Source organism: Oryza brachyantha, chromosome 1 (genome assembly GCF_000231095.2).
Source record: "Oryza brachyantha chromosome 1, ObraRS2, whole genome shotgun sequence".
Classification (NCBI taxonomy): domain Eukaryota; kingdom Viridiplantae; phylum Streptophyta; class Magnoliopsida; order Poales; family Poaceae; genus Oryza; species Oryza brachyantha.
Genome location: NC_023163.2, coordinates 27,689,040 through 27,830,414, shown reverse-complemented (window position 1 = coordinate 27,830,414; position 141,375 = coordinate 27,689,040). Strand labels below are relative to the sequence as shown.

Sequence of the window (141,375 nt, the reverse complement as noted above, 5' to 3'; positions counted from 1 at the left end):
TTAAAAGTTCGATGCAATATTTTTAATAACTAAACAGGGCCTCACAGTCACAGTTTGGGTCTGCCGTCTGCGTTGATCAAAAGGTCAAAAAACCGACTGAACGGTAGGCCACACAAAACAGCTAGTCCCCGGTAAATCCAACGCGACAACGAAGCCATACGGCGTCGTAAGCTTGGCGCGGCGAATCTGCCGGAAACTCTCGCCTGTATTCTGTCTCTACCTCCAAGCTCTTGACCACGCAACCCAATCAAAGCCACAGCCCCTGGCTAATAGGGGTGCACAAAAAAAAAACCCGAAACGAAAGGAAAAAAGCGAACTGAACTAATAGAATCCGAAACTGATTTTTTCGGGAAATATTTCAGTCACCGATTAGAGCTAACTGAAATAATTTCGGTGAATTGAATTATAGTTACCGGTTAACTGAAAGATCGAAGTAATGTAAACAAAGGTACATCTAAATCTAGTTGCTCATAAAGCCCATCTAGTAATGCAACTGTGATGCTACGTTTGAAGATATATTTATGATTTGTTGTCATTTTAGTTCTTGGGATGTGTTGTTATTTTTTTTTCAATTCCTATCTTTTTTTACAGTAGCATCATTTTAAATTTCGATCAACCAAAACCGAATTACTCGGTTATAACTTTTCCAAACTAATTTCGAAATTTTTCCCGTGACTGAGCTAACCGAATGAGGGGTGTTTAGATTGAGAAATTTTTTTTGAAAGAAGCGTCACGTTAAATGTTCGACCGAATGTCGGAAGGCGTTTTCGGACACGAATGAAAAAACAAATTTCATGGCTAGCCTAGAAACCGCGAGACGGATCTTTTGAGCTTAATTAATCCGTCATTAGTATATATTGGTTACTATAGCACTTATGGCTAATCATAAACTAATTAGGCTCAAAAGATTTGTCTCAACATTTCTTCTGTAACTGTGCAACTAGTTTTTTGGTTTATCTATGTTTAATGCTTTATTTAAGTGTTAAAAATTCGATGTGATATTTTTGGAAAAAAAATTTAAGAACTTGTCCTGACTATACCCCTGCTAGCCAGTGGCAGTGTGCTAGCTCGCATTATTTTGGTGGGGAGCCGTTTCCCGTTGGGTGACTTTGGTCCCGAGATCCCGTGATGTGCTCCGCGCCTACTCGCTTTGTTCTAAAATAAACTAATTTTTTATTTTTTATTTTTAATTTTTGACTTTTTGTCTTATTTAAATTTTTTATTGATATTTTTATTTTTATTAGATGATAAATTATGAATAGTATTTTACGTGTGACTAATTTTTTTAATTTTTTGAAAATTTTTAAATAAAACGGATGGTGAAACGTTGGACACGGAAACCGAAGAATTTTTTTTTACAGACGTCCCTCTCCATCTGAACAGGACTCTGCCTCTCTCCTGAAATTGCCACGGAAGGATCGATCGGTCCGCCTCCCGACACAGATCGCCCTCTCGCTGGTCGTCTCAGGCCTGTTTAGTTTTCAAATTATTTTTTAAAAAACATTGTATCGAATTTTTGGACATCTAAATAAAACATTAAATATAAATGAACCAAAAAAATTGCACAGTTATGGAAGAAATCTTGAAATGAACCTTTTGAGCCTAATTAGTCCATAATTAGCCATAAGTGCTACAGTAACCAACATATGCTAATGACGGATTAATTAGGCTCAAAATATTCATCTCGCGGTTTTTAGGCTAGCCGTGAAATTTGTTTTTTCATTCGTATTCGAAAACCTCTTCCAACATCCGATCAAACATTTGACATGATACTTCTCCTAAAAATTTTCTCAATCTAAACACCACCTCAGCTTCACTCGTTTTTGCGTGTCCCCCTCCAAGCTAGAAGCTGTAAAGAAAGCAAAAATAAGCTCCGGGACGCGCCGAGGAGGAGAAAAACTGTGGACGGACGGACGTCGCCTCGCATCAACGAGACGACGAGTGCGCCCCCGTCCGTCCCGTGGTTGATCGCGACCTGGCCCCCCGTTTACTGGAAGGCCCCGTCGCTATTGGGCTCTTGCACGCACGGTACGCGCAAATGCTTTGTCATGTCATGCATGCATGTGTACGTACGTCCGGCTTTGTCGTATCATGCTGCCGTTTTTACTAATGTCGAGTCAGACGACCGGATTATCATGGTGGCCACTGTTTCCTCTTTGTTTTTTGGTGTCTACCTGGCTCCTGCCATGTGGGCCGTGGACTTGACATGTCCACTGGTAAACAAAAAAAAGTATACAGGTCATTACCAGTTTGGTTAAGGTTCTTTTAAGCTATTTTGGGCTTAGATATAGGTCTTTTCTTTTTTTTGTTAGCATGACTTTTAAACTGCAAAACCTTATCTTTCATGCGGAAACTTTGTGTACATAAGTTGCTTTAAAAAGTCAAATATATTTATTTTTAACTTTTAATAATTAATACCCAATAAACCATAAACTAGTCATATTTATTTTTTCATACTGCTAATTGACGAATCCAAATCGCTGTTTAGAACGGACCAAAGATTGACAACGACGACAACTATTTTGGGTTCATATGGATTCAACATTGTTCCTAACCAAACCGGTAGTGATACTCAATATCTTTGGTGATTTTACACTGTTACACCATTATCTTTTCCCTTCCGTTTCTGCCAATAATTTATATTTTCAACCGGTAGTGATACTTAGGGGGTGTTTAAATTGAGAAAATTTTTGGGAGAAGTGCCATGTCAAATGTCTGACCGGATGTTGGAAAGGGTTTTCGGATACGAATGAAAAAACGAATTTTACAGCTAGCCTGGAAACCGCGAGACGAATCTTTTGAGCCTAATTAATCCATCATTAGCACATGTTCGTTACGGCTCAAAAGATTCATCTCAAGATTTCTTTCGTAACTGTGCAATTAATTTTTTAATTCATCTATGTTTAATGCTTTATTTAGGTGTCCAAAAACTTGATTTGATGTTTTTGGAAAAAAAATTTAAAAACTAAACAAGGCCTCAATAAAAAACTTGATGTGATGTTTTTGGAAAAAAAAATTGAAAATTAAACAAGGCCTCAATATCTTTGCCGATGCACATGAAGGTACTGAGCCAGGTACTGCAGTGTATGTGTGAGAACTGAGTAGAGTTGATTTGTCTTTAGACCGGATGGGCCATGTGTTGCTCTTTTTTGTTGAAATTTTGGATGCTACATGAGGGGCCACTGAACAATAGAGGGGCTGAGCTTACACCAACAATATGGTTTAAATCAGTTTCAGAAGAAAACACAAGAGAACAATGCAAAAAAAATAAAATAAAATAAAGAAGTGCTCCGCTCATCTAGATAGGGTATTGTTCGAGCCCCAATTAGACCTGTCACTCGGCATGTTTTTATATTATATCAGGATTATGGACATACATCTAACTATCGTTTTTGAATGATCAATATTGAAATCACAACTGGTTTATAACAAACTTGTCGTCCTTAATTTTTTTATGTGATGGAAAATAGTAAAAATCAAATAGTATATTTATTCGTATTCTGCAATCTTTTGCTCGGAAAATTTTATCACCGCTAATAAAAAACCGCTGACATGTTTTTTTATTATGTTAGCTGTGTTATCTCTACTACTGGTAGTGAGTAACTGAGTACAGTGCTTTACCATGCATTGATGCGCCGAAATGTCCAGGTAACTCGAGCACTCGAATACTCGATCGCCGGTCAAATTTTGAAGAGGAGAAGATTAGGCTCCCTGAAGTGTCATCCACGTCGATGGAAGTAAACTAGTACATCAATCTGAGCCTGGCAGACTGGAGTAGCCGTATCTGTGAACTACTCGTAGGAAGAAGCCAATCGCGTCAACGACCCGGCCGGAAGGGCCCCACACGGAGTCGGGTTTGAGAGCAAGTCCAACTTACTAGCTATAGCTATAGCTATAACCTTAGTCAACACATATAATAGATTGGCTATAACATTGACTACAATTTTTATCTTTTATCTCTTTCTCTTACCTTTGCATAAGAGTCAACCTCACTTCTTTTTTATTATATCTTTGCTCCATATCAGTTTATAGCTAACTTATAGTCTACTTGCTCTGATGCTTTCCAAAGCCAGCCGCTGGCCATGCCACGCACGTCAAGCTCAGATAGGCTACGATCTTTTGACGAAAGACGAGGCAGGAAGTATTATCTAATATTTTGATAGGCTACTTAATGTAATGTTATATATGATAGAATTTATTATTATAAAGTTAAAAATTATTTTAAAATATAAGATGATATAAATATATATAGATTTTTTTAAAAGTACTGTTTAGTAGCTAAGAAAGCAGGTGCAAATGACAAGAAAGCAAAAAAGAGAATAAAGTGGGGGCAAAGGAACAATACCGATAGCTTCCAAAGTTATGATACTGACTGTGTTCTTTTGGCAGATTATACTCGACTCATGTGTGCACATGTCTCAGACCGCTAAACGGTGTAATTTTTATAAAAATTTTTATATATAGAAATTCATCGTATCATATTTATAGAGTAGATTTTAAATTTTACATTAATTAATTTCACCATTTATATTATTAAATAGCTATCACATAATCTCATCATCTTTCATCTTAAATTATCAGACAAGAACACAGCCTAACCGGTTTTCTCTTCTCTCACCCTCCAGGCAACGACGCAGTGGGGCTGAGAGTACAAAAGTCGGGTCAAATCGAGGAAGCATGGACCTCCAGTGGGAATCCGAGGAAATTTTGCGGATTTTTGGATGTGACACTTGTCAATTGTCATGTGTAGTATAGAGTATTCAACTATTCAAGCTTCCAAAATTGTTTATTATCACGTGTTTAACCATTTGTTTGGGCGGCCATGAGATGAGAGAAATAATCCATTTGATTGCGAATATAACCATTTTAGCTATTTTTTTAATTTTACACAACCATTGGAAAATAGGGGAGGCGACTTTGCCCTAACGATTTATCATATATTATTTGAAAAAGGCTAGATATTTATTCATTTTTACAATGGGGCACAAATTTTAGTGTCCGAGTTGTATCGGAGGTATAAAACATTGGGGTTAATTTTTTTAACCTCTCACTATTTTATCAAGGACGACATATCATTTTTATTATCATAACGAGTGAAAATACCATTTAGTCACCGGTAAGCATCTTATGGCTGAGGTGTTTCCATCTTCCCCGTGAGCACACCGACATGTTTTGATGTGCTAAGCCGTATATTTCATTTAAAAAATTTCTATACATAGGCCGCTTTGGAAAATCAAACAAATTTATTTTTTAATGTTATAATCGTTAATACTTAATAATAATATGTTATTGATTTTTTTATTTGCGTGTCGTATAAAAGCTTCGTCCTGGAACACACCCTTAATAAGCTAGCATGATAAGGAAGTAAAAGGTGAAAATAACAGTAAAACACAACCACAGAGTGCATGGTGCATCCCTAGATACATACTCAAATAGACAAATATCAATAGAAAATTTCAGGGCCTCACCAAATTCATATTAAAAAACGTCACGTTTCTTTATATTCATATATGTCACTATTTAAACGTGATGGACAGAGTTATATATATCTACACCCACTGCAGGGGTGATCGTCTGGCCTCAATTCTGACGGTAACCGTGGTTTGGCTAAGAAAACCGTCTGGTTGGGCGCCTGAAAACTGCATGTTTTTTCTACAAAACCATGAACAGTTCAATCCTAAGATGAAAAAATAAAAATAAAATCAAAACTAATAGTGTAAAATTATAAAAATGATAGGAAATATTTGAAACAATTAAAACATAGTATTTGTAAACCAAAAAAATTCGGCATAAACTCTATTTAAATAGGGACATTTGAATAATTATATATATGATATTTCACAATTAGTAATTGATACATAACACAATTAGAAGTTAAAATACATGCCTACACCATAATGCATTCATAACTAGCACAAATATTAGTGTCCATTGTCCATAGCACAAATATTATACTGTACGTACGTGATACAATCCATAATAAATAGAATAAAATAGTAGAAGTATGATAGTGTTCATTATACAATACCAAATATTGTCCATAATAGCACAATATAAATAGAGAAAATATAGGGGTGATCACATTGGTACCGAGACTACGTGCCCATTGTAGATACGCCATGTTATACTCCTACATAGACATGAGCACTACTCTGCATCTGAAGCAATCCTGCCTTATAATCCTACCAATTTTAGCCCATCCAGCAAGTAGTTGATTATTACTGGGCATACAACTGACCATACCACTTCTACTCTGTACAAGAAAATTTTAGTTGCGGATTATTTTCTGATCGTCGATAAGCCTGTACAACTTATAATCAGCTCTATGCAAAACAATGAGGCCGATTATTATATGTGCATGTTTCTGAGCCGAATAGTGGTTTACACAATTAAGGGAATGACAGTCCACTTCCATTTCGCGTCTGAGACAGGATCACTACTAGACCTTTACAGAGCAATTAATGGTTCCATATGCAACTCAATAAACACTTTGCAATGTTATAATCCACACTATAGCCGAAGGAAAAATGCTGCTCTGTCAGAAAGGAAAGGAAAAGATAACCAATTTCGTCTTACATATATTCTCTGGGTTCCTTTGGAGCATAATTTGGACAGAGAGGATTATGTGACTTCAATCTAAATTTGATGTTAATCATACACTTGTAACTTCTAGCTCTGCTAGAGTATGGGGGTTGAGATAAAATAATGACATTTCCGTTCCAGCAAGCCGTACGAATTCTGAATGTATAACAAACAACATACAACGTGTGAGTAGCTCTTATGCAGTTTCTTAATTCTGAAGTAAGGCTACGTTTAGTTCCCAAACATTTTCCCTAGAAAACATCGTATTGAATCTTTGAACATATAAATATAGCATTAAATATAGATGAAACGCAAAAGTAATTACACAGTTATGGAAAAAATCATGAGACGAATCTTTTGAGCTTATTAGTCCATGATTAGTCATAAGTGCTACAGTAACTCATATGCTCTAATGACAGATTAATTAGGCTCAAAAGATTCATCTCGCGGTTTCTAGTCAAGCCGTGAAATTCGTTTTTTTCGTTCATGTCCAAAAACCTCTTTCGACATCTGATCAAACATCTGATGTGACATCCAAAATTTTTTATTTCTTCAGCTAAACACTCCCTAACACATGCATATGCATGTCTAAGCTGCCTTGTATACAAGCCACTGAATGCTGACTCCGACCATGTGCTACCAGTTCTTTCAGGCATTTTTGAAGAAAGGATGGGCGGAACTATCTGAAAATGCAGCCATATGCGTGTCCTAGCTCTAGCTTCATTTTTTTTTCTTTGAAGACTTAGCTCTAGCTTCATTAATGAAGAAACACCGATCAACACGCATTCTGCTAGGAATTCCATGAATACGCAGCAAAACACCTCTACCCCTACGTAACGTTTAGATGGAGCCCCATGTCACATCGGATGTTTGACACTAATTTAAAGTATTAAATATAGACTAATCAAAAAACTAGTTTTATAAATGAGAGCTAATCCGCGAGACGAATTTTTTAAACCTAATTAATCCATAATTAGCAAATGTTTACTATAGCATTACATAGGCTAATTATAGACTAATTATAGATTAATTAGGCTCCTTAGATTCGTTTAGTAAATTAGTCCAAGATTATGCATGGGTTTTATTTATAGACTATGTTTACTATTTATAATAAATGTCTAAACATTTGATGTGACTAGGGGCTAAAGTTTAGCCCCCAGAAACAAACACCACCTAAAATACGTGGGAAATATTAAATAGGTACAAATCATATATTTTGTGTTGTATATTACATTGCCATATATACTGCATATATAGAAGATATGGACTAAAATATAAGACAAGTTAGAGATTTAACAACTAAAATATAAGACAAGTTAGAGATTTAACATTCTCATGAGTCGAAACGAGAGTGAAGCAAACAATTGTTACTGAATATAAAATCTTCATTATTCTCTTCTCACCATTATCTATTGTATCTTTGATGAGAGATCCTCCACCTATAACGGTTAGGTCATCTCTCTCTATTGTCATCTCTCATCTCTCTATAAATATATATAGTTAGAGACATCGAAGTCGAATAGAAACGGTAAAGATAGAATAATCCTATAGAAAATAAGATAAATATTAGAAACAAAAATATATTTAAATCATTTATAACTTGACTTGTAATTCAAGTATTCGTCTCCTGTATATGATATGCATACACTACATGTACATGAGGATACGTGCAATACACGTCAGAATAAAAGAGTTTCTACTTAATTCAATATTCTCCACGTTGTATCAAAGCAGTGTTGTTGATGATGTGCAGGTCGACCCAGGTCAATAACCACGTAGGCGTGTTGGTTTCAATTCTTCGTGTCGCAGTGCTCCTATATGTTAAAAACGTCTGGTCGTCGGTGGAGCTCAATGATAAATGCATATACATATTTCTTCGTAGTTGTGTGCAAGCTTCTAATTTAGTTATTTGTCTATATTCAATATTGAATAATATGAAAAATATTAAATATGAGAGCTCTATTCTTCTTTTCTCACCATTTTCGATTGCATTTCTGATAGACCGTCTTTCTCCACCTATTCCAGTTCATGTGTCTCTTCATGTGGTCTCTTATCTCTCCTCTGTTAGGTCAACATCTAATTACGTCCATTAACGCACGGTGATTACCTCCCTATCGTAAAAGCTCTGTGATTCCCGTACATACAGGGATATCTCTGTCAACGAACGGGCGATTGTTTGTATGTTTTATATACAAAACCAGACGACAAATTTATAAATAAATTTAAAAGTTAAATCTAGAAAATAAACTTTGGTTAAAAAAACCCTAAAATTAACTCCAAATATAAGTTAAAATTTTAAATTTTAACTTAAGTGCGAGCAAAAGAAAAAAGAATGGGTGAAAGGGGGTTGCACGTAATCACTCTCAAACCAGTAGATTAAGCACTTATCTCACCGTAACCTCGGACTAATCCAGCGTCACGTAACCAGCGGGAGTAGAGATTATAAACGGGGCGTGTCCCACACCGGGAATAAACAAGCACGCGCTCGCTGCAGACGAACGTCTGGTAAGCGGAGGCGCCTACCGTTTTTGGCCCTCGCATTCGCACCCGGCGACCGTGTCTCGCTCTCGCATAGCCCGCACCCACACCACCGTCGCGTCGCCATCACCAAACCAGTAGTTACCTCGTTTAATTTTCACCTCAGGTCCGGCAAGAACAAGCGCCATGGAACCCCGCGGTGCTATATAAGAGATTGCCACCATACCAGCCCAACCGAAACCTGTACCTGCAACCGCGTCGATGTGCTGAGGTGATCGGATCAACGAGAGGAGAAGCTAGCTAGCTCGATCGAGGGCATCGATCCATGCCCTGTGCTGCGAGCCTACGAGAAGAGAAGTAGTAGATTCATGGTTGTGCAGAAGATGTGGTTGCCCGTCGATCTGCGGCTGCCGTCGGGGCCGCAGGCGGCGCTGGAGATCCTCGCGTTCGAGGCGGCGGCGGCGATGTCGAGGCTGCTGTCGCTGCACAGGTCGCTGCTGGAGCAGGAGGTGTCGAGGCTGCGGTCCGACACGATGCGGTCGCCCGGCGTGTCGTACCTCAACTCCACGGACCAGGCGTTCCTCCTCAGGCTGGCCTGCGCCGAGCTGGTCGTGTCGCTGGACGCGGCGGCGGCCGCCGTCGCGCGGCTTGGGCTGAGGTGCGGGCTCGACTTCGGCGGGGTGTACACGAGCCTCAAGGCCGGCGAGCCGGATGCTCGGCTGGACCCGCTCGTCGCCAAGGGGCTCAAGGTGAAGGCCAGGAAGATGGAGCGGCTCGTCGCGTCCACGGCCAGGCTGTGCTCCGAAATGGAGGCGCTCGACGAGCTGGAGGCCGCCGAGCGGAAGCTCGCGTTCCGTGGGTGGAGTCGCCTGAGCGGGCCGATCCCGGCGCAGCCGGTGGCCCCGCCGCCCGCCGGCGAATCTCCCGGCGCCGACTCGTTCCAGCAGGACCTCAAAACGCAGCGGCTCAAGGTGAAGCGCCTCAAGGAGGAGTCCCTGTGGAACCAGAGCTACGAGAAGGCCGTCGGCCTCATGGCGCGCGCCGCCTGCGCCGTGTTCAACCGCATCTGCACCATCTTCGGCGCATTCGTTCCAGGCCTCCCGCCGCCACTGCCGTCGACCACCACCGACAGCGTCCAGGCCCGTCTGTCCAAGCTGCTCAACCCGCGGGCGGCGAGGGCGAAGGCGTCGTCCGGACCGATCACGCGACGGGACGGGCCGTCCCGAGTCCATCCGCCGGTGATGAGCAGCTCGTGCCCTATCATCGGGCTGAGGCCGTCCGGGCAGAAGACCACCGTCGACTGGCGCAAGCTCCTGGACGCGCCGGCAACCACGGTCGGCGGCGCGGGTCTGGACCAGCAGTACGCGAACGTGATCGTTTCCGCGGAGCAGCTGCTGCAGATGGAGGCCGAGGGACGGCAAGAGGAGGCCAACGCGGAGCGCGCCGAGATGTACGAGATGCTGCCGGCGAAGCTCCGTGCGGCGGTGCGGTCCAAGCTCCGCGATTGGTGGCGGGACCCGGGCCCGCTGGACGCCGGCCTGGCGCAGGGGTGGAAGGACGCGGTGGACCGCATCATGGCGTGGCTGGGCCCGATGGCGCGCGACACGGTGCAGTGGCAGGCGGAGCGGAACATGGACCGGACGCGGCGCTTCGACGGCGGGCCGCGGGTGTACGCGCTGCAGACGCTCCGGTGGGCGGACAAGGAGAAGGCCGAGGCGGCGCTCGTCGAGGTGCTCGTCGCGCTCAGCTGCGTCTGCTGGTACGAGGAGCGGCGGCGCGGCTCCGTCCGCCTCTGATCCATTGAACCGTTCAACACGCGGGGAAACTTTTGCCCAAAGATTCTACCTTTGCCTCCTCTTCTTCCTCCTCCTCGCTTTCATTTGTCAAAGCTTTGATTGAAAGAGTTGATTTTTATTTTTGGGAGCGGTTGGTAGATCAATCAGGTTAGAACGGGCGAACTATTCAACGGGTTTAGGGAGTAGCAACAGCAGCAGTAGTTTGAAAGATGGAGGGAGAAATGGAAGGATAGAAAGAAAAAAAAAGGAAAGAGTTTGATTGATTTGTTTGCGTGTGGCGACTGTCAGTGGTCTGAGGCTGACATGCCGGGCCCGCGTGTCGGCTTCACACGGGTGACAGAGTCCGGTTGTGTAAGACGTGTCACAGGGAAACGATTTGTACAATACACGATTTGATTCTTTGAAACTTATTTTGTTGCAGCAGGAAACTCGAGCCATCCTTTTGTTGACTGGCCGCGGTTCTCTCTAGTCTCTAATACACACTTTGCAAGACGTTAGGCAAAGTCTAATATTATATCGCCGAAAGGGCCGTTTTGTAATTAGCTTTTACAAGACTACGCTTTATTTTCAAAAGTGTCAAAGAGGTCACTACTACTAAAACTTTTTGGAAGTATCATTTGAAAGAGTAGTTTTTTTATCAATAGTGAAGTACCCATTATATGCTTGTTGGTTTGTTGGTCATCTCTAAAATTTAAATCGTAAAATTTAATACATCGCAATCTATTTTCTAACATATGAATTCAAATTTCAAGTAATATGGAGGTAAAAGTTTTATCCTAAATTATTTTTGGTTATTTTGTTTATTTGTCTAGTACTTATTAGTTGTAGCTCAATCAATCAAAACGTTATATCAATCTTACATGTAGTTTGTTGACCACAATAGCCTAAAGTGTATGATCCACCGGTGGATTTTGCAGGGTCCTTTGGCCTCAAAATTTAAATTTAAAGTGTATATCAATCTTTTCATTTTAACTTACGTTTATACATTAAAATTAAAATTTTTAATCTTAAATTTACAATTGATTTTAGAATATTTTTTATCATAGTTTAATATTTTATTTTTGTTTTTAGATTGCTAAGACTGCACACATAAAAGTTTATAAATTATTTTTTATTTATAAAGATGTTTGATTTTTTTTCCTTAAAAACGCCAAATGATGACCCCCTGGGCACACAGGCTTTTGACAAGCACCTAGGCTTGTCACATTATCCTAGTATATTATATAATTGAAGGTTTATTATACTAGCAGGCAGTTATAGACCGCCTTCTCAGACTTTAGGAAATTATCGTGTTTATGACTAGCATCCATGAGTGACTGTAACATCATTATAGCATTACGCTAAATAAATTGTTATGATATTGTGAAGGAAAATGTCGAAAAAAACATCAATATAGTTCCCCACGATGGTTTAGACCCAATTCGGATTTTATAACCTTTTTATATGGATATAAGTTATCCAAAAAAAACTTTATAGCCACAGACTAATTTTAGATTATATGTTTTATTAAAACAGTTATTTGGGAGGCCCTTAAATTTGGAAGCAACAAGTATAATCCCATCCTAGCGACACACCAACTAGTAATAAGCAAGTTGATTAAAGAGCAAAAAGGACCACAGATCGATTGATTTCTTTGGTGTGGCATCATCCTTCCACATCTATCTTTTCTTATCTTTTCGTCTCTACTTATGCCTATAAGCTAAAATTTAAATTTTAGAGTTGATTTTATGATTTTTTCCGCTGAAGTTTATTTTTCAGCCTTAGCTCATAGATAGCTAAGAATTTATATATAAAAGTTTTATTAATAAATTATTTTTTATTTATAATATGGAATTTGACTTTTGCCATGGAAAAAGCCAAACACATTTTATTGTTTTCAACGAATGAAAATGGTGATAAATCCATCTTGTTTAGGAACTGACAGTGATGGACCGGTTCCGAAACCTCTTTGACAAGTAGTGTCAGGCCTGCCCAACAACTTTGGTGTGTCATTTCTACTAATCTTTAGGTAGATGGTCTCATACGGAATGTCGTGAAGAAGTGATCCTTACCTTCTTTTTCTCCCTGCATGTAAAAAGGATCAGTAAAGAACCCCCGAAATAAAGTGAATTAAGCTTTGGATTATGAAATAAAAAGAGACCCTTCGTATGTGACCTGTATTCATCGGTTCCAACTGCAAACCCCTTCTGTAATTGACTAATAAATGCCAGCTCGAGTTCGATGATGGTCGTATTCCAGCCGTAATTGCATGACACCGAACGATGCCATATTCACGCGTTTATCTCAATCGCCGCAATTTCGGTAGTTCAGAGGCCATAAACAAACGGGGGCAGTTCAGCAATTTTCCCTACACACACATATATATTAAACAACCTATGATTAAAGAAACAGCAAACCTACTCAGAGGATCGGTGTAAATCACATGGCTCGAAAATTAATTTAGAATTTCGACTAGTTTAGTGCACAATCCACGCCTCATGAAAGAACAAAAGAAATGCAGCGAGTCAAAGCAGCAACAGCCTACCAGTTTTCAGGTCAGGCAAGAACATGACATAACTTAGGCCTTGTTTAGTTTGTAAAATCTTTTTAAAAAACATCACATCAAATTTTTGAATACATATTTAAAGTATTAAATGTAGTCTAATTATAAAATAAATTTTAGATTTCGCCTTGAAACCGTAAGACGAATCTTTTGAGTCTAATTAATCCGTCATTAACACATATTGGTTACTGTAGCACTTATGGCTAATCAAGTCCTAATTAGGCTCAAAAGATTCGTCTCACGATTTCCTCCATAACCGCGTAATTAGTTTTAATGTTCATGTATATTTAATGTTTTATTTAAATGTCTAAAGATTCGATGTGATGTTTTTAGGAAAAGTTTTTCGAAACTAAACCGGGCCTTATTGGCATCCTGGAGGCTACTGCTAATCCTGTGGGTCTGAAGGGGCCAAAACAAAAAAAAAATGGTATGTTGCTCAGCAAGCCATCATCTTGTGTGTTTTGGTCAATACAAACATTTTGGTAGCCTTGGAGAGTTGGAGGTTAGGACAGAAACTAGTAGAATAGTGCGCTAGTCAAAAACGCACTTTGCTCACCGCGTTTCATGGTCATCAGAGGCCGTATTATTGTATTCTTCTTCAGTCTGCATGCAAACGCAGTTGACGAGCAGCGGCAGGCGGCAGCAGAAAACGCGCAGATGCAGGTATGCGTATACAGCTCACTTGTACCAAATCATTGCGCTTACATAATTACAGTTAACTGCTGGCTTTCTTCAAGAGTGTTCTCTGCAAACACTGATGATGTTTTGACAGATATATGCGTGTAATATGTGTATTGGAGATAAGAGGTTAGAACAAGCATTGGAATCATGGATGATAGATGGCTGATTGTTTAACTATTTTATGAAAAACCAAACGGAATATTTCAAACGAAATATAATTTATGAATAAAATTTTTTATATCTTAGTGATCTAAAAATCAATGATAAAAAATAAAGTTTGATAAAAACTAAAATCAGCTATACTTTAAGGTTAAATTTTAAATTTTAGCTTATAAACAGAAACAAAGGAGGGTTGAGATCGAGATGGAGGTATGCTTATGTATCTTCCGTTTTGAGTTTCAAGTTTATGCCACTTGCACTGTTTTGACCGACTAAAGAAGTCAGAATTGTCGTTAAATTTTCAATATTAGAATTTAGGGTAGCTTCATCATTCACTGCAATAACAGGTTGTTTTCGATAACAAGGCCCTTCCCCTTTTTTTGATAAATAATGTATTTATTTTTCTAAAATGCACTAACCAAGTCAAAGTAACAAGCATATGACACGAGATTCAGATAAGTCGGCATCTCTCACTTTTCATAATTAAAGTAGTTAAATATTGGAACTCTAGAAAGTGTTCCTAAAAAAATATTTCTCATGGGGTCTGTGGATTAGCATGAAGATTTCAAGTAGCAGACAGCCACAACACCATCAGAAACTCACGCCAGGCGCTGTCTAGGGCTTGATTAGTTTACAGAAAGTTTTTGCAAAAACATCGAATCAAGTTTTTTGATACACATTTAAAGTATTAAACGTACTCTAATTATAAAACAAATTTCAGATTTCGTCTGAAAACCACGAGACGAATCTTTTGAGTCTAATTAATTTGTCATTAGTATATATTAGTTACTGTAGCACTTATGGCTAATCACGTCCTAATTAGGTTTAAAAGATTCGTCTCACGATTTTTCACATAACTGCGTAATTAGTTTTAATGTCTATGAATATTTCATGCTTCATTTAAATGTCCAATGATTTGATGTGATGTTTTTTTTAAAAAAATTTATGAACTAAACGGGGCCCTAGTCTCACCAAGAGGCAGGAGTACAGCTACAATCTCCTCGAGTAAAACCAACAGAAACCACGACGCCAAGACACCGCTACTTTAATGAAGATTAGGTGGAATTCTCCATGTCACACAGAATAAGGTGACCAGTTAAAATATGATTAATTAAGTATGCGTTATTATAAACTTAAAAAATAAACATAATTAATATTTTACGAAAATCGTGCCCAGAAAATTTTAAACAAACACATGGTTTGGCACTCTAAAAAACATGCCAACAAAAAACAAGAAAACAGCCATTCAAACCTTCAGAAACGAACAGTGCTTAGGTAATGCACAAATGTGAGATAACACTAAAAATTGATGTACCATGAGAAATTACATTTCATAATACGTGCATACGTCCATAATAAAAACTCCAAGTGCCTTCGTGAGCTTTTCATGAGATTCTGCCTAAAACCTCGAACCATTAAAAGGGGCATTTGAGTCCCCTAAGCTTTCTCGTTTGGTCCAAATAACCCACAAACAGTATTGTTTGGTTTGGAGACAATTTTGCTCTAACCAAAATTTTGGTACCAAAATATTGATAAGTTTTGGCACTATCAAATTTGGTACTATAGAATCTAACTAGTGCCGGTAAAAATAAGTAGCAAATTAAACAAGCATGGAATAAAATTGTTGTTGTCAAAATTTGTGTATGGCAATAAGCGGCTCTAAACTAAACAAGTTCTTCGTATCCATGCTAGACCACTAACCAGTAACAGGAAAATGTAGCATGAGCATACATGACTGCAGAAAGGATGACCATCGGGTAAATATAAAGGATTGGTCTAGCAAGTAATCTTTGCTGCTGGCCTTTTTTTTTTCGTACTCCCGCTGTTTTTACTTGCTTATCGCTATTGACCATTACTATTTTAACTACTATTATCAATATTGTTTGAACAATCAGCTGATGATCAATGAAAGATATATGGTTAAATATTTATACATCACACATTATTAATATAACATATTTTAGACGTACATAATATTTTTTTTTTCAAAAAAGAGAAGCAAAGTTAACAAATGAATAATATCTGGCCATAATCATTTTAAACCAAAGGTAGTATTTTGCTTATGTAGTTGTCACAAGTCAATATGGCTAAGCCATCATGTTACAGTGTAACATGGCAAAACCATTGGGCCAGCGTCCCATACAGGCAAAACATTGGGCCGTGTTCCTTTCCCTGGTTAACTGATCCAAATTTTCTTATTTTCTACCCGAATGTTTTCCGAACGGCTAAACGGTATAATTTTTTACAAAAAAATATATAAGAATTGCTTAAAAAATTCATGAATCTATTTTTTTTAATTTTTTATAACTAATAATAAATTAATCATATGCTAATCCACTACTATATTTTACATGTAAATTATTAACCCACAAAACAACACGGTCTTAGATAAGGTCTCAGGGGATTAATTCCCGGTTTAATATATCAGGCTTGTAGACAAACTCTCCGATAAGCATTGGGACTTCCTCCTAATTTATGATTGGCTATATATTACTCCATCAATATATTATTTAATATCTTTTACTTTTGGATATATGACTGATTGTTCAGCATATTCAAAATTTGTGTAGAAATATACAAAATTATATGTCATTCTTAAAGTGTATTAATAATAAATTAAATAATAAAAGTATTTAATAATTATATGATTATTAAATAAAACAAATAGTCTAATGTAGATCTAATCGTCCACGACGTCAACTAGAAAAAGTTGAGGTTGTAACGTACTGTCTCTCTGCTCTCACAATGTGAGATAAAACGGGTAACTTGGCGTGACTGTTAATAATTAAAAAAAGAAACAGTCACTGTCAAAATAACATGACTTATTACTGGGGTGTATACCCACAGAACGACCCACAGACATCACCGACCAATTTAGCTAGACATTCCGGAGGATCATATTGTCAACCCATAAGCATGAGCTCCAGAATCGACTACCACACGCAACTCTATTGTCAACTGTAAACACACATATATGCTGTGCATCCAATCACACCGGAAATCTGGCTAAGTTCAGACCTTCATTAACTTAAGTCCCTAGATCAGTAACACATGTGCCTGCATGTGCCCTACTAACTGGCTTGTCTTACTGCCTTTACTGGTTCATAGACTTTGGTTGCTTGCGATTGCGAGTTGCGAATTCGATTGCTTCTGCCATCCGTTTGGCAATCTTACTGCCTTACTGGAGCATAGACTTTCTTGGGGTGATTGGTATATCTCCGAGCAAAAAATAATTTATTTATAAAATTTGAAGCTAAAAAAATAATATTCGATGAAAGACACTAAAACTAATTCTAAATTTATGGTCGAAATTTTAAACGTTGACTCAGGGCCGTCTCTAAAAATTTAGGGCCCTGTGCGAAATACTAATTAGGACCCTAAATTTTAGAAATTTCATATAACAAGCATACTTTCAATTAACTATATAACTTTAATATGTTATTTATACAAATATTAATGCTACAAGAAAAAATGGTACTACTGACCTCATCTTCTACTAAAAAGTATTATCGATCTATCAAATGAAATCTTCAATTATATCCACATAATTAAGATTGAGTTGACACATCTGGTCTTTGTATCTTACGTTTTTCAGCACCCGAATCATATTTTATGTTTCTAGAATACATTATGACTGACAAGAAATTGACAAAAAATGAGAAAATAAAAGCACTGCCGAGTTCTTGTTTTATAAACAAAAGAAAAGACATATTTTTCGCGAGTTCTTGTTTTCAACCAACGTTGGTGGTCTAGCTAAAAAATTCATACGGTAAAAATATTTTTTTCTTAAAATTTAATAATAAAATTATTTCTTAAAAAAATAAAAAAATAAAAAAATTCACGTGGGGCCCCTAAAATTTGGGGGCCTGTGCGATCGAACATCTCGCACACCCTCTGGATGGCCCTAAGTTTATATGCATATAAGTATAAACAGAAACGAAAAGATTGGGTAATTTGTGGCTTGCGAATTCGCGATGCCACGCGGTGGAGATCGATGATTCGGTCGTGTTCAGCGGCCGACGCGTGCGGAGCCGACGACGAATTAAGGGCTGGATCCCGTGGCGTTTTCACATCTTCCACGGATCCACCAGAACCGCGACGCGGATACACACAGGGCTCCACGATTGCGGCTTGCCAATAGGTCTCTCTTGGAAAAGTTTGAGCATGGCACAGTACTGGTGCTGGTGATCTGAGCCAGTAGCTGGTTGCTGTCTTTTGCAGATGGCAACGCTGATTTTTGGTCTAGTGACAGTGGCATTCCGGTGCATCGTCAGGATTCCAGAGGGTGAAACTTATGCAAGGTATTGAAGAACAGCTTTGCCAATGCCACCGGGTCAGAAACAAGAAAGAGTAGCATCTTATATATACGTGATGATGCAAAATGATGTTACATTACATCTAGGCAGCTTCTGATACAGAACGCTGCATGAATCTCAAATTGACTCTAGAAGATGAACCTAGTTACACAATTTCTTCGGCGCCTGTTGCATTTAGACAACGAGCACTAGCTAGCAACTCGCACAAAACTTTGAACCTTGCCCTGAGGCCATTCTTGGATATGGGCAGGCATTGCCATGTTTATTTGCCGCTTTTTTTTTTTTTTGCGTCGTAGCTTCATGGGCCGGCCCCATTATCCCTTTCCGTAGGAGCATCCATGGAAGGATGCACTTGAAAGGACCCAAGCAAGCGAAGAATTAAAGATGTATTTTGCAAAGAAATGATGTTTGTTCTGTCCGGCCGGCCACTCCGTACTACCAAGCGCCGCCGCCCACTCCGGCAGCGGCGTCCAACCAAGCGCTCGCCGGGGTCACTCCGACCTCGGCGCCCACCGCCATGGCGACGCGTGTGTCCTGGAGGGATGTCGTGGCGGCCGGACAGCGCGCAGATTCGCCGGACGAAAGGGGCCCATGGACAAAGGTAGAAGCTAAAGACAAGAGAAGGAAGCATTCAAGGAGGTCGCCAAGCTCAACGGCCAATAACCACCGTGCGGAAGCATTCAAGCCGATCCCTCGCTGGCTAGTTGGCCGTTGCTTTAAATGCCTGGGATTGGGGCACAGCAAGGCTTTCTGCACAGGAGCAAGACGCTGCTTTTGTTGCTGGAGAGAGGGTCACGTAGAGCGCCATTGCCCCGACGCTCCGAGGCGTGAGTTCAGCTATCGCCGAGAGCATACCAAGGCCGTAACAATCACACCAACTCCACTTGTAGCGAAGCCGGCGAAGGAGCCGGCGCCGACCAAGAAGCAACCGGCAAAGGCAGCAGCGAGCGGGACGACAGCGATGGCTCGTTGCGGGGATCCCGAGCGACGGCCGACTGGTGTTCGTCGTTGCTCCATCCCGTGGATGTCCGGGATGCAGGAGCGTGAGGTTTTCTTGTCTTCGCACTCGTTGCTGGCGTCAGTTCGAGGCAACCGTCATCCCGTCTCCCCTGAGATGCTCGTGTCCACGGTAGTTCGGGAGTGCGCGGTGCGACACCGGGATGTGCGCGTCGAGGTGAGTGCACCTCACGACTTCCTGGTGACTTTCGCAAACCCAGATGACTGCACCAGGGTTGTTCTCTACTTCTCCGGCAATCTCTCGGTGAGTGGTTGTCGTATACACTTTTGCCAATGGAGCAGGAGAGCGGCGGCGGGGAGCTCGGAAATGCGGTATCTCATCAAGCTGGGAATTGAAGGACTACCTGCACACGCCTGGGAGGAAGGGGCGGTGCGGATAGCGCTAGCAGGATGGTGTTGCCATCTTGTGGAGCTGCTGCCATCAGCTGATGCGCGCATGCTGGAAGTGGTGGCTTGGTCTACGTCGCCGGGTGAGATCCCAAAGGAGGTCCTGCTGGCTATTCCAGACATGCCACCACTAGTGGCGCCGACAGACCCCGACGACGCCATAGCAATGGAGATGGAGAACGCCGCTTCTCCACAACCACCTCCTTCCCCCCCGAAGAAGAAAAGCTGCCTCGACTACAACCTTCTTGTTCATCTCCTGGAGGTCGTCGATCCCTCCCCGAGGTTGGAGGGGTATGATGCCTACTTCGACCTGGTCCGGCGGGACGGCGACGACGACGACAGCGGCGAGGATCGCTGGGCACGCCAACCTCGCCGCCACTTTCTCCAGTGTTTCCCTGGGAGAGTGGACGGGACAGGGCCGCCGCGGTCCAGCATGGGGGGCAGCCAGTCCTTCGGTGAGCACCCCAACGGGACCGCGGGTGGTCTACAACGTCTGGTGCAACTTCGTTCATCGGCGGTGCAGGCGATCTGGGCACCAGCCCGCCCAGCCATTGTCGGCCCTGGCAATGACTCCGCGATCGTCCCCGCCCGGCAACTGATCAATTCCCCAGCATTCTCTCCTCACGAACACAAGAGCGGCCCTGAGCTGCTAACCATGGCCTCCCCGGAGCTGCTGGCCCAAGCACCGGGAGCTCAAGGCTAGTCTCAAGAAGAGGTGGTCTCAGCGTGTCTGGCGGCGGAGATCGTCATCACGCCACTGCTCGTCGTGGCTGACGACACGGGGGAAGAGAGCTCCTCACCAGCGATAGCTACAGAAACGCCGGCGACCATCCAAGTGGACCCACACGCAGCTGAGGTCCCGAGGCTCCTGTACCGTGGGCCCAGTGCATTTACTATGCCTGCACCCGCTTCTGCGCCCGCTGACCTCAATCCGGCGGGCCACCCGAGGTTAGCTGTGCTCGCTCGAAAGCTGCATTTCGAGGCGCCCGACTCGGACACGACCACGCCAAACGGCATGCAGGGGCCATTAAGGCGGCCTGAACAGGAGATCGCTCTGCGGGAGCAAATCTTCACCTCGGTGCTGGTGCACACCAATGGCGCGGGAAATTCAACGGTAGACGCGCTCGGGAGCGTGCCGACCGTTCCAGCTAGTGGGCTGCTTGTCTTTCGCAGGAGACGGGCCGACGCGGTGGGCCGCAGGCTACCGGCCAATTCCGTGCGGCCGATTGAGGACAACTCTTCGGCAGCCCAACATGATGGGCCACCAGAAAACGGCAACACGACGGCCTACAACAATAGGCCGTTGGGGGCCCTAATGGACCGACCGACGACGAGGCCCATTTATCCCTTACTGCACCGCCACCAAATTCCAGCCAGATCGCCTCCTTCCTCGACAAGGTCACGGTTCAAATGCAACCTCCTCTGATCAGTCGTCCACCACTCCCGTCCCCGCCGGCTCGCCGCACGCGAGCGACACTGCCCCACGACTTCAAGCCAAGGCGAAGTCCACGACTACAACGCAATGGGGCAAGGAGACATGTGATCACAAAAGCCCAAACCATCATCATGAAGAAGCTTGGGATTAACACCAGTCAGAGTCAGACCGCAGAGGAAGCGAAGCGCAACCTGTCGGAGGTCTTCAACAAGCCTCTCTCAGCCAGCCATACGCGGGCGCTGGCGGAGCTCCTTGGGATCGAGTTCGCCCCACCAACACCACTGTCGCTGGAGGATGGTGACGCCCATCAAGACTTGCACCTGGTGGTGGCATCGGCCTGATGGCCAACAAGTGCTTGTGTTGTGTTGTGTCCATGTATCCCTATATCGTCCTTTAATGTGTTAGTCTGGAATGTTCGTGGGTTAAATAATGTGGCAAAAAGAGCGCTGGTTAGGGAGGTTGTTGTTAGCACCGAGGCCACAATTGTGTGTTTGCAAGAGACAAAGCTTGCTGTCTTAGATGTAACAGCCGTTCGCCAAATTTGCGGGACTGCTTTCTCCCATTTTGTGTCTCTACCAGCGGAGGGAACCAGAGGGGGTATTTTGGTTGCTTGGAAAGGTGATTATTTCAGGGGAGATCAAATCAAATCGGGTAGATGGACAATCACAGTTAAACTGTCAGAGATTTAGCAACAGAGGGAATGGTTTCTCACCAAGAAGAAACAGAGAAAACTGAATTTCTGGATGAGCTGCAAATGTTGGGAGGGGTCTGTCAGGGCCGATGGGCTATTGTAGGCGATTTCAACATGATCACATCAGCAGCAGACAAAAATAACAACAGAATTAATAGGAGGCAGATGGCAGCGTTCAGGAACAGAATCAACCAGTTGGAGGTCAAGGAGTTGTATTTGTTTGGAAGGCGCTATACCTGGAGCAATGAGCAAGAGAGACCAACTCAAGTCAAACTGGACAAAGTGTTGGTGTCCATGGACTGGGAGGAAGCTTTCCCGGAGGCACATTTGCAAGCTCTAAGTTCTTCGGCCTCTGATCATTGCCCCTTGCTCCTAACGTGCGGAGCGGCAACACCGAGACGCTGCAAATTCAAATTTGAGAACTTTTGGGTAAAGCTGGACGGATTTAGTCAGGCAGTCCAGGAGTACTGGTCAAGAGAAGTATCCATTGATGATGCTTTCACTGCGCTATATATCAAGATGGCAAGACTAGCAAGAACACTGAAGAAATGGGGTCAGCGTCGGCTGGGAGAAATTAAATTGCAACTTCAAGTGGCACATGAAATCATTTATCATCTTGACGTGGCCCAAGATTGTCGTGTCCTACAACCAAGAGAAAGATGGCTCAGAGCAGCAGTAAAAGGAAGATGTTTGGGCCTTGCTGCACTAGAACGGACGAGAGCAAGGCAAAGAGCGAAAATTAAAGAGATACACGATGGTGATGCAAGTGCAGCTTTCTTTCGGCTAAAAGCGAAAATCCGGCAACGAAAGCTAGTGATTCACTGCTTGCAGCACAACAGTGTAAGGGCAACGACTCAGCAAGAAATGTTGCAGATGGCTAGATCCTTTTTCCAAGAGGCGTTATCCCAGCCTGATCAGGAAAGGAAAGTGCTTAACTTCAGTGCATTAGGTTTTCTCAGGGAGGATTTAACTGAACTTGAGGCAGAGATCACGGAGGATGAGGTATGGAGAACTATCAAACAGCTGCCGACGAATAAAGCGCCGGGTCCAGATGGTTTTACAGGGCTGTTTTATCAATGCTGTTGGGATATCATTAAGTCGGACATAATGAGAGCCATTCTCAATTTTTTCTCGGGCAATAGTCAGAATTTCGGAATCCTCAACTCAGCCACAATCATTTTGTTGCCTAAGAAGGAGGCACCTGTATCGCTGAAAGACTACATACCTATCAGCTTAATTCATAGTTTCTCGAAGCTGGTAACTAAGCTCATGGCATCAAGATTAGCTCGCAGAATGGGGGATCTTGTGTCGCCCACCCAGTCGGCATTCATCAAGGGCAGATCGCTTCATGAAAACTTCACGTTCGTAAGTGGTCTATTAAGAAAGTGTCACACAAAGAAAGTGCCAATGGCCATGTTGAAGCTAGACATTTCTAGAGCTTTTGATTCAGTCATATGGCAATTCCTGCTCGAACTTCTCAGAGCTAGAGGTTTTGGGAGAAAGTGGTGCGCTTGGGTGTGTTCCCTACTGCAGACTTCGACCACCACAGTAACAATCAATTGTGAAGAAAGTGATCCGATAACACCAGCACGTGGACTCAGACAGGGTGATCCTCTTTCACCACTCCTTTTTGTTCTGGTAATGGACACATTGCAAGCACTGGTCAAAACAGCTACAACGTCGCAACTTCTTGCTGGCCTAGAAAGAAGCTGGCGATTGTCACGCCCAGAAATTTACACCAAATTTCTGAACAATAGCATGTATTAAATCTCGGTCCAGGCATCAGCCCGAGTACACACTATGACAAATTAATATACAGTTCCACGACTTAAAAACAAATAAAAACAATTATCTATCGAAATGCAGCGGAAAAGGAAAACAAACTAAACCATCTAATCTTCAGCTTCAGCTGGTGAAGACGGCTCCACACCACAGGCATTCTCGACGGCGGACTGAACCTTACTTCAACCTTCGGAACAACATTGTTCTGACACAGGCTCTGGCACTTGCTCTGGTGGGGGAAAAATTAAGCAAGGCTGAGTACAAACCACCGTACTCAACAAGTAACACCCAAGAGGGGGAGAATAATGAATGCAACAGGGTATCAAGGATAGGCTAAGGTTAACTTGCACAAAAGCTACAGTAATTTAGCAAAACAGTAAATAAAATAGACTGAAATAAAAGTAAAGTAAACATTTAAAATAACCATCCACTGTCCAACGTTACCCCACGTTGCAACAGGCCCAGACCGCTGTCGAACGTTACACGACGTAGCGACAGGGTCAACCCTCTGCCCAACGTTAAACCACGTTGCGACAGACCCAAACCACTGCCAACGTTACACCACATTGCGCAGGGTCAAACCAGTTTCAAGATTAATAAAATTATTAAAGGGGTTCAACTAATTCCAGTGAGTCTGTCGGTTCGCCCAATAACCGCGGGCACGGCTATTCGAATAGTTTTACTCTGCAGAGGTGTACAACTTTACCCACAAGACATGGCTGCCAAGCATGTTACCATGCCCCAACGTATCACCACGATACCTCAGTACGGAAACCATGATAAGACCTTTCACCTAACCCTCCCTAGACAATCGCACCACACTTCAGGTTTCACCCCCTCCTTTACACCAAGTCGGGCAGTCCCCTCTTGTGCCTTGGTAGATCCGGAAGCAGGAGAAGCTTTCGTTACACCACGATTGCCCGTCCATACTCCATCACGCCTACCCTTGCCTGGGTATGTCGAATAGGGACAAGCTAGAGTACGAGTCTCACCGTTGCCCATTCTGGCTTGTGGTTAGTACGTGTAAGACCTTCAGGGTTTCCTGAGAACCGGTCCTTAATTGCCATGGGCACGACTCTCAAAACCATGCACCCACAGCCCACCATAAGCAATATTTTAGTTGTCATTAATCCACATCGGGATATTAATAATGATTACAACCATTAAGGTCTATCAAAGTTTAATCAATAATCAAATAAGAATTGGTGAGCTAGTTGAACTAAGCATGGCTAAGCATTGCCTAACCCTAAGTCTAGTCAAATTAACCCTGGGATGACAATAATAATGAATGGGAATCAACGGATATATTGGTAATTGCCCAATAGATAAATAAAGTAAATACATTTGAATACAATGCATGTTTGAATGTAAAAGCGGGGGATTTTATAAACATAGGTTCAATATGATCAAAGAAGGGTGCCACTTGCCTTGCTCAGACCCACGAGGAACTTCGGCGACGACTTCGAGAACGAACGGCGCTGCGACGGGGTCAAAACCTACGACAAACAAGGCAAAACCAACAAAACAGACTATAAAACTACTGAAACAGGGAAAGAAACTATTTTTAATGGATTCTTGGCATTTTTCTGGATTTAATGAAACTTGACTGGACCTAAACGGAGACTAGATGAATTACTTATGAATTTTAGAAGTTTTTTGGGTTTTTAAGCTAAACAGAAAAGTCCTAAATCAATTATTGCGCAATTAATGGGGCTGCTGACACGCGGGCCCGGGGAGGAGAGAGAGGAAGGGAGGGCGCGGCGACGGCTGACGGGTGGGACCCGCTCGTCAGCGAGGCTGGAACAGAGAGGAGGGGAGCGGGGTCCGGCCGGGAGAGGGAGAGGGGCGGCAATGCCCGGGCGGCGGTGGACGGCGACCGGCGGAGGACGGCGCCCGGTGACGAGCGGCGCAAACCGGCGGGCGGCGGCGGAGACGGCGACGGCAGCCGGGAAGCGGGAACGTCGGCGGTGCGAGCAGCGGCGGCGGGAACGGCGGAGACGGCGAGGGCCGAGGAGAAAGGGGAGGTGGCGGTGGCGATGACCGACGACGCGAGGGCGTCGACGTCGGCGACATCGACCGGCGACCGAAGGGTGACGACGGCGTCGGCGAGTACTGGCGCGAGGCGACGGGCAGCGGCGCACGACGAGGCAGGGGTCACGGCGAGCGGAGGGGTGGCGCGACTGAGAAGGTGGCGATGGCGAAGGTGGTGACGAGAACGGCGAGGACGAGTCGGCGCGGAGGAGGCGGAGACAGCGACGGGGTGGCGCGGCTCGGAGCGGCGGCGAGCGGCGGGAGGGAAGACAGTGACGGACGCCGGCAGCGGGGCGTGGCGACCGTGCGACGATAGAGACGAAGGGCGGAGGTGCGATGACGAGCACCGGCAGCGCACGACACCTAGTGACGGCGCGCGGGATCGGGTGGCGGCGGAGCAGAGCGGAGGAGGGAGAGGGCGGCTGAGCGGCGGCGGAGTCGAGCGGAGCGGCCAAGTGGCAGCGACAGAGGAGAGGAGAGACGGCCTCGACGGCGGCGCGGGGGCAGCGACGGCCGGCGACGGCTCGGCAGCAGGGCGGCGGAGATGGCCGAAGCGTGCAAGAATGCGGCGGCGGTGGCTCTGGCGGCCACGGGCGGAGAGGAAAAGAGAGGGATAGATAGGACAGTGACGGCTTACCGGCGACGAGGACGACGGCGGCAAGTCGGCGAGGAGAGAGGACCGGACGGTGGCGAACGGAGCGGGGCGGCGACGTCGCGAGCACGGACGGCGACGCGCGGACGACGAAGTCGGCACGGCGGCGAAGAGGACGAGGAGGCGGCGAGGAAGCTCGGCGACCACCGGTGGCGACGAAGGCCGGTGGAAGGTCGGCGAAGCCGAGGCGGAGGTGGTGACGCGGGTGGGCGGCGACGTCCGACGGCCGATGGGGAGATCGGCGGCTGACGGCGACGGAGGGAAGCTTCGGCGGAGAGGGGGAAAGTGGCGGCGGGGCGGCGGCGCGAGGATTTTATAGGTGGTGGCGCCGGCTAGGGCGGAGCGGCCGGTGGAGACCGAGTCGACGACGCGGCGGACTCGGCGGCGGCGGTTGCGGCGGTGGTTGCAGCGGTGGTTGCAGCGGCGTCCGGAGGAGTCGGGCGGAGGAGGCGGACTCGGCCGGCGCGGCGCGGCGCTGGCGCGGGCGCTGGCGAAGCTTGGTCGCTGACAGGTGGGACCCACCTGTCAGTGGCGCAAGGGAGGAGGCAGGCGAGACGGACTTCGCCGCGAGCGCGGGCGGGCGAGCGGGCGAGCTGGCGAGCTGGGCCGGGCGGCAGCCCAGGCGGAGGCGCGCGCGGGCGGAGGAGGCCGGAGCCGGTCGGCTGGGCCGGCCGAGAGGAAGTGGGCCGGCTCGGCTGGGCCGGCCCGGGAAGGGGAAAAAGAGAAAGAAAAAGGAAAAAGAAAAGGGAGGGAGGAAAATTGGACTTCGGCCCAATTTGAGAAGGAAGGGAAAAAGAAAAGAAAAAGGAGGAAAAAAGGAAAGCCCCACTTTTGCCGAGTTTTAACTTATTTGGTTTGGCCAAATTTTATACTTCTGCAATTTAAATTTAAATCCAGTTAGTCGATTTGCGAGCCTCGATGTAATTGAATTAATTCCTTTTAGAGGGATTCTTCCTGAGTTAATTAAGCCAATTGTTTCTTACGAATTTCTTTTACGATTTTAGGCTTGGGATGAAACTCCGGGCGTGACAGCGATCACCGACGATCTCCCTGTACGCCGACGATGCGATTGTTTTCTTCAGACCAACCGACCAGGAGGCTCATGGCATGAGGATAATCCTCGACCTTTTCGGGGCATCGACGGGTTTGCAATGCAATTAGGCCAAAAGTGCAGTCACTACCATTAGATGTCCGGAGGATACTGCAGTGAGAATAAAGAATATAATTGGATGCAAAATAGACCAATTCCCCATTACATATCTTGGTTTACCACTTTCCCTGAAGAGGCTTACAAAGATAGACTATCAACCTTTGTTGGACAAATTCGCAAGGAAATTAGCAGGCTGGAAACCGAAGTTTTTATCCACGGGTGATCGCTTGAAGTTGGTGAAAGCGGTCCTAATGGCTTTACCGCTGCATTGGATGTCGGTCCTGCAGATACCACAATGGGCGGTAAAATAAATGAACAGAAAATGCAGGGGCTTTCTCTGGAAGGGACAAGAAGATATCAATGGTGGTCACTGTCTGGTAGCTTGGCATTCAGTCTGCATGCCAATAGCCAATGGAGGACTTGGAATTAGGGACATCAATCTGTTCGGTAGAGTACTTCGCTTGAAATGGTTGGCAATGAAACAACAACACAGTAATCGCCCTTGGACTCTTCATCTAGCTAAGCCACAACAGGAGCTGACTGACCTCTTTTTCGCACCAACCAAACAAATTGTGCATAGTGGAAAACAAACGGATTTTTGGAAGGCAGACTGGCTGCCCGGTGGCAGCATCATGGTTAATCGGCAACTGCTAGCAAGCTTTGTGGAGAAGACTGGGATAACTGTGGCACAGGGACTGCAGAATAATCGTTGGGTTAGGGATATTAAAGGGGCGCCATCAGATAGAGCAATTGAGGAATTTTTCGGTGTCTGGGATGAAGTTCAGCAGTTCCAGCTGGACTCGGCTGAAGCAGATGAGACAATGTGGAAGACATCAGCCAAAGGGTTGTTCACAGTCAATGAAACCTATAACATGTTCTTCATGGCAAAGACAGTGGCATTATGTGGTAAAATTATTTGGCCATCTAAAGCGCCGTCGAAGGCGAAGTTTTTCATGTGGCTAGCTAAGCAGAATCGTTGCCTGACAGCGGATAACCTAGATAAGAGAGGATGGCCTCACCTTGTAAACTGTGTCCTATGTCAATTGGCACCGGAAGATTGTCAGCACTTGTCTGTTTCCTACCCTTACACTTCGAGAATATGGAGACTTACATGGCAGTGGGCTGGAATTGCGTTCCCAACGCTAGCGGAGATGTCCAAGCAACTTGGGGAGTGGTGGGTCGAGGCAAGAGCCCTTTGTCGGGCGAGGTACAGGAAAAACTTTGACTATCTAGTTCAGCTGATGTGCTGGATGGTGTGTAAGGAAGGAAACGGAAGAATCTTCAATCAAAAAACAGCAACGGCACCGTAGCTATTCCAAATGATCAAGGAAGAAGTGGCGATCTAGAAGGTAGTCGGGTTGTTCAATTCATGTCGCGAGTAATCAGCATGTGGTTTCCTTCATCTCGCACAGTTCGACTTGTGAACCGGCGAGTCTTTTCTTTTTTCGACAACACTCTTGTCGATGTAAAGCCCTTGTAAAACCCCTTTCAAAATCTTAATGCAATCCAGGACGGCTGCTTTCAGCTGCCCAAACCAAAAATGTTTGTTATGTCCCCTAATTCTTAGAGAGAGCTCCTGAATTCACTCTTGGTTCATTTCCTTCTGTAGCCTCGAGCTGTCGAGCAATCGAGCTAACCAGTTTACAACCTCATCGTTTCACTGAAATTAGGTATGAGCAAAACAACTTATTAATAATAAAAAAATGATTTAAATAGATAAATATATATGTTCTCAGTGACTAAAAGTAAATGCTAAAAAATAAAATATATAAATAACTAAAATTAACTCTAATTTTAAGTTTTAAAATTTAAATTTTGTATAAGGACATGTGAAAAGATGGTGGGCTTAGAATAAAACCAAAAAACGATTCCGTAACTGAGTCTCTTCATGATAAACCCATATAGTAGTACTTTCACCATATCTTTTTGTTTATACTTATTATTACAAGCCAAAAATTAATTTTTTTACATTAAATTTGGAGTTGATGTTGAGGTTTTTGCTAAGAATACGTATATAAAGTTTTATTTGTAAATTATTTTTTGTTTGCAAATATGTCATCGGCTTTTTCCATGACCATGAAATCGACTTAATGCTGACCTTTATTAATGTTAACTTGGTAATTATATTAAAGTATATATCATGCTAGGACAAATAATTCCTTTACCAAGGATTGGTCGTTGTAGAATGCGTCGAACACTCGTTCAAATGGGCAGTCCATTTCGACATCAAGGTGAGTGGTAAGGTAGGGTACCAAGCACTCCTAACCATAAATCCAAGCCCTCTGCTTCAAGGAAGCAGGTTGCAGAGAGCGCAACCATCTATCATCAAGTGGGTACCCTGACAGGATTTCCTGAAATGCATTTAAACACTACATCTACCTCCCTCCCAACAGCTTGACTACACAGTTAGTATTCTATTGTTAGATTATCGTCGGTAAAAAAATCTCGCAGTTTGATTTAAAGTTCCACTAATAGTACACAATATATTCTACTACTTGTAGTTGGCAATTGTACTAAGGAAAAGGAGTTCTGATCAAATCAAAATAATTAATTCTACTACCAGTAGATAATAATATAAAACACCTGTTGTCCCCCAAATATAGGTATTTGGGGAGCTAGAGAAGAATTTAAGAAAATAAATGGGGTTGAATGGTGAAAGGTTATAATTGGCCAAAGAGAAAAGGTAGGTGAGGGAATTAAATGGAGGGTGATTATGATTGGGTGAGAAGCAAGGATTACACTAAAAATAGCTTTATTTAGCACCAGACTTCCAATACCAGAAATAGAAGTACTATTACACATACAATCTTATTGCATGACTTATGTACGATCATAAGCATGCAATCATAAATCAAAGTAGCGGTTGTTCATATGCACAATATTCGTTGATCAATCTTAGTTGTACTTAAGCCGAATGATATGTTATATGCAAAGCAATTTCCCTAGTAACAGTTACATGTTAGGATGGATATACTCCATTCGTCCCAAATTGATATCGTATAAGATAAAAAAAAAGAAAATTCTAAATCGATCATCATATAATAGAAGAGAGCTTATTATGTATTAATTGTAACGCGAACACCCTTCGATTCACACACACATTAAATACTTACATGCATCTATCCAATCAGCTTTGATGTAATTTGCAAATTTAGATTTTATGTGTATACATGCAGGTTGCAGCTTAAGATTTGTTGCTCTCTAACTTTTTTAATGCTGATTAAATAGATTTTTGTTTTCTGTACCAGACTATATATGATGATCAAATGAATCAAATAATACCTAAACTACTCTTATAAGGAACGTGGTGTGAGCAAAAAGTTGCTTTCAATAATCTATGACGATATCATCACATTACTGAAAATAAAAACAGCTATATTTTGCCGTCTAACTAATATGCGTTTGATTGCAAGAGTTATGGATCATAAATGCGAAACATAAATTTAAACAAGCTAATGACGAATCGATCATATCATTCCAAATTTCCAGGACATTTCGATTCACATTCTTCAACAAATAAAGCTGAAGGAGAACCATAAAGCCCCAAACCCCAGTAGCATCACGCATACGTCTTTCAGGCTAGCAATGTGATGCGTTGGGCCATGCAAGTAAAAATGAAAAAAAAAATACCACACTGGCATTTAGAGAGAGGCAAATAGTTAAATCCCCCACCCCACCCAGTGGCGGTCAGCGCGCGCACCGGCCCACGGCGCCACCAAATCCAGTGGCGCCCCCAAATCCCAAACCAAAGCCACTTGTACTCCACATTTTCTGAGGCATCGAGAGGGTAGGTAACCAAATAGTCTAACACTGATCTAACGACGTCAGAGAAAAGTCAAACAGAACCTGAGCCGTCTGTTTGGAATTGGAACACGTTCGCTAGATTGGTCCAATGCTGAACAGATAGCCCCGATTCTCTTTACTTCTCTCTGACGTTGTTGGATCAACGTCAAGGTGATCTTGTTCTGACTATAGAGAGATGAAGCTATTCATTGCTTCGTTTTCTTCAGGGGCATGGTATCTTTGATGCTATAGGGGTGGAGTGTTAAGAGGGGTCTATTTAACACGTGAGGTGGGAATTGGAGATGGAAGATAATTCTAGACTCCGCCATTAATTTCCAACAGTTCCACCAAACAAGGGAATGGAACTTAAAAATCAAATCCCATGCTAATGTCATGATTAATTTCTCTGTTTAAACTCCCAATCCTTTCCGCGAAGTAGCCTAACATGCGGGGGAAAGGATTGAGTCAATCGCTTAGAGAACACTTATCCATGTATGGTTTGACAAATTTTGCAAGGAGCAGCATTATAATGTGCTCTATGTCTGGCTCTAGATATGTGTACAACTGTAAATGTATTTGAAATGTGTCCCTCAACTTTTCATTGGAATGATATGTCAATTTTTGATTTTTCGGCTGACAGGAGTCAAATATATTGGAACCCTTTCGAGTGTTTCGCTTTGTTCAGTGATGATCGTGCATGTATTCATTTGGTTATTTTGTGAGGAGGAAAATGTTGCAAATCATAAAGCTTACTGATTAGCTGTTGCGTCCGAGGTTCTCGCGGGAGGGGTAGCGGTGTCGAGAGGCGGTTTTGCGGCGAACCAGGGAACGCACGTCGCCGGCGGCAGCGGAGGAGGCGGCGGCGGCGTGGCGGCGACGCGCGTGCGCTTGATGTAGAGGCGGTACTTCTGGAGGTGGCTGGCGACGTTCTCGCGGGTGAGGCCGTCGACGTTCATGAGGCGCACGATGGCCTTGGGCACGGCGCCCTTCTCGCCGAGGTGCGCCACCGCCTCGACGAACCGGTGGTGCAGCTCGGGCGTCCACACCATCCTCGCTTTCTTCCCGCGCCTCCCGCCGCCGGCAGCCGCGGCGGCGTCATCGTTACCCCCCTCGCCCTCCCCCTCCTCCTCCTCCTCCTCGTCATCTTCCTCGTCGACGCGGAAGAAGAGATGGGAGGTAGGCGAATCAACGGGGGGAGAGGGGAGGAGCACGCCCGCGAGGTCGATCCCGAAGGCGGCGGCGAGCGCCGGCGGGACGAGCCTGTGCGAGACCGGCGTCATCTCGCCTGGAGCAGGCAGGCCGGCCTCCCACTCCAGCACACGGCAGCACGCGCCCCCGGCGGAGTCCACCATGCGGCGGCGCGGTGACGACGACGAGGACGAGGAGGAGGGGGGCGGCGAGCGACCGACGCTGCCGTGGGGCCGGCCGCCGCGAGCGGATAACATAACCTATGCCCCCGTGGGTGCAGGCCTCCGCTCTGCCGCCGTGGCGGGCCCAAGCATGTCGGCCTCCTGACGGCCGGTGACGCTGTGCTGATCCGAGCCTGTGGATGGGCGGGCGCGCGTGGGGCGTGGCGGTAGAGCGAGTCCGTAGGAACGCGCGAGTTTTTTTTTTTTGTTTAAAAATAAGGCGGTTGTGGTACGGGTTCTTTTTTTGCTGGGCGTCTCCGTCTCGCGATCGCGCGGTTTGGGCGTGCCGGCGTGGTCTGTGGGGGGACGGCAAACGCGATTCGAGCGCGGCCCTGCCGGCCGGCCGGCCATCCACTAGAACATCTCGTCTAACTCCTGTGGCGCTGCGAATGCAATGGCGGCAAACAGGAAACATCCATGTAAAAAAATCGATTTGGGTTTCTTTACTACTGTAAAAAAAGCATCTAGTGCGAGTGGCACGTACTTCTATTATATTTTTATAATTTACCCTCTTAACTTTCTAATATTAAAAATCAATCAAATCTAGATAGATATCCATATAAAATCAAATTGATATGGAATTTCGTATATAAAAAAAAAGATGGTCACATGTTTCATAAAAAATATTTTTTTATTTATTTTAGAAATAACATAATATATTTTTATCCTTTACAAAACCGTCAATTCAGGTGTTTGCAACCGGAAGTGACTGCCCAGAGTGGAGCGTGGCACGTTTCATGTGATCCATGTTCGACCTATGCGTAGTCTGATTATCTGCACCTTAACGATTATTTCAAAGAACATTTTCACCTTTGTATTTCCGTTTCTGTTTATAGCCTAAAATTTAAATTTTAAATTTTAAATTTAAAGTTGATTTTGAAGCTTTTCTATTGTTGTTTATTTTTAGACTTTACTTTTTATAAAATCTTATTTATAAACTATTTTTTTATTTGCAAATATTCCATTTCAACACTAACCCCATTTGTGTTTGATGGTACATTCACGTCTCGGATAGCAGGATAACGATTCGACAGCGATGCAATGCGGAAAGGTAGTAGTCATACTCAGTTGTTAAACAACCGCAAGTTGAGACCACGTGGGCATGTCAACGACGAGGCTGTCCCACGCCAAGTCAGGCACGTAATAGATTAGTTGTTGCAAGTGTAAGAAAGCTCTCAAATGACATGGGCACAGATAAAAATGACCGACCCAGATTCCAAGACTTGAATTGGCATCACCAGAAATAAGCCATTTTGCTTCACTGGATAGTTGTCCACGGGTCGTAATGAACATGCATGCTGGTCTCACAAGCGAAAAAACTGAGTCACAGGATTATCATCCAAAGGCACAAGATACTAGTCTAGCACAATCAGTAATCAAGGATTCAAGGTTGAAAAACGGCATTTGCCTCCAGAAGCTGGAACAATTACATCAGTAGTATCGAGAACATCCATCAGTGATAAACATGGGTGATCATTAAGATCTTATCCTAAACAGGAACAGCTGGTAGCTCTCTCAGGATCGCAGATTTGTACAGTCTCATCGCAAAATATAGACTTTCTTCCTCTTTTTTACACCTAAACGACTTATACAGAACGCCTATCTTCTCTGCAGCGGCATCAGGTAAATAAACTCCGAGCCTCACCCTGACATAACTATAAGCTCAAACTACAAAATGTACAAACTTCTTAGTACAACACGTTTATTTTTAATGTTGGCTTGTAGCAGCCCAAAGCAGAAGACAGAAGGTAGATCTGGCTAGCCATGGTTAGCTGTACATTGTCATTTTCATGCCATTATGAAGGATATTGTGACTGAAGTCCAATCCTCCTCTCTGGAATTAAATTTTGAAAGGAAAAAAGTTATGTTAAAAAGGATAAATATAACTAGAAAATACGGTCTAAAAATACCAAGGTTTCACGATGTCTACAAAAACTTACCACCAGCAGCAACTAGTTTTTCTACCCGAGCAACTATGTGCTTCCCATATGTATATTTCTTCAGTGCACTCAAATGGACCTTTATTCGTGATAGGATCAACTCACGTTGCTGATCATCACAAGTCTCCAGAACTTTCTGTACAACATAGTTGCCAAACTGATCCTTCATCATGGCCTGAGATTGGTTTATAAAAAAGTGGGTCAGAAAGTTGAATACAATTTCTCCATAAAAAGAAGGGTTCAGACAGGAAACAAGAGATCCAAAAATCTGGAGAACACATCACAAGATCAGAAAATAACACCACACAGAAGTCACGTTTATCATGAGGTCAGCTTAATACTTTAATTAGCTGTGCACATTCAAAATCAATTCAGCATGCTATGTTTTGATATATAAGGGTTTAACATAGTTTTCTAGAAATGCTTGATGTGTTTTTCTGGTGAGGATGTGCATAAATGTTGACAAAATACTAGGGTGAATGATAGTATTTCCATGTAAGGCCAAGTACAAGAAGATATGGTAATCACAACTGCAGAATGCAGTAAAAGCCCAGCATGGTATCTCATGAATAATTGCCTAAAACAATTGTGTTAAATTAAAAGTTCTATTTTCACACACATCGAATTGCCTTACTGCCCCTCAGTAAAAAGAATACATAGAAAAAAAAATATGAAGCTCTACTCAATAATTCAATTGGACGGCAAATAAAACAAAAAAGATCATAATGAAAACCTGAAGAGGCTCATTCTCATCAGTAGTTCCGAGCATTTCATTTATGAGGACTTCTCGTTCTGCAGGTCCACCAAATGTTAAACACTTCTCAACAACATTTGAGGCAAATTTCTGTTGACTCATCTGAATGATCTGCCCAGCTAGTTTTTCAATAATGATAGATCGTTCATGAGGCTTCCCGTGCTCCAAAACATGCTGCACAATTGTAAATCAGATGTCCTCAAAACATATGATCGCTTAAAACAAGGTATGGAAGTAACATATATGACCAATTGATTCTAACTCATGTAAATAGAGAGATATGAAATGTAGAAATGTCATTAGGCACGATCAACTATGGTGTATATTAGATCCTACATATGCAACTCTGTGACCAGTCAAAATGATCAGCATAAGCAGACCTAACCAAATGTATAAAGTGAAGAATATTTGTCCTCTTCAGTGTGGATAGCATAAATCTAGTATAACTGATCATGAAATCATTAAAGATGAGAACATATGTGCATAACTCATACATCCAGAACCAGAAGTTAGCATCTATGAAAGTTCAAAATTGGTATTTGCTAGCCCTGCTCTTAGGTTATGTTTCTATGCCTTGAACGAAAACAAGGCCACTCAAGCAAAACAAATTCATAAGTATTAAATATATTTCAAACGATAAAGGCCACTCTAGCAAAAAAAAATGGGTAAGTTCAAGACCATTAAGACTTGCAGAGTAGAACGGCCACTAGAATGCTATAGCAAAGCCAAAAGGGGTAGAAGGGGCTGAAATAGTTCCAGAGAATACACACCTGAACAACATAATTTCCATATTGATCTTGTGCCAACATGCACACAGATTGTAATATTTCATCCATGACTATTTCCTGTGTTTTTAGATCAGTGCAATGCTCCAGTACTCTCTGCACACGGAAGAGATTGGGAGTTTACACAAGACAAAATGAAGGACAGGATAATCGCATATAGATGTAGAATTCAATAGTGAACCTGTATGACCCTGCAGCCATAGGGATGAGTGGACAATGGAACAACTTGACCATAAAATGTTGAGATGATAAACTGAATTGAATCCTCCGGTACACATTCAATACATTTTTGGATAACGTGGTTTCCATTTTGATCACGCACACATCGCATGATATGGCCATCAAGCTCAGTAACCATTTTTGTCTTCTGGTCCAGGTCAACCACTTCTATTGCCTTCAGTAATGTGAATGCACATATTACCAAAAGATAAGAGTAAACCTTTTCTCACCAAAAAAGAAACATACAAAACTGTGCAGTACCTTTTGGATAACTCGGCACCCATACATCTGGAGGCTGAGAGCTAAAACATGACCAAATAGTTGATCGGCCAGCTCCCTACGCTGTGCTGCACTCCCGTGCTCAAAGAACTACATAGAAAACACAGGCTAAGTCATCAAACAGCTTAAACGAACCTTAAAAGGACAATAGGAGTACTGTGACCACAAAAAATGGTCATCCCACCTCCATAAGGAGGTACCACTAAGTTTCAGAAAAGAATACCTTCTGCACCACGTAGTTTCCAAATACATCGGTCATCAATGAGAGAGCCTGAGGCATTATCTCCTTAAAAACCATGTCTTTTTCCTCAACTGTTGCGGTTTCAAGCTTTTGCTGTATGAAACGGCTTCCGTATTGGTCAGCACTGCATAATCAAAGTGGATGTCAAATCCAGTGCAAGGAATTAGAATGCATCAATAACTATAAAAGGATTACTAAGTAAAGAAACATCATTTATCTGGGAGGCAATGGTACAAACTAGATGTGTTGATGAATTGCAAGCTTGAATGATTAGTTTTATGCGTTACATTTGAGAAACGGACCATGAAAAAACAAGATGCAGTTCCCTTTTCGACCTTTACTTGACAACTTAATAAGTGAAGAGAATAAAATAACAGAATGTTTTGATAGATACTCCGTCAGTTTAAAAAAAAAACAGTGCCACTATCAGGGTGCATGGATTAAAAACATAAAATTTTAGCTATCAATATCTCAATGAGCATTACTGCATGGACAACTGGGCACAGTATATGTATATTTGCCACAAAACATCCCGTCCAAATATTATAATTTTACCAACAGTATCAATTATTATGACACGGTTTCCCATAGTTACTTTGAATATTAATTACTTTCATTATCCATAACGTATTATCAACAACTACGAAATTAACATCATATGGAAGTATTTTTCAAATACGAATCTAATGACACCACATGCATTACACTAAAGTATATATTATTAGTTTAATAATTAGTCAAATATTAAGATTGTTGACTTTATGGGGAACAAGTACGCCTTACATTTTTAGTGTAGTGAAAGTTGTGTTTTGGGGACCATTTCAATCAATTTGTGACTGGAACTGGAAGGAGGTTTATTCGTGGGTTTTGATACAATTCAAAATCATATCAGTATTGCAAAAGTACACAATGACTAGGTGTACCTGAACTCGACGACATGACTGGCAATCTCAGCAAGTTCAAAACTCCTGGCCTTATTACTTTTGAATTCATCCAAAAGTGAAGATGGGAAGTTATCATTCATATAGCCACTTGGATCAGAATTCCAGCCACCCAAGTTTCTCAAGTTAGAAGGAAATCTCATATTCCGCTCGCTGAGCCTGAGTGGACTGCCAGGGCCAGATGGAGAAGCAACAGGACTCCCCAAAGGGCTTCCAGGGTATGACATGCCCATGCCAAAAGCCAAATTGCCGTAATAGCCTTGGTTTGAAGTAGTTGACTTACCAAGTGGCATTCCATATTGTTTCTGCTGCTGAAGCAAAGCTTCAATATAAGCTTTCTGAACAGCAGTTAAATCACCGTATTGACTACCCATGAAACCTCTTTCCAAGGAAGGGTCACTGCAGTTGGCAGCTCCTTGTGCTGCATATTGAGTTGCCTTTAAGTACTGGACATAAAACGGATCAGAGAGAGGAGATAAAAGACCTGTGGCTGTTTGGTTACCAGTTCTGCCAAGGTTCTGCACATCAGATAGACTTAAGGTAGGTGACGACAAAATATTGCTACCAATATTTCTCGAATCTGACCCAAGTGAAGCTATAGCAGATGCAGCAGCAGCATTTTCAAACAAAGGAGGCATATTGCTTGAGCCCATGCAGTTCATCATCATAGAAGGCAAACCCGGGCTGAGTGGATATCCACCGAGTCCATAGTTCAAAAATGCTGAATTTATACTGTCAAGATTCTGGTGTTGGGCAGGAGAACCACCTGGGCTTGCATTGGAAGATGATGGGGACTTGTGGTATGAACGAGCAGACAAGGTAGAAGGCCTTTGCATTTCTGTGTGTCCATCTACACGTGTGTTATTAGAATTTCTTATGTTCGCTAAACCTGCGACATTCTTGTTAATATCAGCAAAAGAAGGATTTGAAGGTTGTGAAATAGGTGGTATACCCAAATAATCAGAATCAGCTTCCAACATCAGCGAATGCTGATTCTTATTAACTTGAACAGCTTTTGGATCAAGAGAAATATTCTGGTGATCACTTATCTCTCTCTGGAACTTTGGTTGACTAATGCTGTTACTGTCACTCAAGGTACCATCTTTTGACATGTTTAAGTTTGATAGTGCAGCTAAAATATCATCAGGGTCAGCTGCTTTTGAGGATGCAGTATTGAATGACGATGAGCAATTCAGTTTCTTCTCATTAGAATTAATCCTAACGCCAACAGGTGGAAGGCCAGGGCTAGGGACTCTTGGAACATAATGAGAATCTGGTGCATTCCTTGAAACAGACGAACCCAGAACGGATGCAAAAGTTTGAGATGTAGATGCATTCATACTGGGAAGGCCACTAACATTTTGCACATTTCCAACAGGACGTTGTGCCTCCAGAATATCATTATGCATAGAGTATTGGTTCTCAGCAGAATTTAGTAGTTCCTGATTGTCAAGAAAAGAATTGCGACTGGCTGCACGAGAAGGATGATCTGAAGTAGGAGTTCTGCGGCCAAGATTGTCCTGCAATATAAACAAAAACTTTAGGGTTAAAAACTGTAGAGTTCACAAGTAATAGCAAAGCAATCTATCAGAAGATGAAAAATCATGGCTACATTAAGGGATCAACAATGTCCAACGACAATTGTGGAAAACAATTCAAGTCATTCGAAGTTTGGAACAGATCAAGACAATTGATGTTTGATGACTCCTCAAACATGCAGTTTGTTGAAGCCAAAAGAAACTAAAAACAAATTTGCTGCAGATCAGAAAGAGTCAGTGTTCTCACAAGATCTCAATGGGTGACATTACAGCATTCCAAGGACTGGCTTTTAGTTCATTCAGCCAATGGCTTTGCCAGTAACTATGCTTGAGCTGGAGTGATTCAAAACTTCTTATGGATACCTATGCATCTTTTCCAGACCATATGCGGAAACAATAAAGATAACCAGTCAATCAGAGGGGATCCAGGCCCCAGTTCTAACCCAAAAAACATCAAGCGACAAACTGCAAAATTAAATTGTATATGTGATTATCTTTGACTAAATTCCAGATTCCTACATAAGACATAAGACAGTAAAACTAATATGTGCACAAAAACTAGCATCACGCTCAGAGCAGCAACGTCCTACAAAATAATTACCCACCAGGGTACAACTGGTACGCACAAAAGGTAGAAACGCTTGCAATACCAGTTGAGACAAACCTGAAGTATATCAGCGAAGCTGCGCTGCCGCCCAAGTGACAAACCAATCAGTCCATCACCGCCACCATCCACCCACTCTGCAGCACCACCGACATCCTTCCTTGTATCCTCCTGATCAAAACCACGATTTTGTGAGAACACAGGCCTCCCCGCCGTCGGCTCATGCCCAGTCTCCTCCTGCAGTACCTTCCTTCGGTCACCAATGCCTCCAACCACTCCGGCCTTCAGTCTCTGTGTTGACCGCCAATCCTCCTTCGATAGCACCGGCGGCGGCAACCTCGGGTTCAGATTGCCATGCGAGTAGTAGTAGGACAGGTAGGCGGGGTCGGCTCGGAGCTCATCCTCTGAGAGGAGTCCACCGTGCCCGTTCAACGCCTCAGCGTCGGGAATCGGGGCAACGGTAAGTGCCGCCTCCCCACCGCCGCGGAGCAGACCGCTGATGGCGTTCAGAGAACCCTCTATAGTCGGCGGTGCCGACCCGCTCCTGAACATGTTGAGCTCCCGTTCCCTCTCGCCGGCGTCCTCACCTCGCCGCTGCGCGCCGCCACCACCGGCTCCAAGCAGCGCATCAAGCTCGTCCTCCAGCTCTTCCTCGTCACCGCCGCCGCCACCGCCGCCCATCTCACCACGCATCGCCACAGCGCTAGCGCTGATCATGCCACAAACCCTACATCACAAATCACCAAATCGCACAAAATGAACACGCCAAAAAAAAAACTCCCCAAAATGGCAAGCTCGCACCCGAAAACCGCGCCCCCAGTTACCCTCGCGGCGGCGAAGAGACGCAGCTTTATCTCTCTGCACGACCCAAGCCCCCACGGCCCACCAGCGAAGAGCAGGCACAGTTCAGCCGCAATAAGCGCGTCCCTCGCGACCCCCGGGCCAGAGCACCACCGAATCGCGCTTCGCAAGCCCGATCGGGACGGTGGCCGCCATTTCGGCGCGGATTCTGAAAGGGGTTTCGAGAGATCGGGCAAGGAGGGCGCGGCACCCGAGCGTCCAACCTCAGATTGGGCCCCGATCAGCCGTCGATTCCGCCATTCCGGGCACCGAAACCTCGAAGCTGCTCGCAGAAGGGGGCGGGGATGGGGAGGAGGAGCACACGGTAAGCAGCAGTCCGGAGGGGGGGAGCCCGAGTGCCCGAGGAAGGAGACGGCGGGGGGTGATAAGCACGAGCTCTGGGAGCATCGGCGCCGTCGGATCGGCACATCGACGGCCCAGATCTCCCCCGCCGCAAGAACCCCTAGGGTTTTATACCTTTTATTGCGCTGGCTCCAGGAGTAACTCCTCTCTGACACGCGGGCCCGGGGCCTGTACCGGATTATCCGTATTCAGCGAACGGATTAAGCATTTAAGCGATACGATTATCAGACTGACCCGTGGGCCCGGCTGGCGAAGCAGTAGTCATCAGTCCTCTCTTCATACCTGGGAATTCGGGATTAGAGAGTCGGTACGGTGGTGGGGCCCCACGTGGTAAAGGAGAGCACCAGGTGGGCCCCAGGCACGTGCGCGTGCGGAGCCACGTGGCAGCCCCTAGATTCGCTCGTGCGGGCAGCACGGACGGCTGCCCGCGGCACGGGCCTCAGGTATTCTGATGGGGACTCGGATGAGTATAATCTTTTTAAAAACAACAAAAAAAAAATCACCGACGAGTTTCCGTTCCTGGGCCTGGTTCTGGATAAGCGCTTGATGAGACCTTTCGCGAGTTTCCCACATCAGGAATGCACAGTAAATTAAATGGCCCACGGGCGATCAGTGTCCATTGTGTATTAGAATGGATGATTAGATACATCATTGATCTTGGAGAGGACTTTCCCGTGTTTTGTTTGAACCGGACAGGAGTCGTAGTCATGTCATCATGTGAATATTTAAGGACCCCTAAACATATGGCTGTGAAAATACGGGAATGGAAAATACATGGGAATAGAATATCATATCCACTAGATTATCATAAAAATTGAAAACACAGAAAAGTTTAAGACCGGTTATGTTTTTTATGTATAGAATAAAGACGAGAATTTAGAGTTAGGGAAGATGAACACACGAGATAAAAACCTCGTGCTTATTTTCGTCTAAAATCTCTGTAGGATCGATCAAATTATATAAAATTTATAAAAAAAGATTATAATGTAATCCTTTGTTGCAGAGACTTTCGTATAATTTTTTTTATCAAATTGAAATTCTCCAAATCTTCTGTATGTTTTCTTGAATCAAGAGTAGCCTAAGTGGAAGCTCATTCAATGCTTTGCCGGTATTGGCGAGGGAGACTGTTGCGTTCTCGGTTCTCGGCGATGTTATTCCGTGGAATTCTCCAACCTGACCTTCGAGGAGTTCAGCTACTGTAAATCAGGATAGGATCCAGCTTCTGTGTTCGGGAGCTGGGGGTGGGGAGGGAATCTAATAATAGATTAGTATATAATTAATTAATTATTAAAAAAATATAAAATAGATTAATATGTTTTTTTAACATTTTTTCTGTAGAAAATTTTTTAAAAAATATATCGTTTAGCATTTCGAAAAATGTATGTGTGAAAAAAAAAATCTAGTTAACTTATCCATTCGGCCGAATATATACCTCGAGAAAAGAAAGAGGATTAGTTATCCTCCACGAACCACGAACACGTATAATTTTCTAATCGACGAGTAATTAGCTAGGCTCTCGACTTGACCACATTAAGAAGTGGTTTAAGCTACTCTACCACACATGTCCTCTTTTTTGTCTTTCGGAAAGGTCAGTCCTATGGACTAATTGGAGATAGCACACAGCACTGTAGCAGTCCCTTTTAGCACAGTTCATAGAATTAATTAACACTTGACCATAGTAATATATGGGGTCTGTCCGTTTAAGACTAAGCAACGGCAGAAAAGCTACTAGATTCGACACGTCTGTATCGATACCTTTTTCTAGATAATAGGAGATTATACCTAGTTTATATATCAATGAGATGCACAGAGCCTAAAACAAGAAAAAAAATATATACATGAACATATTATGATGTCTCGAGCAGCTCACTCAATTACAACCGAGATAAGCGCAACAAGTTCTAAACATTTAATCATTGCAATAGGGAAACAGAACCGTATTTTCATTCGAAGCATGAGATGACACCTTCAACAAAAAAATGACATGTGAGCACCATCTTTGTCCAAACCAAATAAACTAGATTAGGGTTTTTGTCCGGATGTCACTGTCAAATATCTTGCCATCGTTTAGCTGAAATGAGCATGCATAACTAAAGTGCAACCACTCGGAACAATGTTCAAGCCTCCTTGATTTGCCACCATCGCAGGCATATCTCTTTGAACTCTTTCGAATCGACACAATAGCCTCCGCATTGCCTACTAAGCCACCCAGTGGTGATAACTATCACTTTGTCCCTTCTTCATGGCCAACGGTGGTTGCTAGGGCAAGGGTTCATCTAGAGTAACACCACGGGAAATAACATAAAAACAGTAGGGCCACCCAAGCGACCACCCCACTAAGAGCCGAGTAGCCTATATAGGTGAGAAAATCGAGCAAACGTCACCACCAAGCACAACCCGTCATCGGATCTAGATGGGAGAAACTGCGCTAGATCCAGTCATCCTCGTCGCGTGCGAATACTCCATATACCATCAGCCTGACCAGCCAGCTACCGGCCGACGGCGTCTCGCGACCACCTTGCCCAACCTAACCGCATCCTCCGGGAGTTCCATTGAGGTACTCCGGATCTAGCCATGTGAGCACTAGACCTGGCCCCATCATTCCTTGTTGCTGCGCCAAAGTCGTCCTAGTTGTCATCGATGTTTGTCCGCCACCCCTCTCTTTGCTAAATCTAGAATTGTAAAAATAAACAATTGTTCCATCACCGTCGTTCGAGTTCCTCGTCACGAAACCATAAGACTTAGGTCGCGTTCGTTTGTAAGGGAGGTAAGTTAACTTATCATGGCATGAAAAACGTAGAAATATATTAGTACATGATTAATTAAATATTAATTATTAAAAAAATATAAAATAGATTAATATGATTTTAAAACAACTTTTCTATAAAAATTTTTTACAAATAATACACCGTTTAGCGGTTCAGAAAGCATGCGCGTGAAAAACAAGAGGGTAAGTTAACTTACCTGAGGGGACGAACGCGGCCTTAATATGGCGGCAACTAGGTGTAGGAGGAGGAAGGGAAGGTGGCCAAGCAGAGCTAAGGTGGGGTGGCCTCCTATAACTAGGAAGAGGCCAGGTGGGAAAAGAAAATGGAGGGTTATCAATGTCTTGTTCTTGGTTATGCATGATAGTGTATGCTCGTGAGAGCACGTGTGGAGCAGCCGAGTTACATTGTTATTTTGTTCACGCCTTAGAGCATCCCCAACAACTCATCTAAATTTGGTCATCCATATCTTTATTTAGATGATCATCTAAACTAGTTTCATCCTTCATATCTCTTTGTACTCTACTAGATCATCTATATATGACATCATCTATATCTCTTCGGAGGATGGGGAGATCATCTAAATATGAAGGTTCTCTTCTAATACGAATGACATCTAAAAATTAATGATAGGATGGCCGTTGGAGCTCAATTTGTAATCTTTATTCTCTATTTTCAGGATAGAGGATGGGATAGATGAGCTGTTGGAGATGCTCTTAGAGTATGTTGTATTCGGATAGAAGTGTTACATATCTCTCTCCTCATTTTTCACACTTCCCAGTCTGCTAATTAGTATATTATTTAAAACCAATATTGATTTATTTTTAAAACAATATACTAAAATATATATATTGATTTATTTTTTTATTTTTTAAGCTAATACTCAATTAACCATATACTAATCAATCACCTTATTTTATGTCTGTTTTGTGTGACGAGAGAATCTTTTTTTCTAACCCTCACGAAAAACACACCCTTCTGGTCGAGGGCCCAGAAAGTGGACAGTTCATAATCATGCATGCATCCTCAATACTTGATGACTTGTTAGCTTAAGTCGTTTTTGTTTGCACGCTGGAAAAAGAAAGCAAAGGGGAAAAAAAACCACTTCCGCTTGTCGTGATCATTTGTCCCATCTCGGACAATCTCATCGTGAGATAGTGTTTGAGTCAGCAATGGCAATGAATCAAGATTAACGGGTCCTTTCACAATTATTTTCAACTATTATAGTTTTTTCATCCAAAAATAACTTTAATTTGTATATGTTTAACACATACGTAGTATCAATTAAAACAAAAGAACTATATTACCTCAATTTATTAAATACAATGCACTTATCACCCACTTTATGTAGTTTCATTATATTTGTCTTACTTCCACAGACTTCAGTATAATACTCCCTCACATTTTTTTAGACGTCGGTTAGTTCAACATTTGCATAGGAAGAGAGTAGTTACTTAAAGTTAAACTTATTTTAGAGCAAACAATATACAAATTAAAAATAATCATATCTTGGTACAGAAGAAATATATTTTTAGCTTAAAAATTTATAACTTTTGACCCCTATTAATTTTGAGCAGAACATCGTGGTCTTGATGGAACCTGTCAGCGTGCTCAGCCCAAATGACGAAATTTTGGCCCACGTAATTAGAGCATTGGGGAGAAAAAATAGCCCGGCCCATGGATCCAAAACCACACATGGCCGTTGCACGGCCCACACCTCTGCATCCTGGTTGCCCTTGTTGCATGCACCACCGTCTAATCGGATTGTACCGCGAACATATCCTCTCGGTTTCGCGCCAGAAAAGGGATCGGAATCGGATTGCGGATTACTGTATAACTCCACAGCCTCTTCTCCCTCGGTCCATCACCTGCGTACCGTGCTGCGCGTCGCCACAGCAAGGAACCGAGAGTCCGAGACCAGCTCCTCCACCGGCGGCATGGACGGGCCCCTGGGGTGGTGTTTCGTGTGTAGGCGCCTCCACCATAGCGGCGGGGGCGACGGCGGCGCCCTCACGACCTGCCCGCGCATCGCGCTCGAGGGGATCGTCGAGATCGTGGACGCCGGCGCGTTCCGCGACAGCTGCGGCCCGCAGGCGTGGGCGCGGCGCGGCGTTCCTGGCGGCGGGCCGGCGCGGCGGCTGCTGCTCCCCGCGACCACGGTGCGGGACGCCGGGCGCACCTGCGCGGTGTGCCTGAACGACCTCGAGCCCGGGGCGAGCGCGCTTGTGACGCCGTGCGGCCACGCGTACCACCCGCGGTGCATCACGCCGTGGCTCGAGGTGAACGACACGTGCCCGCTCTGCCGCGCGAAGTCGGGGCTCCACGCCGAGGACGGCGGCGACGCGGGCAGCGCCTGCGACGGGCTCGTCCTCTGCGAGCTTCTGGACGACGGCCGGTGGCGGTACCTCCTCGGCCGCCGCGTCTCCGGCCGTATCTTCGCGGTCAGGAACCTCGACCAGAACGGCAAGCTCGTACGCGGCAGCTTGCTGAGACGGTTCAGCGAGGTCGCTGTGAACTTGTTCCGCTCTCGGAATATCGTCGCCCCTGCCTTTCGCTAGCTGCAGAGGACTGATGACGAATTTTGCGAAGTATATTGTAGACACACTACTTGTACGGCTGTGCCACGATGATTATACTATTTTATGATACTTCAGAAAGTACCAGATTACGTTAAAAATATTGATACAATGTAGTTACGTAATCCATCGAGATATTAAGTTTTCTATAAAAGAACATTATATCTCATAGTACCTTCTCGATAATGATAAAAGTGAGATATGTCAACGTACGGTTGAGACAAGGAGCACCCTTATCTTTTTGAGTTGATTTTTTAAAAAAAATATCAAAGTTTATTTTTAGACTTTGTTTTTAAATTGTAAAACTAGGAATGATCACAAATTCAAACCTAAAAATTGGGAGATTTTTCAAATTTGCAATGCAGCAGAAGCAATATCTACAACTCACAATAAAAAATCTTACTTTCCGAACAAACTGAAAAACCTGATATATATGGCTGCGTTCTTTCTCTGTCTAAATTATTCATAAAAAACCTGATATATGTGGCTGCGTTCTTTCTCTGTCTAAATTATTCATCTCTTTTGTGCATTACACTTTTTTATGTTTCTATATAAAAGTTTATCATATGATGTTTCTAAAGTAAAAAAAATTAACTTTATGGTAGTTAATTTTATCGTTTGTACCATAAAATAGTTATCGTGAAAAATCAAATAACCTCTCATCTTTTATACTCATCAAACAAAAGACATCCAGCAAAATACAAATGACGGCAACAACTGTTTGCCTATTCCTACAGGTACAAGATGCTCTGTAGATGGTTCATGGAAGAGAACTTCTCTGGCATTGGAATATTTATTCACAACTCTCAAACACACAAAACAGTTTTATTACAAGCTATCTCTTCAAAATATACTTCTGTTGCTCAAGTTGAACCTGCAGGTTTAATGCTAGCATATAAAGTGTGCTCAAGATTACAAATACAACACCCACTCTTCATTTCAGATAATCAAGGCCTGGTGGATACACTTTAGAATTATCATTTTGCACAAAAAGCACAACAGTGGAGTCTTTGGCCTCTTCTTTTTCAGCTGCAGATCATAACACAAGGAGAACCACTCAACATAAGATGGATCAAAAGAGAAGCAAACATACTGGCTGACTACCTTTCCTTGAAAGCGAGAAATATAACGAACTCTTCTAGAGTGCAAGAATTGTCTCACAACAACAATCATGTGTTACTCTACTATGGACGGTTTACTATCTCTCCCAATGGGAGATGAAAACATAACTCATGTAATACGTTTCTAATTCCAATAAAGTTCATGAGTTCTCAAAAAATGACGCCCTCAGTAGGACTACAATGTAGTAAAAGGCTGATTTGTTTTTTAAAGGGGCTGGTTGTCACCAGATCGTGTTCGAACTGGGTTTTCGCTTATGGTTTTGGCTAATCGGAATCACGCGCCAGCGATAGAGCTATTATTGCGACAGTTGCGCAGAAATTCCACAAAATCGTATGATCGAGGCTTGAGCGGCCAAACCGCGCGATATTGTGCGACTAACGCGTGATATTATGCAATTATCACGGCTTTTTTGGAAATGACAATAATCATGTCATCTGATATTTCACCATAATTTTTTTGATTTTTTCTTTATTTTCTTATTCTTAAAAAAAATTGAATTCTAGTGATATTTCCCAAACGGAACCGTGGCAAACCATTTATCGCATCATGATGGCTTAACCGATAATCATGATTATAACTGAAACACTGGTTCGACTTCAAAATGGGAAAAAAAAAACAAGCTGTCAAGAATGGGATTTGAACCCATGCCCTTTCGGACCAGTACCTGAAACTGGCGCCTTAGACCAACTCGGCCATCTTGACGTGTTTATTCAGTGAACGAGATTCTTTTATTTGAATTATAAGAATCATACCATGAACCACAAATCTCAATGGTGCAGCTGTCAAACACACTATGCAGATCAGTCTGTTGGCTCTGTTCAGTGTTTACTCACAGCCTCACAGGCAGGCGCAAGGGTCCCCTCGACACGGGAGATGTTTTTTTAAAAAAAAAAAAATCAAGCAACGACTTGACTTGCTGCTGCTGCTGCTGGAACCAGCCGGCCATGACGTAGTGACGTCTAACCGGACTCCTTTCAGCCTAACAGTCCTCCTCACAAAGACCATAATGACCGATCATTGCCTTCCCGCCCCCGGCGCATCATCATAAAACGGCGACGACCATCAGGCCCACATGCTGACAGCGCTCCTTGTTCACAATTCGGACGGCGAATGCTTCTCCTCTCTTCTCCTCTCCTCGCCGCAGCCATGCAGACGCAGCAGCTGCAGCTGCCCTCGACAACTACATGCAACTACACGCGCAATGGAGTAATCGCGATCGACGACGACGACGACGACGTCCTCCCCCGGCGGCGGCGGCAGCCATGCCGATGCTTTCTCTCATCCGCGCAAGCAGATGGGAGCGAATCCTGCCACCGCACCTGCCTGCCTGCCCGCCCATCCTGATCCCTTCGATGTGTGGGCTCGAGCAGCGGCAGGCAAGGACCATCATGGTCCAGTGAGAGCATGAGTAGCAGCACTACAATAATCCACCTACCTACTCACTACTCAGGCGGAGTACGCGAGAAAAAGATTTAGGATAATCCTGCGAGAACAGCGCATGGATCACATGCCGGTGAGCTCTTGAATTGTCAGCTTGTCCGGTCCGACGACCTCGCGAGCCCGTGCTGAATGCCTAATCCATGGCGCCATCTGCCCTGATCTTGACACGATCAGATCATGATTCAGAGCTAGCTTGATGTTACGTCTTGTTGCTATTATTAGCGTAGTGTGGTTAGGCGGTGATCGATGTGCCTTATGTTATTCGATCGTATCATCCGGGACCGGGAGCTATGTACGCTTCGTCTAATCGCCTCCAAAAACGGCCAAACCCAAACAGCGCGTCGTGGAGCCCTGGAGCTGCCTGTGGGGGCAGGATGGGCGGCTGTGGTGACAGGGGAAATTGTTTGGACCTCGGCACCAAACCTACCACTCGATCTCTGCAATGACTCTGCTCGTCATGGAGTACAGTGGTGAGCCCGTGGTGGTGTAATCTTGGATGATATATCGTCGTCTTTACTCTGCAGGACGGCGAGTGACATGATGAAGATGCAGTTTCGCTTAGGAAGTAGTTGTAGTGTATGACAGATGCGCCCGAGGAAAGCAGCTGACGCATCGCTCCCCCGGTGCGCTATACAGTAGTACTTGTTATCTTGCTGTTTCCAGCTACTCACACGAGTAAATTGACTGTGCTAGTACTGTCAGGGGGTGGTAGTGGTGGTGTGGTACTCGCTTCAAGTGACAGTAAAACAAGTCGCTGCCCGTAGCCCGTAGCTCGGTCCCTGAAACATGGGATCTGGCTGATCAACGACGACGTGCGGCAAACGAGTGTGCCCCCTCTGGCTTTGGCCCGCGTTGTTCCCCATGGCGATGCAAAAAAAAAAAAAAAAATCTTCTCTTCCCCCTCTGCAGTAAACAATGCACGCTCCGATGACACTCGTGCTTGAAACCGTGCAATTCTACAGATGTGGGTGTTGTTTACGGTAACCAAAGCCCAGAGGGCCAAGAAACAAGGCAATCCTGCAGATTGCTGCCTCTGCCCCTCTGCAGAGCCGCAGGGCTGGTCCCGTTTAGTCCCAAAAAATTTTTATCCAAAAACATCACATTAAATATTTGGACATTTAAATAGAGTATTAAATATAGATAAATTAAAAAACTAATTGCATAGTTACGTGAGAAATCGTGAGACGGATTTTTGAGCCTAATTAGTACATAATTAGCCATAAGTGCCACATTAACTCACATGCGCTAATGACGGATTAATTATACTCAAAAGATTCGTCTCGTGATTTCCATATCAGCCGTGAAATTCGTTTTTTCATTCTTGTCCAAAAACCCATTCCGATCAAACGTATGATGAGACATGCAAAAATTTTCATTTCACCAACTAAACACCTCCTTAGTACTTGCCCGCGTTAAAATGCACGGCATTGGCCGAGCAGTTGTTCAAAGCTGAAACCCGTCATGGCCCCCATGGCATGAGCGATTAATTTGCAGACGGCGAGATTAAAGTACAGAGAAGACATGGTTAGTGCAACTAACAAAGGCAGCAGCCTACAGAAACACGGCCTAATCTACCGGTTAGGACGGCGGCGTACGTCGCGTGGCGCGGTAACTCGGCCCTGGCCGGCGAGCCACAGGGGGGCGAAACCGCGTCTGCACGAATGAATGAATTGATCAAGCGCGTCGCTTTCAAGTCGAACAGTACAAAACTTTAGCTGCGCAGCTTCAATGCGTTGCCCCCCCGCTCTCTCCACGAAAGGCTCAAAGGCGGGCATCGCATTCACGGCGGCCTTTTGATCTGAACTGTCCATGCTTAAGCAGCGGTACGACATGAGAATTGGGATCCTTTCTTCGGTGTTGGTATGGTAGATGAGGGCATAACTCCCATGCACCGTATATGCGTGGACTTCACGCCTGCGTACGTCTGTGATGTGGGTACGAACACAGTGTGTAATGTCGTTGCTGGACACAAAACACAGCGAGAGACAGGGTGTGGTGTTCATGCTTGTATCCAAGATTATTGGACTGTAATTAACCCAACGCGTCTACGTACACACATACTACAAACTGGCTTACAAAATGCAGCAAGATTAGAAATTTGAATCGGGTCTCAGTAGACCTAGCAGTAGAGGTACTGATCTCCATGGCGAACCAGCTGGCGCTGGAAGACGACACGCACAAAGGACTTTGGTTTCTTCCCTGCTGCGACACTGACCCGTCCCGTCGCCGGCCTGCGTCACCACCACTCCACTCGTCACTCCCCCCATAAAATGCACGCCGAGCCGAAACCCCACACCCAAATCCAAGCACCCATCCATCCGCCTCCCCACTCGCGTGCGCACAACCACCGCCATGCCCCCTCCTCCCGCGCTGTTGGTTTGCCTCCTCTTGCTCGCCGTGCCGAGGCCGGGTGAGGCGGCGGCGACGCCGACGCGGCCGCTGCTGTTCTCGCTACGGGCGCGGCAGGTGCCGGCGGGGGCGCTGCCGCGGCCGGCGAGCAAGCTGAGGTTCCACCACAACGTCAGCCTCACCGTTTCGCTCGCCGTCGGCACGCCGCCGCAGAATGTCACCATGGTGCTCGACACCGGCAGCGAGCTCTCGTGGCTGCTCTGTGCGCCCGGCGGGGGCGGAAGGGGCGCGTCGTCTTTCCGGCCGAGGGCCTCGCGGACCTTCGCCTCCGTGCCCTGCGGCTCCCCGCAGTGCCGGTCCCGCGACCTGCCGTCGCCGCCGGCCTGTGACGGGGCCTCGCGCCAGTGCCGCGTGTCGCTGTCCTACGCGGACGGGTCGTCCTCCGACGGCGCCCTCGCGACCGAAGTCTTTACTGTCGGCCAAGGACCGCCGCTGCGCGCGGCGTTCGGCTGCATGGCCACCGCGTTCGACACCTCGCCCGATGGCGTCGTGACCGCCGGGCTGCTGGGCATGAACAGGGGCGCCCTCTCGTTCGTCTCGCAGGCGAGCACCCGCCGCTTCTCGTACTGCATCTCCGACCGGGACGACGCCGGCGTGCTCCTCCTAGGCCACAGCGACCTCCCATTCCTGCCGCTCAACTACACGCCCCTGTACCAGCCGTCCTTGCCGCTCCCCTACTTCGACCGCGTCGCCTACTCCGTCCAGCTCCTCGGCATCCGCGTCGGCGGCAAGCCACTCCCCATCCCGGCGTCCGTTCTCGCGCCGGACCACACCGGCGCCGGGCAGACCATGGTGGACTCCGGCACGCAGTTCACCTTCCTCCTCGGGGACGCCTACTCCGCCCTGAAATCCGAATTCTTGAAACAGACCAAGCCCGTGCTCCCCGCCCTCAACGACCCCAGCTTCGCGTTCCAGGAGGCGTTCGACACCTGCTTCCGCGTGCCCCAGGGGCGCGCTCCGCCGGCGAGGCTCCCCGCCGTCACGCTCCTGTTCAACGGCGCGGAGATGACGGTGGCGGGGGACAGGCTCCTGTACAAGGTCCCAGGCGAGCGCCGTGGCGGCGACGGCGTGTGGTGCCTCACGTTCGGGAACTCGGACGTGGTGCCCATCACGGCGTACGTGATCGGGCACCACCACCAGATGAACGTGTGGGTCGAGTACGACCTGGAGCGCGGTCGCGTCGGCCTCGCGCCCATCCGCTGCGACGTCGCCAGCGAGCGCCTCGGCCTGATGCTGTGACCGCCCGGCCAGAGCGCGACCGCCGGCGGTGGCCGTGGCGTGAGTAGCTTCCTAGCTGTATGTAAATTACGCGCCGTGTGACCTCAGCTACTAGTAGGGTTTTGCCATGTAAAGATCGACACGTATGTGTATGTACATTATGCATGTGGACGTCAGCTTCATCGCTTTCTTGCTCGGGGTGACTTCTCCTCCATCGGTGCAGGGCTTGATCCAGATGACGTGAACAGTTGCCAAACGAGCCATTGCTGCACTGCTGCAGTGTGCTAACACTGACACAGAACGTGAGAACCCCAGCTTGGATTCATGTTGCGTCACAGAGACACGAGGCCATCTCTCACCCGAGACACGGAGACAAGGCCACCTCGCCTGATGCTTGCCTGTACTGCTCGTGATTCTCTTTTTTTCTCTGCTGCATTTTTTTCCGGGGGGAGAAGCCGAACCAGAGTAGCCGTGGCGGAACAGAGAATGTTCAGGGAGGGGGCATGTGTTGTGTTCCGGCGTCCATGTTGCCGACAAAATTGGGGTGATAAAGAAGGCGACCGACATGGAGGCTTGTCGTGATGGTTATTATACACAAGAAGGTTCTACTTTGTGTTAATAGTGCAGTTTTGTTTGTGACAAAAGGGATCAGGAGTTCAGGAGTATCATTGTCTCCTTTTCTTTTCTTTTTTCCTTTCGGCGTAGTTTCAATTGACAATCGACAAAGTTGCATCGAGCGTAACGAACAGACTGCTTTGTATCGCGATGTATCATACTCCCAGAAATACAATATAAGACGCAGATTCTAGAAAGGGGTTAACAAGGCAGGGGCCAGTGGGCACGCACGATAGAGCAGTGAATTGGAAGGTTCGAACTCTGAATGTTGTTTACAGATAAAGGAAATCAGATTCTATTGTAGCTGATGCTAGCAGTAAACTGTAAGTTTAGAACATTAAAATGGGTACACCTGACGAGGGAAAGGATAATTCCAACCGGAGCACTTGCCGGTTCTGGGTTGATAACATCAAGACGCAACCAGCATATTTTGCTTGGCAATTGTCTGGAAATTCTGGAGGAAACAGTGGGCAGGCCGCTACTTTTTTAGCTCAACTTTGAAAACTAGACCGGGCCACATTGCAGGCAGTGTTTCAACTTCAGGTTTTATTTATTTACTTTTTTTTATTTTGTCCATGTGTCTTTTGGGTGTAGAAACACAACAGCACGTTCGTGTTGGTTGCAGTCTGTTGCAGTATCGCTCTGGTCTCGTCCTGAGAATTTATGCACAATTCACGGCATTCAGAATTTACACGGCTTCATTTAGGCAAATCGCCACTGGGATACATCATACATCCCAGAGCCCTTTACAAGAAGTTTGGCAGAAACGGCATCCGAAAGGCAGAGCGTCTTGAACCCTCGTCTGACCAACAAGCACGTTTAACCACACCCATGCGCAAGCACAATGCATTTGTTTAGCAGATGCAAAAAACCTTTTTTTTTTTTTGTTCCTCAACTAGAATTCGTAGGGTGCCAAACTGCCAATGCTTGGGGTAAGCAAAGTATCCATGTATGACATACCCTTATGCATGTAACTACAGAAAATAAAAGCATCTAATAAATTGCTTAGCAAGAGATCCTTGCATTAAAAGTATGAGCGCTTCATGATATGTCATTTGTCTGTTTTCTGTCTCTTTACTTATATTATGCCCGTGTTCTTGGTTTGGTTGAGTAAACGGCACGAAAAATACAGAAGTGGATTAATATTTCATTAATTAATTATTACTTATATAAAGTAAAAAATGTATTAATATGATTTTTAAAACAGTTTTTTTTATGAAAAAAAAGTTTCGCAAAATACACATCATTTAGCAGTTTGGAAAGCGTGTCCGTGCGAAAAAATAATTTGGCATAGTAAACAGAACGAATGAACGCGACCTATTCTATGATATTTCATGTGCCTATAAGCCTACAATAAACATTTACCATCTCTTTTATCAATTACATATGTGTGCATTATCCAAAAGTCAAAATTTTGACGGATTATGACATAAGATAAGTGGTCATCTCACGTATATGTTGGGGAAGGGAGAGAAGTTAGATGTAAAGACGGAAGACACTATGCAAGTGCCTCTCAAATGTATTGGGACAAGCATACTGCACCATAGGTCGCCACTCGCAGTAGCCAGTAAGTCCTACTGACTACTGAGCACCTACAGAAAACCTTGGACCATTGTTCGAAGGAGGAGAGTTGGGGTTTGCATGAGAGGTGTTCATCTGGGGAGGTAACAAATAGTTAGAAGGAAAAAAGATTCAGCGTGACATTGTCCGAGCTTCAACTAAAGATCCTCGTCATATAATAAACCATCATGTGTCAGGCATCATCTAAAATGCAATCACCCAAGTAGGGAGTTAGAGAGTCACAACCTCTAACACTAGCACAGTAGCACACCGTCTCGACGAGTTACGTATAGAATGGGAGGTGGCCAACCTCATTGGTGCATTGTGGCAACAACCCTCCTTGTCACCATCCTAGGTTAAGCTCCAATATATCCAACTAATATTGAGCATTTTGAGTTGTTCTGTTGCGACTGGCACGTGGTCTGTCAAACTAAGTTTTGTTACGACCGGCTTTAGACCATTGATTCACACTTTCTCATGGTCACGATATTGTCCGCAAGTTGTTCATACAATCCACACTTCACCATAAACCATTCTTGTTGATTAGTCTCGATGCTACCTCGATCAACTCAATGTCATGCATGTGAAGCTCTATTGGTCGCTTGTTACTGTAAAGATACACCAATTGGGTATTTGTGAACAAACTACTAAATAAAATGGTTCTCAACGCGTTCTTAGGTTCTATACCTTGTATATGGTATGCTCTAAGGAAAAAACATCATAAGGTATGTGCTCACGGTGGCTAGATCTGAACAACTGAATCTATGGTAATATAAAGGTGGTTAAGTGCACCTATTGCACATGGCCTTAGGTCACGAGCAGTATGGCGCGCCCCCAACCAATAATCCTAAGCTCCACCTAAGCAAAAGTACGGTAACATGACACCTAAGCAAAAATAAACAAGATATTTTTATCATCTTAATTTCACATGTTATCATCATCTTAATTATACACGTATTATTATCTCTAGAAAGTACTGTAACATGACACCAAATTTATTGGTCTAATCTTAGGCCTTGTTTAGTTTGCAATTTTTTTTAAAAACATCACATCAGATATACGGACACATATTTGAAGTATTAAACATTGTCTAATTACAAAATAAATTACAGATTTCGCCTAGAAATTGTGAGACGAATCTTTTGAGCCTAATTAATCTATCATTAGCACATGAATGTTACTGTAGCACTTATGGCTAATCACATACTAATTAGGTTCAAAAGATTCGTCTCACGATTTGCCCATAACTGTGTAATTAGTTTTAATGTTCATGTATATTTAATGCTCCATTTAAACGTCCAAAAATTCGATGTGATGTTTTTGGAAAAACTTTTTAGGAATTAAACAGGGCATTAGACGTGTCCGGGAAAAAAATTTGACAACAACATAGAACAAATGTGTTCAAAATCGACTAAGTAGGAACACATTTACCTCGTTTTCTGTGCGCACGCTTCCCAAGCTATTAAGCAGTGTATTTTTTAGAAAAAAGTTTTACATGAAAGCTGTTTAAAAAATCAGATTAATTCATTTTTAAGTTTACAAAAGCTAATACTTAATTAATTATATGCTAATGACTTTTTTCGTTTTACGTGCGCTCTGATTAGACAGTGTGGCAAGGTCAACTTCGAACGCGCACAACGTTAACATACGAACGAAACAGGCCCGATCATGTCGACTCAAGGCCAGGGCATGGGTCGCGCTGGTCGCTAAGGTGGGAGCGCGGGACGTCTCCCCCGCAACCACACGGACGCAACACGCCACGTTCCGGACGTCCACGCACTACCAACCTTCCCCGACTCGCTCAGCTCGTCGCCGCCGCAATCACGCATCCTTACCGGCCGGAAAGCCCCCCCCCCCCCCCCCCCCCCCCCCCCGGCCAAACACCAGCACCGACGCCGCGCGAATGCCCTCCCCCCGCTGCCGAGGGGAAGAGGAGCGGTAGTAGGCGAGGCCGCGGCGGCGGCTCGGACCCGGCGGCGATGGCGGGGCGGCCGGGGTACGTGACGGTGCCGATACTCGCCGTGCTCGCCGCGATCGGGTACGTGTACTACACGACGGTGTTCCTGGCGATCCCCGCGTGGCTGGGGCTCGCCACGGCGGCCGGGGTCGCCAACGTGGTGGCCTTCACCGCGCTGGCCGCAGCCTGCGTCGCCACCTACGCCGTCGCCGTCTCCCGCGACCCGGGCCGCGTGCCGCCGGCCTTCGTGCCCGACGTCGAGGACACCGACATCCCCATCCACGAGATCAAGCGCAAGGTACAGGCCGGTCTCCCTCTTCCATCGGGACCACCCAGATCTCGCGGGCGCCCGCCCCGCTGTGCTGCAAAGTTTAGATCTTTGGAGCGGAAAGCTATTTATCTGTGGGAGAATTGGACACTTCGGCCTCAAAACTGAGATATTTGGGTTTAGATTTCCGACATTGAGGATTAGGAAGATCCCGTGAGCTGGTGATTTCGTGCGTGGGCTTTAGATCTTTGGAGTGGGACGGCAGTTTTGAGCTCAGCGTTGAGATCTTCAGGGAGGAAGAGCGTAACATCATGTAGGTGTGCATGCGAGGATATGGGCTATGGAGAGGGTGATGTGAGCGCGATTTGCATTCGATCCTCAAATACTGATGTGATCCATATTTGAACTTAAGGTGCACTTCTGCTAAGAACGCACATATTGTGAGATTAGTGCCTTTCTGTTAGGGCTTTGATAGTCTACAACTCTAGATCTAAGTATGTAATCTAGGTCTAGTCTTGCTTGCAGAGTGCATGGTTGGTGAATCAGAGGGTTTGCATTAAGCATTTAATGTGTGCAATCGATTTGGAAAATTAATGTTTTGGGATCTAGTATGGTATGGAGAAGTACAAATAATGGTTGATGAGGAACCTGTATAAACAATTATCATTAATTGTTTTCTGAACTTATGGCAACTGATATTATTTATTTCCTATTTGGCATCGTGTAAGGGCTTCACATCATTAGAGACATTGAAACAATAGGTGCCTGTTAAAATATATTACACCCAATCTGCTTTGCTACTGCCTGTTACAGAGGTTCCATTGACTATAATTATGCTGCTACCAGTTAGTCTTGTTAAACCATTAATAACGTATTCTTGTCCTGTCTTTAAATAAACTTCATTGCCATAAAATCAACCTCAATTGTTGACTTGTTGCTCTCATATGTTCTTGCATTAGAATATATTGAAACATTGCTGATTATTCTGGTTGGATTTCACATGCATTTACCATGCAAACACACCTCTTATGCATTTTATGTAAATAAAAAGGTTAAAAAAAGGAGGAAAGTTATTTTTTCTTGGTGTATAGTGGGAGGCCATGGGCCTGTTTGGCACATTACACATTTACACTTGAATACTTATTACTGTTAGTATTGTAATTTATTTCTCATCAGTCATCATGTATGCTGTATTTGCTTTGCCTGCTTATTTTTACATTCCTGTTATTGCAGGGTGGCGATTTGAGATATTGTCAGAAATGTTCCCACTATAAACCTCCCCGTGCTCATCATTGCCGTGTCTGCAAGAGATGTGTTCTAAGAATGGTGCTAGTACTAATAGTGTTGAGTTTGATGTATTCTATTTTCTATTTTCAATTTGCATTATTCCTTTCTTTTTATACATGCAGGACCATCACTGTATATGGATTAACAATTGTGTTGGACATGAGAACTACAAGATTTTCCTAGTCTTTGTGCTATATGCTGTAATTACAAGCTTATATTCACTGGTACTGCAGTATCCTTGGTTTATTTTAGCAACTGTTCCTTGTTAGGACTTAGGAGATTAAGAATGTGAGGATTGACATTTGTTACAGGTTCTGATTATAGGAGGTGCTGTGCACAGTTTGCCTAAGAATGAACAATTAGGCAGCGATTCTTCTAGAACATCAATTGTAAGTACCTCAGAAGGGTTGTTTCAGTTGCCTCATGTAATATGCTAACTGAATAATGTATTTCAAATGTGCAGATCATTTGCGGGGTCTTTCTGTGTCCATTAACTTTGGCATTGACCATTCTTTTGGGTTGGCATGTGTACCTCATCTTTCACAATAAAACTACTATTGAGGTTTGAGAAATAGAATCCCATGTTTCTTTAGGACATTATCGTTCGTGGATGTGTAATGTAAGGTATGTTGGTGATTTGCAGTACCATGAAGGAGTTAGGGCAATGTGGTTAGCAGAAAAGGCTGGAAATCTTTATCACCATCCATATGACCTTGGTGTATATGAGAATCTTGTTTCAGTAAGTATTGATCTTGTAATTTTATTTTCATATGAGCATCTGTCTATGCAAATGACTTTTTTTAAAAAAATGTTTGGCACACCTTGTGGTCATGCCTGGGTTTTTGTACTTGTCCATTCAAAAATAGCTGATATAAATTTGTAGAACTTTTTTCTGTTATTCTAGTAATGGAATATGAGAAATACCCTGGAAGGGGAAAATGATGTGCTATATATAACACATCACTGGTATCTATAATTTTTTATCAGAGAGGCTCAGGCTGCTTCATAGCTCATGCTAACTATGACAAATTAGTATCATGTACACAAAATGGGTTATGTGATTATCTATATCAACCTTTTGGATACTGGAGTTTTTTTATATTACACTTAGGTTGAGAGTCGATTATGTTCATTTTCTCAGTTCTTTTTTTTTTGTGCATGTGTGTGTTTTCTCTACACAGGTGCTAGGGCCTAACATACTCTGCTGGCTCTGCCCAATATCAAGGAATACAGGCAATGGCATTCGTTTCCGTACGTCATATGATATACCACTATCTACTCCACCAATTTGACATCAGGTAGCATTACATTCATGTTAGATTTCTGCTAATTTGCTAAGAAACTTGGTTGCGCATCCAAGTGTGAACTGTGTGCTATTCTCACAATAGCATTTGATGACCCTTCATAAAGGAATAGCATCTGTCATTGTCTCGAAACTCTCACATTAAGAGTTTGTACTTCATGCACTCAAATGTGTAAATGACACTCCACGTGTAAGATACAGGAAGAGAATCTGGATATTCCTCCAGGCTCCAAGGATCTCCATGGATTCTGGAGTGAGAAATATTAACTTAGTTTTCTTTTTGCTTTGCAATTTTTGACATACTTGACAAGTTGAGTGGCTGTACTCATACACAAAGTCCAAATACATGAGTGTTTTCTTGTAAAGTGTAATGTCTATATTGTTATTTTTTGGAAATAAAGATTGTGTTGTCTGGTCATGGTGAGAAAATATCCAAGACCAATTGTATAGACTTCAGAAATATATGTTACAATTGAGAAAACATTTTGGCTGGTTTCCGTCAGGATATGTGTGCGTTCTTTTTCCGGTCGGATTATGTGATCCAATTGCTAATATTGCTCTGGCCAAACTTGGAGTGATGTTCTTTTGGAGTATCAAAATTTGCCAGAGACGCCATGATCTGTAACTCTGTTCATCTGTGCTTTCCATGGACTAATTACATTCTCATGTAGTCATGTTCATGTACATAACTCGTCTGGCTTGGAGAGGAGTTATTTTCTGGCACAGGATTGCAGCCGATGCAAGAGTAAAACGCACCAGTATTTTCCTGGAACTTCCATTACTTCTGCGTTGAGCACAATCCTGTGAAAGAACAGTGCAGAAGTAGCTGGCGCTGAGCCGCTGACTGGAAAGCAGTGCGGCAGTTGACCCACAGGGAGTGCCACAAAACTACGGGCTCCGTGAGCACAAATTAACCCACAAATCGATGCTTCTGTTTGGATTCAAACACTTTGGATCTTTACCAATCGCATCTGTCTGGAACATGCCCTGAAGACGTAAATCTCTTGCACACATGAGCTGGTACACACACTGATCAAAGTTGCAAACTGACTTGTTTGTCCTTATATGCATATTCATGGCTCGTTTTATCTACAGCCAGACAAAGCTGTGTTTGTGTGAAATTTCAACAGCATACAGTAACCAGGTTCATGGCTTGTGTTTTGATATACCTCATAACTTGTGTTGGTGTGATGTTTTATCTATTTGGCCTTTTTCCCCTTGCCTTTCTTTGCTTCTAGTTTTGCCTGTACCCGAGCAGCAGCCGCTGCTTTTGCCTCCTCCCTTTTCCTCTTGTCCTCCTCTTTGGCTGCCGCAGCTATCTCCCTCTGCTTCTTCAACTCCCTGTCAAAATGTAAAGCCTGGGCATGAGAACAGTCTCCATTTGTCTGTTTGGATAATTCTGAATCTTTCAGTTTGGCAGGTGTCAATCACAAACTCTAGTATGTATCAACTAGCATGCATCCAGACAAATTAACAAACTCACAGTTTTGCATCTGTAGTGCTGTCAATAGAATGGTACTTGAAACTGTAAGACATGAGAACATTGTTCAGATATCTTACTCAAGCCTAGCTTTCTCTTCAGATACACTTTCCACACTCAAACCTTTCCTTGGCCTGCATGAGACTAGCTCCACCTCAAAAATGAGAGTTGCACTGTGAAAGCAGAGTTGTTTCCTGTTACCTTTGGACTCTCTACATAAGGAACCAAGACTAGTGACAAAAATCAAATTTCAGACGTACCATGGTGGTATCTCTGGAGGTGAACCTGCAGCTCCATAAGCATATTCCGGCTTGCATGTCATCGTTGCAACCTCCCCAACCTCAGGTGTCCAATTTTAGCAACAGTATTATCAGAAAAGAACTGCTTGAGCTATGATAACAGTGGATCAGTGAACAGAGCATCCATTCACCTTCATAGTTTTCACGGCGATGTCCCATGCCTTGATGACAGTTCCCTCTCCAATTTCAAATGAGAAGACAGAGTTGTCTTCATGAGTAGTGTCAAACACTTCCCCATTCTCAGCGAGTGTTCCTTCATAGTGAACTGTAGACAAGGTAGAAGCAGAAACTTTTATGCTCTTGTCGATCTGATTAATAGGAGTACTGAAGCAATGACCAGATAAGTAGACAGCTGCAATACCATCAACAACAGGAAGACTATCTGAAGGTGCAGTAGCATCATCCTTTGCTCTCCTTTTCACTGTCTTAAGAATGCCTTCCATCTCCAGATAAATCTATGGTCTCAGACATTACTGTTTTTTTTTTAATTTCAAGAAGAGTTAGAACCCACAAACATATAATTGAAGCTAATTATGACCAATTTCTTCCTGTTTTATGCAATATTTTATTTATTTGTCCCATCTGTTCCAAGAATGCATAAAAAAACTACCAGGACTTAATGAAAAACATGGTATGCTGATATCTGATTCCTTTAGACTGAATGCCTAATTGTCCCGGCAAACGAGCAAAACAATCAAAAACGGAAAATTCATGTTCCCCGAATTCCCTTCCTGAATAACGTGCTACATCGAGTACTAAAATGAATGGCACCCCCAAATGCACCAAAATAGTCATATACTATAAACTTTCTCGATTTGGGTCCCTAAAGATGAACCAAATGTGTTTCTACGAAGGAGGAGATACTGAATTACCCTGATCTTCGCTGTGAAGTGAAGCTCGATCGGTTGTTCTTCTCCTCCTCCTCGTGCTGCTTCTTCTTCGGCGAGCTGCTTGGTAGATTCTAGAAGGGTGCGAGCTCTGAAGATGAGAGATGAGGAGACTCGAGTAGATAGAATATTTGCTACTACTATCTTCCTGCTTGATACATAGACGCACGCACACTTACACCTGTAAGGCCTTCAGTGCAGCGATGGAATTTTTATTGTCCAAAGCCAAGGCGTCGTGTGCAGAGTTCGTATCAGATCAGCACACGTCTGTGTTGATAACGCATAGGTGTAAAGCTAAAGCAATAGTATATGCCTATATGCTGTTGCTTATCTGAAGATTCTGACGCTTAGCCACATCTCCTGCCCCTGTTCTGTTTATGAAATTGAAGTCTTCAACTACACTTTGATACTGAAATACTGAAAGTCCTGAATAATCTGAACAAGTTGAATCATTGGCTATCCGAGCAGGCTGTGAGAAGCCTGATTTTCCATGAAAGCTTCAATCTAGCAACAATTCTGAAGTATCTAATTATCTGAATAAATACACGTCTAAATCCATAAACAAAACATATATTTTGGAAGCGGACTGAGTATTTTCATGTGCAGGTCTTACAGATAACATAGGACCTATACGCATGTAGCCGATCAGCATCCACTTGTCACCACTGTTGTTAGCAGATGCAAAACAACAAGAGGAACAGTCACACTGCAGTCGGAATCATTGCAACCACACACTCTTGCTACCTCTCCGCGACACACGCTTCACGCATGTATCCAAGCACAAGAGGTTGGATACTGGATAGGGGCATGAATGCAACCGTCCTGGAAGAGGGGAGCTTTGGGGGGGACAGAAGCAGAAACCGTATGTGTTGCAGCCATTGCAGCCGGCCGAGCTCTGCGAGCTTGTGAGGCACTGTGCATGGTGGGGGTCCTGCGCTGTGCATCCTCTCCTAGCTTACGCGGCCGGTTACCTGCAAGGAGCAAAGGAGCTAGGTAGCGAGTACGCTACTGCTCAATAGGATCATAGGACCACTTCACTGCTCGCCGAATGAAAAGAGAAGAGGGGGGAAAACCTTACTACTGGCCACTGATCATGCTGATTCTGCGATGTTCGTAGCATCGCAGCACGCATGGGTCCCTGGCATCTTCAGCCTAGATGCAGGGCAAGCATCGTTGCGCCATTGCAGCTACCTACCTACTTCTTCAGCTCTACAAAAATTATCTCATTCCCTCATCATTTGTTCTTAAATATAGCTTTTTTTCTTCGCCTACAATCTCATCACAAACATTCACAGTTATTTTATATTCAATTTTTTTTACATTTATTCTCTTCTTAAAAAATCAATCCAAATTTCTGATTATTTTTTTAAATAATTGATATTGAGGGAAGAGTACAATTTGGAAACATATAAAATTCAGACTAAAAATAAGTAAAATTAAGAGAAAGAATCAACATATAAATTCAAATTCAGAAGTATCTAAAATTTAAATTACAAATTAAATATTATATAGAAAAAAAGCTTATGTACAAGTATAACTTAGAATACAGCTAAATGAGATTCGTGCAAAAATATAATTTAGAAAAACTTTAGTTTGAATTAACAATTACAAATAATTATTATCAAGATAAGATGCCCTATATATAGATACACTTTATAAAGATGCTAGACGTACAATATGTACGGGCCACCATACAAGTTTCTCTAATCATTCCCGTATAACTTTCCTAATGACACAATTGATTTTGTGTCCGATTGTCTTATTGAAAAAATTATGCCTATATAAAAAATATAAAACATGCTTATTAAAAATATATTTAGTTACAAATCTAATCATAACAAAATAAATTATAATTATATAATTTTTAATAAGACAAAAAAATAAATATACAACAGAAAAGTCAATAATGTCATCAATTAAATATGGATGAGTACTTTCTTAGTACATGTGTTCACCTCTAAAAGTAATTATATTTCGGAAGCGAGAGCATTCTCCTACCATGCGCTACGCCCCTATCATTTTGCTTCAACATGTATTTATAAGTTAAGTTAAGATACGATCACCATCTTTTTACTTTTGTTTATACTTATGAGCAAAAAATACCATCCCAACACAAATGTAGGGAAGAAAACGTGCTTGCAGACATCAGTAAAAGAGGAGACGACCTCCCGAAATCGATTATCAATAATACGGAGTAACACCTTACACCAGTTCACCATTCAACCACAACACGAAACTGGTGGGTGATCTGCATATGCGTGTCTTTTGACCAAGAGAAGAAAAATGAAAACACCGTCTGCTGTTCTGCGTGCAGAGTGCATCCATTTCTCCAGCCGGTTGGCGATGGTGACCGATGAGCCATAAGACTGTCTCAAACTGGATCGACACTACACTCCTATAGTAGCAGAAGCAGAAGCAACAGCAGCAAGCCGGCTGGATAATGAACAGTGCGACCGAAATCTGGGACAACGCCCGTGAAGTATAGAGTGCTCTTAGAGCGGATACAGTAGCAGATTATAAACCAATTATAAGCATATTTTAAAGAGATAATGAGATAGAGAAAATAGATGAGCTACTAATTTATAGCCAGCTGTAGCACGAACTATAAGACATGGTATGTGTATGACATATGGGATCATGTATTAATGTTTCGTAGATAACTACTGTGTGAATTAACTATTAAATTGATTATAGATAAATTAAAGCTAGTAGTTGACTGTACTATTGAACTTTTTAATAGCCGTAGCCGTCGGTAGTCCTACTCCTAGATACCCGTCGTAGTTCGTAGCCTAGCCAGGAGCACCTCCCGAGCCGAGCATGCGAGGCTTCACCAAAGAAGCCAAGTACACTGTGATCCCATTTGGTCCAAGCGGGGGTGTTGTGCTGCGTGCGAGAGAGGGAGGGGTTTTTCATTACTGGTGATGGCGCGCAGCTCAAAGGGCACGCTCAGATACGGAGGCGTCGTTTTGGGAGTAAATAATTCGATGCGTCAGCAACACTTGGGGCCTCCTCACCTCGGGAGTGTGTGTCCACGGCCTCATTCCGGGCCAGGAGGGCTCACCAGAGTGCTACTAGTGGTAACGGCTCCTCTCTTTCTTTACCTTTCGGGATTTGGCCCCTCCCTTCAGTCGCAGCGAGACTGCGAGTTTACTGCCCCTACGCAATGGTAAAATCACCAGTGTAAACTGTTAAGGATGAATGGATGATGATATGATGGAGTGGAGGAGTAGCTGCAAAAAATGTTGAGATGAACGGGTTTACCGGAAAGTTAACTGTGGTTTTATAGTGGTAGCTTTCGTGGTGCTTTTTTTCGGCCGGAGAACAAGAGACGCAATGGAATCCTCTGCCAGGGTGAGGAAAAGCAGGTGGCGAGCCGTCCAAATCTAGATTCAGAGGAGTATCTATCTCTTCGCACTTCGATGAACCACACGCACACGCACGCCGAGGAGTCAAACACCGGAAGCGGAAGTAAGGAGGGATAGGGTAGGCACCAGCAGAATCCAAGAACAAACCCCCCATTTTGATCGAGTACGTTCGTCTATATTAGATGCTCATGCTCGCATGACATCAAAAATAAAGTAAAAATAAAAATGCGCAGCGCAGCGACCACGCATACTGGCTTACTGCACCGCCCATTCGCTCTACTCCTCTTCAGAGAGGAAAAAAAACAAAAAGAAGAAATGGGGGAAAAATATTCTCTTTACACAAGTTCCTTAATCCTTGAGAGCTAGCTAGCTAGTAGAGCAGAGAGAGGGCTTCATTGCATTTGCTCGCCCTCTCCATCGATCCATCATCGATCGAATCCCTCTCACTGGTACTCGTGCCAGCACACGAGCATCGTGACGCAGCGGCGCATGATGTAGAACCTCGCGCGCTGCTCCTTGACGAGCCGCGCGCACCGGCAGGTGAAGGACGGCCTGCTCTTGCCGGCGTTGCCGTCGGCGCCGCCGCCGCGCACGCACACCGCCACCTTGCCGCCGCTCCTCTTCTTCTGCAGCCTACACGGCTTCGCCACGGCGTAGAGCTCCATGGACACTGTAGCCAGCCTCTTCCCCGCCCTTCTTGACAAGTATCAGGCCGGTGCCGAGATGATGGGGGAGAAAGAGAGAGGGTAAGCTCTAGTCTAAAGCGAAGGAGAGAATCACGGGGAGTGTGAAGTGAAGCTGTTCAGCTGAGCTGAGCGAGGAGTGACCGAGCCGTGAAGCTCGCTCTTGGGGAAGGGCATAAAAATTGGGTATATAATGGAGAGCTGGGTGTGTGTGCATGGTAGGGCCGTGACGTCCAGAAAAAGGACCCACTTGGTGTTTTCCTATGTTTATGCAGGGTTTTCGCTGTTGGAACAAGGTTTCACGCCCCGTTTTTATTAATTTCCTAAAACTATCTGTTGCTTTTCTGGCCTCTGCTGCGAAATGAAAGCTCTGCGTTTTATTTTGTTCTTTGCTCTGGTGCAGCAACAAGAGATTGTCAGGGGGTGGGGGGCTAATTTTCCTCGCCTCCTGCCATTTTTGAGAAGGCAAATTGTTTGACGGATGATAAACCCAGTACGAACTCATATCGTGACCGAGCCGTAGTGCTGTACTCAGCTCTGCCTCTAATATAATACTAGTAACACTTTCCTGACATGGTTGTAGTAGTACAGTAACTTTTATGTATACGGAGAACCATCCAATCAAGCTGTGAAATGGCTCCAGTAGAACAGCAAATTTGACCAGCGAAGCCACAAGAGCATATGCAGCCCGTACAACGAGAAATCTAAACTAGCACTACTACCTCGTTTCAATTTAATTTTAATTTAACTGTATCCGTGGGTTTGGGTGTTTAAAATTTCACCATTGTTATTTTTAAAAAATATTAAAAATAAAAAAGTCTCATATGAAACATTATTTATGTTTTATCATCTAATAATAATAATACCAATTACAATACTTCTTAAAATAAGTGAACAATTAAATGTTAAACATAAAGAGTGAAAAATTGTATTATTTACTATGGAAGCAGTACTTTCTAAAGCATAGCTATTTTTTTAACAGTCTCTGTCAATATTCATGGTTATTCAACGAATAAAAGCTACTGCCTCCGTCCCAACATAATTGTATTTATAGATTTGTGTTCAATGTTTAAATGTTCGTCTTATTTAAGAAATTTATAAGATATTTAAAAAATAGTCACACATAAAATACTATCTATATTTTATTATCTAATAATAATAAAAGTACTAATCATATATGTTTTTAAATAAGACAGCGATCAAAACGTGAAATATAAATAGTGCAAAACTGTACTTACGGGACGGAGGGAATACATTTTAGAACAGAGGAAAAAGAATACATACCACACCCTCTATTTTATACTGAAATATTGAAAGACATTTTCGTTATTTTAAATTTTATCTATTAATTAATTATATAGTTTGTATATATATTTAAATTTATTACCATATGTATATGTATAGATGTAAATAATACCGAAAAAAATTACTTTATGAAGCAGAGCCAGTAACATTGTTAAAGCTTTGGCTGCCTTCCATCTGCCAGGTTCATAAATCACAACCAATGTAGTAGCAGCGCTCTCCTTTCGCCGGGCCGAGCGGCACGGATGCGGCCATGCGGGGGATGCCAGCATGCGCCGTCCCCGCGCGCCCGTGCAATCGTGCATCACTAGCTCACTACACGTATGGTCCACAGTTTTCTCAGAATCACACGGTCCACACACCCCGGCGCGCGCGGCCCCCGGGATAAACAAACACGGCACGTTTCCGCGGCTGCGCGCGTCGTAGAGGGATGATCAAATGGGTATCGGTCGCAGCGAGGGCAGAGAGGGTGCAGAGCCAGACCCCATCCGAGCGATCGGCCCCCGTGTGTGGGCGGCGTACGTGGGTGCGGGGTCAGCACGCAGCAGCCGGCTGCCGGCGGCAGCTTTAAACTGTAGCAGCGAGCGAGCGCGCGAGCGGCCGGGCAGAGGATCAGACTGCGACCGGCTGGCCGTGCTCTCGGTGGTGGACCGGGGGGGGAGGGGGAGGGGGGGACTGCTGGCTGCCGCGCTCGCTCGGCTACAGCGCAGGCAGGCGGGGGCAGAGGCAGTGCTCGTCGTCCTCCGCCTCGGGAAGGTGGCGACGGACGGGGCGGGCGGGCACGGGCAGGGCGGTCGGCCACCCTGGCCACAGCGCAGCCGCAGCTGAGATGGGCCCTCCGCCGGCCGCGGCAAGCGGCAACACGCCATGACGCCATGCCCTCCTCCTCCACCTATGCCTATCTATCTATGGCCAATTGGCCTTGGCCCGGTCAAAAAGAACAGCGTACCTGCCTGCCTGCCCGCTTGCGTCCCCGGAATCGATCGCTTGTGCTCGAAAAAGAAATCTCGGCCAATCTCTTCTCGGCGTCGCCCGTGACGGTGACGAGTCCAGTGTCCATGGCCGATCGATCGGCTCCTCCTCTCCTGTCTCCGCTGCCTGCTTGGTGCTTTGCCTGCTTGTGTTTGTCCGGGCTTCCCCAACTGCAGTTCTACGACTCGTGCTCATCGGCTTTTGGTCCAACTGTCCAAGTAAACTCCAGCGATCGAACGACGAGAGAGCTCGATGGGCCGCGCGCGCCTGTGGCTGTGTTGCGACAGGCCACTTTCTGACATGTCAGCGTAGCTAGCTCGCTCTCCACCAGCGTCGCCATGGCTAATGATTAAAACCAGATTGGGCCAAACCAAACGGGGTTGCTGCTATCCGATAGATCTTGCGACCGCGGAGCGGTCAAAGATTGAACAGTTCGCTCCTCGAGATTTTTTTTTTTTCACTTTGGCTCACCAAGGGAAGATCGGAACTGATTGCGGCGTGGTGTAGGCATCGCGTTGATACATCTGTGGCGTTTCTCTCTCTGACCATGTTGCAGCGGCACTTGTCGTGCTGGCTCTGAACCTCTCTGAACTCTGATCAACTGCCGACGTACGGACACACGGTGCTTTCTACTGTGCCTTGGATGATGGATCCACTTGTTGCTTCGCCTAGATCTCTACTGGTAGGAATAGATTTTTTTTTTTTTTTTGCCCTTAGCCTCACGTCTGACAAGTCGATCAGATCGAATGAGGCAAAAACACCAAGGTTCGAGTACGTACCTACGTACACGTTCGCTGTAAATTCGGATGTAGTACGTGATAGTTTGGTACAGAGCTTCAGGAACAATGTGCATCATGTACAGGTAGTCTACCCAGGTGGCCTGAGTCAAGAGATATTACCTCCGTACCATAATAACTTTATTTTTTTTCTAACGTTTGACTATTCGTTTTATTTAAAAAAATTATACAAAAATTTAAAAAATTAGTCACGTATAAAATATTATTCATATTTTACTATCTAGTAATAATAAAAAAGTTAATCGCCAAAAAATTTCAAATAAGATGAATGGTCAAACGTTAGACACGGAAAAACGAAAAAAACGAAAAATAAGATTATTATGGAACGAAAGTAGTACAATATAATAATATTTCTACTGTTCTACCGCTAGTTTTACGCATTGTACATTGTACATTTGACGCTTTCCAAGTTAGCAACCCCACCACTATTAAATATAGGGTATCTCCCTGTTGCATTTTATTGGTAATTATAGAAAAAGAGTATTTTTATACTTTGTTAATTATTTGATTAGCAATGTTTTGTAATTTTGTATTTTTGCAATAAAGATCATAATAAAAAGGACGATATTACCCCTTTAAATTTCTACTACACATAATATTATTGGTAGTATAATTTAATCCCAGCCATCCGATAAAAATAGATTAACGGTGTGGATTAAATTGTACTACCAGTAAAATACACCGGAGTCAGCCCTTTAATATATGTTAGGTCAACATGTGTTTGTGTTTTTAATAAAATAAACTAGTTTTTTAGATAATGAATAAAATAAACTGGTAGAACACATAATTGCACGTATGTGATCAAGTCACGGTAACGTAGAATATAGAGAAAGACGACCGGCAACAAATCTCTGTCTGCCATATTGTGGTTTTCGGTATCGCCATTCATGTGTCAGCCAAGCCAGCTCAAAGACATGAACATATATACACGTAAGATCTCGTGCAACACAGTTGAATAAACATGACCGTTTACACAAATCGCACTACCTCCGCTAGACTATTTTATTGTGACCCACGGGTAAAATCAAGGAATTTGAGATTACCTTCATAAAAAACAGATCTTTCTATGGGATAATACCTTAGTAAAAAAACTGATTTCACTATAATTATAATACCATCACTTAAATGTGTTTCAATAAAGTACCACTTCGAACCACATATGGTGTATATGCTGAAATGTCATTGTAGAGCATTTTGGCATTGAGCTTCTTCTTCTTCTTCCCTCCCGCGACACCTCTTCTTTCTCTGTCAGCACTACCGGTTGTTGTCGACTCTATCGCTCTGGACCCTTCCCAACCTATTTTGACCATCGGAGCTCCCCTCCGGCCATCGTCGTTTCCGCACTCCTCACCTCCTCCACCAAGCTTCCCTACTACATCCATCATCGTCGTCGTCACCAGAGCTCCCCTCTAGACATGACACGGTGGCTAGCGAGTTGTTTCGATATTTGAGGAAGGAAGAAGAAGAGTTCAAGGACAATATCATCTAGGATGGCCTGATTGAGCTGTTAGCGGTGAATTCACTGCCATGGTTACCGGCAATACAAACAAGCAAATAGTTTATCTCATACGGTTTAAGAATTCTTCAATCCCATAATCTCAACTATGCCTAAGTATGATTCGTCCTACTTTCTGTCCTTTTGGAATATTATTAAGGATTTAAGGCTATGCCAGTGATTTATATATTTGCTGAAGACCTACTCCTCCATTAGTAACCGGTTGCCAGACAGACAGATCAGTACAAGCTTAAAGCCTATACAAACCACCTTTATTGCTAGCTCCGAAACAAGACAAAATTGTTAGTTTATGGTCCCAACAACAGCTTGTCGTTCTGTGGTTAGAATTGTCAAGCTGATCAATTGTTTAAACTTCATACTCGTCTAGTTGATGTAGTAGTACTTGGGATTGTTAATTTTCGATCTGTGTATCACATATATATACGGTGTTTTTTTTCAAGCGTAACAACCCTGTCATTAGGCTTAACGATTTTTTTTATTGAAACGAAATTTAAAAAATAAATATAGAGCTTATCTGCTGGTACATTATATATGGTTTGACCGTCCACACACCAACAACAAATGTCCACGACCAAAAACAAAAAAACCAACAGAACCGAGTTCTTATTACATCTTATTCTGTTTCGAAAGAGGAATTAAGCGCGGGTGCAAAACCCTCAAACATTGCCACAAAATCGGCACACCAGTTAAAATTGAGTCGGTCCAAATCAAACAGTTCTGTAAGGTCAAACACAACGGAATGCGAAGGCACACGGCAAAACATTTCGCAAATAATCTGCCATTAGCACTGGGGAAGATCGGACGGTGGCGGCAACATCTTCTGACTCGGCAGAGGGCCGTCGTTGACCAGCCACGCCATGGACAGGCCCCAGCTCAGGTGCACGTCGAAGTGACAGTGCATGAGCCACACCCCTGCAACGCATGCACACGTCAGCTATAGGTGACTATGTCGTCGCCGCTGAGTCAAACAGGAGTCGATCGATGCGAATGCCCAACGTGACGTGTAGATATTATACCGGGATTGTCGGCGAGGAACCGGACGGCGACCCAGCCGGCGGTGGGCACGCTGACGGTGTTGCGTTCGACGGGGTCGACGAGGTTGTACATGGCCGGGTCGCTCACGGGGTCGTAGTTGCCGAATCCTTGGCCGACCACGAAGAAGTTGAAGCCGTGCATGTGCAAGGGGTGGCTCTCGGCGCCCTGGATGCTCGTGCCCTGCAGCACCAGCTCCACCGACGTGTTGAACTTGAGCGGCACCACCCTCGTGCCGTGCGTCACGAACGTGCTGTTGGGCGGCGCGCCGGTGTAGTTGAACGGGTGCGGCGGCGTCGTGGGGAAGTTGGCCGTGAGCACGCCGGCGTACCGGCGCTGGTAGTGCGCCTCGAGGAGCGCGACCCTGGGGCGGACGAAGGAGTTGTTGTTCATGGACGCGGCGAACTTGGTGCCGTTCGGGCCCTGGCACGTCTGGTTGGACGGGCACGGGTCCGTGCCGAGGCCGACGGTGAACAGCACGCGGCGGTCGACGGCCAGCGGCACCCGCGCCGGGTACCGCGCGCTCGCGAGGCTGCGGAACCTGCTCGAGAAGTCGGACACCGCGTTGGTGTCGTTGTACAGCGGCAGGGCCGGCAAGAAGGGGAGGCTCCCCGTGGCGCTCGCCGGCGTCGGGGCGTACTCGAGGACGGCCGCGGCGGTGGTGTTGTCGAACGTTCCCTGTGTGTTGGTGTACGGCGCGATGGCCATGGCGTAGGCCAGGGACCCCGGGTTGGGTGCCGTGGTGAGGAGCACGTTCATCGTCTGCCCCGGCGAGATGACGAGCGTCTTGGTGGTAAACGGCTTGACGTAGTTGGCGTCCGCCTCGACGACGGTGAGCGTGTGGTTGGCGATGCCGAAGAAGAGCTCGTCGTTGAGCGCCGAGTTGATCAGCCGGAGCAGGTACATTCTCCCAGGTTGCACCTTCAGCTTGTACGTGTCTGCCGCCACGAGCATCCAAGAGAAACCCGCGTGATTAATCCGTGTACGTCCGTCAGATTAACCAACCAGGAGAGGACAGGATCTCACCTTTGGAGGAGCAGTTATAAGTTGGGCCAGGAAGCCCATTGAAAGTGTAGGCGTCCGAGACATTAGGCCCTCCTCCTGTCTGCAAGGCCTGGTTGATGACGGCCTCCGTGTCCGCGTTGAACCACTCACCTACAAAAATCACGAAACACCCCCCAACATTTCAAGCGCCATCGCGCAGAATCGTGTCGATCCAAGCTGGCGTCACGTTACCGAGCATGATGGGAGGCAGCTCCTTGTAGGGGCGAGGGAACGGGTAGCCCTCGCCGCGCCTGGGGAGGATGACGAGCGGGCCGTAGAGGTGCACGCGCAGCCAGGAGAAGTGCGCGTGCCACCACAGCGTGCCGCGCTGCCCGGTGACGGCGAAGTCGTACGCGTAGCTGCCGCCGGGCTGGATCGGGCACTGCGTGATGTACGACGGCCCGTCCGCCCACCCGTTCCGCACCTGCCGGATCCCGTGCCTGTCGTCGCGCGCGCACAGGGGCATCGCCACCGTCCGTCGTCCAAGAACACCGTCAGATCGATCACGCTTGGAGAGCCGAGAGTGTACGTACGTACGTATGTGTAGTAAGTGTGCGATGGTAGTGTTGCAGATACCAGTGGAACGAGACGTTGTAGCTCATGTGGTTGTGCACCTTTACCACGAGGCGGTCGCCTTCCCTGGCGACAAGCTTCGGCCCCGGGAACTGCCCGTTCACCGTCGGGATGCTCTTGGTCACGCACAGCCGCGTCACGTTCGTCATTTGCACCTGCAGAAAAAAAAGGCAGAAATTAACATCGGCATTGCACATCAGCGTGCACAACAAAGCTAGAATGCTTATGCATCATGAGTTTAAAGGCTAGCTAGCAGCTAGCGCAGCTAGAGATGTACATTGAACGTGTAGTGACGGGTGACGGCGCCGGCGGTGAGCGTCGGCAAGGCGAGGAGGACGGCGAAGGCGGCGAGGAAGCGGCATGCGGAGGAGCCGGCATTTCGGAGGCCATGGAGAGCGCCCATTTCGATGGCCCAAGCTGTGCAGCTGCCGGGCGCAGCTTTTGTGGTTGCCCTTGGAAGCAAGAGTGAAGTGGTGCACTTGGCGAGAAATGAGTACGGGGATCTATATAGGGGTCATCATGGGTTCGTGCCCTGCATGGTGGGAGGTCACAGCGTGGTAGTGGTTGGCCGATCGAGTTGGTAGGAGTCCATAGAAAAAACTGCTGTTGGGCCAGCCACTCTTTGCTCCTCCATGTAGCCACCTGCTGGGCAATGAAGTTTGAAGGCCTTCTTGCTGTCTATCGAATGAAATTTTCGGCATGCCAGCTAATTTTTTGATTCATTGCTAAATCAATCCATGCGAGTATATGTAGACCATAATAAGTTAGTGATTTAGAAATGTATGACAATATTAATTAACTACCCAAATCGTGAGTTCTTTTGAGAAAAACAAATCAACAAGCATCTATAGTGTTATAGTGTTTTGTCTTCCCTATAAAGCATATCGATACAACCTTTTGATGAAAAAAGAGCATAATAGTATATGACTTTGAGAGCCAGTTAATTTTTACACAAGGCATAGAAGGTGAAATATCAATTCCTAATTGGATCATGAAAGGCTTGCTTTAGGAGGTATTCCTGCTTGCAAAGAACTCCATTATTTATCACCCTTCTTATCTGGATCAACTTCCAGTGTGTTACCTTGCATGCGCCTTTTTATTTGTGAGCCTTTGAAGCTAACCATGCATGGCCCTCCAGGTCAATTCTCTAAAATTTCATGAACTTTTTTCCTCTTTTTTTGGGTGTGATTTGTTCTTTTGGGATACTATTGTCGGAACAAACTACAAAACAATGGAACTGAATAGTCTCGTCACGTTGCTTGGAGCTGTATGCAGGTTGTTGAAGTGGAGCCAGAACATCCATTTTTATGCATTTTTGTATAGATTCATTTCATCCAGACATATATCCAATCAAGCGAACAGATAGGGCCCTCATTGTTTGGCTTGTTCCGCAAAAAAAACATATGACATATTTACAAACGAAAAATAATTTGTAAATTAAAAAAATATATACATGTTTTTAACGATCTAAAAGCAGAGGTTAAAAAATAAATTACAATAAGAAAATCCAAAATCAATACCAAATTTAAGGTTGAAAATTCAAATTTTAGTTTATAAGTATTAAGCAAAAGTGAAAAGACGAGGGTGAAGGTTGTTTGCCAAGCTGTTTTTCCGAAATGGATTTACCCTTACATGCTTTAAATTGGGACCCAATTAAATTAGAAGAAACAATACTGTTTGTCTTGGTAACAAACAAAGGTAAAATTGGAAGAGTAGAAACAAATATAATCATCTATCCTGGTAGTAGAGCAATAATTTGTGCTGCTGTAGCATATGGGCCGGCTTTCTCACTGAACAAGGATTACATAAACTTGGCACCTTTTTTTTAATCTTCTTCCAGGTGACAAACATTCAACAGGGTTATCTGGATAAGAAGACGAATGAATCGGAAACCTAGATGAGGTGGTGAGTAAATTTTGGCTTCTTTTTGTCTCATATCGGGAATGTTGTCAACTTTGCATAAGCAATACAAGGAGCAGAGTCATCGGGGAACATTTTGCATGGAGATCTGGTGGTGCTTGATTGAAACACAAGCAACCGCCACTAGCCACTCATAAACCTTTGCATTCCCTGTTTTGGAACTCTACAAATTGCTGGTTTTTAGTACGAACCAGGTGTTCTTTATGACCGAAAAAGGGTTTCTGCTACCTACCGTGCGTTATGCTCCTGTAAGCTAGATTAACTAGCACAACTCATCGTGTTAGTTGCGATGGGACAAATACTTTTGTGTCGCCAGTTAGACGTGATTCTACGACAGAATTTGTGCCTGGCTTCAAGGTAAAGGATTGATTTTAAACTGAAGTCTCCACAGCCGTCATGGAGTTGTTGTTGGGGGGCTCCTTTGATGCACTTCCCTCGTGCTAATGTGCAAATCTCAATCTTCCTATATAAATCAACTAGTTGCTGCAACGAACTCTCTGCCTCTGTCAAGAGTCAATGGGCCATATATTGCGCGCGAAATTACCTGCACTAATCGAGGCTGGCCGGTGCCAAGTTGCTGTCCTTGCCGTAGCCGAGCCCGACTGACGTTTCGCAACCTGCAACTCTGCAAGTGTTAGTCGTTGAGAAAACTACTCTCGACCTAGCGCAACTGCGTATGTGTGTGGATATCATTCTGCAAGCACGGCAAAAACTTTCGTCGAGAAGAAACAAACGAAAAAAAAATTGCTGGCGGCGTTGATGCGCTGCGAACAACCGAAAACCTCACTTGCAAACACTTGTCGCGGCCTCGCGGGGGGCATCACATGTGCCGCTGTCTGTGCTGCAGTCACATCATCTCATTCTGCTCGGTGTCCGGCGTCCCGCACGCTGCACGTATGGCGTACGCTCACCGACCTCCTCTCGCTGCCGGCTCGGGCCACCGGCCAGCGCTGGTACTCCCAACACCACGCATGCGCCCCGCCGTTCGCCGAACAGGGGCGGCGCCGGCGCCGCGCGCGGCGAGAGGGAGAGCTTACGGTTGTCCTTGCCGAGTCCGTCGTTCATACAGAATCTGGAAGCTGTCCGTGTCACCAGGATCTTCACTTGTTGTTTTTCCCTCTCGCTTGATCCAGGACCACGGAGTGTGTTCTGATGAAGCCCTGACACTAGTCACACACATTGGCCACATGCATTTGCAATGTACTGCTGGTACCCCGTACCTAGCTTTAGGTAGGAGGAGGGGAGGCAAAGACGCATCGTGCTGCAGAGCAGGGCTCCCACGGCCACATTAACTGCATCCAGATTCAAGAGCGCGCACGCGGCTCCCTCCCGCCCGTATTAATTCCTTGGTAGTAAAACGAAATTTCATGCCTAAGTAGTACTAAGTATCAATCTGCCAATCTCAGCAGTAAAACCACAGCTCTTGCGAGTCAATTACTGGTACAAGCAGTAAACAGAAACCTGCACGGCAGTAATACTACTGATGAATCAATGAATCGACCAGACCAGGGACTTTTCAAACCTTCAAGCTACAACCTGATCGGTGATCATTTTCCTACCTAGCCAGATGCTGCGCACGCAAGTGAAGCGAGAAAAAAATTGACGGTATGCAGCTATTCGCATGCTGTCTCTAGGAGATATTCAGATATGAGCAAACCACACGACGTCGCTGAGGCCACAATCTTCAAGCAACAACCTGCCGCCGCCATTATAGGGCTGAATCAAAGTTCACTGCTACATGAGTTCATGATTGCACATCAATCACTTCCAAGCAAAAGAGAGTGCAAGAATGCCCAACTAAGCAGGTGCCAAGAAAAGATTTTTTATCATCTGAACGAATTCAAAAACAGTATGCTTATGAGAGCCCTGCCTCTCATCTCATCTCATCTCAAGCTCCCCATCACCTACCTACCTACTTACCTGCTATTCCCTAAACCCTCCTCCTGCCGCTCCCTAATCCCACCACTAATACCTAGAGTACAACAGAGAAGCATAGCGAAAGTATCTACAGCTCCCAAAAATTAATCTAAAGCGGAGCTCCCCGCCGTAGCCGGAGGAGCCTACGCGCATGAGGACGCCTGGCGGCGGGGCGCGAGAGCGAAGAGCGCCTCGAGGTCGGGGGGCTGGAAGTAGCCGTTCTTCGGCGGGCCGCGCCTCTTCCCGAAGTCCGGCACGGCCTTCCTCGGCGCCGCGGGGCAGGGCAGCGTCGCCGGGATGCGGCACTCCTCCCGCTTCGGCGTCTCCCAGCCACCGCCGCCGCCGCACGCGTACCCTCCGGCAGCCGCCGCCGCCGCTGCCGCTGCCGCCACGGTCACCGCCTCTGCATTGCTCTCCATTTGGGGTGGGGACTCTCTTCTCTTCTCTTCTTTGAAACGGGGGATTTGGGAGGGAACTTTGGAGAGGAGACGCCGGTGGAGGAGGGAGCTTATAAAGGGCGCGGCGGCGGCGGCGGCGGCGGGAGGATTTTGCCTTCCAAAGGACGGAACTGGACGGCTGCTTCCAGCGCAAGGAGGGGCGGGATTGCTCACGTGGAGACGTGTCCGCCCTGGGATCGCGGAGCGAATTGGGGCGGGAAAACGCGCGGGAAGGGGCGGGAAGCCGCCAGCCACTGTTTGGGTTTAAAAATCTTACAAAACAACCCCCAAAAACTTTATCTATTTACATTCCAGTCCTTTGTGAGAAAGACATGAAGATCTATATGTAAAATTAAGGTCTTTAGGAGGGTTTTCTTGAAGGATGGAAGGGGCAACGTCGCCTTGGATTCCACTGCGTTTACGCTTCGCGGTGTGCGGGGGTGTAGGGGTGTAGGGGTGCCAGGTGTACGGGAAGTGATGGGTTCCGCGAATACGGTGGGGCCCGGGGCCACCCATATCCACGACTCCACTTCATCGCGTGGTCCGGGTGTTGGTGCGCCCGTGGGACCGGGGGGTGGCGCGGGCGCGGGCGCGCGGCCGGGGGTCGTGGGTCCACGTGGACCGGGTGCGGGCGCCGAGATTCCCCCAACTGTTGGAATGATCCCTTCCGCCTCGGATTCCTGGGGCACGTGGGCCCCCGCATCGGAAGGAGCTCGCGTGGTCCGGTGTGAAACCGCGGCCAGCTGCGTTGACCCCCGTACGCGCGCGCCGGCTCGCCGTGAGGTGGGTGGGCCGTGGGCCCTGTCGTATGCCAAGGCCCATGGGCCGTTCCGGTTCTCAAGGTGGACCTACAGGTTACCAAAAAAGCCCATTTTATGTTTCTTCGGCTATCTCCAGTTCTCAAGTGGGCCTACAAGTTGCGATGATCCGAATCACCTCCTTCAACCGTAAAACTGGGTACATGAACTCCCATCATCTATCAAAACCAGTTTATTTTGGCTCCACTATGGTTTGCAGGGTGATTTTGTTTTATACATGACACGTTTGACATGTTCTTTATTTGGCGTTGTGTCTACGTGACCTAGGTAACATCCTCACGAGGAAAAATACAATGAGTCAATGACCCACATGTCAGTGCCCACTATCTCCTTTCTTCCACTCTCTCCGATAAAATGAATGTAGTAATATAAACTATATCTGGGTAATGGAATACTGTAGCTGCAAAACAGGGAGGGAAAGAAAATGTGCAAGTTATCTCACTTAATAGTTAATACCTTTGTATCAACGAGGTATCAAAAGGTACCAATACGGTACCACCCCGGTATCATACGATTGGCTGATTTAAGTCATATACACATTCCTTTTTTCCAGCCAGGGTTAGAGCATCTCTAACAAATGCCTAAAAATTAGTCCCCAATAATTTTAGATTGGGATCATCCCAAAAGATTTTAGCCCCAAAACATGTCCCAACTCCAACAATCACCCTAAAATTGGTTCCTAAAATTTGTTAGTCACCAACGTAGGAAATTACTCTTAGCTAGGTCAAAGTATTGCATCCGTGAAAATCTAATCAACACATATAAACAAAGTAGGGCATATGAGCAACTGAATCAAATGAATCAAATAAGTTAAGTTCATGATCCACTAAATGATCAGAAGTTGATATCAATGCACCCATGTTAGCATATGTATCTTCGGATAAGTTCAAAATGGCAGAAATACGATCTAATTTCAGTTCAATGTCGAACAACGAATATCATGGATTTCTAGATATTTACAGGATAAAAGCTAATAATTATTTATATTTGCTCATATGTCATTCTGCCTATAACGGAGAAACTATACCTTTTTTTACAACTTGTGATAGATAAATAACCATAGATAGGACATGAGCATATAAAAAATGGTGCCGAGGTGGACAGAAAAATGGTGTCAGGTGAAAAGAATTAGTGTGAATCGTGAGATTAGCCAGTAGGTGACCTAAATTTGGCTCAACGAATACCGGTGCTTGAGGATGCTAAAAAATTAGGAGCTTTTTTGGGCAAATGTTGGAGTATGTTTTTAGCTTTTAATACCAATATTTGATTTTTGGGGTTTATATTGGAGTGTTGTTGGAGATGCTAGGAAGCTAAAAAAACAGTAAAACTGATCTAAACTATCCGGTTGTTGGGCAGGCAACGGAGAGGAACTTCTTCACTCTCCAGACGATGCGCTCTTCCTAGCTGCGTAAAGCCGATAAGAAGCTAAGCCCACAACTGCAACGGCAGCTCCAACTGCAAAAATTGGTACACCATCAGTTGTGTTAGAACTCAACCAACTCCCGACAATTCCACTACTTGATTCCAACCATCAGTTATATACAAAATCATGATACAGTAAAATAGGCTGCTTCTACATTTTATTGTCTTATTGAACCTGGTTCTTACTGTTCTGTAGTAATTGGCATGATGGATTTGTGCAAGAGAGTAAAGGCCAATATATATATAAAAACACTGTAGAGACCGAAGCGTGACACTTACTTGAGACAACCGTGAGGGAACGGTTCAGAAGTTGGCGGTATTGCCTGCGTGTTCTCCCAGCTTCAGTCTCTGGGATGTTCAAATGGGGCTGCCGCGCCGCATTGACTATCCGGCAGAAAATATTGTTCAAATCATTCAACCTTACACTGACAGGAACTGGTGTTTCGATTCCCATGCCATGGCTCACCTATAAAGGGGGTTTAGATTGAGAAAATTTTTAGGAGAAATGTCACGTCAAATGTTTGATCGGATGTCGGAAGGGGTTTTCGGACACGAATGAAAAAACAAATTTTATGGCTAGCTTGGAAACCGCGAAACGAATCTTTTGAGCCTAATTAATCCGTCATTAGCACATGTTGGTTATTGTAGCACTTATGACTAATTATAGATTAATTAGGCTCAAAAGATTCGTCTCAAGATTGCAATTATTTAATGCTTTACTTATGTGTCCAAAAATTCGATGTGATGTTTTTGGAAAAAAATTTGGAAACTAAACAAGGCCTAAGTACATGATTTTAAATTAAGATAACTGAAAGTAATCCCTAGTCGTAGGGATCTGACATTAAGTAAACTGGTGGTTAATACTGGACAATGTTGATACAACGTGTAATACCAAGACAACGTTGCCACATCAGTCCATTATATGAATGTTAAACTTGCAACGTCACAGTTGATATCAAGAGTTTTACCATGAGGCAGCAGGAACAACCATGCCCTGCTGCACTGGCATGGTGGTCTCCAATTTAGCAAAAGGGAAAAAAAGGACTGGTTAAAAAAATCTAGTTCTAGTTCAACCAAGGACAAAAGAAAAGGACAAATGACTCTCAGAGCTAAATAAATCCATCGTTCAAAATTAATGAATAATGTATTTCAAACTTACTCTAGTTGAGTCTTGCAGTGCCATCAATGATTGGCCATGATCATCCTTAGCAGCAACTATCAGACAAGGAACTTCATAGCCGGTGTTTTTTCCATGTGCAGCCACTTTTACAAGCAAATCTCTTGCTCTTTGCCAAGAAAATTCATCACAACTGCCATTCCAACAGGCATGTGCAGGAAATTAGGTACAAGTGAATTATATCATACAACGAGATAGATATCAGAACAAACAATATTTATGCGTCGACCTTATGAGATTGCTTGTTATATTTGTTTTACAATATCAACTTTTAGGAATCAAGTATACTTCACAACAATTACTACATTGGTTCTATCCTGAATCTGTGAACTTTCGCCATGAAAGCTCACATACACCAATTTACAGGATATGAAGGATTAAAGTCAGTACCTTCGACGGACCAATTGACAGTACCGAATTGTAGTTGGTTATTCTAGTTAAGTGGTGTATGTCTATATGATACTACTAATTCATTTACTCAACAGTATCAAGATGAACAAATACCAGTGCCTAGACAGTCAGCTATTTTCAAGTCTTTTTCTGTTTGATATTTAAATATTTTCCTCATAGTTCCATTCTGTTATCCAACAATATCAAGATTACCATCGACATGCTATTTGCCATTCCTACTGAACTGCGAACTTCCAGTTGGTTTGTTTAGATACCTCAATAGCTACCAAAAATTGGTGACGTGTCTCTAAAACAAAACTTGATTTCACTTAAAGCAAAAAATAATGTTTTGTTATTAATTTATGCAAGGTTTATAAACAAATCATACTGCTTCTAATTGGAAAGGTAGACTGCTACTGAAAATTGTGTATTAAGAATTTTGTTGTGAATAAAAATAGGAAGAATTCAGTGACAATGAAAGAAAAAGGTAACTGATAAAACTTTTGGTCATGAATAACTAGGTGAATATTTCAGTGGAATGCATACCTATCATAAACACAAACTGCTATATCACAGGGTGCCAAAGATTCCTTATCAGACAGTAATGATCCAACATCACCTTCAGGAATTTCTCTCATCACAAGTGTCTTTCTATTCCCCTTCAGTGGAAGAAAATTATTGAATCAGATTAAACAGTTAGAAACATCAAACAACTTGTTTGTGATCATTCCCATATAAATCTTATTTGTGACTGACGTAAAATTTAAACAAAATAAATTATTTACTATGTTGGTTAACAAAGAATTTAGATTGGAATTTCTGTCACCTCATATAATAATACTTGCAGGCTTTTTGGTCATATTGTCAAAAGGAAATTTTCTGGATGACAGATTATCAAGTATTAAGATGCAGACCAATTATGGTTTTACATAATATGTTGCTCATGGCTTATTATTTAATAAACAACAAATATGATTGTTTTAAGATTATCTTTTCATCTCATACTGTAGAATACTTATGAGTACATGAGTAAACATTGCACTATTCAAAAGAGAAATATCAAAATGGTTGCATATGGTATGAGCAAAATAGATCAATAATTTTGAACACTTACATCAGGCAGTTCAACAGTATTCGCTGCAAATCGTCCATTGACAGAAAAGGCATCAGGTTGCCTATTGCAAGGACCAAAAGTGAAAGTAAGAACATCAGGAGAAATAATCATGGGAAGAAAAGTTCATGGTATAAAATATTATATGGAATGCAACCTTTTAAGGAAAGATTGTAGCAATGCAGTCTTTCCAGCACCTCTGGGACCAAAGACATAACACTGGAACACATTTCTCTGAGTCTGTTGCTTTTTACGGTCCACTTTTCTTTTCCTCGTGGTGGTAAATGCTGAGTCAAAATCGCCCGAATAGCCAACATATATAAGGTTGGCAAAACTACTTGGTGGGTGTAGAAGGGTCATAAGAGCCCACTACAGTTGCAGAATAATTAGTCAACAAAAGGCAACAGTCCAATAAGAAAATTCAGTATTTTCCTATCAGAAGATTAAAGGAACATATATGTATATTAATTAATATATGCTAGAAATTCAAAGAATATTTCTACCTAACAGCATCCCCACATGTCTTACAATACACAACTATATATTTTGTTACAAGATATGATTGCTCCCAGTTTCATTTGTTTAAACACTTCAGATATACTAAATATAATCTATTCTATAGCTAGTTTAGTGTGCTCAAAATGTACAACTCAATGCACATAAAGATTAAAAGAACAAAAATGTGGGGTTTCCTGGAGTAACAGAACAAGCTTACACAGTGTTACAGGACAGTCAATCAACCAATAAAATGCATGTGAGATCTGAATAAAGAAAGGGCTTATCTTTCTTGTTTTGAACCCAATCATCAACAAATAATATTTGCTAAAAATCCAATCCATCAATAAAACACAGGGTAGTTGTGTCAACTCTTAGCATAAAGAGTTTGAGAAAAAAAAATACCTTGGAGATGAATCCTTCAAACAACAACCCACCCAAGACATTATTTTCAGCACAGTTTTCGTACAGATGAGAAGACCATGGACTGAAATACCAACAAAAGAGTATTGATACAGGAAATATAAACAGAAACTAATACAGGTATATTTAAAAATTTTAATGACCTAATTATTTTGTTTCAATTACAGTGTCAAGTTAAAACATGAAAGGACCTTCTATCAACTTCTTACTTTTCAGGCGCAGTTGAGAAAAGATCCTCCACCTCAGCAGGTAGCAAAGCTCCATCCTGGATATGATACCAAAAGGCAGTTTAAAATTATTACAATGTAAAATGACAGTTTTTAGTACAACAAATGCTCGGTATAACAAAGAGTTGAGAAACAATTCAGGAGAATAAAATCACATAAGTGCATAGAACTTACATTGTCTGTGTCAAACATGTTGAAGATTCCTCTCAAGAAATCAATGGTTTTACTTGTGAATTCCAAAGTCTGGAACAAAAACATAAAATTTACTTTAAATTAATTATCAGCAAAATACATCATAAACCAGCAGTATTATAAATATCAAGCATGAAGGCACCTTGAAGTTGTCACAGACTCTAACAACTTGTATGCACGTTTCTAAAGCAATTTAGGAAGCACTGCTACTTAAGAGTGGATATTTTACCATAGTGGTAATGTTAGTGATGAAAGTACCAAAACAATGTATGCAACGTAAAGAGACAGCATAAGAAAAGATCAATTTCACAATTATAGAATCTAAACAATTAAATATCAGTATTAAGATTATTCACATGTACAATTACTCTAGTTTCCACAGATAGTAAAATTCAGGATAGCTGAAAGCAATCAAATACAACATTACTTGATCAGGAGCTTGTTTAATTGCTGGAATGTGGCCGTCTCTAATTAGCTATCAGTATTAAGATCATGCACATGTACAACTACTCTAGCTTCTACGTATAGTAAAATTCAGGATAGATGGGCGCAATCAAATACAACATTACTTGATCAGGAGCTCGTTTAATTGCTGGAATGAGGTCATCTCTAAACTTGAGTTCATCATCATAGCCAAATTTCCTCAACACAGTCCAAGTAGTTTCCATTTGTCCATTCGTGATAAAAAGGGTATGAAAGAAAAGGAACCCAGTCAATGTAACCCCATTGTCGTTTACGCCTTCAGCCAACTTGTCTTGGATGGCTCTCTTCACGCCTGCGATTTCAGCAGGTTGGAGAGGAGCATTGAAGCATTTTACCTGTAAAGCAGCCAAAAGGAGATTCTTAACATCACCAGAATTAATAGAATAATAATGCAAGAATTAGTTTGCCTTATGCTAACCAAAGAAACCAAGATACTTAGCAGCTTTAGTAGCTACAAACCTGAAAGTCATTGAGCTCCACATCACTAAGAGCTCCATCTCTGTCATGGTCACATAGAATAAATATACGCTTCAAAGCCCTCCTACAGCGTGTCTTTAGAGCCTGTGTCTCTTGATCAAATAGGGGAGCTGTTGGGTAAAGCACAGCCATCTGTGCATAGTAGAAGACCTCTCGAACCTGCAAGCATACAATGTCTAGACTTTTAACGAATCTGATGGTGCTAATAACTCATGTGATAATTGATTCATTGTGCAACTGATACAAATAATTCAACACATGCCAAATCTCATCACCTGATTTTCAGAAACAAGTATCGGGAGACTAGGCAGGTGAAGGAAATGTGCGAATTGCGATGGTGTGTGGCGCGACTGACACCCTACAGGTAGGGGATGAGAAAGGCCATGGGACTCAAATGTAGTCTAACAGCATTAGTCAGAATTATCATGTACTCCCTCCATCGATAACTACAAGGCATGCATGTCGTTGGAAACATCAAGATTTGTAACTGTTTTTTTAACTGGACATATGTAACTTGACTAACAAATAGCCTAATGCATATATGTTTAATTCCATACAAGATGGTACCATTGAATTCGTATTGCAAAGTAATTTCATATGAATGTTAATTCCTAGTTGTTAATAATAAATTATGGTTGAACTCCAATGTTAGAAACCATATCAAAGCATAATATGAATTATATTTGTAAACAGCGTACATAAGTTGCTAGGATTTTTCTTAGAAAGAAACCCAAATTCAGAGAAAATGTCTTTGTGTCTTCAGAATGTACTGCAACATTTTCTTTTATTTCATAATTCTAAGAAAATATAGTGTTCAAATTATTATTAATAATATTACTCCAGTCAATCCAACTTGGTGATACTGGTTACCTCACACACAGAGTACGTAATAATAGCATTATACAATCAAGTTACAACAGTTCATGCCCAGAATATAACATTATTGCAGATTGACAATTTGACATATCAACATGAGTGGTAATCAATACAAAAATATGATCGTAAACAATTAACCTGGATCTGTCGAAACAAGGAGCATTCAATGCAGGTCTCAATCTCTTGGAATGTCCCCATGATGGGTTCCATCATCGCCTCAAGACTGTACTGCTTCTCATCCCTCAGGTCCAGCTTACATCCCACAACAATCACTGGTGCCTTCAACTGCGGTACACAGAAATGCAGAATAAACATGAATCACAGCCCGGTGGAAACCAATCTCATTTCGAGTTCCCGACGTGGAACAGTATATGCTCCCTCTGGAAAATTCAATGAATTTCACCAAACCAAAACTTGAATTGAGAAAAAAAATCCTACAGATACTATGATATTTATAGAACACGATGTTTTTTTTTTCAAAAATCAATGAATTTGGGCCTTGTTTTTCAACTATAAAGTTTGAAGGGATGGATTGAACTTCAACTATTTCAACTTTATGTATTGAACTTTATTGTCGTGGCGACAGTCGTCAAAGTTGTGGACTATGTTGTTCAAATGTTGGATGGATGTCATATCTGGCATATGTTTAGTGACACATATTGAATTGTGAATCAAATGTCCTCTATGATAATTTCATTAATATATATTGCAGATTTTGTTTCTCTCAATGTGTGTACTTGTCAGAATTACAGGAAAGATTATGCCATTTTTTTTATAAGTTACTCATATGTTCTACATATTTCCACAATTTTTTGCTAGCTATTCCTCAACTCAATATTTTTCCTCAATTTTGTAAGATTTCTCATCTATTTTTGAGAAAATATATCGGTTTCTTAGTTAAAGCTAACGAAATTTCATTCAATTTGCATTCCTTTTTTTAAGTCAAAATTTCTTTTCTTTTGTCGAGGAAACCGATTCTGTACTGAACCCGAGCATTTGAATTCGAATTTTGTCTTTTTTTAAAAAATGTCCCTTTTTTTAATCAAGTTTTCTTACTGCCAGTACTGGACCTCATGAAAAAAGTGAACAGTTATTACTGCGAACAAATTTAACTCCCAAAATTAATTCCGGCAGTGCAGAGCATCACCTGGAGGCTCTGGAGTTCGGGTAACCAGAATGAGCTGAGCCGCTGCAACGTCGCGGGCCGGTCGCAGGCGTAGGTGAGTACCACCACATCGGCCGACTGGCACTCGGCGATCAGTTTCGGCTTCTGCTCTGGGCTGCAAACACAATAACGAATCAGCAATTCAGCACCGGGCCACCGGCACACAATCAAATTATCAAAACGCCAGAGCCGGCAAGGCAACGAAGCCAATCCACGAATACCCAACAAAACCACCCGCAGATCAATCTAGCGTGAGAGCGTGGGAGCACCTGGAGGAGGTGTCGACGATGGTGATGGGGACGCGGTCGGCGAAGTAGTCCACGGGGAGGCGGGTAGGGGGCAGGACGCCGGGGACGTCCTCGTCGGGGAAGCGCTCGGTGGCGGCGGACGCGACGAGGCTGGACTTGCCGGTGCCTGGGTCGCCGATGACGACGACACGCAAGCTCTGCTTGCCGGCCAGATTGGCGGACGCCGCAGCTAGCGCCATGCGTGTGCGCCTCCTTCTCTCTCCCCCTCTCTCCCTCTCCGCGGGTTTTGGTTGGTGATGGGTTTTTGGGCGCGGCGGCGTGTCGTCGTCGATTCGTCCTCTGGACCGGCTCACTCTTTATATTGCCTTTGTTGCCGGGTTGAGATGCTTCTCTCGTCTTGGAGGAAAAGAAAAGAGTCAAATTTTCAAAATTAAAATTTCCTACCGAGATTTAGTGCTAATTTTAAGAATTTTTAGCGTGATTTACTTTGCAATAGTTATTTTTAGATAACTAAAAACACATATATAGTTATGAATACATATATAAAAATTTTATTCATCATAATTTACAAATAGATAGCTAAGAACACATATATATAGCTACGAAGACTATTACCCTATGTTAACATCCATGGAAGATCTCGTCAAGAAGCTTCGCCAAGATCCTGACGAGATATTCGTCTAGATGTTTGGATCCATTGATATTTTTTAGTCCTTATCATATCGGATGTTTGGAGGTTAATTAAGAGTATTAAATATAGACCGACAAAAAAACTAATTGTATAAATAAAGGTTATTTCATTAGACAAATTTTTAAGCCTAATTGATCCACGATTAGCAAATGTTTACTGTAGTGTCATATTCGCTAATCATGGACTAATTAGGCTCAATAGATTCGTCTTACATAATAGTCCAGTATATATGGTGAGTTTTATTAATAGTATATATTTAATACTTCTAATTAATATCTAAATATTTAATGTGACAGTGACTAAAAAATCCCCAAAAACGAACGGGTTCTAAAAAAGACCAAGACAGTGATGTGCACACTACACTATCACTCGGCACGCCCTCGCATATATTCACTCCATCACCTGAAGGTGAAGGCAAGTGAAGTGATCAAGAAAGGCTTGCCGGAGTAACAGTGGGAGGAACTTTGCTCTTTCTTTTATCATTTATGTTGTCTGTTTTTCCGGTTGATGGTCTAAACAATGGTCGTACTCGGGCAACAAACGTCTTGCCCTTTGACTCCTTGATCTTCACTTGTGATTTTGTTATATCCATATCGATGATCAAGAATTCATGGTAGTTAACCAACGTCATGGTTTGACTACCACTTAGGTGATGAGTTGGAGAACTCTCTCTAGCCCGCAAGGCCCCGATGTCGGCAAGTCTCGTCTGGTAAAAGAGTTGGCATTGTGCATCAAGTTTCTTGAACGAGAACTCTTTGATATTGTTTTGAGAACTCACTAATTTGCTCTAAGCATCTCCTCTCGGCTACTAACAAGACCCAGCCTTCTATTATCTTCGCATCTCATGCGGCTTACTTAAATTAGTTCGAGTTGGCACTGGGATCAACGGGTGATGCTGTTGAGAGTAGAGTTAGCTACGGGGCGAGGCGGGGCCAGGGATGACTAGAGCTGCCCCAGCCATGCCTCTGAAATTAATCACCGATCTCGAAAACAAACTAGGGGAATGTGTTCCCCGTCCCCGTTACCATCAGATTCGGCCCTGAACAAGGGCCCCACATTTTCTAAAATAAAGTTAATGCACTCTCCAATCAACACATTATAATATACAATAATACAATAAAATATAATCATAACTCTAAAATGATAAATGATAGTGAATACAATATCAGTAATTATAAAATAAAATGTTAGTATTCCCACGGTTATCATAATAATTATTAAATAATTATCAATACAGCCAAGATTTTGTAATTTTTTTATAACTTCGGGGCCGTGGGGATTTACGTGGGTGAAGTTTCTCTCCCGCCCTACCCCCAATTTCCCAAATTATCAATTTCCCAAATTATCTGGGACCCCGATCTTGAATCCCCGTAGGGTGAATTTGACTGCAAACCTCAGCCACGTTGCCCATTGGGGTAGGTTTTTGGTCAAGCCTAGTTGAGAGTGGTCAGGTATATTGCCAAATGATTTTATATTTAGGCCTACCTGACGGCTTGACCAAGTGAGAGATGGCCACTAGTTGGCGCATCGTTTTGTGAGGGATGCATGCTGGAGCAACGACCACCACAATGCTCTTTTTAAGTAGTATAAATTATTGTAATTCTAGATTCGAAAGGAAAAAGAAATTTCAAGTTTGAAGTAGCCGAGCAACCAAAATGTACGTTTATCATTTGCTTCTTAACATTTTTTATGCTTGCCGGATTCGCCGTCATGCATGATGCACCTGACTATAGGGTGTCAGGATGGATAGCCGGCCTGTTCGGGTGCGCCTAGGCCGAGCACCTGCAGCACATTGACCGGGAGACGGTTGCGTACCTTGTGCTAGGTTTTCTTTTTTTTTTTTTGATTTTTCATTGTATTTTTGTGTGCATGTAAACCCTGTATTTTTGTAAAAGAAATTATAGATAAGTATATCATTTTATATTTTTAAAGTACATTTTTATTTTTATAGTAGTTAATCGATAATCTTTAAAAGAACACGTCTTCCGGATATGTTGTGATGGCCCCTGCCTTCTTCTTGGCTCTGGTCTCTTTGCTGCTGGCTACGGCCGGAGCAGTGCTTCCGAAGATTACTCCTCGTACGCTACTTGGTCTCATGGCGTTTGTTTCGTTTCTGGAAGAAGGGGGCTGCCATCTACTGCTGAGCGGTTTTCGTTGCCAAGTTTGTACTTCTCGAAGCCCTCTTCTCTGTCGATCACCCTGACGGCTTGACCACATGTTGTGCCATGTTGGCCCATATCTGCTGCTGAGCAGAGCAGCCTTCTGGGTGGCCTGCTGGCCTGCGTTGTTGACTTGTTTCGACTGGCCATACCGTTGGGGTTATTTTCAGGTTCTTGATGCTGCCCATGGCTGGATGGATTGTTTGGTTGCATGCTCTCTGTGCGTGCTCAATACAACTATACAACCAGATGATGCTGTCAAGGTAAGCAACAAACTAATTGCATACAGGCTGCGTTCGGCACCTTCTTATATAATCCCAGATTCTCTCGTTTTTCGCGCGCGCATTTTCCGAACTGCTAAACGGTGTATTTTTGTGAAAATTTTCTATAGGAAAGTTGATTTAAAATCATATTAATCTTTTTGATATTTTACTAATCTATTACTATATTTTCTGCGTCGGATAGCTAACCCCTCCCTTCCCCATGCCGAACACGACCATATTCGCTTCTAGCATAAATTAATTAAATATGTTTGGACATTTTACATGTACACTAAAACATTGTGAAACATCCATTACAAGTGGATCAAATGACTCATATTCCTCCTACCTATTGAGAGGTAAGATGTCCTTTACTACCAATAAATATTGTTATTATTAATTACTAAAGAATCTAGGTTTCCTTGCACGTTTACAAATTCACAATTAATACATTGAATAAATATACTAAAAGTATTCAAATTCCATGCTACAATTTTAATTGTTATAGTTTAGTCAAATGTTATTTCCCATGTTGCTTTCAGTTTGTAATGAAAGTTTTGAAATAATCATGCATAACAATTTTCATTAAAACTATACATATTTTGAATTTCATTCTTGTATTTTTTTTTTACTTTCAAATTCATATGCAAAATGAATCAAAGAAATTTCTACTTTTTAAGTACAATTGTTCTCGATATATTTCACATAGCAATTATTCATAACTTAGAATTACATTCATTTTAAATATAAATTTTATAGTGCAAATAATATGGCGTGGATTATATATATGTTTGGAATATTCAAAAGTTTTAGAATTTCAAAAGTTTTTAGTACAATTGTTATCGATATATTTCACATAGCAATAATTCATAACTTAGAATTACATTCATTTTAAGATTAATTTTATAGTGCTAATATGGCATGGATTATATATATGTTTGGAATATTCAAAAGTTTTAGAATTTCAAAAGTTTGAAAGATCTCAAACATTGGTTACATTCATGCCTTGCAACTATGCAATGGCTGCATGTTAAGTTAGGAAGGATAATTAGAACTTTCCCTATTTGATAAATATATCTTTCCCCCAAAAAATAATATTTTTATTGAGATAATAAATCACAAAATAACACTGCTCAGATTTGATGATGATTCTTACCTCTCTATAGGTAAGGTGCAGTAATTTTATCATTTCAAAAAAATAACGAAAGATATTATATTTCTAGCGTAAAATTTGATATGTCTAGTTATTTCTTTAAAAATGGTAAAACCGCCCCTTAGGAGAATGTCTATATGTTGTCACGGTCGCGCTTGTGTTTGAAAGCGGCTTAAGTTTTTAATTCCGTGGACTTGCAAGGCGTTCCAAAGCCCACGGCACCGTGGATCAAATTAAAACCGTCATCTTTTGGTTTATGCTTAAGTCAAAATTTAAATTTTTAATCTTAAATTTGTGTTGATTTAAAGTTTTTTATCATAGTTTATTTTTCAATCTTGGCTTTTAGATCACTAATAGCATGCATATAAAAATTTTATTTATAATTTTTTTGTTTGTGGATATATTGTTTGGCTTTTATATACTCCTTTAAAGATGAACAATAGTGGTGGTGAATCTGTCACCTACTCCGCCACTAACTCTATCCTATTTTTAAAAGAAATAAAATCACGTATATTAGCTCTACGTTAAGCATGCTAATAAAATTTTTTAAATAAGATCATGTTGCAACGCACGAATAATATGCTAGTTATCTCAAGTAACTAAAAGATGACCCTAAGATACTGCCCCTCACGTCTTAAAAATAGCATCTGTGAAGAGATAAAGTGTTACTGATCTTTCCGTTTTAATGTGCATCGATCCCCGTTGACAGTTGAGGCGATGGGCCGAGTTATTATTAGAGAAAGAGACCCATGTCCTGCTCGTACATCGCCTTTGCAATCGATCGCCGATTTGCCGTCGTTTTCCTCAATCCAGTAGAGATCACAGGAAGACTTTTGCAGTGCGTAACTATTACCTACCTCGACAATATGTTACTATCTCAGAATTGACCGAAGATGGCATTTGGATTGACACCCTTGTGGTCAGAAGAGCAATCACGTACGTCTTGTGGTTCAGCTTCTGCTGTAGCGAGTAAACAAGTTATATAAGCTCGACTACTGGCGTCGGAATATGGAGATCTCCTAATATTGCTATAAATTTTTTCTATAGATATGTTAGTAAGTATATCTAGAAAAATTGAAACGTATAAGACAACATGTTTTAATTTATATTAGACTGTTTTGGTCATTCCGTTAGATCCTCAACTATTTTTTTTCTAGATCCGCCCTGGAGCTCGACCGAACTCCCTGAAAAGAAGCTAAGGTCAGTTTAACAGTAGATTCGCCCAAACGTTCATGTCCAATTTACTAACGAAACCGAGTGGTTTCGCGGATTTCTCGGTCCTCTTCAGAAGAACAGTTTTAAGTCTCCATTCCAGCTTCCAGGGCGTGCAAAGGTGCAACGCCTCACTAAATACAACGAGACCTTTCGAAAGTAATTCGAGCGTGGCTGTAGCGCTGGCCCAAACCTATCATATTCGCGCTTGATGACGACCACGACGACGACTCCGTGCGGCCGTGGCACTGTTGCCGGCTCAAAGCGTTGTACTCCCTTCATATTTTTTTATATGACGCCGTTAACTTTTAGATTCACGTTTGACCATTCGTCTTATTTAAAAAAATTATATAATTATTAATTATTTTGTTATAATATGATTTATTATTATAGGAACTTTAAGTATGCATTATAATTTTGCATATTTGAATATAAATTTTGAATAAAACGAATGGTCAAAACGTAATCCTAAAATTCAACGGTATCATACATAAAATGTAGAGGGAGTAAACAACAGATACACTATATCTGAGATTGTAATAAATTTTTTGCGAAAAGTTGCATGACTTGGGACTTAAGATGTGCGACTGCCTATAGATGTCTAGCAAGATATCGAATTTTTTTTTCGTACTATCTTAGCATCTAAAAAAAATTCACAAAATTGAAAGTTTATTTACACAAGTGGGCATATCAAGACGACTGTATATGAAAAAAAATCACATATAATATGTTAGGGCTCATCGCTGGTCTTATAAAGGATATGTTGGCCTCGAATTTTGAATCCTAAAACTCAATTTTAGAATTGCTGAGAGTTTTTCATCGTAGTTTCTTTTTCAACACTAAAGTTCAAGTCATTATGAGCACAGATATAAAAGTTTTAACTATAGATTATTTTTTAACACTAATATGCACGCATTATCTAGCAAAGGGTGGGAGTTCTAGGTCTCAAAATTATCAGTTTACACATGGTTGTTTACCAACATTTTTATAGGCCTTCGTCAAATACGGTTGGTACCAAGGTTTCATTTACCGTTACATAACCTGAAACCGCACACCAACAATACCATGGTTATCAGCAACAATTGTGTGAAAACCGCATGAATTTGAATTCAATTTTTTTTTATAAAATCGTCAAGTCAAACCGCACGGCAGTGAACGATTATCGCCGCGCTTTTGATTAAAATGGTAATCATGACAAATTTCACTCGATGATCATGTTTTTTGTGTGAAAACCACATAATATGTCATGATTATCGTGATATACCACCATAAATTTTTTGGATTTTTCTTCTAATTTTTATCAAAACTTTTAAATTATACGATTTATTGAACCAAATTGTGGTTTATTGTTTTCATGCTCGGGTGATATGGCCGATTATTACGATTATCATGGCAATAATCACAGTATTGCAAAGCTTGGTTGGCCATGCAAACGTATTTTACCCTTCTGTGTAAGGATTCTCAAAGTTAATCCAACTATGTTGTCGTGTACCAAGGGAAACCCTTTAAAGTCTTTTAAGGGAATATACTCTCATTTCCCACATGCCACCTAAGTGGCTATGAAAAGAAAAATATGAACAAGATATACTAATATGTGATATATCAGTTTTAATACAATAAACAAGTTTTTTTTATCATCCTTAAAAAGTATCTCAAGGTACCAAGAATTTTAGTATACATTTTTGGTACCTCAAGGTACTGTTCTTTTTACACTAAAACATATGGTACCTTGAGCTACTTTTTCAAGGATGGTAAAAAACTCAATAAACAAATATGACTCTAAATGCATGTAATAATAAAAGTTTACATCCGCCATATTTTCGCTTGTGTTTATGCTTATAAGTCAAAATTTAAATCTTCAACCTTAATTTTGGAATTGATTTTGAAGTTCTTTATCGTATTATATTTTTTAACTTTATCTTTTAGATCGCTACGAATACATACATACATTTTTATTCATATATTATTTTTCATTTGCAAACGACGGTCTTCTTCGTGAAGAGCCAAACAATCACCGTTAATGTGTTCTTTTTTCCAACTTACATATGTCGAACTTGTATATGTATATTTATAAAATGACCTATCACATATTAATTTATTATATTACTTTTTATTTTTATAATGATATGAATGAGAGGTTAAAATCCATTTCCGTTCATGAACCCACCCTCCGATGACAGGTAACAGGTTGACTTTCCGTTGAAACATGACGCCGATCCTGTACCGCATGATATTGACATTGCCCCCATGTGTCCATGTCATTGATCCACATATATCAGACAGCCGTTCTCCATTGCTTCGTCGCCGGCCGTGTCTAATTAACCACGCGCGCTGCCGGCCGGGTATGGCCAGTCCCCTCACAAGCGACGACGGCGTGCTACTAGTGTCCAGGGCCATCTGATAGATGGGAGAGGCGCTGCGAGCTCAGGCCGCCGCCGCGACGACGGATGAGGTGGCCGGCGCCGCCGTCTGGCCCGGCGAGCTCGACGAGCACCTGATAGGCGAGCTCCTCGGCGACGACGACGACGGCGCCCTGCTCTTCCCGGCCGCAGATCAGCACTCCTCCGATCAGCGGTACTCGCTCGGCGCGGTGTCCTCGGAGGCAGCCGACGCGCCGTGCAACGGAGGCGGCAGCACTACTACTACCGCCGCCGAGCACGAGCCGCCGCAGCCCACGCCGGCGGTGAGCAGGGCTCTGTGCTCGGTGTACTCCGGCCCGACGATCCGGGACATCGAGAAGGCGCTGTCGTCGTCGTCCCGGCCGTGCCCACCCTCCGGCGGCCGCCGCTACGGCTCTCTGTTCTTGTAGGTGCACGCATGCACGCACAGTTTGTGCGCATCCATGGAGGCATGGATATATGCAGCAATACTAACCCAATCCTGGTCGATCGATGAAACTGATATATGTGTTGGGTTTTGCTTGCAAATGAAGCCGCAGGGTGGGAGTGGAGAGCAAGTACACGAGCAAGGTGAGGAGCTGCGGCGGCGGCAAGATGCCGGCGGACGGGTACAAGTGGAGGAAGTACGGGCAGAAGTCCATCAAGAACAACCCTCACCCCAGGTTCGGCGATCGATTCAACATCCTGAATTGCATAGATTTTATGAATATTACTTAATCTAGATTAATTTTAGTGACGACGACTCGATCTTGTGCACCCATGCACGCCCGCCATGCTCAAACGGACCTGCAAATCGCTCTTAAGTCTTAACTGAGGGTACCGTGCATATATAGGTAGTTATGGTTCGCTAGGTTCTGCGAACGGACGCGGTAAAGATGTATTGCGAGACGACGAGTCGACGACAACGAAGATGTGTACTCCGTACCTAGTCTACATGTGGACTGTCTTTGGCATGATTACAACGGCAACGCATGCGTTGACGTCGCTCACTTCGACCGGGTACGACGCTGGCGACGGCGGCCGCTTGCAGCAGCTTGACGATCGATCAGGAGAACAACCGTACGCCATCTGGAGCGGTGAGCCGGTGAGGACCCTGCAATAATCTGAGTGCGTCGCGGTGCGTGTTGGCTGCGCGGCGCGGCCTCGCGGTACGATCAGCCATGGCCGGGCGCAGTGCGTGCGAGTACGTGTCGCTCGTAGGGGGTGGGGATTCGCAGCCTTGCAGGGTGCACGTACGTGTGCCAATCGGCGGGAGACACGCGCTGCTACCTGCGTACAGAGAGCGTCATACGAGGGGATCGAACCCTAGCTAGCTAGCCCCGTACGCGAATATTTATACAGAAAAAATTAACTGCGGTACGGTATGTCATCGGATGCGAAGTCAGTTAAAAATATCATCGGAATCATCTCCATTAGATAGCACATAGAATCATGAACCAAAACAGTGTTCAAACAGAGATTTTAGAAATTTCGTCGAGATCAACTGACCACTGCAAAAGGACCTGGCGCCGGCCTTGTATGCCATTACGTAACGGTATATTAATAAAATTTAGACAAAAGGATATAAGAGTAAGATGTCGGCTTCATGTTTCGGCATGTGCCCAATAGTTCGCCGCACTAATCAATTACTCCCTCCGGTTTCTTTTTATGCCGTTGACCTTTTGATTTATGTTTTACCTTTCGTCTTATCTAAAAATGTTGTCTAAATATACAAAATTACAATCATACTTAAAATTACTTTAGTGATAAAAAAGACAACGGCATCAAACAAAAAAAATCTGAGGGAGTATTATCCAGTTTAGATGGAATCTTGTTCTTTGGCCGCCTGATATTTATACTACTAGTTATATTTTAGAAGACTTTATAAATATCTAAATCTATCTACTCCTATATATACTAGGAGGAGACCCTACGTGCGTGTATCTAACACGAAGTGAGTACGTTGAGGACCCAGTAGTTCAGTCGAATAAGTTCAAGTACCACCGTTCAATTTCGTCCTTATCTTCCGAAGTAGTTCGTCAGGAAGCATAGGTCATGGCCGGTGTTCTTTCACTGGAGAAGGATAAATAGATTATCAATATTTTCTATAAATAAGAAATTAATTACTATAAAGTAAAAAAAGTCTATTTTAAACAGATGATTATGAATATACATATTTTTAAAAAAACACACGACTTTATAAAGCATACACGTAAAGTTAAGAAAAAGTTTAAAAATAACACAATCATTTCAACGTAGGGAATGTTTGACGAGCTTCTATCACCTGTAGGTTATTACAGAATTTTTAGCTATCCGAAGATCTCTAAATAATATTTAGATTTCAAGAATTTGCGGTTCAGAAAAAAATGAATGAGATCAGAAGTTAGAAAACTGAACCTTTTCATATTCTCATTATCTAGAAAATGAAAACATGCTTTCATATGTCCTTTGTCCGCTTTGTTTTCTCTCGTCAGCTCCTTATTGGCTTAAGGGGTGGCATGATAATATGCATGATCCTGAGCTTTCGTGTATGTGAACGATCTTGCACGTTCGGTTGAGAAGCGAGGAGCCTTCAATTCACAACAACCATGATAGATGGTGTATCCAGAGAGATTCAAGCTATTATTAATTAGTTCGTGGATAGCTCTACATTTAATTCATGTCAATCAGTATCACCGTGTAAGTATGTGTTGAAAGCCCGCAGGCTGTACGCTGGCGGCCTGGACCATAAGCTACCACGGGGAGAGGTCAAATACTCTTTCTAATTTAATACTATTTCTGTTTCATATTATAAGAATTTTTAATATTATTTAAATATATATTTATGAATCTAGATAAAGTTAGAAAATATTACATTATCAAACGGAAGAGAGTAGATAACATGACTATTTATTTTATTAAAACTTTTATATAAAATTATGTAAATATAAGTTATAATTTAAATATATTTAGTAATAAACATAATTATAATAAAACATGTGTATTTTTTATAATAAAATAAATGGTTGAATATGTGTTAAAAATTAATTACGTCATCATACAGTATTCTAAAATTATAAAGCCACGCGCCATATAAGTCTAAATTATTGTGCGGTTGAATAACCTTCTTTAAGTATTTTATTTCGTCACCAAAAGCACAATTAACTACACGAACTCCGAACTGCGGGATTTGACACCCATCTGCATCGCATTAAAACGTCGGGCAATGAACACAAAAGCGACGTTTTCAGTTGAGCGGTCTTTTTCATGGAAGCCTGAAAAGACGGTGAGCATCACGGTAACATCTTCGCCGGTGAAATTGCAGGAGTTATTACAAGTGCACCAGCTCCCGGTGCAGCGCCAAGAAGCACGTCGAGAAGTCCACCGACGACCCGGAGATGCTCATCGTCACGTACGAGGGGTCGCACCACCACGGCCCGCACCCGTCCTCGCCGCACCTCGCCCAGCCACCGCCGTCGTCGTCGTCCGCGGCGGCGAGGAAGAGGAAGGGCGCCGTCAGCAGGGCGGCCTTCTCGCCGACGTCGACGTCCGAGGATGACGACGCCGGCGCCGCCGCGGGCGGTGGCGGCGCCGTTGGGCTACGGCGGCGGCGGCCACCAGATGACGAGACGTGGCGCGACGACGGCGACGGCGAGGCACGACGACGCGGCGGCGACGTGGAGCACGCCGTGCCGCGCCGTGTCCCCGCGGATCACTCGTGCGACGCCGACGACGGCTCGACATCGGTGTCGTCCGCGGCGCGCGCTGACGCCGCTACAGTGCTCTCCCCTGACTCGCCTCCGACCATCTGGTCGTGCCTAGACTGGCCGTGGTCCCAGGAAACACTGTTTCTGTAGCTGACGTGAGTAGAGTTGACTTGGGAGATAATGGCTGGATCGTCAGAGTAGTAGCTAGCTTGGAGAAGTCAGAAGTGCTGTATCTGTTTGACTATTTCACTACTTGCAAGGTGTAATTAGCTACTAGATGGATACATGTATATAGTGGACAGATCAAAGGATCTGATCAGCGTCGGTAGCAAAATAACACAGGAAAACAACAACTTGTGGGGTTCGGCCGAAGCTGGCAAATACCAAATTAGCTAGCTAAACAGGTTGCGCAGTTAATGAACTTGCTAATACCTGATTAATAGTTTATGCTGTATATTACTGGGGCTTAGGTGCTTGTTTGATTTGCTAATTTTCATTACCAACCTAAATGATTTGGTTGTTTGTTGCTAGCTATGAATACTCTTTTATTTTACTTTACTAGTAGGGTACTATTTTTTATTACAGACGAAAACGGTAGTAGTAAGGATATATCAATATTCTTACTTTCAGAGCACGTGTTTCTTTAGCAATGGATCGAGAAAAAGGAGTTCGGCCAGCGAGCTTGGAAGAGATCTTGAGCATGTATGATGTACCCGGTCTGACTCGAAGAATTACGAAGGCAATACCAAGGGAGTGGCCGTGTTCGTTTGTGGGCACAAGTTAACTAACCTTCATTATTTTTCACATGCACGTTTTCCGAACTGCTAAACGATATATTTTTTAAAAAATATTTTTTTTATAAAAAATCATATTAATCTATTTTATATTTTTTTAATAATTAATAATTAATTAATCATGTACTAATCTATTACTACGTTTTCCACACCGGATAAGTTAACTTATCAGCTCTACAGGCGAACGCGGTCTAGGGGTGCTATAGTTAGAGAAATAAAAAAATTTGGACGTCGCGTCGGATGTTTGATCGGATTACGAAAGAGGTTTTTGGACACGAATAAAAACGAATTTTACGGCTAGCCTAGAAACCGCGAGGCAAATCTTTTGAGCATAATTATTCCGTCATTAGCACATGTGGGTCACTGTAGCACTTTGTGGCTACTCATGTACTAATTAGGCTCAAAAGGTCCGTCTCGAGATTTCTTCCATAACTTATGCAATTAGTTTTGTTTCATCTATATTTAATACTCAATTTAGATGTTCAAAGATTCAATGTGATGTTTTTGAAAGAAAAATTTTAGGAACTAAACAAGGTCATATAGATTTGAATCATGCACAGACGTAAATCCTACTCTTATGTAGAGGTTCCTTGGTTTTGGTTTAGTGGAATAAAACATGAGGAGTCCCCCTCTTCTCTAAATTTGGTCCTTTTTTTATAGACTAAGACTATGGAGATAACACATCTTTCAGGTCTTGGCTAGGAAATGTGCTACTACAGGAGCTCATTAACTCCATTTTGTACCTTCTAGGAAGAAGTTATTTAATGTGTATATATTTTCTCTGTGCACGGGATACATAATGAAACTGTTGACGTCGGAGACAAGTGGGAATAACATGAGCCCTCTCATCCCTTTGTGCGCAATGTGCCTATGGCAAAAATAAAGTAGTTTGCTCACTCGTGTCATTGGGTCTTTAATTTATGGCCTCCACGGTCGATGTAGATATGTAGCATGTTACCATTCCAAGATGATGTTGTTCCGCTAGTGATTATAAGACTAAGTGATGATGACAACGAGATCGATGAGACCCTTATAGGGGTGTTTCTATTTTTCACACATGCTCATACGTCTTTCCCATCGCCTTTAATACTGTGACGTGCACCTAGACAAGGCCTAGTACCATATGTGCCCAGACTCAAATGCGCTAGGTAAGGGTTTCGTGTCTTATGAATCTCTCTTGGTAGGCTCCTATTGTGCCTCGAGGACGCGCAATGTTTTTTATCTGTTAGAATACCTTAACGTTCGCTTGCTCTTTTAGGATATGAAAGGGTCTGGGTAGGTTCTTCCACGCAAAGGGGGTGCCAACATATCTTGAGACGTCGTGAGCCATTGGTGGGAACCCTGGTTCACATATCAACAACATTTATGTCTTTAAAAACATAGTAGTGACGATAAAAAAAATAAATATACATTCTTTTCTTTCGTTTATATGAATATATTAGTAGGAATTGAGATTACATAAATATACATATGGCACGACCTGAGGCGGCGCTGTGGCAACGACACACTTAACCGGTGCCATAGAGCCACCTTGTGGCACCTCGGTGGCAGGCCCCTCTGGCCCTCATCACGACCACACAACATCAATTTTATGTTGCGTTCCCACTTTGTAGCATATGTATATTTATGCCATACTACAAAAACGTTCCGGTTAAGCAAGTACTGCTATTTGTCACATATGCTTATGCAAACTCCCACTTCCTTTGGTTTAAAACTTTTTACTCAAAATCATACAACTTTCCACTCAAATCATACCAAACTTTCTACTCCCTCTATTTCATGATGCAATACTTTCTAGCATTGTCACATTCGTAAAATGCTAATGTGTCTAAATATATACACAAACCATATACATTGATTAACATATAAACCTAATACTTTCTAGCCGCGCTCGGTTTTTAGTTCTGCTTATACTTATATGCTAAATTTAAATTTTAGTTTTAAATAGAGTTAAGTCTTTTTATAATAGTTTGTTTTTTTATCGTAGTTTATTTCCAGCCTTTGCTTTTAAAATGCTATGAAAACACACACATATGTGTATATATATGTTTTATTAGCTAATTATTTTTAATTTATAAATATGTTATTTGATTTTTTAGAAAAAAACAAAAAAATGACCCTATTCGGCTCGTCCCATTGGGTTCGCGAGGGCATTTAATTATACAATTTGCTAACTATGATGATGAAATGCATGTCTACACGAATTACCAAACTTAAAAGTGGGAAATGACTAATATCCCTCAGTTCGTCGCTCTCTCCGCGAGAAAACTGGGCATTTTAAGTTTCGACCAAACGGGGCGCGCGGGGGGATCAAAACCCTAGATATACGGCGCGCTCGCCTCCCTCCCCGCCCAATGCGATCACCGCCGTCGCCGCCATGAGCCTCTCCTCCCTCTCCCGTGCCCTCGCCCGGTCCGAGCGCTCCTCCCGGCAGCGCCAGGTGAGTTTCGAGCCCATCCCCTCTCTTCACCGGTTCTCCGGTGCGTCGTCGCCTGATGGCTCGGCGGCTCGTGCGCATGGATGTTACCGTAGGGGTCTCTGCTCCGGGGGCATGGTGGGCTCCGTGCATCGCTGCCATTGTCGCCGCCGCCGCCTCCGCGGCTGCCCAGCGGTGAGAGCGGCGGGTTGGGGTTTTTGCGCAACTATGTGACGTCATTTGTCGGGAATCGGACAGTGGTGGCAACCGGTGCAGGGAAGGGCGGTGACTGGAGGTTCCTGCTGGCCAACCGGCAGTTCCGGCGGCAATTCTCCGACGAGTCGAACAAAAGTAAGCTATCTGGCTGGTTAGATGGTCTTTGGGATATCTGGTGACTCTGTTACTATTTAGCATTGCCTTTCATGATTCAGACTACGAGAAGAACTCCGGGAAGGAGAAAGAGAAGGATGAAGGGGGTGAGAGTGATAATTCCGACTCAAAGAGTAAGTTCTCATTTCCGTCTGCATTCCTCGCTCTTGTGTAGGAGATGGTTTATACTGGTGGCGGGCTTTGCGGAATAGTTTGTAAGCCGAGAAGGTACACCATACCAGTGCGAATTAACCTACCAAATGTGATTCCTAGTTTTGGTAGATTGATCATAGAGAACAATGTTAAGAAGATGATATGCAGACGCTTTTACAAGTGGGGCTAGTTGATGTTTTACTATTCTATTGCACAAATATCCCCAACAGTTTGTAAGTATCATGTATAGTTGAAAATGCTAATATCGGCGTTAGTGCCTCATTAGCTGCCCACTCACCTCTAAGGGGAGTAGAATACACCATGAGCCTTTTTTCCCAAAGCAAGTTGAGGTGCCTACAAGTTATAGATTTTGACGCATCTGTGTAGCTTATAGCCTTATACTGTAAACGGCACACTTAATGTAGTCACTTCTGGTGTGCAGAGCAATCCAGTTCAGGTGATCAATGGAATTTTCAGGAGATCATTAAACGATTCAAGGACATGATTGCTCCTCTATTCCTTTTTGGCCTGTTTTTGTTATCTGTGCCAGCCTCTTCATCAGAGCAAGAGGTCTGTTCCTTATGAAAAAATAACGGTTAAACATGACCAACAGTAATGATTTGTCTTTTTCACTGTGCAATTTACCTTTTCACTTGTGGATAGAAGATAACTGATACCACAATCCCCATTTACCTTACTGAAGGTCTTCTCCTTTGGCCTGCCTTATAAATTTCAGAAAAGAATCATCCTGCTTCCATTTGGTATATAAATTATGTCAGTGTTCATTTTGTTGTTGTCCAATTTGAGAGGCGACAAGAGGTTATAATAAGGTTATTTTTTTTATCTTGAAAATTTTATTGGTAGTTTGGCTGCCCGGGCAAATTGGTAAAGGAAACATTTATTCTTTCACCTGTAATCTTTATTTTATGTATATTTGTATATAACACGATTGATAATGATTTATGCACTCCTAAATAATTGTCACCGTATAGTATTCGTATCATAAGTTTGACTGATCATATTTTATCAAAAACCTGTAAATATTTAAAAATCTACTATATTGTGAAATTATGTTACATGCAAAAACCTGTAAATATTTAAAAATATACTATATTGTGAAATTATGTTACATGCTAAATATGATCATACTGTTTTCATTCGTCTAACATGATAATTAAAAAAATGTGGTCAAAGTTGAAACAACACCAGTCAATGTTGAGTTGATGACAAGCAAATGGATTTTTTTTTTTTTTTTTGGGGGGGGGGTATGACTTAAGTTATAGTTGACTGAAAAGATGTAATCACATAGTTGTACTAATGGAGATGGTATATTTTTGCTCGAGAGCATTGATGTGATTGTTTGGTGCAGCATGTGAGAGCTACCCGTACTCCACAATTGATAGCCTATCATATTGCCCCATCCTAAGATTTTGATATAGGGCATTTTATCATGTGCTTTGTATATTTATAATCTCATGTTGATATGTAACGGAATACGGTTGGTATTCTACCTCCTATTAATCATGTAATCTTGTATAACTAGATCATAGATTCATAATACAGTTCCCTACCTGTTTCTTTTTCTGTGCACGAAACACACATTAATTCCTAGTCAATTATAACTTGTGATGCCCATTTGCTTGTAACTCTTTTCAGATAAACTTCCAAGAATTCAAGAATAAGTTGTTGGAACCTGGTTTTGTTGACCACATTGTTGTTTCAAACAAATCAGTTGCTAAGGTTTATGTCAGGAGTTCTCCTTCAATTGATCGAATTCAGGATAGTGATATCCACCATATCACGACAAGTCATCTTCCTGGAATAGAGTCTCCTAACAGCTACAAGTATTACTTCAACATTGGAAGTGTTGATTCCTTCGAGGAGAAGTTACAAGAGGCCCAGGAAACATTGGGTATAGATCCACACTATTATGTCCCAGTCACTTATGCTGCTGAAGCAAAATGGTTTCAGGAAGTAACGAAGTTTGCCCCGACAGTTCTAATTATTGGATTAATATATTTAGTTGGGAAAAGGATGCTAAAGGGATTTACTATTGGTGGTGGTCCTGGTAAAGGAGGCCGTAGCATTTTCAATATTGGAAAAATCCAAGTGACAAAAATGGATAAGAACTCCAAAAATAAGGTTAGTTTTTATTTGCTATTTCCATATCTTTCTACTTTGAGGAAAATATGAAATACCTACCATTGTTTGTAAATGTTTGTTGTAGCTTTATTTGTCATCACCGAAGAACAATAAAGCTGAACAATACCATATTCATATAATTTGACTGAAGTAACCTTGTTTTGTTGTATGCTTCAGGTGTTCTTTAAGGATGTAGCTGGCTGTGATGAAGCCAAACAAGAAATTATGGAATTTGTTCATTTCCTGAAAAATCCGAAGAAATATGAACAACTGGGAGCAAAAATACCAAAGGGTGCTCTTCTTGTTGGTCCCCCTGGCACAGGAAAGACACTCCTTGCGAAAGCTACTGCAGGAGAGTCTGGTGTGCCCTTCTTATCTATTTCTGGTTCAGACTTCATGGAAATGTTTGTTGGTGTCGGACCATCCAGGGTGCGGAACTTATTTCAACAAGCTCGGCAGTGTTCACCTAGCATTGTGTTCATTGATGAAATTGATGCAATTGGTCGTGCTAGAGGCCGTGGAGGGTTTTCTGGTGGACATGATGAGCGTGAAAGCACATTGAACCAGTTACTTGTAGAGATGGATGGGTTTGGAACTACATCCGGTGTTGTTGTTCTTGCTGGTACCAATAGGCCTGACATCCTGGATAAGGCTTTGCTAAGACCAGGAAGATTTGATCGTCAGATAAGTATTGATAAACCAGACATAAAGGGTCGTGATCAAATATTTCGCATCTACCTTAAAAAGCTGAAACTGGACGATAAGCCATCATTTTATTCACAAAGATTAGCTGCTTTGACACCTGGATTTGCTGGAGCTGACATTGCCAATGTTTGTAATGAGGCAGCTTTAATTGCTGCAAGAAGCGAGGGCACACTCATTACGATGGAAGATTTTGAATCCGCAATTGATAGGGTTATCGGAGGCTTGGAAAAGAAAAACAAGGTATTTTTTGCAGTTCCAATTTGTCATTAGTCCCTACTAGTTGATTTATCAAAATTTACATAAGAATTCTGCATCCTAGCTGGACAGATAAGATTTATCCATAGTGCTGCTAGTCTGTGAGTACATAAAATAAATAAAATTGTTGCAACTACTTTATTGTTGGATTGCTACTTATTGGTTTATCAATTCAGGATGTGGCAAAAATTATTATATATATGTAAAACATTATCAGCTTTGTCAATGTTGACACTTCTATAAGAGAACTGCTTACACCTTTTTTCCTTCTTAAGTCACAAATATTTACTGTGTTTTGCTTTTGGTGTGACTGAGACACACCAATAGAGTCTAGCAAATTTGAAACCTTCGTGCCTTCTTTGACAACCTAGGTCCTCATGTTCTGCTTAGTTGATATTTGCTTAAAAGGGCTGCATAGGTATGGTGGTTTGTACATTTTTTAAAGTGATTTCATGTATTCTCTTTATTACTTGTTACAGCAGAAATCATAGCATAATTAAGGCCCCCTTTGATTCAAAGGAAATTCATAGGAATTTTAGAGGATTTCATTTTTATAGGAATTTTTTCTACAAAACCCTTTGAATCAAAAGGATGAACCCTATGAAATCCTATGAAATTCCTATGGAATGCCTCTTCTAATACAAGTTTTGGAGGAAATTTAACAAGAGGTAGAATCTCATGGAAAAAATCTTCTGAGTCCTTATCTCTCCTTAAATTCCTGTGCTTTTCATGTGGTCTAATCACGACCATTCTTACGTTTTTCCTGTGTTTTGCAATTCTCTGTTTTACAGTTACATTCTTGTCAGAATCCTATATTTTTCCTATTCCTCCGTTTTTTCATTCGTGTGATTCAAAGGGGCCCTAAGTGTTGTTGCATTGGATGTACTAGTCATGAACAATTGGACTTTCATGTGTAGTGGTTATATACTTATTGATCTGTCCGCAGGTCATTAGCAAGCTGGAGCGCCGAACTGTTGCTTACCATGAGTCTGGTCATGCTGTTGCTGGATGGTTTTTGGAGCATGCCGACCCACTCCTTAAGGTCACAATTGTTCCTCGTGGAACAGCAGCGCTGGGTTTTGCTCAGTATGTACCAAATGACAATCTCTTGATGACTAAAGAACAGCTTTTTGACATGACCTGCATGACACTTGGTGGCCGAGCTGCTGAGGAGGTACACAACATTTTACAACTCATCAGTAGAGTTAATTCTGAAGCAAGTGGCATAATTGTGTTATTTTTTATCAGGTTTTGATTAGGAAGATCTCGACTGGTGCACAGAATGATCTTGAGAAAGTTACTAAGATGACTTATGCGCAGGTTGCAATATATGGCTTCAGTGAAAAGGTTGGCCTTCTTTCTTTCCCTCAAAGGGAGGATGGTTTTGAGATGAGCAGGCCATACAGTAGCCAGACGGCATCCATCATTGACACTGAGGTGAGGGAATGGGTTGCTAAGGCCTATGAAACAACTGTCGAGCTTATAAAGAAACACAAAGATCAAGTAGCACAAATTGCCGAGCTGCTGCTTGAGAAAGAGGTCATCCACCAGGATGATCTTGTCCGGATTCTAGGGGAACGCCCATTCAAGACACTGGAGCCAACTAACTATGATCGATTCAAACAAGGTTTTGAAGATGAAGGTAGCAGTAATAGTGCTGAAGTGTCAGATGTAGATGGAACATCATCCCTTGAACAGGCCGTGCCATCTTAACTTAGACAAAATTGTAGGTGTATATTGCATGCTCGTTGAAGGTACTTTTAATCTTTCTGAGGCGTGAGAAACTGTATAATGTGGCCGCGTTCGTCCCCCTCACGTAAGTTAACTTACCCTCTCATTTTTCACGCGCACGCTTTCCTAACTGCTAACGGTGTATCTTTTGCAAAAATTTTCTATAGGAAAGTTGTTTTAAAAAATTATATTAATCTATTTTATAATTTTTAATAATTAATAATTAATTAATCATATACTAATCTATTCCTACGTTTTTCGTGCCGGATAAGTTAACTTACCCCTTACAAACGAACGCGGCTGCGAAGTTATGGCTGTTTTTGCCAAATTGAAATGTGGGCCACATTGCACAAGTAATCCTCCCGATGAATCAACCGATAACTAGTGGTGTTTCATCGTTTTTCTGCAATCTGCATGACAACTGTGCAATCTGCATAAGCCAACTGTTAAATATCCTGTTACCTAACACTAGGATCATGATGAATATCAAGGCCCAGTGCTCACTGCTTAGACTGAGCCTGCCCCTGATAGTTTTGCCTACTATTTGGTAACGGTTTTGGTTCATTCTTGCAATCCAGGTCTTTTCAATTCATTATTTGGGAAATTGCAATGAAATACTCCCATACCTGCTCAGTTTGTCTGCAAATAACGCTTACTACTACAGTTATTAGTCCTTGCGTCAATAACGCTTACTACTACTACTACAGTTACTAGTCCTTGCATCATGCTTGTATTCATGTTTCTGAAATCAACCAGACGAGTGTAGTTTTACCCAAGTACTCCTGATGGACAGAACGGCATGTTGTTTACAAAATGAGAGATTGCTATGGCGCTTATGGGAACACAAAACATACCTGCAGAATGTTGGGTCATGAGCAACCCACTTGCCTTACGTATCAAGTGATAAAGTCTGCCTTACAAGCACGCGTTGTGTCATTGTGTGCTGTGTCCATGGATGGATAGCAACAGGTGAGGTTGGGTCAGGCATCCTTCTCTCCCTTTGGAGACTTGGGGGTGCAAAAGATGAACTGTTCAAAGCACACAGCTCCGTTACCAAACCATCTGCAGGCGACGACCTACCTGCTAACCAGCTTACAAATCAAGAATCCCCCAGTTTTAATTATGAAACATATTAAACAATGTACTCAACTGCAGGCCATTTCTGGCCGACGCGAATGTGTTGCCAATCAACAACGGACTTAAACAACCCCAGGCCAGGTCATTGTCTTCACTAGCTCTTCATGATCTCATCCCTTGGCATGTAAGGATAATGTGGTAGGAAGCCTGAAGAAAGTTGTGATTTGCAACAGGTCCACTTGGTGTCGCCTCTGACCTTTAGTTTCAAAGCGAAAATTCAACTACCCATGATTTAACACATTTCTAATAGTAGGTACAGAAAACTCGAACTAACCTCGATGATATCTCCAGATCGACCGGTTAAAGATGTTAAGTTTACATTACAAGCAAACAGAATTTGGAGGACTGTACTCCCTCTAAAAGAAATAATTTTTAGAGACTATAATATGTTTTTGGTCCACTTATATTTTAAATTGGATGAAACATTGACCAGAGATTTTACGGTCACCGTGGAGGTAACATAATTTTATGAGCATTTTTTCCATCTTGAGGAAGTACCACTGTTCTCTACGTAAAATTTGATACCTTCTAGTATCTAAGATACGAAGAGATATCAAATTTTACATAGAAAAAAATGGTACCTCATGGTATCTTTTCAAGGATGAAAAAATGCTCTAATTTTATACTAGAATTATGGTAGCTTCCATTATCTAATCAATGACCGTAAAAATCACTCATAAAGCATTATATTAGCAGATCAATACAAAAAATTAGTGACAACGTTGATAGCGGTTCTTTATATCTTGGAAAGAAGTTCAAGATAAGTACACAAGTACTAGAAATTAAATGTGGAAGTTCTTATCGTCCACATGTTGCTTATTTTTGAGTAAATCGCACTTCATCTAGCTATAAAATCTCCCCTCGTTCACAAGCATAGCTGAGTAAAATTAAATCGTGCAACCAAGTGAACAAGAAGAAAACGTGACTCGGATAATCGAAAACAAGTAAACAATCGTCCTAAGCGTTAACGCATTGCAGAATGATATCATTATTACATATATTCGGCATCCTGCGTGTTCATTAAGACATGAGAGAAAAAAGATAAAAGGTGGTCAAGGGTGACATGCAAACAGAAGAGTAGTTGACTTTAGCCACACTCCGAAGCTATATCAGCTATGCAAATATCAATATGCATGCATGCATGGGCCCCGCTCCCAGCGTCGTGCCTTGCGAGCCGGGAAGACCCTCGTGCACAGTTCATTAACCAACAACGCACCAAATAAAGCTCACTAAGCTGGCCGGGTTAAACAATCAAATGAAACTTTTTTGGACAGAATCGCCAGAAGCGTACAGATTAATTAACCATTTCCCTCGGCCTCGTGCTCTCCTCTCTAGCACTACTATTATATATAGACCACCTCAGACACTCACCTAGTATCGATCTCAGACACACAGGATCCATAGCCATTAGCCAAGCCAGAGCTCGAAGTGTAAGCAAGTCGAGAGCTCGAGGAGGCACAGCCATGGCTATCTCCTACCTTCTCCGTTCCTCCGTCCTCGCCGTCGCCGTGGTGCTCATGATCTTCTCCGTCGACGTGGCGAAGGCCGACATTAGGGAGTACCAATTCGACGTGAGCCTCTTCCTTTGTTTTTCTTTGGATACAGAGAACTAGCCGGCATGGCGTGCATGCATGCGTGGCGATAGTGTAATGGTATAACGTAAACTGCGACGTACGTGTTTGTGTTTTGTGTGAGCAGGTGCAAATGACGAACGTGACACGGCTGTGCAGCAGCAAGAGCATCGTGACGGTGAACGGGCAGTTCCCCGGGCCGACGGTGTTCGCGAGGGAAGGCGACCTCGTCGTCGTCCGGGTCAACAACCGCGCCACGTACAACATGAGCATCCACTGGTACGTGCATTTCAGCATTATTTTTCGGTCGTTTCATCGTTTTTTTTCCCTTCCTTTTGGGTTGGCTGGGATCGCTGTACATTGTGACGCATGCGAATGCAAATAATATATGCAGGCACGGGATCCGGCAGCTGCGGAGCGGGTGGGCGGACGGGCCGGCGTACATCACGCAGTGCCCGATCCAGCCCGGCGGCAGCTACGTGTACAAGTTCACCGTCACCGGGCAGCGGGGCACGCTGTGGTGGCACGCCCACATCTCCTGGCTCCGCGCCACCGTCTACGGCCCCATCGTCATCCTCCCCAAGCCCGGCGTCCCCTACCCCTTCCCGGCGCCGCACAAGGAGCTCCCCGTCGTCTTCGGTACGTACGTACGTACGCCGGCCGGCCGGCGTCGCGTTTTTCCATCATCGTCGCGGCAGCGCATGGTTGGCTGATCGGCGCTGGCTGGCTGTACGTTTTTGTTGGGTGGCTGGCAGGGGAATGGTGGAAGGCGGACACGGAGGCGGTGATAAGCCAGGCGATGCAGAGCGGCGGAGGGCCGAACGTCTCCGACGCGTTCACCATCAATGGCCTCCCGGGGCCGCTCTACAACTGCTCCGCCAAAGGTGGTGTACTGTGGGAGTGTCAAGTGTGTGATGGGTTAATTAATTAATGTAAACAAGTGGATGATTGTACGCACACGCATCATATCCCCGCCATGCATGCATGCAGACACGTTCAAGCTGAAGGTGGAGCCCGGCAAGACGTACATGCTGCGGCTCATCAACGCTGCGCTCAATGACGAGCTCTTCTTCTCCATCGCCGGCCACACGCTCACCGTGGTCGACGTCGACGCGGTCTACGTCAAGCCGTTCACCGTGGACACCCTCCTCATCACCCCGGGCCAGACCTCCAACGTGCTCCTCACCGCCAAGCCGTCGTACCCCGGAGCGACGTTCTACATGCTGGCCGCGCCCTACTCCACGGCGATGTCCGGGACGTTCGACAACACCACCGTCGCCGGCATCCTCGAGTACGAGGACCCCAGCTCCCGCTCCACCGCGGCGTTCAACAAGAACCTCCCGGCGTTCAGGCCCACCCTGCCGCGGATCAACGACACGAGCTTCGTCTCCAACTACACCGGCAAGCTCCGCAGCCTCGCCACGGCGGAGTACCCGGCGAACGTGCCGCAGCAGGTGGACAGGCGGTTCTTCTTCACGGTGGGGCTGGGCACGCACCCCTGCGCCGTCAACGGGACGTGCCAGGGGCCCAACGGGAGCCGGTTCGCGGCGTCCGTGAACAACGTCTCCTTCGTGCTCCCCACCACGGCGCTGCTGCAGTCGCACTTCGCCGGCAGGTCCGGCGGGGTGTACCTCTCCAACTTCCCGGCCATGCCGGCGTCGCCGTTCAACTACACGGGGACGCCGCCGAACAACACCAACGTGTCCAACGGGACGAGGCTGGTCGTGCTGCCGTACGGCGCGTCGGTGGAGCTGGTGATGCAGGGCACCAGCATCCTCGGCGCCGAGAGCCACCCCTTCCACCTGCACGGCTTCAACTTCTTCGTGGTTGGCCAGGGGTTCGGCAACTTCGACCCGGTCAACGACCCGGCCAAGTACAACCTCGTCGACCCCGTCGAGCGCAACACCGTCGGCGTGCCGGCGGCCGGCTGGGTGGCCATTCGCTTCCTCGCGGACAACCCAGGTGAGGATCATCCCGGTGTTATATTAACTCGATCATTTCAACCATGTTCTGCATACACTACACTAAACCTACTATTAGATTACAACATTTTGTTGCTTTTTTTACATTACAAGTATAACTTTTGGCCAGTGCACCAACACTTTTTTTTACCTATTTTTAAAGAAAAATCAGACGATATATTTAAAAAAATAATAATTTGTAAATATTTTTATATGTGTTCTTAGTGATTTAAAATTCAACGTGAAAATTAAACAACATTAAAGAACTAAATAACTCTAAATTTTAAATTTAATGTTAAAAATTTAAATTTTAGCTTGTAAGAAAAGATGACGTGTAAGTCGCAACTAATTCACTGCTTGCTTGCACGTGTGCAGGGGTATGGTTCATGCATTGCCACCTGGAAGTGCACGTCAGCTGGGGCCTGAAAATGGCATGGGTGGTGCAGGACGGGAGCCTGCCCAACCAGAAGATCCTCCCTCCGCCGTCCGATCTCCCCAAATGCTAGGGGACACTCGACCAAATCGGCCGTTCAGACAAGAGATTGCGTCTTGCTCAGTTTCCCTGTAGGATACTCCTCTGCCTTTGCTAGCTTGCTTCTGTTGATTGCTCGCGGTTGGTGCTATGAAATGCTTTTTTTTTCCCCTTGTAGTGGTGTGCCTTTTTCAAAGTTAAGTCGTCATCTGGTTAGCTGATGGACGAATGATCATGGGCGAGTTTCTTGATCAGACGCAAGGCATTTGATTTTGGGTTTCTTAATTAATTGTCATCTTTTGAGGGAGCTGGATCATAAATCCACGTTCATCCCAATAATTTGTACCGGCATTTGGTTTACGAGAAAGGAATTTTTCTTGTACTGTTTCCCATTAATCAATAATTTTTATATTGTTTTGGAGTAACTCATTTGATGTGGACACTTTCCTCTGATTTTGGTGCTAATCAGAGAGTATATACCTACTACCTCCGGTCAAAACTAATACTTTCAACATCAAATCTCATTGATTAGAGGAATGGCTTGCCATGACCGTAATAGATTTCGGTTATTTGCGATTGGTTCTTATCTAAGTTTCATTTTTTTTAAGAAAAAGGATATTGTAATAATCTGCCAATTTACTTTACTGATGAGGATGAGGAATAGATTGTACTTGCGTGGTAAGTCTTTCTTTTTTGGCAGCTCCGGCAACACAGGTATAAAAAACAAATCAAATAGGGAAACACAAGTTGTAAAAGATGATTTCGAAGCGTCATAAAAAGGTTTAAATAATAATAAAATGCCTACAAAAGTCTACCTTGATAACCTATTCTTAAGAAAAAAAATACTAGCACTCATTAACTGTTATATAGGACCCAATCAAAGGCAGCCAATCAGAATATATAGGTAGTAACCTGACCCACACAATGCTTAGATTACAAAATATTTCGGAATGAAAATAATGGGCGGTATCGTTTTCAGTTATTTTCCAAGTAAAAATAGTTGATTTGAGATAGAGACCTGAAAAAGAGGTCTAGAGGTGTGACTTCTCTCTCTTTTTTTTTTTGAGAGAGATTACAACGAGTATGCGACACCGATGCACTCACCAAAGCAAACCACCAATCATACGCGTGTGCACGCACGCGTCTTACATGTTTAGGAATATCAAAGTCACTCATCAAATATCTCTGTTGGGACAATTTTTTTTCCCTCAACGAGCACGACGAGAGCCCGCAAGGCAGCGAGCTCCAGCTCATAGACTATGCACGAGGTAAGAAGGGAGGAATAGAGAATAGGACTTCTGACTATAAAATACTGCTCTCTTCTTTTTTTTCCCCTTACTCTGACGCGGTTGACTGTCCACAATTTATTCTTTACATTATTTTAAAATTTACATAATTATTATTTATTTTATTATATTTTGTTTATTACCAAATATATTTTAAGTATGATTTATAATTTGTATATTTACAAAAGGTTTTAAATAGAATAAATGGCTAAACGTAAATCTAAAAATTAACGACATTAAATAAAAAATGGAGGATAGTTCTATACAGTTGAGAAACCGCTGTTCTGTATTTATCCTAATGGTATCTATCCTAGTGTAGTCTTGTAGTTAAACCGTTGAGTTATGGACCGGCTACGTCCTATCCTCATAATGGATGGGACACCTGAGATTGGCTTGGGGATTTAGAGGGCGAATGTTTGGACTTTTTTATAAACAACATATTTATAAATAGAAATTTTATACATATTTTTAGCAATATAAAAACTAATGTTAAAAAATAAACTTCGATAAAAACCCTAAAAATTAACTCTAAATTCAATCTTAAATATTTAAATTTTGACTTATAAGTATAAACATAAGCGAAAAGATACGGGTGTCAGGTTTTGATCAGGAGGTTGCTCTTGGCTTGGTCCGCATCGGGATTTATAGGTCAACGAGACGAGACAACATAAATACTGCTATATATCATGTCTACCCGTGATGTTTGAGAAGCTATGGAAATGGTAGGGCTAGGATTGGCAATGCGATTTGTTGAGGAGAGAAGTTAAGAACGGGAGCTGAGGGCCGGGGAGGCAATCGGTTTGTCGATGGAAGGAGAGAAGTTACGGTTTGTGAATTTATATACGAAGCTCTATTAACTAGGCTATTGGACCTATCTATCTATTATATTATATATAAGTAATAGAAAAAGAAGTCTCCACGTTGTTTCTTATGAGCTAGAAATTCTGAGATTAATCAAAGAAAACTAAGAGAATAAAGAAAAAATCTCAGTCGGACTGTTCAAAAAATTGCAATAGCAATAAAAAAGAAACAAATCGGACGGAGAAACCCAGCTGACAGATCATGTAAGAAAAAAAGTGAAGATATTTTTTTTAATCGGACAGCTACAAGAGAAAAAAAGGCCTGATCAATAGCAACAAAAAAGTGAAACTAATCGAACAAATCTATATTAGTAGATAACGTACGTACACAAGCATGATCAAATCAGGGATCTTCGGATTTTTTGGAATCGGACACTTAAAAAGGAACGTGATTTTTTTATTTTTTTTGGAATCAGACACGTACATCTCAAGGTTTCTATAAGAGAAAAAAAAACAAAAGAACATGATTTTTTGAAATGGCTAGAAAATCTCACATAATCAAAGAAAATAAGAGATAAAAAAGAAAAGATAATATTTTTTTTGGAATAGGACAATGAAAGGAAAATTCATCAAAGAAAAATAAGAGATAAAAATAAAAGATAATATTTTTGGAATCAGAGAATGAAAGGGAAAAAATAGGTTTTTGCAATATTTAGTGCTTGGGCGGAGCGTTACAGGACCGCGGACAATGATCAGGTTTTAGAAAAGAGATTTTTTTTGAATCGGAGAACGATTAGGTTTTAGGTTTCCATAAGAGGAAAAAAAGAGAAAAGAATGGTTTCTTTTGAATCGTACAATGCTAACAACAACCCGTTGAAAAGAAAAAGAAAGTTGTATCATTTAAATTCTATGGACGCTTTTTTAAAAAAAATGGTTGAAAATCAAAGAAAGATAATGTTCTTTTTTAATCAGAAAACGATCAGGTTGTAGGTTTCCATAAGAGAAAAAAAGAACGGTTTCTTTTGAATCGGATAATAAAAATCAAAGAAAAATAATGTTATTTTTTAATTGGACGAGGGAAGAAAATATTAATTAAAAATAAAGAAAAATAATAAAAGGAGTCCATACGTAATAATGTTTAGGAAAATCTAAATCTTGGATAGCAACTTTTAAAGTAATTGATATTGAGGGAAGAGTCTATCTATAAATATAATTTGGAAACATATAAAATTTCGGTTAAAAATAACTAGATCAGAAATACAATTTCGAAATTAAAAATAACGAAAAATAATAAAAAGCGTACATGTGTAAATACAGTTTAGAAAAATTCAAATCTTGGATTAAAAAATTTAAAATAATTAAAAATTTTGGTTAAAAATTAGAAAAATTAAGAGAAAACGTCTATTTATAAATATAATTAGAAGCATCTAAAATTTGAATTATAAATTAAATATTATACAGAAAAGAGCTTTTTTATAAGTACAGTTTAGAATACATGTAAATATTGTTCCAAATAAAAATATAGTTTAGAAAAATTAAAATTCAAATTAAATAATTAAAAAGTAATTATTACGTAGATAAGAATAAAATTTATAGCTATGCTAGCCGCGCAAAATACGCGGGTCACCTGCTAGTTGGATGACGTGCTAATGCATTTTGGGGTCCGGCAGGAAAAAGATTTCCCGTCCTCAGCCCCGTGACTCGGCACCGACGGAGGATTTTTCCAACCCTAGGTAGGGCAACCGCCGGTGCTCGACTCCTTGAGGCTCATAAATGAAGCCATTAACCAAACGAGCTCTGCTTGGGCTCTAGTCATTCTTGGTTTTGGGTTCCAAAGGACGAGTAGCTTCTTTCCCAGAGCTAACAAGTGTCTCCCTTCGCCTCCTTCTAGGAGGTTCTCTCAAGAAAGTCTTGAAGGTATCTATTTTCTGTATCATAAAATAATTTTATTTTTCATCCATCCTATACATACCAATACGAAAGTAAAAAAACTATAATATCTTTTAACTTTATCATATCACAATGCAATTGTTTCATACTTTACTTAATTCCAATGCATTGTTCCCTGCTTTATAAACTTTAGTTCAATGATCGCTTAAAAATTAAATTTATTTTGAAACAATAAGACGGACAAAAAATAATATATTTTGAAACATGCATAGTAGTTTGGACCCTTGTTCTTAAGGGTGGGGGTACCCTCACACTTATCTAGATGGCCCACCTATTAGTTTGGTGAGGCTCCTACTGCCCCCTTCTTACACACACAACAATATCAAAGAGTATGCCACCATCTTACTAATTTACACACTAAACATGCACATTCATATACCGATAATATTAAAGTATACACGTTTCCAAGCCTTAAAGATAAACCCTCGTGTAGTCGTGTGGTGAGTATACCTACATTTACACTCGTTTACAATTAATCAATGAGGCTAATTAGAACAAATTGCATCATGAACTTTGGCACCCTCATTGTTTGGCTGTTTTTTTTAGAAAAAGTTAAATGACATATTTGCAACCAAAGAATAATTTGTGAATAAAACTTCCATATGTGTTCTTAGGACACGGGCAATGTATAAAGACCATGTTGTCTATGGGTGAGACCCACCACAGGTACTATTAGTTATGTCAAACTACACGATACTTATGGAGAGTAAAAAACAAGGGAGTCCCAAATATGAAATAATATCTCTTTCCATCATCCTTCTCATGACTCTCATTTAAAAGGTAAAAGGTAGTATATTTTATACTCTTATGGACAACTTATATGGTTATGGACTACTTTAGCGTAATTAATGTTATAGAGATCATACTCACAATATATTAAGTTAACCTATATAAAAACATTTATTGCATAATGACTACTTTGATAGCATATTATGGATGTCCTTAACGATATAAAAACAAAAAATAAAAAATAAACTATGATGAAAAGATATTAAAATCAACTTTAAATTTAACATTAAAAATTTAAATTTTAGTTTATAAGCACGAAAAAAACTAAAAAGATGAGGCCATATGAATCCGGCAATCTTCTACTCAGTCTCACACTTCGATATTCGCACCTATGTTTGGTCTTATTGGCATGTGGACATATAACTCACATGTTGAATAAAGATGATACCCGAGTAGAAAAATCTTGATTGCCTTTTTTTCGTTTGTCATCCACTACTTTTATGCAAATTTTTATCCAAAGTAATTAGCTAGGTGGGTATGGTCGTATTGATTTCCACGACGATGCTAGGTATTAAATAATATATCAGATTTTGCTTGTGAACAAAGCATACCGTTTCAGAAAAGCCATCATATACTTGTATCGTTGGTTAAAAAATATTCAATTTATATTTGTATTCTTCTTATATTAACTACCCAACTTTCCTGCACAATTTTGCATGGAGCTAGACTTTACATTAAAAATAATTGGATTTGAAATGCAATTCTTATTTATATTTGCATAAATACAATGGTGCGTATATAAAACTATATGGATTAGCACCGTCATAATCGAGATATACCATATCATATGGTGTGTACTTTTCTTTTCCCCTTTAATTAAGCATTAATTTATAGCCACATAAGTAAAGCAGATGCTATAGTACGATAATAATATGATACACACACAACAATGTAGCGTTGTCGTGTGATAAGCACCAGAGCTGTAACTATGGCTTGAAATTAATGAAGCACGCTAAGGAACCTAATGACCAACCTAGTTTTGCTCAATTTGCAATTCTATGAATAGTATTTAATTCTCTCCCTATATATAATTTTACCATCGTTAAAGAGGTATCACTATTTTCTAGTAAAATTTGGTATCTCTTGATACCTTAGATACTATAAGGTACCAAATTTTACATAGAAAAGAGTATTACCTCATGTTACCTCATTAAGGATGAAAAAGAACTCATATATATATATATATATATATATATAATGCGATCAAACTGCTACATCATATGTGTTTTTTCGAAAGTTATTATAAAACAATTTTTCAAAAGATCAAACAAATATATTTTTAAATTTATAATAATAATTGTTTAATTAATCATGGTCAATGACTTGCCTTGTTTCCATGTCAAAAAAAATCCCACCCAACCTCTACTTAAATAACAGGACCTAAGTTTAAAAAATCTCCACAATTCTTTATTACAGTATATGGAGTATATGCTTTAGCAATTTTACGGTACTTAAAAAATATACTAGGTATCAAAATTTTAGTGAGTTACCAAATTTTACACTAAAATTTTAGGAGATTTGCTCTAATTCAACAAAAATTATTTAAGGTACCGGTACCTCACGGTACTAAATTATTTTTGATCGTCGAGTCTAATAATATCCATCCCGCTTAGCTAGATAGATCCAATGGTGAAAAACGATTTAGTACCGTGAGGTACCGATATCTCAGGCTACTTTTTGTTGGGCCTAAGTAAATTTTAAATTTTGTACCTCTCGGTACATGTTCAAGTACCGTAAAATTAATGATGCTCGCGACATTCAAATCAAACAAACGACAGGGAAGAAGTGTCTGAAAAGGTACGAACTGGGATGCATTGAGCGATGCCATCTTACTCCTCATGCTTCTTTTCGGGTCAATATAATACAGGGGAAACTGTTGCAGCGCTCGGTCTAGTTGGGTCAAGCATCCTTCTCCCCGTTGGGAATAGTACAAGGAAAGAAGCCACCCCCAAGACTAGACCACCAACCACGCAGGTTGCACCTACTGGATGGATATCTTGGGATCCATGTCAAGTGATCATGCAACTTAGCCATTGTCGAGCATATATAGATTAGATATAAAAATAAAAAAGCCTAGGTTCATTGTACTGTAGGTGAAAACAAGGGGTGATCATACCTCGAAGTGATGTTACCTCTCAGCGATTATAGTGAACTTTGAAGGTATATATATATGATCAGAATGTTCATGGAGGGGGATTAAACTGCATGGCCTATGGCTTACTGCTGTTTGTGTAGGTTGTTGACGGTGACTGACGAAATGGTTTATGCGTCGATCCAAGTGCTTTTCAAGAGGTGCTAATCTTGATGTAATAGGGGAAGTTCGCCGGCCCTGCGTGTAGGATACGTGCGGCGTCCTGTGATGTTTCGATTAAGCTGCACAACCTAACTTTGGTGATGTACCCATGGGAGAGTACCGTATCTAGAAGAATGGAACAATTTTTGTACCTTATCAAAATATAGCGCCAGTAGTTTCTTGCATCTCAACTCCTATATGAATTTTGGTTCAAGTTGTCATGATTATATATATGTGTGTCGACTACAATTACTACCCGGTCGAAGTTGTTGGATATTAGCTCATGTTTGGCTTTGGTTTTTTTGATCTCTAGTGAATTCGGTCACGTGGAACCAAATTAGCTAACGAGTACACAGAGTGTATATGAACCATTCGTTTTAGTTTCTGATTAAAGGAACCACCCAGTTGATTCAACAGTTATTAATTGACAACTGACAATTTGTATGCAACAAAGATATTTTCTCTCGAACGTGTGTAATGCAAGATTTTTATTTCACTGGTTCAGTACTTCAGATGTATGTTTTGCATCTCAAAAGGCCGATTCTTCCCTCCTAACCGATCCTCAATAAACTAACTTCTTTATTTTATCAGTCTGCATATATAGTTTCAACTTTCAGTTTCAGCAAACTTTTGCATCATATCAGGCCTTGTTCAGTTTGCAAATTTTTTTTGCAAAAACATCACATCGAATATACAGACACACATTTGAAGTATTAAACGTAGTCTAATTATAAAATAAATTACAGATTCCGCCAAGAAACTGCGAGACAAATCTTTTGAGCCTAATTAATCCGTCATTAGCATATGTAGGTTACTGTAGCACTTATGGCTAATCACATACTAATTAGGCTCAAAAGATTCGTCTCACGATTTCCTCCATAACTATATAATTAGTTTTAGTTTTCATGTATATTTAATGCTCTATTCAAATGTCCAAAACATTTGATGTGATGTTTTTAAGAGAACTTTTAAGAACTAAACAGATACTATGAGATACCAAATTTTACACTAAAATTTTAGTACCTCTCAGCAGCTACTCAAGTACTATATAAACAGGGCCTCAGAAACAGTACGTGACACTATACTGCATGCAAATCAAGCACTGTTCCATGATCAGGCGATCGAGCGATCCCCATTTGCATGGATGGATGGTATTACAGTATACAGACAACACGCATGCATGGTCAAAACAGACGGTTGCCGCGCGCTGGCTTTAGCCACACTCCAAAGCTAGAGCGCTAGCTAGCTCCAGCTCAAGCTCCCTCCCTTCTGATCGCTCATCTACCGAATCACCAAACAAGAGGTGCCGCCTAAGCTGCGTATCTCGCCCACACGGCCGCCCGCGCCCGTAGAAAAAAAAACCTCAAAGAAATGGCGGTGGTGGTGGTTGGCATACGCACTTGACATGTCCTATATATATCGACGGCTCAAGAGCCTTTTTCCCCAACATTCATTCCATCCTTGCCATGTCCATCTGCCACTCAAAGAGTCTCGAAGAGCTAAACAGCAATTTCAGGTTGTAGCTCAAAGGCTTGGGCTGCAGTCCTGCTATGGCCATGGCTATCTCCTCTGCTCTTCCTAGCTCTCTACTCATGGCGGCGGCCGTAATGCTGCTCATCGTCCAAGCTCAGGGCATCACTAGGCACTACGAATTCAATGTGCGTGTATATATATGTATCGCATGCCTGTCAGTAGTGATCGCCTTCTTGATGAATTTGATTGATCGATCGATCGATCTGCAGGTGCAAATGGCGAACGCGACGAGGCTGTGCGCCACCAAGAGCATGGTGACGGTGAACGGGCAGTGCCCCGGGCCGGAGCTGGTGGCGAGGGAGGGCGACCGCGTCGTCGTCCGCGTCACCAACAACGTCGCGCACAACATCACGTTGCACTGGTACGTACGCGCGCGCGAGCGCGATACGCCGGTGCATGCAGCGACGACGGCGCAACGACTTCAGCTTTAGCTTTAGCTTTTTGAATTTTTTTTTTCGTTCCGCCGCAAAAGTTCTCACCTTTCCGATCGTGCATTTGATCGCGTACGTGATGCAGGCACGGCATCCGGCAGGTGCGGACCGGGTGGGCGGACGGGCCGGCGTACGTCACGCAGTGCCCGATCCAGACGGGGCAGAGCTACGTGTATAACTTCACCGTCACCGGGCAGCGCGGCACGCTGTGGTGGCACGCCCACATCTCCTGGCTCCGCGCCACCGTCTACGGCGCCCTCGTCGTCCTCCCCAAGCTCGGCGTCCCCTACCCCTTCCCGGCGCCGTACAAGGAGGTCCCCGTCATCTTCGGTGCGTGCACCCACACCCACCCTAGCTCGCACGACGTGCATCGATCATGCATCATGAGGTAGCTTCTGATTGTTGCGTCGTCGTCGTCGTTGCAGGCGAGTGGTGGACGGCGGACACGGAGGAGGTGGTGAACCAGGCGGTCCAGACCGGCGCAGGGCCGAACGTCTCCGATGCCTTCACCATCAACGGCCTCCCCGGGCCGCTCTACAACTGCTCTGCCCAGGGTACGTACGCGGTCGGTTAATTAACCACAAATGACCCTCTCACAGTCACAGTCTCACTGCAAAATCCGTAATTTTTTGACGTTCAAATACCGCCAAATGTAGCATATTTAGCACTGTGCTTGGCTGTGCTCTTTACCCAAGATTTTTCCCAGATTTTTTCCTTATCTTTTGCACGCCTGCATTTCTAACTACCAAACTGTGCATATTTTGTAAAAAATTTCTATACAGAAGATTATCATCTTATTTTTACTAAAATAGATTTATAATTTTATAGTATCTAATTTCATAAACAACTATAAAAAAAATCAAATAATCATTTATCTTTCGTGAAAAATAAACACAGCCTTGAGAATAAACAGGGACAAACAGCGTTACCGTGCACGAGTTAAAAAAAAACGTCACCGTGCACGAGTCTACTCATATTTAGCACTGTGCTTCGTTCGGCTTTTTTTGGCTATGAAACTGAAAGAGAGCAGCAACGCCGCGCCGCGCGGCGCGTGAGAGAATTCGGGTTGGTAACTGATCAAATCACAATCACCAAAGGTGGCACGAAGAAGATTCCGTGTTCCTTTCTCGTAACGGAGATGCATGGGAGTGGTGCATTGGGTTGTTCCGACTTAATGCGGTTGTCACCGTCATGGGATCTGAGCGTGGTACTTGACCTACCATTTGGTCCACTAGAAAAGCAAACTCTGTGTCACTGGGTCCGGCTGGTGTTACGTAAACAAAATCTTAGTTGCGACATAGCTAGATCACTAGGTGCGCCTTCCCGTTCGTGCATGTCGCCATCGAATTGAAAGTGTGTTTCCTGAAACGTGCTAATTCTAGTTAATTACCGTTTGCATGCGTGCGTGCGTGCACACGTACGGGTGGTGCAGACACGTTCAAGCTGAAGGTGAAACCCAGGAAAACGTACATGCTCCGCCTCATCAACGCCGCGCTCAACGACGAGCTCTTCTTCTCCGTCGCCAACCACACGCTCACCGTCGTCGAGGTCGACGCCGTCTACGTGAAGCCGTTCACCGTGGAGACGCTGGTGATCTCCCCGGGGCAGACGACCAACGTGCTCCTCGCCGCCAAGCCGTACTACCCAGGCGCCAACTTCTACATGTCCGCGGCGCCCTACTCCACCGCCAGGCCGGGAACCTTCGACAACACGACCGTCGCCGGCATCCTCGAGTACGAGAACCCCATGTCGGCCTCGGCGGCGAGCTTCGTGAAGGGCCTGCCGCTGTTCAGGCCGACCCTGCCGCAGCTCAACGACACCGACTTCGTCACCAACTTCACGAACAAGCTCCGCAGCCTCGCGACGGCGCAGTACCCGGCGGCCGTGCCGCAGTCGGTGGACAGGCGGTTCTTCTTCACGGTGGGGCTGGGCACGCTGCCGTGCCCGGCGAACATGACGTGCCAGGGGCCGAACGGCACGCAGATGGCGGCGGCCATGAACAACGTCTCCTTCGTGCTCCCGTCGAGGGCGCTCCTGCAGTCCCACTTCACCGGTCTCTCCACCGGCGTGTACGCCCCGGACTTCCCCGTCGCGCCGCTGTCGCCGTTCAACTACACGGGGACGCCGCCGAACAACACCAACGTGGCGACCGGGACCAAGCTGCTCGTGCTGCCGTACAACGCGTCGGTGGAGCTGGTGATGCAAGACACGAGCATCCTTGGCATCGAGAGCCACCCGCTTCACCTGCACGGCTTCAACTTCTTCGTGGTCGGCCAAGGGTTCGGCAACTACGACGCCGTGAACGACCCGGCCAAGTTCAACCTCGTCGACCCCGTCGAGCGCAACACCGTCGGCGTGCCGGCCGGCGGATGGGTGGCCATTCGTTTCCTCGCTGACAACCCAGGTAAGTTACACGTGTGCAATTCGTGTACATGAAATTGGTCTAGATATACAAGTTCGAAAAAGAAAAACATTTTCATCGCTCGGTTGTCTGATGATAATTTTGTTGCAATTTACGTCTTTGCAGGTGTGTGGTTCATGCACTGCCATTTGGAGGTGCACACGACGTGGGGCCTGAGAATGGCATGGCTAGTGTTGGATGGGAGCCAGCCGGACCAGAAGCTGCTTCCTCCGCCGTCCGATCTGCCCAAATGCTAGCCGGACGTTACCACAGATGCCGTTGATTCTTTTTCCTCATTTGATTTGTTCGCCAACTTGCGATTGCTTTCTCCTGAAGGAGATTTTAGTGTGTTAGCCCGCTCCTAGCTAGCTAACCTTGGACATTTGTCTGTTCTTTTCTTTTTCTTTTTATTTGTGTACAACTTTATAATGACACTGTTTTGATGTTTTGTTGAATAAAAAGATGGGCATGAATTGCATGAGACTGTTTCTAGAAAACTTCTATGTTTACCACTTTATATTTTTACTGAACACGATACAAATATATGCGCTTGTGCACACTAACTAAAAATTGGGCTAATATATCTTGAGATTGATGAAATTACCATAGATGTCTCTTGTCCACCGGTAAGTCATTTACCACTAAAAGAATCCGTGGGGGATCCAGCTCCTGGGCAAGTCAGTCAGTTGCAAGAACTCCATTGTTGCCGTCAAAGTCATAAAAATAGGTAAATGGTTACTTTTTTGAACGAAACAACGAGTGTCATTTTTATTGAAATAAGGTGAGGAACAGTAAGGGGACGGTTCCTTTCGTTACAGATCTACTAGGCCACTAGTAGCATGAGGGAGCGTTGTGCCTTCTTCAGAGCTTTCATTGTGTTTGTTACTGCCTCCCACCACTGTAGGACCGTTGAGGTGTGTTGCCATTGGTAGGGGTTTAGCTGATTGCAAGCGGTCCAATTCGCTAGGTCCGCCCAAATCCTTGTTGTGTAGCGGCACTCCTCTAGGAGATGTACCGCCGTTTCTTGGATCTAGTGGCAAAAGGGACAGAGGCACCCCTGTTCGGCTAGCCCCGGAGAACATTATTAGTCTCTCGGACTCAATGGTATTTTTGGCTCCAGTAATTTCTTTCACCTCTGTTTTTTTCCAGAGTTCCCATTTATTTCCCAATTTGACAAATCTGTGGATATTTTTCAAACCATGAATTCATATTAACTAACAAGAGAACATATAAGCGATTTTAAACAAAAGGTGAGACTGCAGTTACATAAGAAAAAAGAGCTATACTTAGGTCCCCCAGCTGGTACCACTCGGTACCAGTACCAGCAGGACTAACTCAACTCTAACCGTTAGGTTATAGGACAATTAGTAGGGGTATGATGGTAATTAGCCTAGCATTAACTCCTTGCAGCCGCTCGGTACCGCCGCCACCTCCTCCTCCAACCGCGCCGCCGTGACCTACTCAGCGGCCAACTCCTCGCCGCCACTGACTAGTTCAGCCCGAGGCCTACTCCTCCCTCGCCGCTTCTACCGCAGACTCCTCCGTCGCCGCCAATCGCGGCCCTGCCTTCCTCCTCCGCCGCTGCCATGCCGCGGCCGGTTCCTCTGTCGCTACGGCTTCCTCTTCCGTAGCCACCGTCTTGCCGTGGTTTCCTCCTCCGCAGTCGCCACTGCCGTGCCGTGGCTGGCTCCTCCGTCGCCCAAGCCGCCGCCGCCGGTAGTGGCCGCCGCCGCCAGTAGTGAAGAGAGAAGGAGAGAAGATGAGCCTGCGAGACTGCGAGATTGGACGAGGGGATTGATCCATCCATTCCAATCTAAAAAGATAAATTTACCCCTGTGAGCGGCAAATAGGTTGTGGTGCCACCTCGGCAAAACACCGGTACTGATCAGTACCACCCTTCTCCTGTCTGTCCGATCTGAACACATTTATGGTCCAGATGTGGTACCGCTAGGTACTAGTACAATATGTGGGACTATAAAAAGTCTTAAGAAAAAAAAACTACTTCATAGCTTCTCAGGCACATGGACCAAAGTGCCCTTTTTCTAAGCCTGGACCAGGTGCCTAAAATAGAGACAGATGATCAGCTCAGGGGCCCTGAAACAGCCACAAACCAACCAAAACAAGTCCAATGTACAGATCATGGCGCTGGCACAGAAACTAATCAAGTACAGAAGAAGGTATCAAATAGTACTGATAAGTAATAACCTGTAATCCCTATAACAAGCTTTGGTTTTAAAACTAGTTAGTGTTAAGGTGGATGGGCTATTTATCTTGATTCTGTACAGTTTGTCGCAGATTCACATTTCAGCAATACAAACGCAGACAGATATGCTCATTCCATCTTTTCGCTTCGTTTATATTTATAAGTCAAATTTTAAATTTTTAATCTTAATTTAAAATTAATTTTGAGATTTTTTTACTGAAGTTTATTTTCTAGCCTTGGCTTTTAAATCGCTAAGAATAAATATATAATTTTTTGTTCATAAATTATTTTTTATCTGTATATATGTCGATTGACTCTTATTCGTAGGCAACACAGCACAGCTGAAACCTGAAATATGCAGAGTCACAGCTCTGATCTGGCCTTGCTGACAAAGCAGACTCTACCACACAGTTTTGCAAGAGAGCCTGAGAAAGCTACACGCTAGTTAGTCCCCAACCTACAACGACCCCGGTGCTTGCAAGAATATTGGAGAATTTGGCATTCAAAAACGCGTCATTTTCGCCTTGAAGGAGGATTGAAAATTCAGGTGAAGTGAAAAGGGTTGCACTTTGTGAAATGATACAGGGAGTGAACACTGAACATGACAGAATGGACAGCAAGAGGTACCAGGTCCGGCGAGTCGTCCCTCTCCTTATTATGTGTGTCGGGTTACTGGTGTGAGGATGAAGTAAAAAAGATCGTTAATCTCTCAAGGGAACGTCCCCTCCTATATTCTTTTATCCAAAAATAATATAAATGGCTATGAAAATTTTGACAATGCAGAGAATATTGACATCAATCACTCAATAAAAAAATCAAATTAATATGCACATTAAGGAAAAAAAGATAAATTTGATTGTGAATAGTACTTGTATTGTTCATACGTGCAATTTGTCTTTTTTTTTTTAATTCTTGACGTATGATTTGAGTTTAGCTTTAAAAATTTCTGGAGTGATATGTTTCATGGATATATTTAATCTTCCATGGTTTTTGCATAACTATTTGAATGGTATTTGAAGTGTGCAAGTGGGACAACCCGCCAACCCACGTATAGGCCAATTAAGCGGATTGTTTATCGGGTTACCCACTTAATTGACCTATAAGTAGGTTCACGGACTGGCCCACTTACCCTCCTAATCGAGGGGATATCCCCTCAAGGTATTCAGAGTTCTATGGTGGTGGTCTAGAAGGTGAGCAATCAAGGCTAAACCTGGTTGTCGATGGATCTTCCTCTATGGCTTATATGAAATATATATCCGTTTTCCACACAAGGTACTAAAAACTTGTCGATTCAACAGCGCAAAAAAAAAACATGTTGGGTAACCATGGAGAAACACAATGGGATAGTTCCTAGTTCCTACTCGGGATATGGCATGGAGATGGTCAAGGACAGAGCAATATTAATACTCGGAAACTAAAGGGCTTTTCTATAAAATTACAACATCCGGTTCAAGTGAAACAATCTGGCCCGTGTATTTAGATCTAACGGTTTTAGAATGACTAGGGTAGAATCATTAGCAATGGCAGCAATCCAAATAGGAGTTTGTTTTGAAATATTCCATATACCATGTATAAAGATAAAGGGTGTATCTAACTTTACCTGACCTGATCGTGGCCGTGAACTTTTCATCCAACACCTTTCACCCCACCGAGATTTGGATAGCTAACAATGATAATTCAAGCATGACCTATTTTGAATAGATAAAACTTATGAAGGGTTTGTCCGGAAAAATTTCCATGTCTTGATCAAGGCCGCCTATAGACGATCCAACAGCAGTTCTACATCCCTAAGGGCTCAGGCAACATCCATCGTCTGTATGCCCTTCGGCAGTCGTAACCGTCCCTAGAGATGAACTGATTGTTTACTAGGTTAGATGAGGTGATGTGTTGGCGCAACTGAACACAGGTTAAGCAAATAGCGACACCATTTAATTATTTTGGAGTTGATTTCTAGTGTTTTCATCATAGGTTCTTTTATAGCATATGCTTTTGAGTTGTTAAGGACATACATATAAAAGTTTTACTCACGTATTATTTTTTGGTTGTTACTAAGCCATGCGGATAAGCATAACTATTTGAACATTGTTATATTTTCGCTGAGTCCTTTTCCTGACAAGAGTCTATGTTACTCCAATTTTCCTTTTTGACAAAATGCTACTCTGAATACTGAGGCAACATAGTCTTTACAGTTAATAGAAGAACAAAATGGACTTAATTAAGTTTTATCGAATGATGCTGAACCCACTCTTCATTAACTTTGAAAGGCTATCTGTATGACATAGCATCCAGTCATTCAGCATTTCAACCAGAAATGTTTGGCTCCATTTGCACGAGTCTAATCTGAGGCGTGGGAATGAAATCAAATGTGCAGGTGGATGGAACCTCTAAATTTATGGCTCCATTTACAGATGAGTCTAATCTGAGGCGTACGTTTGCGCTTAGGATCAATATGTGTAATTCACCTGATTTTTTCACCCACCTTGAATCCAGCAGAAGATATATGTCCATTTAAACCAACCAAAAACAGCAGAACTAAAGAAAGGGACTATTTTCAAGACACAAGGCAGTGGCATATCCAAAATTTTTTATTTGAGTGGTCCAAGTTATATAATTTTTTAACTATCACAGATATAACATACAATATATATAATAGGAATATAAAATTGATCACATGTGCATTTTTCATATATTAATAAATGATATTTTTCTCATACATACGTACATATCTACATATGTATGTATATATATACGCGCGCAGTTAAGTTGATATTTTTTCGATGGTCCCGGGATCACCCTCTGACTCCGTCTATGACATAAGGTAACTCTGCATCGATAATATTATAGACTACTCAAACAGGTACGTGACCAAGTGACCTATATTAGGGACATGTTTGTTACCAAAATCAACCATTTCAAATACTATTGGTGCCAAAATTTTGGTAGCTAACCTGCCCTGGATAGAGATCAGCCTTTTGATACCTGAAACAGCAGTAAAATGGAGAAAACCTACCTCCTAAGCATGTCCCAATCGATGACCATAACAAATTTACTTTGCTTGTTAAACTAGCGATTTCTAGGTAGCTCCGTAGCTGGACAATTATGCGGATTCTGGTCGCTATTGACAAATATACCAAGCACAGAGGCAAAGAGGATTCTAGGTAGATGGACAGCAGAACTGAAAGGTGCTCGTATGTCTTTGCTGACAAAGAAGATCGGGCCGCACAATTTTCTGATACACACCAAGAAAGGTACAGAACAGCTAACGCCAAATCGGACCTACGCAGCTTACCGAAAGAAGAACAGGAAATTCAAGCACACGCACAGCGTCATTTTACCTCTTGAAGTAGGAAAGTTTCACCTGAAGTGAATGGTACTCAGAGGAGATAGGTAGAACTTTTTTATTAAATAAATATTTTTAAGAAATAATTTTATTACTAAACCTTCGGGCAAATTTTTTTCAAAACCAAAACTTTTGACCATGCCAGTGACAATAGCGTGGCAAAACAACGTTGCCACGCAGCGTAACCGGCGTGTATGGCGTGGCAGTCTTGCTAGGCCAATGTTAGTGGCATGGCAAGACAATGCTGTCATGGTACCGACAATGACATGGCAAGCCTAAAAGGTTCATGCGGTAAAAATATTTTTACCAGAGGTTTAGTAATAAAATTATTTCTTAAAAAGGTTTAAAAAATAAAAAAAATCAGAATATTGCCTATATTTTCGTGGGCCATAAAGACCACTTATGACCATGCGGCCCAAATGACGGCCACCTAATTAACAGCATGGGCCTGTAGCTCACCTGAACTTGGCCCAGCTACGGGGGTTTCTCTTCTTCTTCGTCGTCGTCTTCTTCCTCCTCCTCCGTTGCCGCCACAGTCCACACTCGTGTCCGAGTTGTACTCTTTCCAAATCCCAATCGGTAACTTGGCTGGGATCGTCAACACTGTAATCTCTTCACACCCGTCACTGTCAACATTGACGGAAGCAGAGTCATCTAGGCTTCCCGGGGACGTTGACACTTGATTGACACTGCAAAAATGGAGGATAAGCCGGTTCTCCCCCCTGCTTTGCTTGCTCCGTCAATCGCCTATGGGCAGACAAAGTTTGTTTTTCTTTTTCCGTCTTAGGCGCGAGTTGACACCACAACTTGCGCTAGGGATGGCTTCTTTCCGTCACATGTACACTGCACGGAGACGACTCGAGGTAACAACTCGTTCCGTAAACAAAATTCTCAACTTGGCCGTCACACACACAGCAACACCGGTGTCTCGCTATATATATATAAACTGATGTGGACATGCAGTTGCAGAGTTTTGTACGTACCCATCTGACGCAAACCGAATCCAGTTGGGCAGTATAATACCCAGGCAGCCACCAAAGGATCTTCAGCTTTGATCCCATTGTTGATGCCAACATGGGATGCATTCTTTGCTGCAGGTTATCTCCTAAATATTTTTTGGTTTTCTTTGTACGTACGTTTCTCAAATATATTTTTTTATAAAAAAATGTTTATGTATAGAACTCCATTATGTCAAATTTCTAAAATTAACTTTATAGTACTTAATTATATGTTTATATCATTATATAACTATAAAAAATAGATAATTTTCCATGTTTCATCACTGTACTGCTGCTTGCCTGCTCCCAGTCATGTTCAGTGAACCTGCACTGAGCTGAGCCCTGGCAAGTGGCACTTCTGGTGACCTAGTGTGAACGGCATATTTTTCTTTTGGGAGCAAACACGGGCCACGTGTACTCCCCCGTCATTAGCGGCCGGTGTCTGCTCTCTGGCTTTTATCACCTCCAGGTCGACCTGGATTACCGTCTTGGCCTGATGCGCCCGATTTGTTCGCGCCAAGCCGCCGATGTGCGACGAGCTGACGACGACCTGGCCTGTCTGTAATGGTTATCGCGGAGCTTGAGGGCCGTAACTTTCCGCCGTGAGCGATGCTTGCTGTGTTGAATTGTTCTTGCTTCTTATCTTACGTCGTCGACGTGTTGTGTGGGTGTGTGTGTCTCTGTTGCGTTCACTGTGGCCACAGGTTTCGTATGTGCGCCTTGCTACCACGGCTGGGCTCCCTGTAGAATCCATCGCTGTTGCATTTTAAGTACTAGTACTTCTTTCTTGTAATGCAGGCGTGTCTACTGTCTAGATTCGTTGGAAGGTTGGACTGATCATTTCTTTCCTGCTATTCATGACGAGAGAGGTCGGGGCTCAGGCCGACGCATACGGCGAAAGAAAATGGCTGCTCTAAACTTGGCATTTTGGAAGATGCGCCGTGATTTTCAGGAGAAAGTGACGTGCGTGGCGGGCTATTTTGTTCGATTCCAGCAGTAGCTAGTAGGCGCTCCAGATCATTCGTGCGATCTGGCAAGCGCAACAGTTCACACTTTTGCCGACTAATCCTTCTAGATAAACACATAATGCAGTAAACTTGCCATGGTAGCTTACTTGCCTTTCCCAACCCAGATGTAACAAACAGACGTTGTTTGGAGTTTGGAGAAACAGGGTGTCAAGTTCTTCCACAAGTACGAATAGAGTATTTACATGCATGACAGATTATCCAGAACCAATACTGACAATGCTGAATGTTTAGGACAAATATTGTACAAGACTGATCAATACATGAGACAACCCTAGGTTTACAAGTCTACAGCTTAACATATCTAGCTGCTCCACCAAAATTGGACTAACTTTTCCGATCAGAAGCAACAATAATGGTCACAACTAGTGTGCAGAGAGACTCTAGGAACAGGCCGCAGAGGCCGGTTCATCATCTGCACGGACAGAGGAATGAACCAGATTAATATATGACATATTCTTGAGAGGAAATCTTCCATTCCTTGGTAGCTCAAATAACATACCTAGCAATCTATTACGGACCAGGAACAATCGGTCCAAGTGCCCAAAAAATATGAACAGGTCTCCATTTACAATATCATGCAATAATCAGAACTGAACAAAGCTACGAAGAAGATCGATTATCTGGCTTCCAAGTCGACAGTGCGAACAAAATGCGCCCTTTCCATCCTTGCAGTAACCACCTGTTGTCCTCATCGATGATGAAGTCCTTGTGGTAGCACCTGACCTTCTCCCGCGCACGCTTCATCATATCCTGGTTCAGAGGCAACTGCTTGAGCCCAGCCCTCTGGTTCCGTACCTGCCATTGCTTGTATGTCTCTGGTCTCTCCATCCTCTCCAGTCCCTCACAAGAGATCACATTGATTGCTTCCCGACTAAACAGAGCAGACTCAATGAGCAATCTCTGTTCATTACCCTTAGGAATGTTCGTCTCCAACATGTCAAAGATAGCAGAGTAATGGAAAAGGGCCTCCCGGAAGCGTGTCACGAAAAATGGTGCGTTGTAAGATCCATTCACCACACCATGAATGAACAAATGCGGGTTCATTTTCCTAATTGTCTTCAATGCCATGTTCCTTGGACTCTCAGCTACAACACTCTCATCCATCAAATTCTTGAACTTAAACATGCAGTTGACAATCAGAACCTCGTCATCCTCAATGCGGAGATCCTCAATCTGGACAGCCTCAAACCGGTATGCAATAGCTTGAAATTCAAAAGGAACATTAAAGGTCTGAGCATAATCACTTAGATATCTCCCCGTCTCCTCTATGCGTTCTGCTGGCCGGAAACCAGGCTGAGGAGTGTCAATTCCAGTTATCCTAAGCTTTGGTGGACCTCCAGGTCTGTTAGATAGCCGCTGGATGAGACACGGCCACTGAAAGCCATAGTATATGCCATAATCGACAATGTGAACTTTCTTGGCCTTCTCCACAGCATTCATAATCGTTTGATTGGCAAAGTAATGAGATATCTTCTTGAAAGGGCAAGCTGCCAAATACAGCTGGTATGCTTTCAACACATCAGTGCATGGAAGCCGTGTCATTGTGTAGGTCTTGTAAATTTGGCTACCAGTACCAGCCAGTCTCGCCTCAAGGCCATTGGCAAAGCAGTGCGCCAAACGCTGATCGCCATCACCTTTGGCATCAGCATGATGCCTGATCTGCCTCAGGAGCTCAGTTGCACTGCGCCTGTCATCAGTGGCCACAGACTGAGCACAATGGATGAGAAGGGTCTCCAAGTCAACCACCTCTTTTTTGGGTTGTTTCTTTCCGCGGCCCTTGCCATGGCTGGACCCTTTGCCATGGCCGCCACCTGAATGTTTTGCCACATCATGCTGCAGAGCCTCACGCAGCTCCTTGACTCCTTTTGAGCATGTCTCACCATTACATAGCAAGACCTTGTCCATCATCTCCCGCACAAGGTGGTCAGTATCAATCCCTGGCGCAGAATGCTTGCTGCACCTCCCTTCCTCCACATCCAAGTCATCACCATAGAAATGCTTCCTGCCCCGGTGAACCGCTGCTTCAACATCGTCGGTTTCTGTCTTGACCTTCACAAGCTTCTTATCTTGTCTAACCTCACCTAGGAAACTACCCCCTTCATTTCCACTGCAGAACTTATCAACATCAATCACAAGCTTGCTCTCATCAGGAAGAAATTTGCTTGCCTCTTGAAACCCACGGCAGAACTGCAAAGCTTGTTGGCTCTGAACAGCAAAATCATTCAGACCAACATCAGGCAAGACACCAGCCGGGCTCAGCAATGACTCGAATCCCTCCGAGAAAGTAACACTGCTGCCGTTCGAGGAGGCGAATGACGAAGATTGCGACAGGAGATTCCCAGAAACCGGGTTGGTCTGGAGCTGGTAGAATTCCGTCGGGTCGTACTGCCAGGCGCCACCCGATTCCACCATGGCGCCCTGGGGGATCAGATCCCCGTAGAGCTGGGGCGTCTGCAAGAAGGCGGCCGTGGGGAACTCGAGGACCGGCGTCCGCGGCACGGTGCCAAGCCCATCAGAAGCCGAGCTACAGTTGCAGGGACTGAGGCTGCTACAGGAGTTGGTGACGCTGCTCCCGTCTGGACTCTCGACCGAGCTACCGCCAGAATACCGCGACTGGTCGGCGAGGATCTCGAGGAACGGCTTCTCGGCGGCGAGCAGATCAACGGCGTTCACCGGGTAGTGCTCGAACTTCTCGTCGATGTCCTCGGCCATGAGCATCCGATTGATGTACCCCAGAACGATATCCGAGAAAGCCTCAGAGTCGTCATGCTGCGCCGCCGACGCCGCATAAACCGAGACATCTCTCGGCGGCGACGCGCTGTTGGTGGAGCCCGCCGACACGGGGGCAGCGGAAACAACATTCAGGTAGTCGTCGCCGCCGACGCCAACCGCGTCGGGCGAGAGGAACAGCAGCGGGTCGAGCTCCTCCGCCGTGAACCCATTCGCGGCGGCGATCTGGGGGTACATGGGGAGGTGCGCGTCGCGCTTGGATCCGGGCAGCAGCGTGCACACGTCGTGCACCCCAGCATCCATGACCATCTGTATCCGCCCGTCACCGCACCACCACGGCACCACCGCCGCCGCCGACGCTACCGCCACCACAGAGCATGCAAGGCTCCCCCCCGCACACCTAGCAAATGCGGAAAAAAACACCACCAAACAAAATATCAGAAATCCCCCGCCGCCAACGAACGTAGCCGCAAATACTAGTAGTAGCAACACGGATGAGCTCGCGCCGCGCCTCGATCGACACGGCGCGCGTACCTGCTGCGGGAGGCAGACGAGACGAGACGACACGAGACGAGACGGCGCGCGTAGCTGCTCGTGCGAGCGAGACGGGGAGAGATAAGAGAGAGAGAGAGAGAGGAAGAGGAACGGAGGCGGAGCAGTGTTTTTCGAGAGGCGTAGGTTGGCCTGGCCCGAGCCGCTCGCCGAGTATTAAAAACCGAGGCGGGCGACGCAGCTGCGCAGCCAAGCCAGGCCACGGTGTCGACGACACACCCAGGGCGCGGGCGCCACCTTTCCCTGCGCCGAGTCCACGGCCGCGGCCGGTCGCGCGCCGCAGGTTGGCCGCGATGGGCGGCCCGGATGCGGCACGGCGCACGGGAGGGTTTCACCGCCAAGGGGGGGCTGCCCCCGCGTGGGGAAGCTTCGTGGAACCAACCACGGCTTGCTGGGCCGAGGGGAGGGCCGGTGAGAGCTGGTGCAGGGTGGACCGTGTTCCGTAGACCGGTTTTGTGGATTACTGGTGGGGAGTTGGGCCCAGAGGTATTTATGTTGGTGGTGGTGGTGGTGATTACCTCATCACCACCCCCGGACGTGTGTTGTCATGCTTGACACTCTGACGGTTTGACTGGTTTTAGCAGCCCGGTGACTCGATTTCTAGCCAGATGGATGTGATAGCAGCAGCTGAAAATATAACCAAATTACGGAACCAAAATTTGTAGAGAACCAAAATTAGTAGAGGTCGCTGAACTTTGTGATTTCATTTGTTTCTCTTTTGCCTTTAGCTGAAAACATAAAATGGATGGCCACTGCTGGTTCTTTGACTCTTGAGATCTCAAAGCAGTGCCCAGCCTGTTTGTGAAACCAAAGTGAAGTGTGCTGCTAGCTGATTCTTAGGCCATCTTTTTAGAATTTTTAGATATCACGTCGGACGTTTGATCAGATATTGGAAGTGTTTTTAAATATATATCGTACGCAAACTTTGCACGACGAAAGGCTAGTGCTACAATGTTTAAATTTGCAAGCTTAGTTGACTGCACTCTAATTTCAGAGGAACAAAACCACAAATTCAAATAAGTTTAAGCTCAAAGTAGTTACAGACGAACACCGTATAAAAAGGAATACGTAGAGATATTTTCAAATGAGAGAGCCTAGAGCACGGCATCCTGTCGGATGGAATACTTTAAATAAAATAGCATAGGGCTCAGATGCATGTTGCCCACGTCCACGCATCGCTCGCCTCCGCACGTCACTATGCGCCCACGTCCGCCCGCCTCCGTCCCACGTCAGCTCGCCTCCGCCGTCATCGCACTCTCACCGTCGTGTGATGCACGCCTTTCACCTCCACGCTCAGATACACCTCACGTATGATACCAGATGATACCACTTGGTATCCTAGCGTCGTGTGACAAGGGAAACTCAAAAAGATACAGGTATCACATGGTATCAGGTAGCGTCCGCATCTGTCGTCGTCGCACTCTCGCCGCCATGTGCCGCACGCCTCCCGTCTCCACGCTCAGATGCGCCTCACGTATGATACATGATGATACCACTTGGTATCATCTGGTACCAGATGAAACCAGTTGGTATCATGTGTTATCATAGCATCGCGTGACAAAGAAAGCTCAAAAAGATACAGGTATCACATGGTATTAGGCGGTATCGTATGGTTCTTTGACCGGTTCGTTGTGGCATGCACATCAGCTGCGGGGCGCCGCGGTAGCGCAGGCAGTATCATATGAACCTGCTCCGGACGTCAACTTCCACAGGCAGCTCTAGACGGTGCACGTTGTGGCGCTGCACATGGCGTCGCAGCGATCGGGCCGCATGGTGAACGTGGGCGGCGGCGGCGACGGTGGTGGACGCGGCGTTAAGCCTCGCCGTCTCCTCCGCCTGCGCGTCACAGAACACGCGGTGTGTACTACATGCATGCATCGCTTTAAGCTACACCGTCATCGCATCGTCCCGATCGATCATATTAAAGGAAGCATCAAAGGGTCATATTAATTTATCCCGTACCGACGGGATGCCATAGGGTAGTTTTTCTATTTTCAAATAGATGGCTTGGAAAGTTGTCGCCAGCTATGCCTACCTCACATCCTGGTTGTTACGCATGTATGTGCACAATGAACGGATTAATATACCGTTTGTACAATCAAATTAAGGCATTTAAAAAAAATGAAAATCTGTAAACATATGATCTTTATTATGGACGTGAGCATATATGGAAATGTTTATTTTTGGCGCGCATCCCATCTCCTTTCCTCCCATATATATATTTGCATATTTACTTCATTAAATTTGAGTGCATTTCTTTTCTATTCTCTCGGAGGTGGCTATTACTTCCTACCCACATTTTCTCTTTATCTTATGTATATCCCGTTTCACCGCTAGGCAGTCGTTAGATCTTATGCAATTTATAGTGTGACTATAACTTAAGTAGTCCAAAAGTTCTGCGTAGTTGTTTATCTAAGAAAAAAAACACCGTATATGTCTATTGTAGCATGGAGGCAATTGATCATAGCCTTCCGTCGGGAAAATAAATGACTGAAATTACATGTGGTCTTTAACGTGCCGTTCCAGTTGAGACTCCACGGGATCCTTGGGGTGTTTGGATTCTTCTAATTTTTTTTAAGTCCACGCCACATTAAATATTTGGACACTAATTAGAAGTATTAAATATAGACTATTAATAAAACTTACCTCATACTCTGGACTATTTCGCGAGAAGAATCTATTGAGCCTAATTAGTCCATGATTAGCGAATGTGATGATACAGTAAACATTTACTAATCGTAAATTAATTAGGCTTAAAAAATTTGTCTAATGAAATAGTCTTTATTTATGTAATTAGTTTTGTTATCGGTCCATATTTAATACTCTTAATTAGCGTCTAAACATCCAATATAACAAGGGACTAAAAAGGTCACTGAATCCAAGCAACCGCTTAATTCGTCGTGCCAACAAGGGACTAAAAAGGGTCACTGAATCCAAGCAACCGCTTAATTCGTCGTGCCAACAAGGGACTTAAAAATGTCACTGAATCCAAACAACCACTTAATTCGTCGTGCCCAGGACACATAAAAACTGTCTGATTATTTTAATGTATCGACTCGAGATGTTGCTATTAATTGTTGGGTACCTACCGGAATAATTAAGTATTTGGTTGATGATCAATTCTCTGTTTCATTGGCAGGGGGTACGTATTGGTCAGCTAGATCCCACAAAAATAATGTATAAACAAGACCGGCTAACTACTACCAATTCTAGCCTATAGAATGCCGATGATCCAACGTGCATGTATTAATGCTCCATAAATATTACACATTGCATATGTGAGTACGTGACTATCCTTGCTTATATACTTTATATACCTAGCATCCAGTATTTGTTTTCAAAAAATATATTTTGCAGATGGTCAAAAGGCTTTTTTTTTCACAAACGGGTGATTTGCCTGCATCTGACAAGAGACTCATTAGAATCACTCATTTGCACAAATCCCTATTGTATTTTTATAGGTAGATATCTTTTAGATCGCTTATAAAAATAAAGACGTGTCGAGGAAAATGATTTTTTACAGTGATTCGTACGTGATAAGATAGTTGCCGATCGATATAGATCGTGGCGTCGGACCACTCCATGGGCCATGCCCATCCCCGAACCGTGGCGCACAGCTCATATATACTATCGTACATTTGTACTTTACGTAAATGGGTAATTGTTTAGTTTATTTAAAAAAACCAAACGATATTTTTATAAATAAAAAATATTTTATGAATAAAAAATATATATACATATTCAGCTAACACCAAAAAAAAATGCGATAGTAATAACTCAAAATCTATTCTATATTTAACGTTATTCGATTTCTTAACTTTTTATTGATAACGTGAATATTTCGGGGAGTTACAACTTACAATATTGTCATTTAACCTAATCCGTCCCACATTTTGTCGGTAACCATATGAGTTTTATTTCACTGATGAATACCACGAGAAAATATCCAGCATTGTTAACTAATTAAGCATAGATTTATAGATATCCAGTGTGGTTAACTAAATAAGCATAGATTTATAGATGGTGTGTTTATATATATACCCAGTATATCGACCGAAGAACCACTCGTCGCTGTATTTAGGATTAGCCACGATCGAGCCGATTGACCGTGTCAACGAGAAATCTAAGCTTGCAAGTACCAGTAGTTGAGGGAGAGATAAAAAGTTCTCGCGGTTCCTGCTTGTGATTGGCGCGGCCGCGCGGGCGTTGCGTGGGTTTACGGTGCGTGAGTCAGGTGCACCGGACGGTACGGGACAAGATTTTTGCCTTGCCCACCAAGTTCCCAGCGGCCACGTGGTGGTCCCGAGCCAGCCACGCCGCTCCCGCACGCCGGCCCATAGGGCAGCGCGAGGACGAGGCCAGCGAGCGACACGTCAGCTAGCACGGCGTGGTGCCAGCGTGCGTCGCAGCCGGGGCCCCTTCCACGTCGGCATGTGGACGCATGCGCTTTACGCAGGACGGTACGCGCCGCGTGCGCGTGCATATGAAAGGACGCAAACATAGCTCCACGTATATAAACTTTAATATAGACTTTGTATATATAAATATTATATATATAACTTTACTGTATATAATATTTGTACATCGTATATTCAATGTGGATATATTTTTAGTAAATACTCTATACATCGGCGGATTCAGCGGTGGATCGGGAATCACCCAAAAATTTTCTAGCTTAAGTGCATGTATATACTGAAGAAATAAAAATAAGAGAGAAATTATTTATTGACATATGCAAAATATAATTTTGATCAGTTGTATATTTCTATTGGTATTAGGTTATATTTGTGACAATTAAAAATATGTAAATTGGTCCACTCAGAAAAAATACTAGATACACCGCTAACTCTATATATTAAATTTGTTTATATGGATAAATTTTGTATATATGAATTTTCTATGTATTCAATTTGTTTATATGTATAAATTTTGTATACATAAATTTTCTATGTATAAAGATAAAACTATATACATGCACACATATTGAATTATACGGTGGCGCCTGATGGTGCACCCTAGCTGCATGTTGGTTGTCTACCACATGCAAAGGAACTAGTACGATACTATAGAGGCGCAATGACTCGATTGTTTGTGCGGATGGATATGAGTTTATTCACATATAATTTAGAATCAACTATATATAATCAAACGAAATAGATATATTTTATTTTTAATATCAACTTAGCCTATTAAATTGAACTTAACCTAATTCTAAATAACCGGTGAGATCGAGCTAACTCATATCAACGACTATACTTTCTTTGATTTATTGCTATTTGGTTAGAGTGCAGGCGTCGAGCATATTAGACAGGAATAACCACTGCGCTTTATTTTTCTTTAGATTTTTGAACAGCACGTACACACACCTACGGTGGGGGATCCATTGTTACGGCTGTTTGGGGCTTCAGACAATCAGCCCTAACTTGGCCCTGCAGAAGATCAAGCTCCTACATAGACATGGACGTATTTGAGATATCACAAGCAAAACAAGCTAATAGTCCTGGTGCCCGGGAGATGACGATAAAAATTAGTGGAATAACCTCTTATTGATGGCTGATTGGCTTTAATTCTTTATCAGGAGGTTAATTTGTTAGCATGAGCTTTTACCATTAATCGAGCTGAATAATATAGTTCATCCCGAAGAAACGTCTGGTTTAATCCGTTTGATTACATGCAACACTTCCTAATATTAATTACGGGTTAACGAATCTCCGCTGCAAAAATGGGTATGTTTCTTTTAGTGAAATGGACGTGTGAACATCATAGTGCTATAGTAGTAGACCACAGTACAGTTATTAAGGTATCACATCACTGTATCACGGCTATTGTTTTTTCCACTTTTGGTTCCTTCTATTCTTGTATTTACATATGGTTTTGGAATTTGTTTGGTAACAAATAATTAACATGTTTCAATTTGTGTTATGACTTGATATAGAGAAGCCACATCTATACTTTTATACTAGATTTAGATGATTCGTTACTAATAACTACTGATAACATTATACATTATATCATAAATGCATAATAATTATGGGCTCCAGAATTCTTATGAGGAACGCAGTTATACATCCGCGGCTCTGCCTTTGGTGCTTCCAGAAAAGGCCCTTGTTCATTAGTTTGCTCAAAATGTCTCTATGCGTACGATGATTAGTG

The 141,375-nt window shown here is 43.4% G+C and overlaps 12 protein-coding genes, 1 non-coding gene and 2 pseudogenes across 17 annotated transcripts; 7 read left to right on the top strand and 8 right to left on the bottom strand.

Annotated features, from left to right (window-relative positions):
• Nucleotides 1-9,312: 9,312 nt before the first annotated feature.
• On the top strand, nucleotides 9,313-11,380 carry LOC102706798. Its single transcript, XM_040528139.1, has one exon. It carries the CDS (start codon nucleotides 9,429-9,431, stop codon nucleotides 10,854-10,856), a length of 1,428 nt encoding a protein of 475 aa, XP_040384073.1. The 5' UTR covers nucleotides 9,313-9,428; the 3' UTR covers nucleotides 10,857-11,380.
• Nucleotides 11,381-13,088: 1,708 nt separating this feature from the next.
• Nucleotides 13,089-33,099, bottom strand: LOC107303470 (transcription factor PCL1-like). 4 transcript variants are annotated; one of them, XR_005812952.1, is made up of 3 exons: nucleotides 32,236-33,099; nucleotides 29,865-30,050; nucleotides 28,860-29,359 (listed from the first exon to the last, which is right to left on the bottom strand). XR_005812952.1 is itself a non-coding variant. In XM_040529712.1 (2 exons), exons 1-2 carry the CDS (start codon nucleotides 32,925-32,927, stop codon nucleotides 13,191-13,193), a joined length of 705 nt encoding a protein of 234 aa, XP_040385646.1. In that variant the 5' UTR covers nucleotides 32,928-33,099; the 3' UTR covers nucleotides 13,089-13,190. The 4 variants fall into 4 exon arrangements, 3 of the variants coding, with proteins under 3 accessions (XP_040385646.1, XP_040385650.1, XP_040385644.1); XM_040529712.1 differs by lacking the exons at nucleotides 28,860-29,359; nucleotides 29,865-30,050 and adding an exon at nucleotides 13,089-13,203; XM_040529716.1 differs by lacking the exons at nucleotides 28,860-29,359; nucleotides 29,865-30,050 and adding an exon at nucleotides 25,321-25,362.
• Nucleotides 33,100-34,263: 1,164 nt separating this feature from the next.
• Nucleotides 34,264-41,373, bottom strand: LOC102706516 (pumilio homolog 1-like). Of its 2 annotated transcripts, XM_015843153.2 has the most exons (11): nucleotides 41,017-41,373; nucleotides 40,439-40,919; nucleotides 40,253-40,363; nucleotides 38,033-39,570; nucleotides 37,092-37,233; nucleotides 36,851-36,958; nucleotides 36,552-36,764; nucleotides 36,356-36,466; nucleotides 35,565-35,759; nucleotides 34,832-35,006; nucleotides 34,264-34,725 (listed from the first exon to the last, which is right to left on the bottom strand). In XM_015843153.2, exons 2-11 carry the CDS (start codon nucleotides 40,907-40,909, stop codon nucleotides 34,688-34,690), a joined length of 3,102 nt encoding a protein of 1,033 aa, XP_015698639.1. In that variant the 5' UTR covers nucleotides 40,910-40,919; nucleotides 41,017-41,373; the 3' UTR covers nucleotides 34,264-34,687. The 2 variants fall into 2 exon arrangements, with proteins under 2 accessions (XP_015698639.1, XP_006644998.1); XM_006644935.3 differs by having other exon boundaries at nucleotides 40,253-40,919.
• Nucleotides 41,374-48,479: 7,106 nt separating this feature from the next.
• On the bottom strand, nucleotides 48,480-48,560 carry TRNAL-CAG. Its single transcript has one exon. It is a non-coding gene; the product is annotated as a tRNA-Leu (tRNA).
• Nucleotides 48,561-51,610: 3,050 nt separating this feature from the next.
• Nucleotides 51,611-53,738, top strand: LOC102713978 (aspartic proteinase PCS1-like). Its single transcript, XM_006646412.3, has one exon. The coding sequence runs from the start codon at nucleotides 51,651-51,653 to the stop codon at nucleotides 52,944-52,946; it is 1,296 nt and encodes a 431-aa protein (XP_006646475.2). The 5' UTR covers nucleotides 51,611-51,650; the 3' UTR covers nucleotides 52,947-53,738.
• Nucleotides 53,739-56,968: 3,230 nt separating this feature from the next.
• LOC102713707 (probable protein S-acyltransferase 16) lies at nucleotides 56,969-60,186 on the top strand. Its single transcript, XM_006646411.3, has 7 exons — nucleotides 56,969-57,355; nucleotides 58,559-58,651; nucleotides 58,735-58,836; nucleotides 58,924-59,001; nucleotides 59,076-59,174; nucleotides 59,256-59,351; nucleotides 59,794-60,186. Exons 1-7 carry the CDS (start codon nucleotides 57,080-57,082, stop codon nucleotides 59,902-59,904), a joined length of 855 nt encoding a protein of 284 aa, XP_006646474.2. The 5' UTR covers nucleotides 56,969-57,079; the 3' UTR covers nucleotides 59,905-60,186.
• Nucleotides 60,187-60,333: 147 nt separating this feature from the next.
• LOC102706238 lies at nucleotides 60,334-62,165 on the bottom strand (annotated as a pseudogene).
• A 9,565-nt stretch (nucleotides 62,166-71,730) lies between these two features.
• Nucleotides 71,731-74,268, bottom strand: LOC102705961 (putative laccase-5). Its single transcript, XM_015840131.2, has 6 exons — nucleotides 74,143-74,268; nucleotides 73,869-74,020; nucleotides 73,485-73,732; nucleotides 73,275-73,403; nucleotides 72,233-73,186; nucleotides 71,731-72,128 (listed from the first exon to the last, which is right to left on the bottom strand). The coding sequence occupies exons 1-6, from the start codon at nucleotides 74,266-74,268 to the stop codon at nucleotides 71,998-72,000; spliced, it is 1,740 nt and encodes a 579-aa protein (XP_015695617.2). The 3' UTR covers nucleotides 71,731-71,997.
• Nucleotides 74,269-77,491: 3,223 nt separating this feature from the next.
• Nucleotides 77,492-78,222, bottom strand: LOC121053310 (cyclin-dependent protein kinase inhibitor SMR4-like). The gene has a single exon (XM_040520098.1). The coding sequence runs from the start codon at nucleotides 78,119-78,121 to the stop codon at nucleotides 77,846-77,848; it is 276 nt and encodes a 91-aa protein (XP_040376032.1). The 5' UTR covers nucleotides 78,122-78,222; the 3' UTR covers nucleotides 77,492-77,845.
• Nucleotides 78,223-79,817: 1,595 nt separating this feature from the next.
• Nucleotides 79,818-87,942, bottom strand: LOC102705675 (mitochondrial Rho GTPase 1-like). Its single transcript, XM_015839737.2, has 14 exons — nucleotides 87,665-87,942; nucleotides 87,378-87,510; nucleotides 86,369-86,515; nucleotides 85,337-85,513; nucleotides 84,964-85,212; nucleotides 84,377-84,445; nucleotides 84,185-84,240; nucleotides 83,958-84,039; nucleotides 83,215-83,426; nucleotides 83,061-83,121; nucleotides 82,493-82,605; nucleotides 81,539-81,689; nucleotides 80,659-80,845; nucleotides 79,818-80,412 (listed from the first exon to the last, which is right to left on the bottom strand). Exons 1-14 carry the CDS (start codon nucleotides 87,880-87,882, stop codon nucleotides 80,333-80,335), a joined length of 1,935 nt encoding a protein of 644 aa, XP_015695223.1. The 5' UTR covers nucleotides 87,883-87,942; the 3' UTR covers nucleotides 79,818-80,332.
• Nucleotides 87,943-95,446: 7,504 nt separating this feature from the next.
• Nucleotides 95,447-99,704, top strand: LOC107303834 (annotated as a pseudogene).
• Nucleotides 99,705-102,287: 2,583 nt separating this feature from the next.
• Nucleotides 102,288-107,782, top strand: LOC102705389 (ATP-dependent zinc metalloprotease FTSH 3, mitochondrial). The gene is made up of 8 exons (XM_040529972.1): nucleotides 102,288-102,416; nucleotides 102,509-102,743; nucleotides 102,824-102,895; nucleotides 103,357-103,484; nucleotides 104,571-105,056; nucleotides 105,234-106,001; nucleotides 106,963-107,190; nucleotides 107,265-107,782. Exons 1-8 carry the CDS (start codon nucleotides 102,354-102,356, stop codon nucleotides 107,727-107,729), a joined length of 2,445 nt encoding a protein of 814 aa, XP_040385906.1. The 5' UTR covers nucleotides 102,288-102,353; the 3' UTR covers nucleotides 107,730-107,782.
• Nucleotides 107,783-110,266: 2,484 nt separating this feature from the next.
• Nucleotides 110,267-113,288, top strand: LOC102705117 (laccase-12-like). The gene is made up of 6 exons (XM_006644931.2): nucleotides 110,267-110,455; nucleotides 110,583-110,734; nucleotides 110,850-111,094; nucleotides 111,211-111,339; nucleotides 111,446-112,417; nucleotides 112,792-113,288. Exons 1-6 carry the CDS (start codon nucleotides 110,348-110,350, stop codon nucleotides 112,920-112,922), a joined length of 1,737 nt encoding a protein of 578 aa, XP_006644994.1. The 5' UTR covers nucleotides 110,267-110,347; the 3' UTR covers nucleotides 112,923-113,288.
• Nucleotides 113,289-121,451: 8,163 nt separating this feature from the next.
• LOC102704849 (laccase-4) lies at nucleotides 121,452-124,852 on the top strand. Its single transcript, XM_040523056.1, has 6 exons — nucleotides 121,452-121,664; nucleotides 121,749-121,900; nucleotides 122,056-122,300; nucleotides 122,396-122,524; nucleotides 123,403-124,374; nucleotides 124,498-124,852. Exons 1-6 carry the CDS (start codon nucleotides 121,557-121,559, stop codon nucleotides 124,626-124,628), a joined length of 1,737 nt encoding a protein of 578 aa, XP_040378990.1. The 5' UTR covers nucleotides 121,452-121,556; the 3' UTR covers nucleotides 124,629-124,852.
• A 7,411-nt stretch (nucleotides 124,853-132,263) lies between these two features.
• Nucleotides 132,264-135,332, bottom strand: LOC102704569 (scarecrow-like protein 9). The gene is made up of 2 exons (XM_006644929.2): nucleotides 135,205-135,332; nucleotides 132,264-135,070 (listed from the first exon to the last, which is right to left on the bottom strand). Exon 2 carries the CDS (start codon nucleotides 134,977-134,979, stop codon nucleotides 132,541-132,543), a length of 2,439 nt encoding a protein of 812 aa, XP_006644992.1. The 5' UTR covers nucleotides 134,980-135,070; nucleotides 135,205-135,332; the 3' UTR covers nucleotides 132,264-132,540.
• Nucleotides 135,333-141,375: the final 6,043 nt, after the last annotated feature.

What these genes read in the sequence shown, in the direction of transcription:
- LOC102705389 (XM_040529972.1), top strand. Translation starts at nt 102,354, where the DNA reads ATGAGCCTCTCCTCCCTCTCCCGTGCCCTCGCCCGGTCCGAGCGCTCC. An exon ending in GCTCCTCCCGGCAGCGCCAG is followed by an intron (nt 102,417 to 102,508) that starts GTGAGTTTCGAG and finishes ATGTTACCGTAG; the next exon opens with GGGTCTCTGCTCCGGGGGCA. An exon ending in GCTTGGAAAAGAAAAACAAG is followed by an intron (nt 106,002 to 106,962) that starts GTATTTTTTGCA and finishes ATCTGTCCGCAG; the next exon opens with GTCATTAGCAAGCTGGAGCG.
- LOC102705961 (XM_015840131.2), bottom strand. Translation starts at nt 74,268, where the DNA reads ATGGGCGCTCTCCATGGCCTCCGAAATGCCGGCTCCTCCGCATGCCGC. An exon ending in CCCGTCACTACACGTTCAAT is followed by an intron (nt 74,021 to 74,142) that starts GTACATCTCTAG and finishes TTTTTTCTGCAG; the next exon opens with GTGCAAATGACGAACGTGAC. An exon ending in TTATAACTGCTCCTCCAAAG is followed by an intron (nt 73,187 to 73,274) that starts GTGAGATCCTGT and finishes TCGTGGCGGCAG; the next exon opens with ACACGTACAAGCTGAAGGTG.
- LOC102706516 (XM_006644935.3), bottom strand. Translation starts at nt 40,909, where the DNA reads ATGATCAGCGCTAGCGCTGTGGCGATGCGTGGTGAGATGGGCGGCGGT. An exon ending in GCTTCGCTGATATACTTCAG is followed by an intron (nt 39,571 to 40,252) that starts GTTTGTCTCAAC and finishes TTTATATTGCAG; the next exon opens with GACAATCTTGGCCGCAGAAC. An exon ending in ATGAGAATGAGCCTCTTCAG is followed by an intron (nt 35,007 to 35,564) that starts GTTTTCATTATG and finishes AACCAATCTCAG; the next exon opens with GCCATGATGAAGGATCAGTT.
- LOC102705117 (XM_006644931.2), top strand. Translation starts at nt 110,348, where the DNA reads ATGGCTATCTCCTACCTTCTCCGTTCCTCCGTCCTCGCCGTCGCCGTG. An exon ending in TACAACATGAGCATCCACTG is followed by an intron (nt 110,735 to 110,849) that starts GTACGTGCATTT and finishes TAATATATGCAG; the next exon opens with GCACGGGATCCGGCAGCTGC. An exon ending in CTACAACTGCTCCGCCAAAG is followed by an intron (nt 111,340 to 111,445) that starts GTGGTGTACTGT and finishes GCATGCATGCAG; the next exon opens with ACACGTTCAAGCTGAAGGTG.
- LOC102713707 (XM_006646411.3), top strand. Translation starts at nt 57,080, where the DNA reads ATGGCGGGGCGGCCGGGGTACGTGACGGTGCCGATACTCGCCGTGCTC. An exon ending in AGAGATGTGTTCTAAGAATG is followed by an intron (nt 58,652 to 58,734) that starts GTGCTAGTACTA and finishes TTATACATGCAG; the next exon opens with GACCATCACTGTATATGGAT. An exon ending in TTACAAGCTTATATTCACTG is followed by an intron (nt 58,837 to 58,923) that starts GTACTGCAGTAT and finishes CATTTGTTACAG; the next exon opens with GTTCTGATTATAGGAGGTGC.
- LOC121053310 (XM_040520098.1), bottom strand. Translation starts at nt 78,121, where the DNA reads ATGGAGAGCAATGCAGAGGCGGTGACCGTGGCGGCAGCGGCAGCGGCG.
- LOC107303470 (XM_040529710.1), bottom strand. Translation starts at nt 32,927, where the DNA reads ATGTTATCCGCTCGCGGCGGCCGGCCCCACGGCAGCGTCGGTCGCTCG.
- LOC102704849 (XM_040523056.1), top strand. Translation starts at nt 121,557, where the DNA reads ATGGCCATGGCTATCTCCTCTGCTCTTCCTAGCTCTCTACTCATGGCG. An exon ending in CACAACATCACGTTGCACTG is followed by an intron (nt 121,901 to 122,055) that starts GTACGTACGCGC and finishes TACGTGATGCAG; the next exon opens with GCACGGCATCCGGCAGGTGC. An exon ending in GGAGGTCCCCGTCATCTTCG is followed by an intron (nt 122,301 to 122,395) that starts GTGCGTGCACCC and finishes TCGTCGTTGCAG; the next exon opens with GCGAGTGGTGGACGGCGGAC.
- LOC102704569 (XM_006644929.2), bottom strand. Translation starts at nt 134,979, where the DNA reads ATGGTCATGGATGCTGGGGTGCACGACGTGTGCACGCTGCTGCCCGGA.
- LOC102705675 (XM_015839737.2), bottom strand. Translation starts at nt 87,882, where the DNA reads ATGGCGCTAGCTGCGGCGTCCGCCAATCTGGCCGGCAAGCAGAGCTTG. An exon ending in ACATGTTTGACACAGACAAT is followed by an intron (nt 84,241 to 84,376) that starts GTAAGTTCTATG and finishes TATCATATCCAG; the next exon opens with GATGGAGCTTTGCTACCTGC. An exon ending in CACTGCAAGACTCAACTAGA is followed by an intron (nt 80,846 to 81,538) that starts GTAAGTTTGAAA and finishes CCCCCTTTATAG; the next exon opens with GTGAGCCATGGCATGGGAAT.
- LOC102713978 (XM_006646412.3), top strand. Translation starts at nt 51,651, where the DNA reads ATGCCCCCTCCTCCCGCGCTGTTGGTTTGCCTCCTCTTGCTCGCCGTG.
- LOC102706798 (XM_040528139.1), top strand. Translation starts at nt 9,429, where the DNA reads ATGGTTGTGCAGAAGATGTGGTTGCCCGTCGATCTGCGGCTGCCGTCG.